This window comes from Scardinius erythrophthalmus, assembly GCF_964197995.2.
Source record: "Scardinius erythrophthalmus genome assembly, chromosome: 10".
Classification (NCBI taxonomy): Eukaryota; Metazoa; Chordata; class Actinopteri; order Cypriniformes; family Leuciscidae; genus Scardinius; species Scardinius erythrophthalmus.
Window position 1 is genome coordinate 29,844,054 of NC_138230.1, and position 104,663 is coordinate 29,948,716.

At 38.5% G+C, this 104,663-nt stretch overlaps 4 protein-coding genes across 6 annotated transcripts; 2 read left to right on the forward strand and 2 right to left on the reverse strand.

Annotated features, from left to right (window-relative positions):
* Positions 1-7,144: 7,144 nt before the first annotated feature.
* Positions 7,145-59,659, forward strand: rnf19a (ring finger protein 19A, RBR E3 ubiquitin protein ligase). Of its 3 annotated transcripts, none has more exons than XM_081377599.1 (11): positions 7,146-7,310; positions 39,498-40,341; positions 47,353-47,561; positions 47,808-47,952; positions 48,126-48,288; positions 50,451-50,565; positions 52,009-52,170; positions 53,323-53,536; positions 54,848-54,991; positions 56,446-57,046; positions 58,613-59,659. In XM_081377599.1, exons 1-11 carry the CDS (start codon positions 7,280-7,282, stop codon positions 58,691-58,693), a joined length of 2,709 nt encoding a protein of 902 aa, XP_081233725.1. In that variant the 5' UTR covers positions 7,146-7,279; the 3' UTR covers positions 58,694-59,659. The 3 variants fall into 3 exon arrangements, with proteins under 3 accessions (XP_081233724.1, XP_081233725.1, XP_081233726.1); XM_081377600.1 differs by having other exon boundaries at positions 56,446-56,983; positions 58,613-59,651; XM_081377598.1 differs by lacking the exon at positions 58,613-59,659 and having other exon boundaries at positions 7,145-7,310; positions 56,446-57,764.
* Positions 59,660-66,832: 7,173 nt separating this feature from the next.
* Positions 66,833-91,366, reverse strand: spag1a (sperm associated antigen 1a). The gene is made up of 8 exons (XM_081376661.1): positions 90,852-91,366; positions 89,339-89,438; positions 88,681-88,833; positions 87,966-88,120; positions 80,902-81,043; positions 79,428-79,554; positions 79,089-79,215; positions 66,833-68,401 (listed from the first exon to the last, which is right to left on the reverse strand). Exons 1-8 carry the CDS (start codon positions 91,207-91,209, stop codon positions 68,397-68,399), a joined length of 1,167 nt encoding a protein of 388 aa, XP_081232787.1. The 5' UTR covers positions 91,210-91,366; the 3' UTR covers positions 66,833-68,396.
* Positions 91,367-93,514: 2,148 nt separating this feature from the next.
* Positions 93,515-94,774, reverse strand: polr2k (RNA polymerase II, I and III subunit K). The gene is made up of 4 exons (XM_081376926.1): positions 94,655-94,774; positions 94,267-94,330; positions 93,975-94,067; positions 93,515-93,665 (listed from the first exon to the last, which is right to left on the reverse strand). Exons 2-4 carry the CDS (start codon positions 94,325-94,327, stop codon positions 93,643-93,645), a joined length of 177 nt encoding a protein of 58 aa, XP_081233052.1. The 5' UTR covers positions 94,328-94,330; positions 94,655-94,774; the 3' UTR covers positions 93,515-93,642.
* A 35-nt stretch (positions 94,775-94,809) lies between these two features.
* On the forward strand, positions 94,810-103,913 carry parp10 (poly(ADP-ribose) polymerase family member 10). The gene is made up of 12 exons (XM_081377649.1): positions 94,810-94,928; positions 95,123-95,190; positions 95,698-95,870; positions 95,992-96,234; positions 96,752-96,982; positions 97,068-98,068; positions 98,926-99,141; positions 99,229-99,358; positions 99,511-100,458; positions 100,676-100,809; positions 102,260-102,434; positions 103,243-103,913. Coding segments are annotated over exons 2-12 (3,552 nt in total). The 5' UTR covers positions 94,810-94,928; positions 95,123-95,188; the 3' UTR covers positions 103,542-103,913.
* Positions 103,914-104,663: the final 750 nt, after the last annotated feature.

Here is a 104,663-nt window from a genome sequence, read left to right on the forward strand (position 1 = left end):
TTCGGAACATAAATTAAGATATTTTTGATTAAATCTGAGAGTTGTCTCACTCCTCCATAGGCTTTCAGAGGGACCGAAACTTGCTGGCCCAGAAAAGTTATTAAAGAGATCGTTAATATAGTCCAAGTGACTACAGTGGCTCAATCTTAAGTTTATCAAGCGACGAGAATACTTTTTGTGCGCAAAAACAAACAAAAATAACGACTTTATTCCACTATTCATTTCCTTCTCTCTGAGCCTCTAGTTGGTTCACGTAGTGTTTTTGCGTAGCGCGTCTGTGTTACACGTCACCACGTAGGCTCACAATTGGCCGAAGCGGGTCATGTGTGTGATGCGTGATGACGTGCAACACAGACGCGCAGCGCAAAAACACTACGAGGCCCAGAGAGAAGGAAATGAATAGTGGAATAAAGTCGTTATTTTTGTTTGTTTTTGCGCACAAAAAGTATTATCGTCGCTTGATATACTTAGGATTAAGCCACTGTAGTCACTTGGACTATATTAACGATCTCTTTAATAACTTTTCTGGGCCAGCAAGTTTCGGTCCCTCTGAAAGCCTATGGAGGAGTGAGACAACTCTCAGATTTAATCAAAAATATCTTAATTTGTGTTCCGAAGATGAACGAAGGTCTTACGCGGTTGGAACAACATGAGGGTGAGTAATTACTGACAGAATTTTCATTTTTGGGTGAACTAACCCTTTAAGTCAGTCAATCACCTGTTATTTCTCAGAAGTTTAAACATTACATTGCTTGTCTGTCATTGATCTCAGAGGTTTTTCTCTTTGCATAACTCGTGTCAGGATACATCAATATGGGCCGCAATCCTCAGAGGTGTGTGAGCATTGAGAGATACTGAGTTAAAGCTTGTGGTTGCAAAACTTAGTGCTAGCAGTATTTGTAGAATGTGAAATTGCAGGGTTTGCAGGATTGATCATTCTGAGGTGCTTTACCTTCAGCAGGAATACAGTGTTGCTATGCGGTTGCCACAATGTTCTGAGTGATTAGATTAGATTAGCAGTTTCTAGGGTATTCTTGGTGGTTATTAGTTTGTAATCTGGGGATATTGGTCTTGTTAGTTCAAAAGTAACACATATCTAAAATGGGAAAAATCGGTCACACTTTAGATTAAGCCGGGCTCAGACTACAGGAGTTTTTAAATCCTAACCGATTGTGAAATCAAGTTGTATCACACACATAAAGCCGGGGACACACTTAATGGCTGTAAGGCCATTTATGAATGTAATTTGATACTTACAACTGATCAGACGAATCTTCACAGATTTCTTTCCCTCAAACATCAAACAATTTGAAAATTGTAGCGCATCACACACTGCAAGATAGCACCTTCACGTGACTAACAGGGAAGCAGATGTAAACATGTAGGCCTAAGTAAGCAGATGTATGTAAGTTCATGACTTATTGTGAAAAAGAAGTGCACTTTATATATATATAAATACAGTGGAGAGAACAAGTATTTGATACACTGCCGATTTTGCAGGTTTTCCTACTTACAAAGCATGTAGAGGGATCTGTAATTTTTATCATAGGTACACTTCAACTGTGAGAGATGGAATCTAAAACAAAAATCCTGAAAATCACATTGTATGATTTTTAAATAATTAATTTATATTTTATTGCATGACATAAGTATTTGATCACCTACCAACCAGTAAGAATTCCGACTCTCACAGACCTGTTAGTTTTTCTTTAAGAAGCCCTCCTGTTCTCCACTCATTACCTGTTAACGGCACCTTTTTGAACTCGTTACCTGTATACCTGTCCACACACTCAATCAAACAAACAGACTCCAACCTCTCCACAATGGCCAAGACCAGAGAGCTGTGTAAGGACATCAGGGATAAAATTGTAGACCTGCACAAGGCTGGGATGGGCTACAGGACAATAGGCAAGCAGCTTGGTGAGAAGGCAACAACTGTTGGCGCAATTATTAGAAAATGGAAGAAGTTCAAGATGACGGTCAATCTCCCTCGGTCTGGGGCACCATGCAAGATCTCACCTCGTGGGGCATCAATGATCATGAGGAAGGTGAGGGATCAGCCCTGAACTACACGGCAGGACCTGGTCAATGACCTGAAGAGAGCTGGGATCACAGTCTCATAGAAAACCATTAGTAACACACTACCCCGTCATGGATTAAAATCACACAAGGTCCCCCTGCTCAAGCCAGCGCATGTCCAGGCCCATCTGAAGTTTGCCAATGACCATCTGGATGATCCAGAGGAGGAATAGGAGGTCATGTGGTCTGATGAGACAAAAATAGAGCTTTTTGGTCTAAACTCCACTCGCCGTGTTTGGAGGAAGAAGAAGGATGAGTACAACACCAAGAACACCATCCCAACCATGAAACATGGAGGTGGAAACATCATTCTTTGGGGATGCTTTTCTGCAAAGGGGACAGAACGACTGCACCATATTGAGGGGAGGATGGATGGGGCCATGTATCGCGAGATCTTAGCCAACAACCTCCTTCCCTCAGTAAGAGCACTGAAGATGGGTCGTGGCTGGGTCTTCCAGCATGACAACGACCTGAAACACACAGCCAGGGCAACTAAGGAGTGGCTCCGTAAGAAGCATCTCAAGGTCCTGGAGTGGCCTAGCCAGTCTCCAGACCTGAACCCAATAGGAAATCTTTGGAGGGAGCTGAAAGTCCGTATTGCCCAGCGACAGCCCCGAAACCTGAAGGATCTGGAGAAGGTCTGTATGGAGGAATGGGCCAAAATCCCTGCTGCAGTGTGTGCAGACCTGGTCAAGAACTACAGGAAACCTATGAACCTATGATGTCATGCAATAAAATGCAAATTAATTACTTAAAAATCATACAATGTGATTTTCTGGATTTTTATTCTAGATTCCTTCACTCACAGTTGAAGAGTACCTATGATCAAAATTACAGACTATATATTTATATATTATTTATTTATTTAATTTTTTTTTGCAGATAATTTTATATGAATGAAATAAAAGGCCACTTAAGTGTACTTAAAGAGAAGTACACTTTCATGACTATGGGTCTGCCCAAATACCCACACTTGCAGTTTTTGCACTTGACCACTTGTCTACCTACATGACGTATTTCCTGTAATCTCGCCGAAAGTAGTAGGTCATCCGGGTACTTTTTACCTACTCTTTAATGAGTACCGTGAATTCGAACATATACTTCTTTTGTCACTTACTGTTTTTTGCCTGAGAAACTTTATTTTGATAATTAGTCCAAAAATAAATCTGTTAAATCTGAGCATGTTGTAGGCTATAGAACTGAATGAAGAATAATATATTGATATATTGATGTTTAATATTTTAATATTTAATATTTTCTGTCCAATTTGTGTGGACATTTTTCTTTTTTTGCCCCTTTTTTGTGTGTTGTTTAATTTAATTAGTGATTCTACGTTTAAATATTGATGATTACAAGTTTGGGGGAAATGCGATTAATTGCGATTAATCACAGCAAATTGTGTGATTAATTAGTTAATTTTTTTTTTTTTATTGATTCCCAGCATTAGTAAATACGTAGAACTTATATCTTGCATTCAGTCACTGGTTTGTCTCCTTAAGGCTGAGACCAAATGCGCATGTCTGTATCTACCTGGCCACAACTGCTTGCTCACGCTTGAGTGCTTGAACCCTTTACAACTCTCCTAGGGCCAGTCATTACAATCACGCTCTGATTTTCCCTCCCAACCAGGTGAACATAACATGTTGTCTCAACAGCTGTTCTGTGAAATGCCTCGAGCATCAGAAAGGTTCTTGTATGGCACTAGTGGCGCAAAGGTCATGGTTTTGTTTCACAGGAAACACTGATATGCACTGAATTCAATGCAAGTAACTTTTGAAGTATCTAGCTAAATGAATGCCTACAGCCTGTTTTTTTCATCTACACTGCAGTAGAAATGATGTAATACAGTGCAGGAAAACCTATTGGCACACAAGAGTAATGCTGAGCTTATATGAAAAAAAAGGACTGTCCTCCCCTAAAGTTGAATTGAGTTGCCTTACATTCTGATTGAGAATACATTCTGACTCAGGTGTAGAGTCGAAAAACATCTTGAAAGGGAAGAGCATGATCTCCATTGACACTAGTTGCTATGCGCAGGGCAATACTGTGAGATGGTCATGCGGTTTACCTGGTTCACATGAATGAACATGCCCATTATGGCCCTGCTGTTACAGATAGTCAGAGATCATTAAACAGAGTGTACAACCATAAGTAGCTGCATTTGAGTTCCTGACCCACACTTAAAAAAGAAATGTGTATAAAAATAAAAGACTATATATTGTTGAAAGAACATGAAGCCTATTTTTAGTATTAATGAGAATTAGCGAGATATTTTCTTCACAAAAAAAGCAATAACTGTAATAAAAACTAACAAACAAACAGTATGTTTTTGAATTGTTAAAATATTTATACATAAGATACATTGTAGTATTTGTTTTCATTTTCATTTATGATTAAAATACAAATAATTAAATATTATATTATGTTTTTTTGCTGTAAGTAATGAGAATATATGGCATTCATCACTGACAATTAATAGATAGATAGATAGATCTGCATGATCTTATGTTGTATTATTGTTGTATATATATGTAATGTCACCTTTGATCAATTTAATGCATCCTTGCTGAGAAATCAATTTCTTTTGAAAAAAAATTATCGTGATCACAAACTTTTTATGACAATGTACATCTTAAGCTTGATGATTCTCTCGTACAGTCTGCAGTCGATGATAAGTCTTTGCTTGCCCTCTGAGTTACATAATATAACGCTTAAATGCTTGACTTTTACAAGTTTGAGCACATGCAGGGTTCCTTACTACAGTACTTGATGAGAAATAACATAGCCTACACTACTTACATTCACGTTACCTCTAGATTATGAGGTCATTAGTTCATTTTATTCATTACCTTTGTCAACCAACACAGCAAAATAGGCAAGGAAACCTTTAGACATAATAGAATCTCCCTGGTTCCTCTCTCCGACTGAATAAAATGAGTTGCGATTGATCCATGTAAATCATTTATCAGAGATTCAGGTTTTTCCTATATCTTGTTGTGTCCTAATACTGATTTTGTATGAATGAATGTGTGTCCCTTCTGTGAGGAACATAGGATACACTTCACTGATGAAAATAATTCTGTGGTGAAGTAAATACAGATAAAACAAATTTAATTTCTACCTGAATAAGTTCAGGCAAGAATAATATCACACACACGCAAAAAAAAAAAAAAAAAAACCCACTCAATTTAAGCTTGTAGAAATTAAAGCCTAAATATCAACTCTAATCAACATTCCAACTTTCTGATACTGGTGTCCCCATCATGCACTGAGGCATGAATAATTAATAAGGTTGCTTTTTCCACTGTTTTCCAGCTGTATTTACACTGTTTTATCAATGCTTTTGTTGTTAGGTTTAGTAACTTGCTGTTTTGTGGAGTTCATTTTCTACTCAAAATGTCATTCAAAAAATTATCCAACGAATGTTACCGTTATTGTGCATTGTGTATTGTGTACTAAGTATTGAGATCTCTGTATTCGAGTTTATGCCACATTACTTCTATTATGTAGATATGTTGTCTACTACATAAAATCTACAAAATCTTAAAACTATTATTTTTGGATGTTCTGAGTAAACTACAGCACTTTAAAAGCATGGCTTAATGCAGTGTTATATGGTTTAAGTGAAAATGTACTTGAAACAGAGTATTGCAAAGTAAACTTCAACTAAGTAGAAATTACTCAACAAACTTTAGGTAAAATTACTTATTTTCTTTGATAAGCCTTGATGTTGTGGCCCATTTTTGGTTCCTGCTAGGTTGTAGGATTTCTATCGGTTTCTTTAGCAGCTAGAAGAGATGCATATTGTGTAAACCAAGGTAAAAGCTGTTTCCCCACTCTCTTTCACATGAAAAAGGACTCTGCTACAGTACACATACATATGCAGGATGTGATGCATCGAACACTGAGATGCAAATGGCCCTGTGATTGTTTTGTAAGATGCCATTGTTTGCATGAGTAACTGGGCGTGTGTGATGAGACATCTTTAGCTCTCTTAACACAAGGCACATCATTCCTTTATGTGTTTTCCTTTTGGAAAACATCACTGCAATACATAAAAACAGTATATCACATTTGTAAATAGGACATGTCACAAAAGCTTACTGTATTCATAAAACGCTATAGAACCATGTGCCCTGTCATCCGACAGAATTGAATATTTTGCTTGGCTCTGATTAACTTCATGCGAGGAAAGTTTTGTGTTTAAACTCTCTATAATTAGACCCTTTGCTCCATATGGAAATAAGTTTTTGAGTGCGTTTGCCATTTAACTGTTTGACTTTTGACCACAATGATCCAAATTACCTGGGTTTCCCGGCATGTAACATTAATGGACACATGAAACCATTTATTTGAAAATATAAATAACCTACCCTTACAAAAAAAGACTGTCTGGTACAGTGATAGTAATACCATGATACTTTAAATATACTTTGCAAAGCTTTATATTTAGATATACAGGAAAGTGAACAAATTATAGTACTATATGTAATATTTGATGCTATGCTCAAGAATGATTACCATACGCCAATGTATTTCAGAGAATATCAGGAATGAAAAAAATTAAAACACCATCTAAGAATGTTTGTATAAACTTAATAATATCATACTTAAAAAAATGTAATTTATGTTTTATTGATCCTTGTCTTTTCTGAAATAAGCATGTGAATACATTTGGTTTTATTAATTTTCAAAAACATGCAGACAACCGGTAATTCAGTACAATTCTTACTAAAAATATTAAGTAGACCTGATTAAAATATTAAACAAACGTATTTTCCTCATTTATAAACATAGCGTATTATAGCTGTCGTATTTGAGTTGAAGGAAATAATTTAATAAAAGAAGAGATGTTTTTGGCTCATTTTAAGAAATTAGCAAAGAAACACACTGGATTAAAGAGTACAAACAAATACCTTGAGTCTGGGGAAATGGGGCTATGTAAACATTATAAGAAGATTTGAGTAACGTTTTTACTACAATTATTGTTGCTTAGAGGAATTCACATCGACTCTCGCGAGATTTGAGTTTGAACTGATATGTGAGAAGAGAGCGAGACGGATGCCAGTGATTCAGAACGAGTGAGCGAGTGGAGGACGGGACACAGGACGGCCCGACTTCAGCCCTACAAAACAACTCCCTAAAGTAGCCTTCTTCTTACACTACACTCGGAGTTTTTTGCCTTTATTTGTTACTTGGAATGAAATGCTTTTACGCGGATGACTTGAAAGGTGAGTCGCCGTTGTATTTCATGGTATTAAAGGCTAGTTTGACGGGTTGGCTAACGGTCGTGTGTTCGCTTTCACAGTTTGCTCTCGCTGGCGAATGTGAAAGCGAACATTCACACTGAAATTATACAAAGACGATTCTCACATTTGTATTATTACAACAAATAACCGCCTATTCGATGTTGTACGCCCGCTAGCTGGTGTACAGGGAAGTGAAATCGCTTTAAAGGGCCTGTGGTGGTCCGACATTAGATGGACCTACCGTAGGCATGTAGCCAGCTATCGCATTGTCCATTTGTTTCTGTTGATCAGTTTAAATTCACACCTTTGTAACCAGGAAGTCTGCTCAAATGAAACATTTACCTAGCGTTATCGCTGCGGTTAAATGTCACTAAACCTTTGATCTGCTTTATACAGAGAGATTGTTTTTCTCTTGACTCATTGTTAATGGCTCAGTGGTTCACTTTGCAACAGATTGCACGCCTAATATTTATTTCAAGTTACACCAAATTGTAACTTAGTCGTTTGCTCAGTGTATTTAGACTGTTGCTTTTACATATTGTACGTTGGATTTTTTTTTCATGTAATGGCTAACTTAACTTACACGAACTAGTACACTTCTGTAGAAATCGAGTGTTTCGCTGTAAACGAGAATTCAGATATGTTGATAAATGTCTTACGTCATCCAGTCTGTGTGTATGTTCAAAGGCTTATTTAGTGGGTTATTCCCCAAGAGAGTTTATTGTAGTAATAGTGAGAATGAGCTAATTTGTTTCTTGGTTCATAGCTCTAGGATTCCCGCAAATGTTTTAGCTAAAACTAGAGTTAATCTCAGGACTATGGAAACTGGTGGTCGAGAGGTGTTGACCTGAGTCTGGTGTAAATGTTGATTCAGCGTCCACTTTCACTTATTATTCTAGGTCACTGTTAGAGGTGTCAGATAAAGAAATGTGAGGTTGTGGCCTTATGTGTGAACATACTGTCGTGTCAAAAACCCCGCAAAAATGAAGATCTCAAGAAGTTTGGTCTGTTTTCATCATTTTGGCAGTGGGGAAATGGAGGATTGGCATTTGGTGAAAATCTTGCATGGAAGCAGCTTATCTTCAATGTCTACCAATGTGGTCTGACACGGTTCATATTGTACCCCAGAGAAACAGCGGCTGACCACAGACATTTGTCATAGTGGATCACATAGTGTTTTTGAAATTATTATCTTGGGACCAAATAGACATTTGTCCTAATCAATTCAAATTATTTAATTTAAAATTTTTATTTTTATTTATATGGAAGTATACATTTCATTTTCTATTTTATGTTTATTTATATATGTAATTATGTATTGTGTAGACTCATCCAATGAGACATTGCATTCAGGATTTACATGATTTATCAGAAATATAATGAATTATAAATAAAGTCAGACTTAAAGCAACAAGTTTGATACTCACTCGTACCCTTTTTTTTTTTTCCTGGGTCAAATTTTTTGAACAACAAAGTTACACATTACATGGAAAAGGGACAGGTCTATTATTTAGCATTTACACTCCGAGACTTAACCTAATGCACAGATCATTTGACGTACAGTATCAAATCGTTTCGTTCTGTCCATTGCTATGGTTTATCACTGTCATATTGGATTCAATCATTTTAATATGGTTGCCAATCCAGAAACTTTAAAATGTGTAGCCTAGTTAGCAGCATGAAAAGAATATATTCTATACAGAAAGTGGGCAAAGATTGCTGCCTTTGTAATCACACTGAAACTGTTGATTACAACGCAAGGTACACAAAGTTGCACTCTTGCACCGAACCACTGTTTTGAGCGGTGTTGAGTGGATTCTGACTAACTAAACGCATCTGATTGGCCATTGCATATCTCGACAGATATGTCTATTGCCTACATTGCTCAATGCTGCAAAAAGCATTGTAAATAGAAACCTTTAATTTTCTTCACAGAGCGCTTACCTAAACACTTGCGGGAGCATTTTAAAGCAGCCGGCTATCAGCAGGTACTGGTACTGCAGTATCTTCACTTTAAATTATCAAGTAAATTTACAAAAAAAATATTTTTGGTGGCTGCCAAAATAATTTCAATACAGGAAAAACCCTGATTATGCCTATGTGCGTCATGCAAAGCAGTCTTTTATTTAGGATCAGGATTCAGATGTCCTCAATCTAGATCTCACTCTGCCACAGGTTAGACCAGTTTTGGCTAGTTGGAAACCACAAATGAGCAGAGGATCTGCTTGAGAAGGTTATGATGAAGTACTTTAGGAGAAAACCAGTCTGAGGTTGTGATCCGTGTGTGTTTATCTTGTTTACGAATTCCCCATGGTCTTGTTCTTGACCTTAATCAAAGTCTTGGGCTTGTTTTTCTCTGCGTAGTGGGAGAACAATGGGCGCTTTATGCCTGATCTGGAAGTGCCATGCAGTCAGGTGGCTTGCTAAACACACACCAAACTGAGCTAATAAGAGTTTGTGTATGTTAAAGGCCAGACATGCCTCAAAATGCCCAATGTGTGCTTACACAGAGTTAAAATGTGACAGAAAACTTTTTCCTACAAGAATTAATACTTAGTCTTTGCTGTAGAGACAAATGTTTTTGCCTGCCTCTGGTATGAGTGTCAAAATGAGCATTGGTTCTCATTTTGTAATGTAGTTGATGAATTCTTTGTATGTAGAGGTCAGGGCCTCATTATAGTGACCACAGCGTTTATGTGTGCACTCATAAGGCCCAACAATGCAATGGTTTCAAAGACCTCATTGGCAGTGCTGCAGCCACTTATCTAATGACTGGTTACTTTTTAATTTCTCTTATGACTTTCAAGCTGAGGATTCAATGTACCAGCATTCCAAATACTGCCAAGGGTTGTTCACTCAAAGGATGATAACTGTTCATTAGGGATGGGAACGACACGGGATTTGGGAAATCGACTGTCGAGGCCCATGTGTCGACTTTTTGTCGGATTGTCGGCCTTTTTTTTTCTTTTTTTTTTTAAAGAGCAGCAGCAATGGGGAGGGTGGAAAATATTCTACATCAGGGTTCGAAATTAAGGCCAAATGCGGGTAGATTTTCTGTTTGGCGAGTAAATCTCAAAAGGCTATCCGCCACACTGGCGGGTGAATGTTCATAACAAAATATGAAATTTTAAGCGCGCACGCACGAGCAGAGAGAGCGAGTCCCGGCCAGGCGTCCTTTTGACAAGCGTCCTTGACAGGGCGGCCAGAGCTTCTTTGCAGCTCAAGTCGGCGGCGGTGTGTACGTACCTGGCTACAGTTAACGCTCTTTCTGTTGACGGCGCTGGGGAAAAAACTCCCGCCACTGTAAGAAGCTGTCGCCGCCCATTTGTGCCCTCCTGCGCACCCATCAAAGCCGTGCAGAACGTGCAGAACGTTCAGCACTCGCGGATCGTGCATATTTCCGCTGCTGCTTCTGTTTACACACCATGGTCGTTCTTTTCTCGAGAAAAGGAGTTTTCTCATAGCGTTTGCAACGCAATACTCGTTCCCTTATCTCTCAGGGAACCGAGGTTAACCGAGGAAATGTAATAAATTAAAAGCCAAAAAAAAAAAAAATGCAATTTGGAAATCCCACAAGCCCCACCCCCTCGACATGTCGACACTCTATTTTTTTTGTCAAAAAATCGGCCCGGGCATTTTCGCCCAGACCGGCCCACTATATGATCATAAACACCACCCATCTTTGCACGACCTTATTTATGCATACCAACTCCTATTAATTAAAACCACTAATGCCATGTAATTTGGTGAGTATAGGAACGAGTGAGAGTTAACAGATGAAATAAGTCCAAATTTGATATTTATTAATACAGTTGAACTATAACTCCACAGTGGTGAATCCTAAAACAAGCTATAAGTGGCTCTGGCATAGCAATACAAGTGTTTCTTACAGGATTTTTTGTTAAAACTATGGTGGTGTGACCCCGTTCCTTCTAGGGGGGTTCGGGGGCATGGCCCCCCGTGATAATTTTTTTGCATTTTAATGTTAAATTCATCAATCTGGTGCACTTTGAGAGTTCAAAATTAAAAGGTCCAACCCATATTCAGTGTGCAAATTAAACAAAGAAAAATTCAAACCTCTTTTAGTTGGTCTATTAGTGTCTATTTACATTACACCTACTACATAATAATAGTTATAATATTAATCCAATGACAGTAATAGCCATATTTTGTAAAACAAATGCACTAAAAAATAAAGGAAACTTTCATAATTAGTGTTGTACCAATTTCTATATTTGAAAGAGATAAGCACATGATCTTTTATTTTGACGCAAACTGCATCAAGCTTTTATTTTGGCGGAAAACATGGTTTACAAACGCCTCTTATTCAATTTCTAGTGAATTGCAGTAATCGTCAACTATGCAGATGTGGAAATAATCTGTAACTGGGTTATGGGTTCCTACACTCATGATATCATGGCCTAATCAGTGTTTTGAAAGTAATGCTGCTTACCGCAGACTCTACACTCTCTCATCTCTCTCCCGATCCTCCGTCCTCACTATCATCATCTGCCGCTGGAGCTGATGAAGGTCAGAAAACATATATTTTGACACAGTTTACAGTGTCTGCTTTAAGGGCCTGGTTCTATTTTTTCACGCTATTTCTCTGCACATTCCTTGCGTTTCTTCTCCATCTCGCTGACTAGGGCTGTGACGGTGGCAGTTTTTTACCACCGCGGTAGTAATGGACCCAAATACCGGCGGTGTTGCGGTGGTTGGTTGGGGGGGGGGGGGGGTTGTTGTTTAAAAAAAAAAAGAAACAACACACTAAAGTCTGAGAAGCATTGAAATAAATATCAGTAAATACTGGTAACTTACATAATATAATAAAGTTGCATCTATAAAAAAAAAAAAAAAAAAAAAATTTCCACACAAAGGCGCGTGATAAAGCCTACCGCTCTGCGCTTTGAGAGGGATGTGGACACGAGCAGGAAAGAGACCATCGATCTCGTTTCTGATATCCTCATGTTTTCTACTTGTAAAAGGTATGAAGAGCGAATTTTATCTTCCACAAGGGCAAGGCATTTAAGCTGTTTGCGCGCTGCCAGAGAAAGCAAAACTAAAATCACCCGCGCGTGTGAAACGCGCTTTACAAAATGAACTTGACGCGCCTTACCAATTATCATATGTCTAAAAAGCACAAACTGTTAAAAATAATTTGACTTACAAGTAAAAATGTTGGCTATCTGTCCTACAGCGTTTTTCTACTTTAACACAGTAAAGAATACGAAAATAATCGACCTAAAAGCGAACAAAGGAAGAAACGTTTAACGCGTCTTTGGGTGAGACGCGAGTGAAGATATGGAAAAAGAAAAAAGAGATTCCATGCAGGGATGAGTCACGATTTTTGAATATTCGATTAGTTGATTTAATTATAGAATATCTAATGTTCTAATGTCTGTTGTGCGATCATTCTCTAAAATAAAATCTCCATGTTCTGGTGCTGATGCAGTGGTGACGAGTTCATGTAACCGGAGGGTGACGCAGTGCTGCAAATAACGCACATAACAGCTGTCACAAAGAACCGGCAAAAGTAATGATTATGAACGTGTCAAATATAGCAAGGAGACATTTGAATTGTTTATTAATAAAGTGTTTTGTGTGCGTGTGTGTGTGTCAGTGTCGAGCTGCAAATATGAAGTTGACGATGCTCACTCTTGAAGTGAACGCGCCTGAGAAATGCACACTTCATACGGAAAACATAAGCATATGCTAGTCGGTTTATTTTCGTTTTGAATTGTTTTGTTTAAAAGTAGATAATTCAAGCTTTCTATAAGGAATAACTAATGGAATATTTTTAAATTCGCTAATAATCGGGTGACCAGATCGCAAACCAGAATTCAAAGCCGACAAAGCTTAAGTTTATGGGCTCACGTAGGCTACAACTCTCTCATTCGTCATGAATTCAAACTTTTCCATGGCTGCGATATAACATTTAATTGCTAACCTATTATTTCTTTTGTAAACAACGCTTTGTGTGTCATAATATTAATGTAAAACAGCATTCATATACAAATTTTTTTTTTAGGCAAAACACCGCCGGTACTACTCAGCCACCGCGGTGGCGCTATACAACCGCGGTGGTGCGGTTGTCAAGTTTACCGGCACAGCCCTATCGCTGACTATTTTGACAGATACACACTGACACTGCTGCACGCTCGCTCACTCGTTTAAAGTTGTGATTGGGCCAGCCCAGTGTCAATCAAGAAAAGAGCCAATGGGCCGCTGATCTACGTGTTTCATGGGCTGGTCTGTCAGAAAAAAAAACTAACACTGACTTTGGCCAATGCATTAAACCGGCACAAACCCAGCGCCGCCAATTAAGCAAAACAAAACAAAACGAATGGGCCGCAGATGTACAAATTTTATGGGCCGTTAAAAAAAAAAAAATTATGAGTATGAGATATATCGGCCCAAAAAGCACGTCGGCCCACCGGGCATCTGCCCGGTATGCCCAATGGCCAGTCCAGCCATGACATCTTCTATTAGTTTTAGTAATCATTTTAAATCTACATTACCACTATAACGAAACTGAGGAACGATATCATTGGAATCAATTTCAGAAAAAAAAAAAAAATTCTAGCTGATGAACGATAGCATTGAAAGAATCCAACCGAATTTAAAGAGTGGAAGAACGGCAATAAATTAAAGCCCGTTCTATATGACGCATAGGGCTGAACAATTTTGGAAAATAAACAAATTGCTATTTTTTTTATTTACCAATATTGCGATTTAATGTTTTTTTAATAAAGTTTTTAACTTCTGTATTCAACAAAGACAATCAATAGGTCCTAAATAATTGTGGCCTATAGTATGGCCTACACAATATTATATACAGTAGATTAAACATAAACTGTTCTTTCCTGTAGGCCAGGCCTAGGCTATATCAGGGTTTTTCCTGGGTCAAAATTCTGCAATAACCCGTCAGAAAAAAAAAAAAAAATTAGGCCTAAGTCACGGTGATCATTGTTTTCATGATCGCTGTCACGTCAGAGTACTTACATCCCTAATACAGAGGCCCTTCATAATGCAGAGGGCAACTTAGCATTGGCCCTATAGAATGCAGCATTTAATAAACAGCTGTTGTACTAAATTCTGCTGAAAGAAATTTAGTGCCGAGTCATGATAGTATATATATCGTATTGTAGCATCTATATCGGGATACATATCGTATTGTGACTTTGTTGCTGATACACAAACATTATATTGTTATAGTTAGCTTTATAGTTGCCACTTGGTGTGGGGCTGCTGGTTTTTTTTTTTTTCTAAATAGCGCTGTAATAGCATTTTATTTTGTTAGTTAAATTTACTTGTCCCATATCCCAATGTTTTCTGTACATGAAAATACTTTTCTGTGCTCCTCTTCCCGCATTTCTGAAAGGGAGAATTTTTATCTACCGCTGTGGTGACTGTCTTGTGACACAGTGTTCAGGAAATCCAGGGAGACACGTGTTTGTTAAAGGAAGTGTGTACATAGTGTCTGTGTAACTCCATTACTATGAATTTTAATCTGGCAAGGCTTTATTAAATGTACTGTAAACAGAATCTGCCCTTTTGAAAAGGACAATGAACATGAATCACCTGGCGTTCATGTAGGAGAATAAACGCAACTGATATTGTTGATTTATGTATACTGAATTCTTCCACGTAAACCACTTATGCATTTACGTCATTTTGCACGAAAGCTCAACTGTAATTTCCTAAAAGCTACAGATAAATCTGACCTGAACACTTTCACTTTCGCAAGAGCGCTCTATATACGGAGACTAGTGGAACATGATGGCGATGCGCTGTTATGAAAACCACATGAATGCAGTAATTTTGATGCGGAGGCATGACTGCTTTTTACATTTGTTTCAATTTGTTTGTAACACAGTTGCCAGTTGAAGTTTAAAATTAAACTTCTACATTCATGCTCACACACAGTTGATATTTTCAGCTTCACTTTCCCAAGCAGACATTGTGTACAGCAGCCGCTTATAGAAAGTCTCTGTTTAGCTCTCATCAATTGGAGATAAATCTTACTGCTGAATGACCTGGGGAGGCCAGCTGAACTTGCAGCGTCTGGATCTGGTGGTGACGTCTTAATCTCCGTCCTTCATTCAGGATCTGAGAGGGAAGCTCCTTTTAGATTAGCCACTCAACCTACAGCAGTATTACTATCATTCAATAGAGTTTGTTAATCTTGCTGTGTATCATGATATTATAATGGCAGTGTTGGGGAAGAAGCTTGAAATCTGTCGATTCCCAATCATAATTTCAGTTTGTAAGGTAAGTTTCACTACAGTCAAGCCATTGTTCTGCTAGATTAATAAGTTACTAACAAGCTACTAAAAATACATTGCAGCTATTTCTGCAGATAGTATCTTGATGCAGTCAGAGCCTGATTTATCGGGCACAAAAAGTTAGGGTCCTTAGAGTAACAGCCTTAAAGGGATCGTTCACCCAAAAATGAAAATTAGCCCGTTTACTCACCCTCAAGTCATCCAAGGTGTATATGATAGGGATGGGCATTTTTTTAAATATTGTTTTTGAACATTCAGGCTCATAAAAAACGAATATTTGTTTATTTAAAGGAACCATAAGATTGTGGCCAAAACTGGTACTGCAATCACTTTCAAAATTGTTGCTGCATACCCCTCTGACACTGGGTAGTTGCGCCCCTGCATACATATACACTCGAGTCAGAATATGGTTATCATGTTTATATTGTTTCATGTTCTTGTTGAGAAAAACAATAATATCCACATGTTCGGGTGAGAAAACGCGCTGCGCTAACAGACGTTGCAGAGACGTAAATATAACTGTGTGCCAAGCTAAGTTTCTAACAGCACTTTGCATTTTCTGTTCTTAAACCCTTCTCCCTCGACGAAACTTAAAGGAAGCATATGTCTCAATTTTGCTATCAGATAAGGTATCATCTCTGATCACTCGCGCTACAGCTACGCTTACCTGCAGTCGTGAATGCAGTGATGGACAGCTGTCTTTCCTCATTCGACTAGTGTTTGGATTTCATGTGATTTCTCATTGTGGTGGTGATATTATGATAATTCAGTTTCATTAATTAAATTGATTAAAAGTAATTCCATTTTGTAATATCATTTAGTAAGATCATTTTCATAAGTAATTCCAAACTTCACGAGGCAGACGATGACACTATGAGATCAAATACAATCCACTTGTTAAACGCACTCTACAGCGCCACCCAGTGCATTTAATTATAACTGAGTTTTAGTGCTTGGTAATTATTATGGATTCACTGCATTTACGGCCAGCAAAACAACATATTAAAATTTAAATGGTATTTTATTTTTCGATTAATAATTACAGATTGAAAATTCGAATATTCGTGCACGTTCCTAGTATATGACATTCTTCTATCAGACGAATACAATCGGAGTTGTATTAAAAAATGTCAGTGAATAGCCGTTTCCGTTTCCGTCCATAAAAGTGTATCTATCCTTCATAAAAGTGCTCCACACGGCTCTGAGGGGTTAATAAAGGCCTTCTGAAGTGATGAGTATGTGTAAGAAAAATATCCATATTTAAAACTTTAAAGTAAAATATCTAGCTTTCGGCCAAACGAACATACGGATTCCACTCAAGTCTAAAGCGCAACTTGTGCGAGTAATGTGACATACTGCTGATATTTACACTACGCCACGACGCACTACGCTACCTCTGACATCACAAGTAGAGTAAGTTGCGCATTAGGCGCAAGTAGACTGCATACTCATCGCTTCGCTTCAGAAGGCCTTTATTAACCCCTCGGGGCCGTGTGGAGCTCTTTTATGATGGACAGATGCACTTTTATGAACTTCAAAACAGAAACGGCCATTCACTGCCATAATAAAGCTTGGAAGAGCCAGGACATTTTTTAATAACTCCGTTTGTATTCGTTTGAAAGAAGAACGTCATATACACCTAGGATGACTTGAGGGTGAGGAAATCATGGGCTAATTTTAATTTTTGGGTGAACTTTCCAGCTTTATATAGGCTACACCAAATGCAACTAATAAAAATTAGAAAACACCCTAATTTGTCCACCTTGTTTTTAATTTAAGATTGGCTGTGGCCATTTGTAACTTGAATGTAAAAGGCTTCCGCTGTCATCCGCTTCCAATTATTAAATAGTTTTACAGTTTACTGCATTTTGTAATTATTAGTTATTTACTTATAGTGGCTAATAAATCTGAAGTCTCGCACATTTATGGAAAGTAGTTTACTTATGCATTGCGAAATAAGGTGGATATACCTGAGTTGAAAATGTAGTAATGGATTTTCAGATTTTTTTTTGCTAAGTATTGGTTTTACTTGACAAACTAGCCAACTGAATGAATGAATTGTACCTCCAAATGCCATTTTGAGTGAACGTTTTAGGAGGGCATTAGACTGTTTCTTCAGCTTGTCTCATGAGCAGCTTGCACAATAAAGTGTGATGACATAAACGCTGACAGTTATCACAATACTCTAGTACTTGTCCGAAATCTAGCTTATTACTGGAAAAGCTATTTAAAAAAAGTTTTACTGAAAAGTTAAGTTAGTTGGATCATTACTCCCCAACACTGCCAACCAAAGTATTGATGTTTAACTGTTTATTCTGTTCTGTATGTAAATGCACAGGATACTGAGCTATTTTGGTTTTATTTTGTCTCTTGGCACAAGCACCGCCTGCTAGCCAGAGGTCATTTTGCTTGGTAAATATTGTATAAGGGCCATTGAACACTGCTAGTTGTAGCTCTGCCTGTACTTGTTAAGTATCCTGTGTACTTTCTATGGTTAGATTGGAATGGAGACGGATTATACCAAACCTGAATAAGCCTTTTATTTTAGCTGCTCAGCTGACAGCAGTTTAGAAAGCTCAGGGCTTTTGGATTTGGTGTGTCATGCTTAATATCTGATCAAAGCTCTGTGTCCAGTATAAGTATCAGTGTGATCATACAAGGTGAAACATGGTGAGTGATCAAGAAGTAACAGGGCAGGCATTAGGAGTAGACCAAATGTACGTTGTCACGCTGAGGAAGTCTGTCCTCAGTGAAGAATGTTCTAGGAAATTGCTTTAATAAGCTCATTACAGAAATCCCACTGCATTCTGTACACATGCCTGCTTCTCCGGAGCTGCACACAGGATGCCAGCTTCTGAGAGATGTGTGTGTGTGTCCCAGCTGGGACAGTGGCAAGCGGACAGTCTCCTGCTGGCATAATCAGCAATTGTGCTGATGAAGAAAAGCCTTTTTGGTATCTTTGTGAACACACAAACACAGAGCAGATGAACTTAGCCTCACAAAATGCTTAGCTGCTGACATCATTTCCTCCCGGCCCTCAGCTGACTGGAAAAAAGAAGGGTAGGAGTAGAATGTTTTATACTGTGCTGGTGTCTCCGCCCTGGCTGTTACTTTGACTGCTCTTTCTCAGTTGCTTTGGGTAGAGGGTAATTCTTTGCAACTTAGCTGGTTTACATGCTTCCATGTAGTTACTGTAGTGGCCCTATAAATCTTAAAATGTCTCGCTTATGTGAGCTGTTCTTTATGATGCTGGCTGCTATTTTATATGAGCCAAATGGCTTCCTTGTGCAGTGTTTCCCACAGGATTTTGTGAAACTGTGGTAGGTGCACATTGGTCCCTAGGGTATGCAGAAGAAAATTACCCTAAATTTCTTTCCCCCCTCTCGGAATTTTTTTTTGTACACTTCAAAGTTAAATTCATCTATCTTGTGCACTTTGAGAGTTCAAAATTAAGAGATCCAACCCATGTTCAGTGTGCAAATTGAACAAAGAAAAAGTTTGTGCTTTGTCTTGAATCTGGACTCAAATCTCTTTTCAGCTGTGACACAATGTCTGTCTACACTACATAATACTACTGCTACTACTAATAATAACTAGGGCTGCAACGATTCATCGAGTTACTCGATTTACTCGATTACAAAAATTCCTCGAGGCAAAAACTCTGCCTCGAAGCCTCGTTAAATTCTTATGAAGCGCACTATACGCGCAGGGATCTGATTTCACACGGACCGTTGTTCAATGTTCAGGAAGCACACCATAGCGCGTGATAGATTTTGAATTTATTTGGCGCGATGGCAGAGAGTAGATGTCCATAAACGGCAGAGAATGTCTAAAGTTTGGGATCGCTTCCTTTCAGCGTCGCTGAATCAAGGTAACGATTCTGTCCCCCGCATTTTTTTTGACCCAGCGCCAATATTTTCGCCCGTGCCGAAGCCTATGATGTTCGCTGAATTTAATCCCACACTGTATTTGTAGTGATGTCGTGATGCGGTTTGACTAGATATGATGTTTAGCTTTGATGTTTTTAAGAAGTAAACGTATAGCCTAAAGAAAGAACCCCTTCACACACACACACACACACACACACACACACACACACACACACACACACACACACACACACACACACACACACACACACACACATGCACCCTTCGTCTCTCTAACGCGCCAGTCAGACCAATTGCGGCAATGCATCACATATGCTTAAACTTTTATTTAGCCACGCAACAATAATTTCAGCATGCATTCACTGTATTCACCGAGACGTGATGGAGGAACAAATATTGTATTGCAGTCTTTGCGAGACCTTGTTTATAGGCTATGTCACGTCTACCAAATAGTTACAGACAACAACAAAAAAATGAAACTCCCCACCAGCCTGCTTCTCCAAATCCACTCGTACTTTTGGGGAAGACATAATCGGCTACCAAAGTAATTGAGCATAGAACATTTTAAATTAACAAAAAAAATATAATACTACAAAACGTGCTAATATACTTCAACTAGCCTAAGTGAAAAACAAAATGCTGTTCTTTTTCTATTTAATAAAATGCATATTTGCAATAAAACATTCCCCTTTTCAAAGCTACACTTATTTTTTTTTTATAAATTGTATACATTGTGTACCTGTTTGGCTTGATATTTTATATTCATTTCATTTATTTTTGTTCTCCGGTGGGTAATTTGCAGAAGGTGCAATCCTTTTTTTGTAATGTTGTATTAAGAAGACAAAACTAAGACCAAATGGCCTTTACTATTTAAGTTTGTATTCATAGTTTTACATGTTATAGGCTACATGTTTTACAGTATAAAGTTGACTTAACTGTATTGTTATATAATTGTTGGCACTGGCACTTATAAACACTAAATGGGTAAAAATTACAATAAATAGGCTTAGTTTTGAAGCCAAATGTTGGAGTTTTTCAGCCACATCATTTTCGTTACGCATTATTTGTTTTGGTTGTTTAAAAACACACTAAAAGTTTTTATCCGATTACTCTATTAATCGATCGATTAAGTGCTAGATTAATCGATTACAAAAAGAATCGATAGCTGCAGCCCTAATAATAACGTTATAATATTAGAATATTATTCAGATGATAGTAAGAGCCATAAAACAAAATGAGCTGAAAAATAAATTAAACTTTTATAATTAGTTCTGTCCTAATTTCTATCTAGGCATGTGCCGGTATAAAATTTTCATGCTGCGATTAATTGATTGAGCTTTTATCACGGTATACGGTATTATCACGATATTTTAATTGCTCAAGAGAAATGGATGGAATGGGAGGGGATGTAGAAAAAAAAACTTGCATCACAATAGGTGTAATTGTGATTGCCAAAACATTTGGTAAGGCCATCCTTAAAAATATTTTGGTTTGCAGTAACAGCAAAAAAAAAGAAAAAAAGGGTCGGTAGGTAGGTCTTTATTTTTTTATATATATAAAAAATAATATAAAAAAGTATATATTTTTTTAATAATAAAAAAAAAATCGGGGTCGGGGGGGTCTTGAGAGAACATTTTTCACCGATGTCTAGGGGCTGTTTACACCAGGCCACTTTGCGTTTTCTCAGATCGGATTGCAATCTGATTGATCAAAACGATTCAATTATTTACACCTGGTTACATAGATGTGTGTTGTTGTTTTTTTTTGCGGATATAACCGATCTTCAATTCCCGCTATATGCAGATTTAATGCAGTGCACCGAAAGCAACAGTTATTATTTTATTGGTCAACAGCTAAAATTTCTGAATCAAAGCCCGCAATAAGAGAAAGCGGAAACAGCCCTGGTAAGATCATTTCGTTTCTTTACATTTAATAAAGATGTCGTGTGTTAAGCGTCTGCGACTTACTTTCACTTTGATTTGCGATAGCACGTTGATGCTTAGCTTCTCATCTGCGGCGATGCGTGTTGCAGTAGCGTCGTCATTACTGACTAAAACATGACATGTAGCCTATATAACACGCTTTCACATGTTTATTTTTTAATAAACCATATTCAACAACATATAAAAATGAAATAATCTTTAGAGTAAAGCCGCAGCCATCATTACCAAGCGCGAACCATTGACAGTGAATGAAACGGAGCGATCTTAGCCTGCAGGCCGTAGTGTGACATGCGTAAACCTGGTGTAAACATAATGACGCGCCACGAGTTTTTATTTAAAAGAAAGAACGTAGCTTATGTTTGTATGTATGTCTAAGCAATTTATATTCACAATACTTAATAACTAATATTATTTTATTGCATTTGTATTAGTTGTTTGAAGAGTTAAAAAAAATTGGTCGGTCTTAACGCAAGTTTACAACCGGCAAGTCGGTTGGACTAAAAGGGGAAATAAATAAATAATTGGGTCGGTACTAAATTGACAGGGTCGGTCGGGTTACGGCAAACAAGAATATTTTTAAGGATGGCCTAACTAAACAGAATTTTACACAATTTTCTGGATTTCAATTCAATTCTTGGGATTTGATTTCAATCTTGATTCAATATTGACTCTTTGGATAAATATTAGGTCGGCTACAGTAGATAAGCCTACATGTTAATTTTTCTTAAGAAAAAATAGGCTGTATCTCACATAATGCTGTAAACATACAGAGAGCCCTGTCAGCTGGTATCATTAAAGGTTAAAAATTAACAAATTAAATTAAATATAATTTGGTTTTCATTATAATAACAATTATGACACAAGTAAAAATATAATACAAATGTAATATAGTGCACATATTTAGCAAAATACTCCTCTTATAGCTATTTTTTCTAGTCAACTAACATGTTGGTCATTAAATGGCTTTCCTGAGGTAAATGTAACGTTCTGTGACATAATTGTTCATCTGCAGTTTTATTGACCTCTTTTCGTGGTTGAAAAACACTGATTGATCGATATTATGTATGAGGCATTATAAATACCTTTCGGTAAGTTGTACGGTATCTTTAAATTAAAAGTAACAGATGATCGGTAGAGGTCGACCGATATGGTTTTTTTCAGGCTGATGCCGATGCCGATCTTTTGAAATCCGGGTCGGCCGATGGCCGATAAATGCTGCCGATTTATTTTGGCCGATTATGTGCTTGTTTTTAACCTCTATTTGAAAGATAAAATGTAACACAAATAATTACTTAAGATAGGGTGACCATACGTCCTCTTTTTCCAGGTCATGTCCGGCCGGGATTTCGAGATCGCCCAAAATATCCGGGATTCGGCTTTTGCTTTCTCGTCGCCATTCATTTTGTTTACATGCACACCTTTTGATTCAATAGGACTGAATTAATTCCGATTGGTGAATCTGAATGTAGTGTTTACATGAACGCTAAACAAGTGATCGGTTGCTAAGAAAATTCCTGTGTTTTCGTCTCGATCGGGATCCGTGTGAAGCAGAATGCATGACCTGCAAAGCTGGCATGTACGTGTCAGTGTCAAATAATGTAATAAACATAATGAATGGTGACTGTAGAAAGCAAAAGCCGAATCCCGGATATTTTGGGCGATCTCGAAATCCCGGCCGGACATGACCTGGAAAAAGAGGACGTATGGTCAACCTACTTAAGATAGACACAATTTCTCAACAAAAACATTTATTGAACACTTTACCAATCTGCACTTGTACAAAAGACAAAAAGACCTTGAGATATGTTTGGTAATTGTACCTGAATGAATTGAAAATTAATTTGCTACATTTCAGATTAATATATTTGTTTTCCTTAACATTTTAATTAACAGTAACTTATGGTGCGTTCAAGTCATCTCGTATAGATCGTATTTACGAGTTGAACGCACTTGAACGCCACCACAATGTCGTAAATACCAGTGGGGAGCTCGGGATTTTCTCTAAGCTCCGATCTTTACGAGTTGGGGGCGTGTCAGTAATTAACATGGCGGAATACACAATACGTAAAGGTATTTAGCTGTGATATTGTCAGGCTTTTCTATTAACAGCTCAGTTAGCTAATCGCCAACACAGAATATGATAGTATTATAATATAACAATGCAACATGTAACGATGTGTTGGCAGTGGCTTCATAAATTAATTAAAAACATAAAAATACAAAGTACACCTGTTGTACATTTCTTTGTTCTTCATTTTCTAGAACAAGAGTTTAAGAACCTTACTGTTTTTTTGTGTAATTAATTAAGAGAAAGTACTCCGCCATTTTGCTCCGATGAAAGTGACTTGAACGCACATGCCGTTATAAGCGCGACTTCCCACCTCGTACGTACGAACTTCCCAGGAGGACTTGAACGCACCAATAAACACTTTGCAGTTTGAATGATGTCCTGATAAACACACACGCGCGCGTTTGCACACAAATATAAGTAAACACTTTGCGACTTTAAACACACGCGACTTTTCGATCTCGATCGCGCCCGCGACCCACTCTCACTCTCACTCTCACTCTCACTCTCACTCTCACTCTCACTCTCACTCTCACTCTCACTCTCACTCTCACTCTCTCTCTCTCTCTCTCTCTCTCTCTCTCTCTCTCTCTCTCTCTCTCTCTCTCTCTCTCTCTCTCTCACTCACAACATATTCCAGCATTGCAATCTTAACATCGCAGCCGGAGCTAAAGCGGAGCTAAAGCGGAGCTACAGATTAGGTGTCCCTAAAGAACCCGCGTATCTAACTGTAGTTCCGTATTACTTTGCACGCGAGTTTTATTTATTTTTATAGCGTGTATTCTCCGTGGAAATGTATTCTCCTAGTCTACAGTGAAATACAGTCACACATTACACTACTGTTTGGCCAGCATTTTAACCGTGTTTAATCCAGCTACTAGCTAACGGAATGCTAAAGTTAACTGCTTACTAGTGTCAAGTGCAGCGAAGCGATGTTTCTGTTATTCGAACGTCCGTTTTCAGAGCATCCAAGAGAAGCACAGACATAACAGTAGCACTGAAATGAAGCACAGAAATGCGCGTTGATATTCGGTCCGGTAAATAACGGTCGTTAAGGCACCAGTGCCGTATTAGCACCGGGTCTGTCTGTAGCTACCCAACCCTAGCGACAATGACGCTAGCAAAGCAAAGCCAGTCACTAGCATATAGTTGGTCTCTTTTTTTTTTTTATTACTTATTTCTCTGCATTGAGTGACAACCCTTTCAAATATAAGACACACAAACAGAACAAATAAAAGTCTCAGATTCACTGTCTGTAAATTCTTGCTTACTTATTGTGACATGATAGCAACCCTTCTGCTGTGCTAATGCAACCTCAACTACGCTATCAATATCAAAGTAGCCGAACGTCATGTCGCCTATTCATGTTTTTTCTCTAATTTGGCAGTAACTAGGGCTGCAACTAACGATTATTTTGATAATCGATTAATCGGTCGATTATTTTTACGATTAATCGATTAATCGGTTTATGTAATTATATTTTAGTTTTGCCCATTTTTTTCCCAAGTAAATTATTAACAAAGGGTCTTTATCATTCAACATAGACTTTTTAGAGATTTTAACCATTTTGCATTGTCAAATCCTCATCAAAAACATACTTGGAGTTGTGTTTTATTATGTGTTAGTAATCCTTTGTCGAACTCTTCTGCAATCAAAACACTGACCCATACGTACTCTAGCAAATTTCACAAGGAGATTTCAAATAGTTTTCACCATGGCTGTCCTTAGGGCTACTAAAGTAGTTTAACATCCCGAACAAAGCTTATTAAGGAATCTTTCAGAACATATTTTCACGAAGAATAAGAATAAAATTGCAGTAAATTGCATTTTATAATTTTTTTCCTGTAAACACACAGCTTATACCTGGGAAACAGCTTTATAGCTTATGCTGTGAAATTGTAAACAGTCCTTCGAATAAAGTACCAATGGCATGAAACCTGAATGGAACTCACATTTTAAAGTAAAATTTAAAGTAAAATCCATCAGAAGGTTGTCCAGAAAAAAACTGGACACACACAAAAAACCTGCTGTGTGAAAAAGAGCAGTGAATACTTAGAAAAAAAGTGCATTTCAAATACATTTACCCTCTCTCATTCAGTCAATTAGGCTGCAAGACTGAATTATGAACTGGTAAACGACAAACTGATCACAGAACATGTTTGTAAAGCTTTAAACAGCAATGTTATCAGCTTTTACGACTAAACATTTGCAAACAACATTGTACTGCAGAATCTGCGTATCAATTGATTTTGATTAATATGCGCGAGGGAGAGAGAGAGCAAGACAGCGCTCGGGTGAGTGTGCGCGCGCGCGGCCGGGGCTCTCTCTCTCTCTGCTCGTTCATATGTCCTGTCAAGCGCGCCCTGTTAAACTGACAAGACTTGCAAATGATACACTTTCACTCTATGATGGTTAGACTGTGCAATTAATTATTTTTTTTCTGAGAGAAGCCAGCTTCCATTGAAAATGAATGACTTCCGATAACTTTGGAAGCTCAAGTCGGCGGCGGTGTGAACGTACAGTTACTCCACTGCCGCTTGCCTCTGCCATCTCGTTGAATGCTGCAGAGACGCTGTGCGGGAAGCACGTGACATAAAACGAGGCCAGCTATTGGCTATTCGCTACTTCTCCTGCTGTACTGGCTGAGTAAAACCTCCGGTGGCTCATTACTGCCACACTTTGGTCACCGCAGATTTAAAATATGCACGAAATGATCCGCTTACGGCAAATAAAAGTTATTTAGCAACTAATCGATGACTAAATTAGTTGACAACTATTTTAATAATCGATTTTAATCGATTAAATCGATTAGTTGTTTCAGCTCTAGCAGTAACATATCAAAAGTTTTGAATTAAATATAAAGGAGTTTTCTCCAAGGAACTTAGCTCCTTCCTTAGGCACTGGATGAGGTCTGCTCACTCTGCTGGAGGCGCAGTGTGCGTCGAACGCGTGTTCCACAACAACAACAACACTAGGCTGCCCACAGATGCGCCTGCCTAATAATCGGCTTGATGGATATTGGCCGATGCCGATTATGTTAAAAATACAAAAAATCGGCCGATGAATCGGTCGACCTCTAATGATCGGTTTGCTTGAACTGAGGCGCTACAGCGATCGGTCACGTCACATTTACAAGCGCCAAAACGGTATTTATTGTCTGAATTTCATAATAAAATGGACAGAACCTGATAGCTGAGAATTTTTTTCATATCAAAAGTAACCTGCTCTGTCTAGTCTGTCGGGTGTCAGTGTCCTCTTTGCTCCGTGATTTTTCTCTGCGTGAGAAAATGGATGTGTGGCGCGAGAGCGTGTGAAAAGTGTAAATTGCGTGAGTCTCACACTGAATGCGTAGATTTGGCAGCCCTGCTTTTAGAAGGGGGATAAATCCTTTATTTTACTGTCTATGGATAAATCGACGGCAGCGTTCCTCCTTCCGCCATGCTTCTTCTCCTTGTGAGGATTGTTTACATTAGAGTGCGCACTGCGCCGCATGCACACAGTGCTTCATGTGGGGATTGTTTACATCAGAGTGCGCACGTGTTTCGCACAACATATACGCAGTGTTTGTTTAAGCGGTTGATGGAAAATAAACTTATGCGAGTTCTATAAATATAAATTCTGATCTATTATTTTTCACGGTATTTTGAAGTGCCCGCGATAACAATATCGTGCATATTCATTACCGCGATTTATCGCATTACCGAATACCGGCACATGTCTATTTCTATCCATGCAAGAGATAAACCTTTGAGCTTTTATTTCGACAGAAACTGCAGTCGAGCTTTTATTTTGGCAGAAAACAAGTTTACAAATGCTACTCATTACAAATCTAGTGAAATGCCGTAATCGTGAACTATGCAAATGTGAAAATAATGCGTAACTGCGTTCCCAAATGCACCCTAAACTCATCACATGCACAGATGGAGATCACTGCATTCATTCACTGTGTGAACTTCATCTTTTTTTTAAGCTGATCACGTGCTGATTGCGTGAGTGATGTGCGCACTTCTCTTTACTCAACGCAGTTTGTTTTACATCAATGGCACAATACACGACATTAAAGAGCTTTTATGTTATTATGAAAAGTTTAATTATATTTTCGGTTCGCTACAGTCAATGAATGGGAAGCACTGAAATCTATTTGTAGCGGTCAATGTAGGGCTGGGCGATAAAACGATAACGATAATTATCGCGATATAATTTTTCTCGATAAAACGATATCAAGAGGTCGATAAATGTTCGATAATGTTTATGCGCCAAAAGCGGAACGAAACTCATTTGAACCGCGCGCCACACGGACCATTTATCCGCTCGGCTCAAAGTCCAAACGGCAGCGCGAGCTCACTAAAGTTAGAGCAGATGCGTTTACTCTGATCGCTCTCGGTCACGAAATCCAGTGAGAAGCGCTTGAATTCAGCGTAGAACACAAATGTCTCAGTGATTTAAACCAGCTTAAAGGCAGATGAAACAGCGCTGACAAACTGTGCGCAACGATACAGTCTGAAGGCTTTTCCGTCTACAAATTCCCATCATTTACCACGGATTTACTGTTAGCCTAGTAATATTAACTGCACCATGAAATGTAGGATATACATATTGAATTGTATTATATTATTAATGTAGACCATGTATTAAAGGACTAATGGAATATAATTACAGTATTTAATAATGTATTTAGACTACTGTTTTTCATACAAATACCATAGAAACCATAAAGTTACATTTTGCCATGATAGTGATGTGCTAAAGGCTATGCCTGGTTTCATCTGTGGTTGTCATGATCTAAATGCATGATACTGGATGACCAATGGTTAAGTTTAATAAAACTCAAACAGTCAGATTATTACATTTTACCCACCAAAAAATTAGCACATGCAGAAACTAAGAAATTGTCCAATAAATATATTTATTTTGTTAAGGAAAAATGACAAATGTTTGAATGTTCTACCTCAGATTTGTGAAATGTTCACCTGTTTGGCAAGTGTTTGTCATGATATGTTCTGACAATAAAGAGTAGTTTAAAACCACAATTAACACTCTGGTTTCTACAACTTTCACTTAGGAGCAAAAATCTGCCTTTAAACTTTAAAGAAATAAAGATTTGACTTTTATCGTGATAATTATCGATATCGACTGATATAAAAAAAATTATCGTGATATTTTTTTTTGGCCATATCACCCAGCCCTAGGTCAATGTTGATATTGTGGCGAGCCGACACAGATAATTCAATGTATGGGAAACGCATGTGAGAAATGGAGTTGCGAAATTGAATCGTGCTTTCAGCAGGTAGTGGGGAAGTGGTATATTATGGGTTATCGCTTTATTACTGACCTGTTTTTTGTTGTTGTTTTTTTGTCAGTTTTAATGCTTTCTATTAGATTTGGGTGGAAATATAGGGTAAACGTACCTATTAAGCTCACCAAAATCTACATTGAGACATTTTTAGTGCACAAGATATTGGTTTTAGTACAAGAAGTTATTTTAAAATAAAATATTAATCTCTCACACTATAATATTTCATTTTATTTTAAATGACAAAAGTATTTCAATTAAGATGTACATCATTAAATATAAAAAGTCTGGCTGTGCTTAATGGGTACGTTTTGTACCCTTTAAGCACACCCCTGTTCCCAATAAGCTCACAACAAGTTTTATTAAAAATTCTTGTTTATTTTAAACAACCTTTTTAAGGAATAATTGAAAAAAGTTTTATTTGAAGGTACAGAGTCAATCACAAAAAAACAGAACACTAAAATCAAGCAACAAGGCATTCAATTTGATCAGGTAGCCTATCCTATTCATAGTGACGTGTCATTCAAACTCATTGCAACATCTAGACTAGTCCACGTTCAGCTATGTAACCCATATTGAAAAATCAAATAACAAAACAAACCAATGAGCTCCTTAAAGGGATACTCCACTTTTTTTGGAAATAGGCTCATTTTACAACTCCCCCAGAGTTAAACAGTTGAGTTTTACCGTTTTCGAATCCATTCAGCCGATCTCCGGGTCTGCCGGTACCACTTTTAGCATAGCTTAGCATAATGAATTGAACCGGACAAGACCATTAGCATCTCTCTCAAAAAAAATGACCAAAGAGTTTCGATATTTTTCCTATTTAAAACTCGACTCTTCTGTAGTTACATCGTGTAATAAGACCGACGGAAAATGTAAAGTTTCAATTTTCTAGGCTGATATGGCTAGGAACTATACTCTCAAAATCGCACCTTTTCATTTTCCGTCCGTCTTAGTACACGATGTAACTACAGAAGAGTCGAGTTTTAAATAGGAAAAATATCGAAACTCTTTGGTCATTTTTTTGAGAGAGATGCTAATGGTCTTGTCCGGTTCAATTCATTATGCTAAGCTATGCTAAAAGTGGTACCGCCAGACCCGGAGATCGGCTGAATGGATTCGAAAACGGTAAAACTCAACTGTTTAACTCTGGGGGAGTTGTAAAATGAGCCTATTTCCAAAAAAAGTGGAGTATCCCTTTAACTCTCTGGGTCAGAGCTTTCCTGTCTACTCCAAACTTCTTGGACAGATACGACAGGTTTCTGATGGCTCCTTCTTTGTATGACATGCCTCTTTCATCTTTGGGCATACACTATAGTTTCGTCTAGCTTTTGTCATCTTAAGACTGTGAAAATAAGTTTATTAATCATTTTTTTGAAGATTAACATAGTGACAACCATCAGTTAATATTTAAATTCTGATTATTAAGTATTTACATAGACGTTTAATGTGGGTGAGCTTAAAGGGAGCACACACTGTGCTTAATTGGAGCAAAAACATTTTTTAATTAATAAATATTAAATTAAAATTTAAAGGAAAATATTTAGCTAAATTAATAATCTAGGTAATGTATTAAGTTTATACCAATTTTAATATGAACAACTATTATAGACAATATCTATGAAATTATGCTTTTTCTAATTGATGTCACACTGAAGCTGTGTGATTGTCATAGTAGTGCACCCTTTAAGCTCACCTAACAATAATATGAATTCTTTAAAAATTACAGCAGTTTAAAACCACAGACTATCAATAAAATGTAAAATTATAATATTATGGATTTAAAAGTACAAGCCATTAATTCCTGTGAAGTAATATATTAATGTAGCACACAATCTTATACAGCTAGTAAGCTAGCTATGTTTGTAGCATCTGGGCTATGTTGCTAAAACTACCTTTTAGATCTAACTGTAATTATTTCCCACATCCAGGTTCCAGGTTATAATATTCAAAAGTCTAAACATTAATCTCTTAATTTTGCAATAAGAAGATGTACTTCTTCAAAATAAATGTTTAAACATATAAAAAATGCACATCTGAGGGGCTCCTCTTCTGGTGAAAGTTTTCAGACAGCTTTGAAAATAGCCGCCAGACAGTGTGAACACATGGACACACATATCTCAGTGTGCAATGGTCTGATTGGTTTAAAATTACAGGAGGTAAATAGTAACAAACACATCAATTGGTTAATACATCAAATAGGATAATACATTGCTGTTTCTTTTTATAATCTGAGCTCCAAGATGGTAGTGTGCTTAATGGGTACTTGAGCTTAATAGGTACGTTTACCCTAGTCTTTAGAAATTTCCTCTTCTCATGATCTTAATGAAAAACAGTGTAATTTATGTTGTTTAACTTTTTGGGTTTTCTTTAGTGATGCACTGAAGTTTCAGAAACTTGGAGGGCTTAAAGCCCCGATATACAGTACTTCAAGCGAAATCGAAGAACAAACTAATGTGACATAATTTTGAAAAAAATAAATAAATCAGAACGCGACCTCTGAAGGATTCAGCCTTCAAAACGAGACCGCTTCTGTTTCTGAACAGTATTAGGTGTTTTAATCATAGACAGTATAAGAAGTGGACAGAGCCATCTCATTGGATCTCAACTGAGACAAGTGAAGCCCATTTTTAGCGATTTCTTAGCACTTCCTTTCCTGACGTGCAGACTCAAACCAGGCAAAGCGTTACACGGACCACGTGAGCAACCCGTCTGTCTTCTAGTAGCTGTGCCAAGAGAAATCTGAATCATTCCCTTCCGAATCTTGCAGAGAGGGAGAGTGTGAGTAGGAGCTGTCCATGAGCTTGGAGCAGGAGCAACTTTTGCTAAGTATTCTGATTAATTATATTGTCATTTTGCCTCCACGTCCCCCCGATTGGCCGCAAGCTTCTCCTCCCGTACATACGGTAATCTCTCCACTGTGCGACAGAGAGTCACGTGGTTATGACGCAATCGTTAGCCTACTTTTACAAAAACTGCTTCTACGGGGCCATAACATAAACTACAAGGTAATGGAGCCTTTTATACATTGTCGTGTTTCTTTAGAAATAAGTAATGGACAAATGGAGTCTTCAAACACCTCAGATGTGAAGTTATTCGCTATCAAAGTGACGCCAAAATGAATGGGAGTCAATGGGATGCTAACTGCAGGTGAAGTTCTGCTACAAGATGGTGGCACGCGGCCGGCTTCAACTTCCGGTCGACTTCCTTCCTGCCTGGTTTTAATCAGCCATTCAAATTTTTGTATTGGCAATGGCATTCATCGCAGCACTGAATACTTAAATACTTAGATTTAATTGGCTATTTATTTTCAAATTTACTCATTTTTACTTTTTAATCTGGACTACAACATGCCCTAGATATTGTTTGGTCACACTTTACATTAAGGCTCCATTAGTTAACATTTGAATCTTAGTTAATTTCAGCTTTTCATATTAAAATCAAAAGTAGTAACTGTATTGTTTAATAGACTTGAGCTAACATGAACTAACAGTTGTATTTTTTTTTTAACTAACATTAACAAAGAATAATAACTTCTGTAACAAATGTAGCTATTGCTCATTAAGTTAGGGATAATGTACATCCAGCCGGTTGTTATTTCCGCCACATAAATGCATATGGGTTTGATAAATATTAAAATCATACCTGTTTTTTATGTTTGTAATCCAAACAATGTACAAAACAATAGTTCCAAAATGGCAGCAGCTGCATTTGAATTAAACAAGAGAGCGAGTCCACTATACTGGATGACTTAATTAAATAACTGTACACAAAATATTGATTTGATTTATTAATATTAGTTTTAATATTTGATTAGCTCACCAAACACAACTTCCACAAAGAAAAAACTTTCCTAGCTAGAATATAGTGCTGCTGACTTTAGTAATGCGCACGTGTTTTCTGTTTTCAGCGGTTGTTATAGGCCTTATTCGCAAACACCGGAAGTAGCTAACCGCGGCCATATTGTTGACATGACATCTGTCCAGCCCCTAGCCGCACGCAGATTTGAGTTGAGGGGAGCAGTAGCCTAATGGCTTCATCTCATCGGTATCAAGAGACGATAAGCTTGATTGGTGTGGAGTGGACCCATATCAAATAGACCCAACAGCCTTAAATAAAGATCCGTCCTTATTGCCAGCCGTAACTTATCCGGATATTTATTAGAGCTGCCAACTCTCACGCATTCACTGTGAGACACACGCAATTGCCACTTTTCACACGCTCTCACGCCACACATCCATTTTCTCACGCACAGACAAATCGCGAAGCAAAGAGGACACAGAGGCCGACAGACTAGACAGAGCAGGTTAGTTATGATATAAAAAAATCTCAGCTCTCAGGTTTTGTCACTTTTATTACGAAATTCAAACAATAAATACCGTTTTGGCGCTTGTAAATGTGACGCGACAGATCCTGAGCGGCACGTGAACCGATCATCTCTAGCTAGTAAATAAACACGAATGAACAATGTTAAAAGAGACAGTACAACTTACCTAAATGTATATTCCTCATACATAATATCGACCAATCAAACAAACAAACAAAGGGATCAATAAAACAGCTGGAGAACAATTGTCACATAACATTTACCTCAGGAAAGCTGGTTGATGACCATAATATATAGGCTATAGTACGTAGAAAAACACACCATCAGGCTGTTTTATAAAAAAATAAAAAAAATACAGCGATAATACCATGGATGATACCGACGCTGCCTCGCTTGTCAATTGACAGACTGACAGTTGCCGTGGTTTCTATGTCATCAACATGGCCGCCGCGAACATTGATGACGTAGATCGAATAAGAACTATAGGGGAATAACATACCGCTGGATGGCGCAATTGACCAATCAGAATCAAGTATTCCACATTAACTAATGAGACTTTATTGTAAAGGGTTAGGGTAAACGTACCTATTAAGCTCACCAAAATCTACATTGAGACATTTTTAGTGCACAAGATATTGGTTTTAGTACAAGAAGTTATTTTAAAATAAAATATTAATCTCTCACACTATAATATTTCATTTTATTTTAAATGACAAAAGTATTTCAATTAAGATGTACATCATTAAATATAAAAAGTCTGGCTGTGCTTAATGGTTACGTTTTGTACCCTTTAAGCACACCCCTGTTCCCAATAAGCTCACAACAAGTTTTATTAAAAATTCTTGTTTATTTTAAACAACCTTTTTAAGGAATAATTGAAAAAAGTTTTATTTGAAGGTACAGAGTCAATCACAAAAAAACAGAACACTAAAATCAAGCAACAAGGCATTCAATTTGATCAGGTAGCCTATCCTATTCATAGTGACGTGTCATTCAAACTCATTGCAACATCTAGACTAGTCCACGTTCAGCTATGTAACCCATATTGAAAAATCAAATAACAAAACAAACCAATGAGCTCCTTAAAGGGATACTCCACTTTTTTTGGAAATAGGCTCATTTTACAACTCCCCCAGAGTTAAACAGTTGAGTTTTACCGTTTTCGAATCCATTCAGCCGATCTCCGGGTCTGCCGGTACCACTTTTAGCATAGCTTAGCATAATGAATTGAACCGGACAAGACCATTAGCATCTCTCTCAAAAAAAATGACCAAAGAGTTTCGATATTTTTCCTATTTAAAACTCGACTCTTCTGTAGTTACATCGTGTAATAAGACCGACGGAAAATGTAAAGTTTCAATTTTCTAGGCTGATATGGCTAGGAACTATACTCTCAAAATCGCACCTTTTCATTTTCCGTCCGTCTTAGTACACGATGTAACTACAGAAGAGTCGAGTTTTAAATAGGAAAAATATCGAAACTCTTTGGTCATTTTTTTGAGAGAGATGCTAATGGTCTTGTCCGGTTCAATTCATTATGCTAAGCTATGCTAAAAGTGGTACCGCCAGACCCGGAGATCGGCTGAATGGATTCGAAAACGGTAAAACTCAACTGTTTAACTCTGGGGGAGTTGTAAAATGAGCCTATTTCCAAAAAAAGTGGAGTATCCCTTTAACTCTCTGGGTCAGAGCTTTCCTGTCTACTCCAAACTTCTTGGACAGATACGACAGGTTTCTGATGGCTCCTTCTTTGTATGACATGCCTCTTTCATCTTTGGGCATACACTATAGTTTCGTCTAGCTTTTGTCATCTTAAGACTGTGAAAATAAGTTTATTAATCATTTTTTTGAAGATTAACATAGTGACAACCATCAGTTAATATTTAAATTCTGATTATTAAGTATTTACATAGACGTTTAAGGTGGGTGAGCTTAAAGGGAGCACACACTGTGCTTAATTGGAGCAAAAACATTTTTTAATTAATAAATATTAAATTAAAATTTAAAGGAAAATATTTAGCTAAATTAATAATCTAGGTAATGTCTTAAGTTTATACCAATTTTAATATGAACAACTATTATAGACAATATCTATGAAATTATGCTTTTTCTAATTGATGTCACACTGAAGCTGTGTGATTGTCATAGTAGTGCACCCTTTAAGCTCACCTAACAATAATATGAATTCTTTAAAAATTACAGCAGTTTAAAACCACAGACTATCAATAAAATGTAAAATTATAATATTATGGATTTAAAAGTACAAGCCATTAATTCCTGTGAAGTAATATATTAATGTAGCACACAATCTTATACAGCTAGTAAGCTAGCTATGTTTGTAGCATCTGGGCTATGTTGCTAAAACTACCTTTTAGATCTAACTGTAATTATTTCCCACATCCAGGTTCCAGGTTATAATATTCAAAAGTCTAAACATTAATCTCTTAATTTTGCAATAAGAAGATGTACTTCTTCAAAATAAATGTTTAAACATATAAAAAATGCACATCTGAGGGGCTCCTCTTCTGGTGAAAGTTTTCAGACAGCTTTGAAAATAGCCGCCAGACAGTGTGAACACATGGACACACATATCTCAGTGTGCAATGGTCTGATTGGTTTAAAATTACAGGAGGTAAATAGTAACAAACACATCAATTGGTTAATACATCAAATAGGATAATACATTGCTGTTTCTTTTTATAATCTGAGCTCCAAGATGGTAGTGTGCTTAATGGGTACTTGAGCTTAATAGGTACGTTTACCCTACCTGTTGTTATTTAGTTTATCATTTTTTTGCACTTTAATCTGTTTGAAACAGATTATTACTTTAATCTGTTTAATGTAGGCTATACATTTGTTTATTTAAATTAATATTTATGAAACCTGTTAAAGTATGAAAACACTTTTTTGTAACTTAGCCTATTTCAATATTGTGATATCGTATGTCATGACAAAAGCTTCAGCAATTATCGCAACAAGAAAATGTGGTACCATCACAGTTGTATGTCAGCCACCCATTTAGCAGCCTTTATGCCGGCTATAAACAGATTCTGAGTTGTTAAAGATTGTGGTTGTGCAAGTCCTGCGGGATTGTTTGTGTGTTGTCTCTCGGAGCACTGTGTGTTTGTTTACTATAAAAGCATTTACACCCAGTAAATTAATTTTCTGTGAAGCTCTTCCAGATGTAGCCTAATTAACTCCTCCAGTGTTTACATGAACTCCGACCCCTTTTGTAAACAAAGACCCTATCACTGGAACATCGCTACTTTTTCTTTTATTTTAACGTTGTAAAGTTTTCTTCATAAAAGCACCTGTACTAAAATATTAAAAGCTAATGCTTTTGATGTCTTTAATTGTCATTTCATCCATAGACATACCAGTGCCTGGGGTTCTAATATGTGATTTAATATTGCATAATATAGTTTTATTGTAAAAGGGTTTTTGAAAAGAACCAGATCTAAAAATTAGAAATGTATGTTTGCAGTTGTTGCTGTCTTAGGGAAAATCAAGCAGGGGAAATTGTCCTTGATTGACTAGAAAAATTTGAGTAATGTTATTATGTGTCTAAACAGCATGCCATACTGGTTAGACAATGTAGGTGTGTTGTGGGAATGTGTTCAACGGCGTCAGCCGTTTGGCATTGCAGCTACCAAATCAGTTTTATTTCATTGTGTGCTCTTTATTTTTTAGCAGCTCAACCATCAAATGTTGAATGAAAGGAGCAAGATCTGTTTGCGCATACCAGTCACTGTTATCAGGACTAGACCAAAGCCATTGAGCAGAACAGTGTAGATGTTATCTGTATGTTTTGTGTTGGTAATATGATGCACCGCAAATGAGTGTAATGTGCATCTTCACTGTGACTGTTAATGGTATCTTATCTTTCTTGAATGTTATCAGCTTGCCATGGCATTTATCTTAAGGGTTCATACGTGTCTTTACGTGTGTTTTGACAGGTTACCTGACCTGAGTGGTATTAAGTGTATTTTAAGCAAAAAAAAGGGAATCTAGACAAACATTTAACATTTTTCATTTTAAGTTTTCTTTTTCAGTTGTTATTCAGGAACAATCATCTATCTCAGTTTCCTTGTATTAAGTGAACACACACAGAGCTCTTGGCATCTGTTGTTAATGATGATCCCACTAACCACTAACTTTCTGTTATGAAGTATAATTTTTTCGATATGCCGTGCACAGGCCCTATGATAATAACCAAACAGTATTGGCCCTTTCCTCTTCTGCGATCAACCAACGAATTAAAATGTATTAGACCAAACCACCTCTTATCAAGTAACATTTAGTTGACTCTAGGGCTGGGCGATATGGCCTAAAAATAAAATCTCCGATTTTATTTTTTTTAATTCGATTTTTCGATTTTTTTCCGATTTTCCCCCCTACTTATTAAGGAAAGCAATAAGTACAAACGGCAGACAACTTAAAGCAAATTTTAGCTGTATTTAAATTTAAAGCAATACAGTTAACTGTTTTTTAGCTAAGGTTTGTTGGTCACTGCGGTTTTGTGCGCGCGCGCGACCGGGGCTCTCTCTCGTGCCTATATATCAGCGCACATAAGGTACACACTGTGAAGTAATTTGCAAACGTTTTGTTTTAGAGAAATTAAAACAAGTCGCACCACAACGATTATTTGCACTCGCACAAATGCTCCCAAATATATTTTTAGGTCGTACAGATTAAATTTCAGGAGCATATGCGACCAAAATGATCATTACACAAAAACTCGATTTACTTTTTTTTTTTTTTAATCGCCCGCAACAAAAAATTCGAATTAATTCATTCAATCGATTTTTTGCCCAGGCCTAGTTGACTCCTATGGGGCAGCTCTAGTTTGTAGTACTTTTTGTTTGTTCAGAATGCTAAACTGAATCCTTCTCCAAAGCACAATAGGTTGTTGGCAATATTAGCCAATTGAGTGTGCATGGATCTGCACATAACCGGGTACCTTAAGCCTGGTTCACACGGGACGATTTTAATTATCCTGCCGTGTGAACCAGGCTTTAGAGATGCTCATTTCAACATATGGTTTGGGGAAAACTAATTCTAATTTCAAACACATTTCACTGGATATTTTGGAATATTCTTAGAACAATTGTTGTTGTGGGAATGTGCATCACAGTTCCTATCAAATTGTAAAGTGGGACTCATTTGGCTGACTATCTGCTTGCTGAGCAAACTGAGAAACTGAGCAAATTCTCTAGTGTGTTTTGAATGGAGAGTGTGAAGAAAAAAAAACAGCTGGAAAGTGTGTGTTTGTATTTGCACAAGGAGGCTGAAGTATTTCTGGTATGGCTTAGAGGCAGCAGAGTCTTAGATTATAAGAGAGAGAAACAGCTGGTGCACACTGCCAAAGAGAGTGTGTGGGAAAACGCCTTTTATTTTTGTGAGTCATTAAGTAAATTATGATTCTTATGACCTCTCAGCTCTCATGTGACAGATTGCAGCATTTTTGGGAAGCTCAGATGATTCATGTCTGTCGAGTGTCTCTTCCTCTTTTGGTTTAAGAGTCTTTGTGCTAATCAATTGAGACTCTTCATCACTCACCTTGATTCATCTGTTGAGGTCTGAAATGTGAGCTCTCAGAACTCTTGAGGCAGTGCAGATGTGTTGGATACTTACAACAGTGTGAAAGGCCTGCAGGCAGGGCGAGGAGAACTTCTCTGTGAATGATGAGAAGGATTCTCATTCTCTTCTCCGGTCACATTCTGTTCTGCTGGTCTGTCTCAGGTTCCTTAACATGGTTTATATGGCTTTCACTGCCACGCATTAGTTTCTTCTATCCCGTACAGTATCAGTGATGTCACATCCTGTTCAAAAGTGGTTCTCCAGTCTTTTTGTAACGGTTTCATTACTGTGAACTTGCTGTTTTCAGCCTTTCATCAACTTTTCCATTGAGTCAGTTTTTCTCATCTTGGCAGTGTTTTAATGTGTTTTCAGACAGCAGGAATCAATTTCAACCTTTAAACTTGCTGTTCACATGAAATTTGTGAACCGAACTATTGCTATGCAGAAGTGTTTTTGTACCCAATTCTGTTTTGTAACACAATTTTATATTGTTTGTGTGTGTAAATATATTACCGTCAGTTCAGTTGTTGAGTTGTATTATATGAGTAAATGTCAACAATTTATTTCATTTTCAAATGATTGCTTTCACGCCACTTCCTTTTTCCTACTACCCTCACTCCCACATAAACTTTCCTCAAAAATTGTAGTCATAAATGCTTTGACATCTGAAAATGATGTTGAATCGTCGACAAAAAAATATTTTAAATGAGGTCTTCTGTCTTCCACCGTGTAAGATGTGCAGTCTGTCTCACTCAGTTTCTGTCTCTGTTTCTCTCACAGATCAGGTCGAGATCCAGCCTGGTGATTCCAAACTGACACGTGTGGCTCAACTTCAGCTGCCTGGCTCAAGGGAGCAGCTTGCAGAGAGTTCACCACCATGTCTTAACACCTCGCGCTCCCCTCTGAAAACCCTGTCCCCCTTTCCCTCTCTCTCCCCTCCCTCCCCCTCCTCCTCTTCCTTCCCTGCCCTCCCTGTAGAAGCTTCCCAGTCCTTTGGAAACCACAGTGCCTCCTCTGGAGAAATGAGCCTGCATCAGCAGCAGCAAGGGTCCGAGAGGGACCTTCCCTCTGCCGCCTCATCTGTCAGTTTGCCCTCTGTACGGAAGACGCCTAAAAAACGCCGCATCTCGCTGCGTTCACTGTTCCGTCGTCGCTGCGGGGAGCCCAAATCTCGTAAATCACGGGCACTAGCCGCTGGAGTGGATGGCATTGCTAGTGTGGAGAGCGTGCACTCAGAAATGTGCCAGCAGCAGGACCACGCCTCTGCACTTTCTGCACCCGGTGTGGCCTCCACCTCATCTTCATCTTCCTCATCATCAGCCTCCACCTCTGAGCAGCTGGAGTGCCCTTTGTGCCTGCTGCGTCACACCAGAGACCGTTTCCCTGACATCATGACATGCCACCACCGCTCATGTGCCGACTGCCTTCGACAGTATCTACGCATCGAGATATCTGAGAGCAGGGTCAACATCAGCTGCCCAGAGTGCTCAGAGCGCTTCAACCCCCATGACATCCGCATGATACTCAATGACCGTGTGCTCATGGAGAAGTACGAGGAGTTCATGCTGCGCCGCTGGCTGGTGGCAGACCCTGACTGCCGCTGGTGCCCTGCTCCGGACTGCGGGTAAGTGCACATTTAGACTAAAAATGCAAAGAACAACATTTCTTTGAAATGGAAATCTTTTTGAACATTATAAATGTCTGAAACTTTTAATCCAGTGTGACCTTGTTTTTAATAAAAGTATTAATTTCTTTCAAAAAATATCTTACTGACCAAAAACTTTGCAAACAAAAATGTGTAGCTTGGACATGTGACATATCATTACTGTCCAAGCTCAGACATGCATGAAATCAGTGCCAGGTCAAAAAACAAATATAGGTCAACAGCAGTGCTCTTTTAGATACTATTATAGTTTTTATTAATACTTTGCATTTTTGCTTTTAAATTTTCCATTTCATTTAAAAAAAAAAATCTTGGCTGGATTCTTTCAACTGTCTGCGTTTTGATTCCGGCTAACATTAATCAGTTTGGGTGACTGCACATAATCTACCTGAGGGAAGACGTGATCAAAAAGGGAAGTCGTCTTTTACTAGGCTAGGCTACTGTAAGTAGGGCTGGGCGATATGGCTGAAAACTGTATCACAGTTTAAGTGTTTCATATCGGTCGATATCGATAATTATTGATATTTTTTATGACCCATTTAAAATAAGGACCAGGAGACAAATATATTACATTTAAACATTTTTTTTATTTTAAACTTAACCTTCCTCTGATTATAATCCCTCAGTTATAAAGGCAGAAATGTCAACACAACCATGGAAAATTCAAATAATTAAAATGTAAACATAAGTCTAAAATCACAATGAACACTTAACAATCTCTTATCATTAAGGTGCAAAATTAAAGAATACGTAAGAAATTCTTAATAAAGTGTAATAAAATAGTGCAAAGTGTTAAATATAAACATAGAGAAACCGACGACGGTCTTGCATAATTTGCAGACGACATTGGTCTGACTACGGTCAGACTTATAAAATCCAAAAAACTGCCGTACTGCCGAGCTGACTTTTCCTGTTTTATCAGCAATCGTTGCGGCACTCATTTTACACTTATCACTCCGCCGGTTCTGTTACTGAAGAATCCAACACGAGACAAAAATATGGCGCAACCATACTGTTACATGACCAGCTGTTAGCGTGTCACCCCCACGTTGCTAGGTTACCAGAGAGTGAGTGCCTTTGTTCATGCAACCAGATTTGCTTCGCAACCTCTGGTTTCTTCCAACGAAGAAAAAAAATATATCAAATGTTTTATCGAACGCATTTTTTATTGATGTTGATTATTATTATTATTATTATTATTATTATTATTATTATTATTATTAAACCTTTATTTAACCAGAAAAAACTCATTGAGATTAAAAATCTCTTTTCCAAGAGTGTCCTGGCCAAGGCAGGCAGCAGCACAATTAACAAGGTTACACAGACATAAAAAAAAAATAAAAAAAACATATAACATATAACATCAACAATTTATGGCAGTAACAAATAGTTATAAAGTCATAAAAAAATCTGAATTTCATATCACAAGCGATAAACAACAGCAAGGATCGTCCGAATAGTCAGTCATAACATCTGCAGCCAGTTTGTGTAGCCTCCATGTCGTTTAAAAGTAATTTAAAATCAACCAATGAAACCGGCCTCTTAAGATTCAGGACGTTTTGGTCAATTTTTTTTACCAACTGCTGAATGTGAGGTTTAAAAGAGAGTGAATCTTCAATAAGAATACCAAGATACTTGTATTGAGATACAGACTCCGTCTCGGAGCCCTGAGAAGTAGTGATAGGTAGAAGGTTCCGTGACTTTGATTTTGAACTGGAGAACAACATAAGTTTTGTTTTGTTGTCATTCAAAACAAGTTTTAAATCGAACAAGGTACGTTGTACAGTATCAAAAGCGAGTTAAAGCTGACAAAGAGTTTTCAGCTTCAAGATTACTTGTCAATCTTGTCAATACTTATACATATCGTTATCATTTTATCGCCCAGCCCTAACTGTAAGTTAATGTTAAATAGAGAAAAACATTTTCATTAAAGTAACTTATAGCATATTCTTGGACGCGTTATTGAAACACAAAATAACCAATAAAGTCTCAAGCATTAAAAAGCAGCCCATACTAATCATCTAAGTTCTCTTTATCTGGAAAGTATGCACTTTTTATTTATTCATACTTGTTTGCAACAACATATAGGCCTAGTTCAAAAAAGTGCCATTGTCTAAATGCTTTTTTGGATGAAATTTCAAAGACATCCAGTTATTGTGCTTTTAAATAATATGCCATGTCATCTATGTATCTTCCTGGCAGACAAGACAAAAAAAACAAAAAAAAAAACTTTTAAGTTTATCGTTTTGAATAGAGGTTGATGATATTTACAATAATATCCGTTGGTGTGGCTATAGCCTATATTGAAAATGGGTAAAATTCAATAATTCTAGACATAATTCAATAATTTAACCATGTAGGGCCTTTAAAAATGAAGATTAGGCCTATAAGAAAAGTTTATTAAGAATGAGTATATAGAAGGATATTGAGATACTTTACAGTTACAGGGACAAACTTTGGAAAAATAGCCTAGGCTACTATTTGTGGCACTCAGGAATGTTTAATTGTTTACAGAAAAAAATAAAAGAGGTACATTTCTAGTTTCAACATTATTTGTTCTTCAGAAAATATGCAACCATTGAAAATGTGTACCGATGTGTTACTCATGGGCCTTTAAAATTAAGAAACCAAAAGAAAAGTTTAAGCGCAAACAAACAGCGCAAGCGGGTCGTGACAGAACACAGACCGACTGAATGACACTTTAGTTTAAAGGGGCATTATGCAACTTTTCATGTTAAAAATACCTGTTTTTCTAACCCATACATGCTTAAACAATTGCTTGATGGGCTGAATGAGCCCTTCTCTGATCACTGCGATTGCCTCTATAATCCTGTACAGTAAAATAAATAAGAGGGATTCGGGCCGAATTTGAGACTGGGCGTGACGTCATGCGCGTTCAGTTGCAGTGTTGCAGTTTCATTTGTTGCCAGAGGGGGGCATAGTTCTGCAAAAACTCAGAGACTTGCGCAATGCACCTTTAAGTAGATGATCTCAAATGAAGGTTGCTAAACTCCAGCTTACTTGTCTGTGTTTTCAGATCATCCGCGCTTCTTCAGCAGTGTAGAGAGAGCGCGTGCACAAGCGCATGGTTGCCAGATACTTTTGAAAAGACTGGGTAGAAAACTCTGACTGGGGGTTTAAATTATTGAAATCTGGCAACCTTAAGCATGAACTCTCGTAAAAAAAACAGTCTGGAATGTTGTCTCCTCCTTTATTCGACAAAAATAAGTGGTTTTGGTCAAGTTTTTTTTTTTTTTTTTACACATTTCAGTCTCATCTTTTTTCGTCAACGATACTGCATGTGTTGATACTGTCACAGTTATCGTTTAATGACGTGGGTGTCTCATCTTGTCTTAGTCAGGGGAAAAAAGGTCGTCAACGACCATTTTTCGTCATAGTTTTTAACGATATTAACACTGTTTTGGCTTTAAATATTGCGATAAGTATTAGGACTGCACATGTGCATTGGCTGCTCTAGCCTGAAAAATAAACTTTTTTTATGCTTTTTGAACATATAAAACTATATTTATAATACAGTTGTTGTCAGATTTCATTGGTGATTTCAAATATGAAATTGAATTGTAAGCTTGGTGAACAGCTTTGGAGAATTTGATACTCCCCATTCAAAGATGAGAGCTGCACTTGCATGACTGAAATAGCTGCCTGAGAGGCGTTTCAAAGATGGCTGCCGAGTGAAATGACTTGCCTGAAAAGGGACTTTGACAATGCTGCTAACATCCTGTTGCTATAGCAGCATGATGGCAGTTGGGGTTTTCATGACTTCTTTTTTTTTTTTTTTTTTTTGTTCCTGGTTAGGTCTAAATCGCTGCTTTGGTTTTTAACTGCATGGTTGTGATGTTGCCACAGCTGCCTTTGTGTTGCCACAGCTGCCATGTCTGCATGTTGTGTGTGTTTGCTTATTTGTGGTCTGTTTGTTTTGACGTGCGAGTGTAGAGGTCATTTTGTGTGTGTGTGTAAGCATTTATAAACAGCCTCTTACCTAAATTGACTTTAGAAGCGTCAATATGTATGTTTACATGCACAGTTATAATCAAGCTAAGCTATACCTGGTTTCACATTGTCGAGCTACATTCTTAATCTTTCTGTCAAAGTATACATGAATGTAAACTACCTTTCAAATGTTTGGGCTCAGTTAGAATTTTTTTTAATGTTTTTGAAAGAAGTCTTATGCTCATCAAGACTTGCAAGTATTTGATCAAAAATACATAATCAGTAACATTGTTTGCTGTTGCTATTATTATTATTATTATTATTAATTAAAATTAGAGTTTTTTTTATTTGAATATATTTTAAAATGTAATTTATCCTTATGACAGTTTGAATTTTCAAGCAGCCATTACTCCAGTCTTCAGTGTCACATGATCCTTCAAATATGCTGATTTGCTGCTCAAAAAAACATTTCTTATCAATGTTGAAAACAGTTCTGCTGCTTAATATTTTTGTAGAAGCTGTGATGATGATTTTTTTTAGGATTCTTTGAATAGAAAGTTCAAAATAAGTGTTAGCCTCAATTTTTAACAGTAGTGTAAATGTTTTTATTAAAAAGGCCCCAGAGACTTTTACAATGAGCACTGTGATATTGGGCAGGGATTCAGATTTTCTCTTTTTTGATCGGCTTGCACTCTGAGCCAGATCTGTCTGGGACGTCATCTTGAAGTTAACACAAGCCAAAGGCACAGTATTGTACTGTGATCAGCGCTTTTGAAGGCCTGACACTGGTGACACTGTCACTTTGAATGGAGTCTTTATCAGGCCAGTGGAGAGCCTGGCAGCAAATCTTGTCATGCTAAGCACTCAGATCTGCATCCAGCTGTGCCCTGTGTTTGAATAACACAACATTTTTAACACAACTTTTTTTCTTGTCCTTTTTGATAATCGTTTACACTTGTTTATTTTCTCAGTAGGTACTATTAACCTGTCATTTTAGAGCAGAGGTCTTCAACCCTGCTCCTGGCTACTCACTGTCCTGCAACGTTTATTTCCAGCCCTAGTTAAACACACCTGAAGCTGCTAATCAAGCTCTTCAGGATCACTTGAAAATTCAGAAGCAGGTGTGCTGAAGCAGATTGGAAAAACTTTGCAGGACAGTGGGTCCACAGGAGCAGGGTTGAAGACCTCTGCTTTAGAGGATGTTGTGTCTGGCAAAGAGCTCTTCCAGTTAGATAAATTAGGTACTTTTTCTAGGTATTTTTTTAAAACGTGCCAAAGCACCATCAAGAATGGAGGAAACAAGAACTAGTCAATGTGTCATGGCAGGTTGCAGACATATTGTGGTATGCTTTGAGGGGTGATCAGAGAGAGATTTTCCAGCGATATTGTTCTGGTGCAGGTTCCTGGACCTTGTGCGTTGTTGATCTGTTCTGCGTGTCTCCACTGCAGAAAAGTGGATTCCTGGCCAGAACATTGCTCTTTATAGCTAAATATATAAAACTGTGCGTGCACGAAAGGTAAGCTGCCGATAAGCTAGAATCACTCCCGCTACTGTGAACAGCAAAACAGAAGTGCCACACTGCCTGCACAAACACTGGGATGCACACAGTTTGATTTTAGATTCCTTATAGTCATGTAAACAACACGTAGCAGCACTGTTTGTTCCTCAAGTCTGTGGAAATATGCTGCCAGTTCGCAACAGGCTCCATTTTGCCTGGCCGAGAACCGGCTCTGGCTCAAGAACGCAAACTATTCTGGTGGAAAAGAGCTACAAGAGAACTCGGGTGACCCCCAGGTTATAAAACCCTGCTTTAGATAACAGTATTAAAGCAAGCGACCTTTATATTTAATTAAAGGAATGTTAAATGCTTTAAGAATGCTTTAAGCAAACATTTTGCAAAAATAAATTTTGGGTTTAAAAAAAATTTTCAGACACTTTCTGGTTGTCAGACATTTAGCAGAGCATGTTCTTAGTTAATGGGAATAGCAGACGGATTGAGTTGCATTGATTCTGCATTGTTGCACGACAGGGCTGGCTAAGGTTAGGTAAGGTTAAAGTCTTGGAAGACATGTTTAAAAATTTGAGCACATTTTCTGTTTAGTGGAAAGGCTTTGTGCCATGTTTCATACTGTGACTTTTGTTCTTGTGCTGTCACTATCCTTATTTTGACATTACTATTTTTTTTGTCAGGGTTGACTGTAGATCAGCCAGGGGGGTGTCTTATGTCTCCAGCATTGTGTTTACTCTTACACTCTCAGACGACTCTAGAAAAATGGCAAACTCTAATGACAAAGGCCACATTGTTTGTGGAAACAGATGTCATGGTGTTTCTCAGGCTGAAAACCGACAGTTCACCAAATGGCATCTGGTTTGCACCAAGGAGTTGTAGCTTCTTTTGTATCAAATTAAATTGTGTAATTATGTCAGTCCACATGCAAACATAAGACTCTTTCATGAGGTTTTGAGATCATGTCGTCTTTGCGCACATTCAAGCTTCTCAGCTTCTAGTGCTTTATCACATTACAAGGACTGTTGTAGGCTCTTATGCAACTTTGTCTAGCACGCACATCAGTTAGCATAGGGATCCTGTCACTGTTTTCTCTCAGATCACTCCATCTGCCCCCTTGTGACTTTCCAACAACCATTATCCCTGCAGACAAGCACCGCTTCCAGCATCATTTAATAAGTTCTCATTAATAGAGATCGGGTCACAATGGCCATTGCCAGCGGTAATTGATGATGCCATCAGTTTGAATTAGCAGGGCTGTTAATCTAGATGGGGTCAAAAAGACTCCATGCTGTTACCAGATAGCTGCAGTTATGTAACATGGCATATTTGTTTTGGATAATGAACAAATTGAATGATTAGTTTACTAATTATTAGTTTACTGTAATTGTACTAATGTTGATCTTGATTTTTTTCATGCTAGATGGGTGCCCTCAGATATGTATGAGCTAATGCATCTTTTCTAGTATGTTCGTGTATAGCTGTGAAAGTATTTGTCTGTTTGATTTGACAGGTATGCAGTCATTGCCTTCGGTTGTGCCAGCTGTCCAAAGATCACGTGTGGTCGTGAGGGCTGCGGAACGGAGTTCTGTTACCACTGTAAACAGCTGTGGCACCCAAATCAGACCTGTGACGCCGCCCGACAGCAGAGAGCTCAGAGCCTCCGTCTGAGACCCTTCAGATCATCGTCACTCAGCTACAGCCAGGAGAGCGGCGCTGCTAGTAAGCCCACAAAACGCACACTAACACAGTGCAGACCCATGGCCACTTGACATCAAAGTTTGGTCTGTTTTATTGGTGCTATATCTTATGTCAGATGTGGGCCTCACTGAAGTTTGATTCTTGAAGTTTAGGAATCACTGCTATAAAATCAATCAATCAGTTTAAACAAACCTTATAAAGTCACATACTGTGTTTTCAAATCTCAACGAGGAGTGGTTTTAACCGCTGTGTCTTGTGTCCCTAAAGCCGATGACATAAAGCCATGTCCCCGCTGTGCGGCCTACATCATTAAGATGAATGATGGGAGCTGTAATCACATGACCTGCGCTGTGTGTGGCTGTGAGTTCTGCTGGCTGTGTATGAAGGAGATCTCTGACCTGCACTACTTAAGGTCAGTGTACTGAAGACCACTGCAACGTTCACAATATAAGGCCAAATGATATAAATCATGCATTATTGACAGTGTGAGAACAGATGAAGGTCAAAGAGTAGTAGATTTTTTTTTGTGTGTGTGTGTATGCTAAGGTTACATTTCAAGGTTTAATTTCTCTGTTTCTTTCACAGTCCTTCAGGATGCACGTTCTGGGGTAAGAAGCCCTGGAGCAGGAAGAAGAAAATCCTGTGGCAGTTGGGGACACTTGTGGGTGCTCCAGTTGGCATTGCACTTATTGCTGGCATTGCTATACCTGCAATGATCATTGGGATTCCTGTGTATGTGGGTAGAAAGGTGGGTGACTACTCCAAATAATCTCTGAATGTTGTGAATGAAAAGTAAGGTTTAATTCTGCTGTACCCAATTGTGATTTGTTTTTCAAACCCAATCTTTTGGATTGATTGTCTACACATTTTTGCAAGTTATGAAATCAGATCACATTTTTTTGTACATATTTGCATATCTACATTGGTTGCCAAAGTAACCAGGCTTTCACACCAGGTTGTTCTAGGAACTTATTTATAGGAACTAGCCACTAGGATAGTTCCCCGAGAACTTTTTAAAAATGCCGGGTGCCGGTGTTTGAAATGCGTTCGGCCAATCAGCGTACACTTACGCCACTGGTAGTTCCTATTGTGCTGGTTTAGACCCTACTCTGAAGTAGGAGCTAATTTAGTTCCCCCAACAGTAGTTCCTAAAAAACAAAATCGTTCCTACTCCGGTACCTGCGGTACGAATGAGCCAAAAAGTGTTACTTCTGCCAATAGTTCTAGGAACTATGAAAAGGTTCCTCTGGTGTGAAAGTCCCTAAAATGAGTGTCAGCATGGTGCCAAAAGTCTTTGTTCTACAACAACTGAGAGTAGCTGTCATTGTGGAATAAGAGGACTGAGAACTGAACATTCTATCTCTGTTTACTCTATCATGATAATCCTGCAGGATGCTGAATTCGTAACGACAGCACAACTATAAGAGGATTACTGAATTTTATACATTCAAGCCGAAACTTTGGCTTTTCATTTAGTGTTTGAAATACAAACGTAAGTGCAGTATGTGTGGCATTACATACTTGTAGCTTAGATTACAAAACAATTAGGAATGCTTGATATCGAAAACTGACATTGCAATATTTTATTTTTATGCAATGTATATTGGGATATCAAAAGATACATGAATTGAATAGTTCTATTAGGAAAGAATGAATGATTTTAGAAAAAATTGGGTTAATTTGAAGGGAAGTGCTTTTGCATAATAAATAAATTATAATAAAAAAAATCTTATAAAAATATCTTATTCTGAAGACTTGTTTTTGAGTGTAGTCCATCCTGTTAAGGCTTTCAGTAACCATAAAGTCAAGTGTGTATGTATATCTTTCCACATTACATTTTTCATAGGCCACAATCCTACTCTTTCTGACCAATTCAAAAGGACTTTACAAAAATCTTTTTTTAATGATTAATAATTTGTTTAATTAATAATTAATAAAGCTATTATATTGTAAAATAAAAAAGGGTTTAATAAAAATGTAGTATAACCGCAAAAATACAGTAATTTTTATTTCTTTAAATGTTAAACCATATGCTTTTATTTATCTTTTAGTTTTAAAATCTTGTATTGTTGTGATTTTTTTTTTTTTTTTTTTGCCTGTGTGTTCAAAGCCTGCATATATTTTCAACAAACCTTTCATGAATGCTAAGCTGTCCTGATAATCATGGACAATCTTCTATAATTTATCATTAGAAAACCATTACAATTATCAACCTTAACTTGTAATGTCAACTAATTGGCACATAGCATGGGTTAAATTAAGGAAAAATATACGTCAGATGATTTCTTTTCAATTTGGTTCACAAAATGAGCTGTCAGAAAATGCAGTCAGTTTCTCCAAATTCCTTTGTCATGATGACAAGATAATAAAGGGCCTTCATTTTATCTGACTAGAAAAACACTGTTGCTTATTATAAACCCTATTAGAATGGTGCCAGCATGTTGAAATCAGTTTGGCAATTGCTATTTTTACATCTGTATTAATGGATTTGAGATTGATGTCCAGCAAATATGTATAATTTGTGTCCTACATTTAGGATTTGGTTTCGTGTTCGGGTTAATATGCAGCCCAGTCTCTGAACCAGATGAACCCACTGCAAACTGGGTTACTTTTTACAATGATTAATAGCCCTTTAGATATGTGCTGTTCAATCTGAATTTCATTATGAAGGGATTTCCACAACGGTCTGTTTATCTGACCTGAATTCTAACTGAGCTGTGCATTGTGAAATATGACGACCTACATGTCTTATCACACACTTATCCACCTTGTTTGATCTTCAAGAGACTCTTGTTATAACGCTAACATAATTTCCAACTTGATGATCTGAGTAAGCAAAGTGTAATTTAAGCGAGAATAATGAATGTGCATGAGCAGTGTTCACCCACTCTTTGAATCCGTCTACTTCAGATTCATAATCGTTATGAGGGAAAGGACATCTCTAAGCACAAGAGGAACCTTGTCATCGCCGGTGGGGTGACATTGTCAGTGATTGTGTCTCCAGTGGTTGCTGCTGTCACTGTTGGTAAGCAGACTCAATTTCTTTTCTTTTTTCTCCCTAATGAGTCACTTTAATTTGAATAACAGCAGTTTGATTTGTATTATTATTATTAAAGAACTTAATTTGTTTGTTCTGATCTAGGACTGGGCGAAAAAACAAACAGTCAGAATATTTAAATCCTATCATATCAAAATGAAGTTAAAATTTTGACAATGTTACTGTTTTTATTAATGAACATAAATTTACATCTGCATCCTAATTTAAGCTGCCACTGTCAACTCAAGCTACTGTCAAAAGCATTTCTAAGAGACAAAACGTAATATTAATATTGCAAATCTGCACTGCAAAAACTGTGCTGAATATATGCGTCATCAGGCAACACATACCTGTTTTATGATTTGAAACAATATCACCTGTTAGAACATGCAGAAAATAAAAAATGAAGGATTTATTATTTTTAGGAAAAATTACTGGAAAAGTTTAAGAATTCAAAAACGTGAAGTTTGTCGTGTTCTGACAATAAAGAGTAGTTTAAAATCACAATTAACTGTCTGGTTTCTACAATTATCACTTAGGTGCAAAAATCTGCCTTTAAACTTGAAAATAAATATTTGGGGGGCTCTACACTTACATTTCTGTTTAGGAGCACTTGTAATAAAAAAAAAATAGGAGCACAGTCAAAAATTTAGGAGCATCTTCTGATCAATGACAGAAATTAACCTTGCCATTATGAGGCGATTATTTGACTATTATTTGATTTTTATTTTTTATTTTTTTGCTTTATTAAATGTCATCTTTAATGTCATATTAATACATTTAGTTTGAATAATAAGACGCAATCAGGAAGAATAATTTACCAAACAGGTGAAATCAGTATCAACAAAATCCATCTTTGCACTGCAGAGGTGGCAAAGAAGAACAAAAAAGTAAATTTACAGACTGTTTAATGACGCTTAGAAGTGGCTTGAATGCATTTAAATTCATAACAATGTTTTGAGATTAGTGTTTTAAATGGAAGTTTTTGAATATAGAAATATTAAATTATTTAAATAACTGAAATAATACTTAAAAAAATGTTTTAACTAAAACCACCAGTAAGGGGCGGCAAGTCACTGTCTTTGTCACTGAATCATTTATTCAGTCGATTCGTTCAAAAGGCTAATTCATTCAGGAACAAAGCAAGTGACTGTCTTTATGAATGTGTCATTGAATCATTGCATCATGCAGAAAGTGATTGCAACGATGTTGTTCGTCTGTTTTGCTATTGTTATATTGGCCTTCCTTATTCTCACAGAATTAGAACAAGTATTAAGATTTTCTAGTTATTATCTTTGGAGTGAATGGTCCTTTAAGTCCTGGCATTTCCTCCAGAAAAAACAATTTTAATTGATAATCTATCTGGTTTAAAGGTGGCTGTACTACTTGTTTAGCAGTATTGAGTAACCTTTATATTTTGTGTCTGCATAGGTATAGGAGTGCCCATCATGTTGGCATACGTCTATGGTGTGGTGCCCATCTCTCTGTGCCGCAGCGGTGGTTGCGGCGTGTCTGCAGGGAATGGAAAAGGTGTACGCATCGAGTTTGATGATGAGAACGACATGAATGTGGGCACTGGAGCTGCTGTGACTGGTGAGTGAAACTCACTGAAGGAAAACACACTGCTGTTCACAACTGCTTTGTAATGGAGTGCACCGAAGGCAAACTGTTGAAAAGCTTTCAGAATCTGTTATTCTCTCATTCACAGTGTCTGTCTTGGTTGTCTCTCCCCCAGGATTTGTCTTTCCCATTTCACACTTTCTCTCCTTGCTCAGGCTTAATGCAAATGTGTGAAATGTGTTCTAGTTTAAAGTGCTCCTCCTGGAGTTTGCTAAAATGTGTACGATTTACAGGGTAAAGTAAATTCCACTAGAATTGAAGGTGAGCCATATCTAGAGACCCTGAGTTTTATCCTTTTCCAGACACAACTACTCAAGGATCAAGTTGTTGTTGTTTTCCTCAAACACCAATTAATTCCCATGAAGCTCAAATAACGCTGAGAACAAATAGTTTTGTCTTGATGTGCAGTGTAAGCTAGAATCAGGTTTCTCAAATTTTCATTTACATTTTTTTCTGCATTCTGTTTTTGTTTTTTTATAATGTAATTTATTATTTTTAATGTATAGTGTAATTTTAATAATCAAAAGGATGTCTAATTAATCTAATGTATGAATTATATTCATTTTTGGCAAACGGATACTACGGGATAATAGTAATATATTTCTGTCATAGTTTTAAATTAAACCAACTGGGTTGTAACGAAGACCTTTGAGTTTCTGTGTGTATCTGATGGTAATTTTATCACATTAAATGGTGAAATGCTGGTGAAATGACTTTCAGAGCAGCTCTAAAAATGAAGCTTGTCCTCACTCATATATTGAGACGGCGAACGCTGACAAAACATGAGTTTACGTGTGCTTGAGTTTGTATGTAGTACACCCACATTCAAAGAGACCTGCAGAACACGGTCTTTTCGTGCTTCAGTATTCACAGACACGTCCATTTCATGATTTGATTTAAGTATATACCCCAACATTTATTCATCCAAAAATGGCTAAATTCCATTTTATGGCTAGATCCTACGATTATGTCTGCATTTTCCACATCACTGAAATCATAGGGGCCTAATCAGTTTTGAAGGTGCAAATAAAAGTTTGAAGCATTATGGGAAAAATACAATCAACAGTACAGTGTTTTTATAGAGTTTTTATTAACTGCTGTAATGTCCCCCTTCTACCTCAACAGACACCACTTCAGTAGCAGAGACCAGGCATAACCCCAGCATCGGTGAGGGCAGTGTAGGGGGTCTGACAGGCAGCCTGAGTGCCAGCGGGAGCCACATGGAGCGTATTGGAGCAATGAGAGACAACCTGAGTGAGAACGCCAGCACTATGGCTCTTGCTGGGGCCAGCATCACTGGCAGCTTGTCAGGAAGTGCCATGGTCAACTGCTTTAACAGGTCAGTGACACCTTGTTTACATGTCAAGTCGTGCACAATTATTGGCCGAAAGACCCAGTCCAAAAAGACCTTTTTATACATACTCTCTGCAAGAATGAGTAGATTTTGATGCTTTAACTTTAATTGGCTAAATGGGAATGCAGACGTTCTTTGGAACATTAAACATCTTCACGCAAAACACTTTTTCTCATCTTCTCACTTAATCTGCTTTCACAGCCTCATTGTGTTTGTGCTCTTGCAAACTTTTTTTTTTTAAATAAAGACGGAAGCTCTGTGATTGCTGCATGTGTAATTTGTTTATAGCCTACGTTTAGCTGTTCACTACTGCTGAGTGTATTTAGGCTTCAAAATTCATAGTTGTGAAGATTATCGTGATGAACAAAACAGCTAAGAATCATACATTTTAGCTGATGACAGAGCCTATTATCTGCAATAATCCAAAAGCCAATGGTAAAGTGCAAAAAATGTAGGTTGGTGTGAACTAGTGCTGGGCGGTTTGACCAAAAATCAACATCACGGGTTTTTTCTAAATTATACCAGTTTCACGGTTTTTACCGTTTTTTTTTTGTGTGTTTTTTTTTTCAAGCATGATGGGTGTTTACCACATTTTCTACTGAGTGAGAGAGGAAATAGTGCAGTAGATTTACTTATAATGCCCTATTTTATTGTCATGAGTGAATATTATAGAAAAAATCCACACTAATATTAGTAATACAGGTTTGCATGGCTGTTTACAAAGAGGTGCCAGCAGGACGCGCTTTAGGAGCGGCAGAAACAGTGGTTTCCCCGGTAACGGCTGTACACAAAGCAGCAACGCTCATAAACACTGCTTTATCAGGAAAGATAAAGAAAGATTCAATCGTAATAACAAAGAAACTTTTCTAAAGACCGTCAGTTCACTTCAGATACGTTAATACAGTATAAAAACACGCGCGCCGCGAGAAAAAAGACACTCTCACCCCCACACATCTCGTGCCCATTCTAGTCAATGCTTGTGTTTCAGATCGAAGCTTCCCAGAAGCGGCTCTCCGCGCCGCTTCGCTAAATATAGGCGCCTGGTCTATTTTGACGCACCGCGTGGAGGACGGAATAAAACCTTGTCGCAGCTGTAATGCGCCGCAGACGTGTGTTGTAAATGAGGGGTGAGACTGTCGCGCAGCGCCGCGTTCCGATTAAAGCGACATACACCGGTTTTGCGGTATATTAAAAATTCATATCGTAACAAAAATAAACACCGGTATTCGGTATGAACCGGTAAACCGCCCAGCACTAGTGTGAACAAGCCTTTCATTTGTTGTTTGTTTGTCTCAGGTTGGAGGTTCAAGCTGATGTTCAAAAGGAGCGTTGCAGTCTGAGTGGGGAGTCTGGTACCGTCAGTCTGGGGACAATCAGTGACAACGCTAGTACCAAAGCAATGGCTGGATCCATTCTCAATGCCTACTTGCCTCTGGACAGGTCTGTATTTATATAACTGAAAGAATTTAAATGCAGAGTTCTGTAATGAAACTCTAGATGGTGCAGGCTAATAGATTCTTAACTCAAATGCTTGCAATTATATATTTCTACAGCTTGATTAGTTCCTGCTGTATCAGTAGCTTATGAGCTGGCATGCTCAACCTTCAAATTATCGGTTAGCGTTCGCCTTAGCAGTGCAGTGTGCTTACAGAAACCCTCCACCTGTTTAGATCTGCTATGGGTAATTCATGTATGCTATATTGTACAGCAGAAGCATGTCTTACTTGCTCACTGCAGCGTGCCATGTATGTACAGGGTGGGCCATTTATATAGATACACCGTAATAACATGGGAATGGTTGGTGATGTTAAAGTCCTGTTTGTGGCACATTAGTATATGTGAGGGGGCAAACTCCTCAAGATGGGTGGTGACCATGGTGGCCATTTAGAAGTCGGCCATCTTGGATACAACTTTTGTTTTTTCAATAGGAAGAGGGCCATGTGACACATCAAACTTATTGGTAATGTCACAAGAAAAACAATGGTGTGCTTGGTTTCAACGTAACTTTATTCGTTCATGAGTTATTTACAAGTTTCTGACCACTTATAAAATGTGTTCAATGTGCTGCCCATTGTGTTGGATTGTCAATGCAACCCTGTTCTCCCACTCTTCACACACTGAATGGCCCCCAAGGTCTCCCGATTTGACCCCCTTAGACTTTTATCTTTGGGGTCATCTGAAGGCAATTGTCTATGGTGTGAAGATACGAGATGTGCAGCACCTGAAACTACGGATACTGGATGCCTGTGCTGGCATTTCTCCTGCGGTGTTGCTATCAGTGTGTGAAGAGTGGGAGAACAGGGTTGCATTGACAATCCAACACAATGGGCAGCACATTGAACACATTTTATAAGTGGTCAGAAACTTGTAAATAACTCATGAACGAATAAAGTTACGTTGAAACCAAGCACACCATTGTTTTTCTTGTGACATTACCAATAAGTTTGATGTGTCACATGGCCCTCTTCCTATTGAAAAAACAAAAGTTGTATCCAAGATGGCCGACTTCTAAATGGCCACCATGGTCACCACCCATCTTGAGGAGTTTGCCCCCTCACATATACTAATGTGCCACAAACAGGACTTTAACATCACCAACCATTCCCATGTTATTACGGTGTATCCATATAAATGGCCCACCCTGTATTGGCAGTAGCAAGTCCCGTACTTGCTCTGCAGCAGCAGCGTAGCAGATCTATTCCACCAAGACCAAATATATATTAACTTTGTCATATCCATTACCATGCCACACACTCTGAGAGATGTCATGACAGAATTGTAGTTTACAAGCACTTTGAGACTTCTCAACAAATCTGTTTGTGTAATAATGACGTAACATAAGGGCCTGTAGGAAGTTGGGCTGTAATTAATAGTTTTCTGTTGTTGTGGAGCAGAGATGGGAACAGTATGGAGGTGCAGGTGGACGTGGAATCTAAACGAGGGAAGCTCAGGCACCACAGCGGCAGCAGCAGTATGGACGATGGCAGCAGTGGAGGGCACGGGGCCAGCGTTTGCCCCTCTGGCTGTCCGCACGAGGGCAAGTGCGTGTCTTCTCGCTGGGCCAAGGAGCCATCCTCCACCTCGTCCTCTTCCTCCGGGAAGAAGAGTAAAGGAAAGCTGCGCAAAAAGAGCGGTGGCACCAAGATCAACGAGACGCGCGAAGACATGGATGCCCAGCTGCTAGAGCGCCGCAGCACCAATTCCAGCGAGTTGGACTCGCCCTCCCTGAGCGGCAGCCTGCCGTCTGTGGCCGACTCGCACTCCAGCCACTTCTCCGAGTTCAGCTGCTCCGACCTGGATGCCTGCAGACCCTCTTGCTACGAGTCTCACATCCGACATCCCAACACAGGCGGAACGGTCAGCCCTCTTCCTGAGGTCGAGAACGACCGGCTGGAAAACTGCCCCGCCTCTGGGACCCACCCACAAGCTACGGTAGCCCCTCTTACCCCTGACGGGGCAGCAGAACGTCCACTGTGCTATATTGCAGAGGAGAATGTGAGTTTAATCTGTGCGGCTGACGCGGGCCAAAGCTCGCCTAAAGAACACAATAACAACCTTCCTCAGCCAGCTAGTCCTGTGCGCAATGCCTGCATTCAAACAGAGATATAACCAGACGGGTTGAGTTAACCTAAATGCTTTCACAGCTAACCTCAACATCCACTTTATTACCAAGGATTGCACACTGAATTCAAGATTTAAATGCTTGTATGGGTTTCATGGAGGTTTAACGTCCCGGTTGGTTGATAATTCGAATGTTGGAGATGGAACGCCACTATTTACTCTAGTCAAGGGCAGGATTTGCCTCGAAGTTTAAGTAAGCTGACCGTGACCTAAGGTTACCGTTTGATTGACAGGTTGTGTCTGTGCATACAGTTAGACTAAAGCTCAGATAAGATTCAGAAGGTCAACGGATGAATGTAGGGCAGTTGATACTGATGATGATGATGATGTAGCTGTCAATCACACATGCCTCTATTTCAGTGTTCAGGGTCGCTGCGATGAATCACCTCCCCAGTGAGGAACGAGTATATGGATAAATCTTACAAAACGGGTCCTGCTCATTATTCATCCCAAAATTAAAAGAATCGAAATGGGGGGAAGAAATCATTCCTTTAATACATGAAATGAAGCCTCTGTTTAGGACAAGTTAGTATTATGACAATTTTTGTTTGTATTATGACAATTTCATGGTTACTTAAAAGCATAGTCCTCCTAAAAATGAAAATTGTCGTCATTTACTCACCCTCATGTTGTTACAAACCTGCATGACTTTTTTTTTTTTAATGCAGAAAGATATTTTGAAGAATGTTGGTAACCAAAAAGTTTTGGTTCCCATTGACTTATAATTGAAGTTGGTTCCTAACCTCTGTAAAATTTCTTATTTTGTGTTCCACTGAAGAAAGTCGTACAGCGACTTGACTGCGAATAAATTATGGCAAATTTTTTTTTTTGGTGGACTATCCCTTTAAGTACTAATTGTACTACTTCCTCTTGAAATTAAGCTTTTTTTTTTGCTTTTTTTTATTACTATAATACAGTATTTTTCTGTATTACTGTAAAATAATTATTTAAATCTGCATAAAGGCAATACAATAAATACTGCATTATAGTAATAAGAATGGGATTCTGTTTTTCATTATGGTCATGAGAATTAGAAGGGGAAATACATTTAATTTTCATTATTTTCAAATTGGCTTCATTTTCTTTAAATATCATTTCTTACTCTGATTTTGGGATGAAATATGACCATGACTTGTTCTTGACAGATTCCATGTGATTGACCCCTCGTACGCACCTTCACCACACATATACACTCATATATTCTCAGTTACCCAGCATATAGCTTTAGTTGAAGGAATCTACATCTATTCAAAGGCACCGAGGAAGTCGGGGGGGGGGGGGGGGGGGGGGGGGGGGAATCTGATGCTCTTTTTGATATATTCATACAAGATGAGCCCATAAGGGACCAGGCAACAGTAGATTTCCCTTTTCACAGCAATGAGTCTTGTACATGATTGTGTTTTTAATTTTCTTGGGATTCTTTTCATTTTTCTCATCTAGTGTCACTGCTCATTTTCCATTTTTGGGAAAAGATGTTCAAGCCCTGTGCAGGGTGCTGCTTCTGAGTTGAAAAGCCAGTGAGAAGCTGAATGAAGCTGTGTCGCGCCCCCTGCTGGTAGGATGGGGACCTTTGACCAAACCCATTTATGAGGAGAAGCAAGTCTGGCGTGTTTAAAAAAAAAAAAAAAAAAAAAAAAAAATCTTACAAAGCCAAGTCCACTAATAATTCTCAATAGAACAACTGTTATGGATGCAAAGGGTTTGTATGTATGATTCAGAAGAATTTGCATCCTGTTTTAAAAAAAAAAAGTCAAACTACTTGCATTGTAAAGGCTATGATGGTAATCACATTTAGGTCTTCAACCAGTTAAGTGGTTTTTTTTCTTTCTTTTTCTTTTTTTTGTATCTGTATTGACTCATGGTGCCTTTTGAATCATCGAAGAACTATGTTTGTTCCTCCGGTTTGTGTCTTATGAAATCAGATGTATTGGATGAGGCTGTATTGAATGTTAGCGAGGCGGCGTGGCATGGTTTCCTGTTAAACGGTCGGGGACTACACAACCGACCGCCTACCAAAGACAGCACTCAGGCTCACCGACGACGACTCGTCACCCCTGTGACCCCTGCACACTTCAACACTCACAGTTTACAGACGCCTCCTCGGACTCGAGGCTCTGACCCGTGTGTTTGCACTGTTCATCCCAGTTCTGTCCGCGTGTACAGCCGTGCCGTGAGCGCACGGGTCTAGTTCAAGAGTTGATTTCTATTCGTCTTTCTCGCTGCCGTTCTGGTGCTGCTCCGTAAATCTTTCGGGACTGATCCAATGCCACAAGCTGCTTTGTTTTTTTTTTTTCCTTCTATTTCTTTAGTGTTTTTTTTTCTCTCTTTTTATGTTTTGAGCCTTCCTGCCCATATCTGTACGAATATTACTTCAGAGGCTAGGGCCAATTGATTTCTAACTTGTTCAGAACAGCTTGGTATTTGTATATTTGCTTTATAATATGCGTGTAAATGCATATATAAATGAAAATAAAAACATGAATCCAGATGTTTTCTCTGAGTGTTTGTTCAACAACAACAACAAAAAAACATCAATATTGAGATGCATAATGTATTATATGGGGTGTAAAATATTAGCGTAATTTGAGTGAAAATTTCAAATTAAATCAATATTAATTTGGTTAATATTATCTGGGTTGAATTTTTGCTCTACAAACAGCAGCTCTTAAAGTGATTATTAACTAAACTTAACTTTTGTACACATTTTGTGTATAGTTAATATCACAAATTTGATTCATGACCTACAAATAATTTGAAATGTATAGAAAGATTCTTAAATATGTATTTTTTTAAATTAATAAAATCCTACAATCCATCTATTTTATAGAAAAACAATACCAGATTGTTCAGAATCTAAGATTAATAAAAGTAGATTATTTTGTGATGGCTATTGCAACTGTTATATAAAACCTTAATATAATGTTGTGACAGTCACATGTTTTACTGCTCCAGCACAATTATTTTATGTCTAATAGAGTTTTAATTGGTTTACGTGTTTTCTTAGTCCATTTATTCCTCTTAACATTTCAAGTGTGTATGTCTTTAAGAAAGGTAACGGTTGGCCTGTCATGTGAGGGATCACATGACAGAAAGCAGGAACTACACTTGTATAAAGAGAGCAGCATGGTAAACAAACAGGGTTCACAACAGATACCAATCACTTTTCTGGAGTGTGGAGTTACCACTTGCGGACTCACCTTTCCAGACACCACTTCAAGCTTTTGGGTTATCGCTTCTTCTGAACTGTATATACACTGGTGGACACTCACATTAGGACTCTTCAAAGCACAAGGATTCTTATGGACTGTTTTAGGGTATGGTGCGATGGACTACGCTTTTAACAGCCTGAGTTCTCTTACGAGAGTTCTCTCGTACTGCGTTTTATCAAAACGCTACGGGAAAAGTCTCTTTTCACGAAACACTGAAGCAAAAAATTATCCTTTAATTTTCATATATGTAAAACGCGTTGCGGCAGCAGCAGTCAGCTATGGCGAGACGGCTTGCTCGCTCATTGGCTGCTCTGCGGCAACTGCTTAAGCCTATCGAGCGAGGCCTGAGATGACGTCAGGCCAATGAGGGCGCTTCGCGCCCTCCTCGCCACTTCCCGCCGAAACGGGCGTGGCTTACCTCTATAAAAGGAGCTCGAGAAGGCTGATTCACTTGATTTTAATCTCTTCAGCGAAGCGCACGCATCGCTGGATCACGGAAGCAAGCGTCGTTCGAAGCAAGCACTTCAGCGGGACGAGCCCTCGAAGCCGCTGGCCAACGCCGCCTTCTACAGCCGTACCTGCTGCGCTTTCCGACGCCTATATCCTTTATTGCTATATTGCTCTGTTTTCTGTGTGTGTGTGTGTGTGTTCGCTGCAACACTCACCCCTAAAAGAGCTGCGTCTTTTTCAAGACGCCTTCTCATGCAGCGCTCGCGCTCGCTCCGAGCCAATTGCCTACGGTGACTCCGAGGACTCGCCAGGCATCCTTTCCGAGGCTGCCCTTCCTGGAAGCGGACGGCGGGATTAGTTTTTCTTTACGTTACAAGAAAAGCTACCCTGCCTCTGCACGCGTCATTCACCGGCGAAGGAGAAAAGAGTGTTCTTAGTCCCACCGTTGGTCGGTCTGACCTCTTTTCTCTCACATTTCTCAGTTCCCTGTTCGGCGACTGGAAATATTATTGCTTGTTGACGCCGCTTTCAAAGCCTGTATCCCCCTGTGGCTCAGTGGTGGAATTATAGGTTCTCCTCGCGGGAGACCGGGGTTCGGATCCCGGTCTGGCGGCATATATATTTATGCCGCCAATGCTTTGCTCTGTAAGTCCCCTGAAGGCGACTGCAGAGATGCATTTTGCAGCCAGCGAGCGCGTAGTACCCGCTTGCCTGCAACCGAACACCGTTTCTACGGTTCCCGCGCGTCACTGGCGAAAGAGAATGGAGTGTTTTCAGCCCCGCTGAATCTGGGCGATTTCCACTCTTCTCACATTCTGGCATTTTGCAGGCGTTCTGAAAATGCAAATCACTCTGCCGGTTCCCCGAGAGGCAACTGCAGACGTGTTTTTTGCTGCCCACGAGCACGTGGTACAGGCCTGCAAGCAAACGCCAGTGTGGATAATACTCGCGCTGACTTTGTCTATGTATCTTCACTGTGGTCCAGTGGTAGATTCTTAGACTTGCGCGCGGCCGATCGGAGGTTCGAACCCCAGGCTGGCCGGCAGAAAATATTTATGCCGCCGAATGCAAATCACTCTGTTTGTTCCCCGAGAGGCAACTGCAGACGTGTTTTTTGCTGGCCACGAGCACGTGGTATATATGCCTGCAAGCAAACGCCAGTGTGGATAATACTCGCGCTGACTTTGTCTATGTATCTTCACTGTGGTCCAGTGGTAGATTCTTAGACTTGCGCGCGGGCGATCGGAGGTTCAAACCCCAGGCCGGCAGGCAGAAAATATTTATGCCGCCGAATGCAAATCACTCTGTTTGTTCCCCGAGTGGCAACTGCAGACGTGTTTTTTGCTGCCCACAAGCACGTGGTACATGCCTGACAAGCAAACGCCAGTGCGGATAATACTCGCGCTGACTTTGTCAATGTATCTTCACTGTGGTCCAGTGGTAGATTCTTAGACTTGCGCGCGGGGGATCGGAGGTTCGAATCCCAGGCCGGCCGGCAGAAAATATTTATGCCGCCGAATGCAAATCACTCTGTTTGTTCCCCGAGAGGCAACTACAGACGTGTTTTTGCTGCCCACGAGCACGGCCGATGATGCTATATGTGTAGAGAAGATGCCCACTGCTAGTGCCCATCCCTACACACTAGCACAGCCCTTCACACAGGGCCCGCGCTCATATATTCGACTCGGGTCGATCACGCACACAACATAGTGAACGTGCCCACTGCCTAGTGCCCACAAACACTATGTTCTGCATGCCTTGTGGTTTCTGTAAAGACGAAACCTGTGTGCATTCACTCTGCTCAGACAGACAGTGCACTCATTGCAGTAACTGTGCCCACTCTCCCGCGCCCACACTTACTCACGGTACTTCTGGTGTCCCGGCCACGGCCGATGGTGCTATAAATGTAGTGTCGATGCCCACTTCTCAGTGCCCATCCCTACACACAAGCACAGCCCTGCACTTAGGGCTCGCGCAAATAAAATCGACTCAGGTTGATTGCGCTCCCCACATAGTAAAAGTGCCCACTACTCAGTGCCCACGAACACTATGTCTATCAGATCACAGGCTCTCTGTAAAAACGAGACCTGTGAGCGCGCGCGCTGCTTACACAAGCAGCGCGCCCCAAGCAGTAAATGTGCCCGCTCACAGCCCACATCTACTCGCACACATGAGTCCCATGGGACTCGCGCAGCCCCCCCTCACTCAGCCAAACACTGTTGTAAGGTCAAGGGCGAGCGCTCCGCCCGCTGTATTAAGCGCGCCCCCCGCCTCAAATGCCGCAGGCATAACGCCTATGTTTGTGAGCCCCATAGCACCTCTGTCGCACGGCGAACAGAGCGCGCTCTGTATCCGGCCCTTAGCCAACCATGCAGATGCATGGGCAGCGCTTCCAGGGGTTTCGGACTGGGTCTTAGGCATTATAAAGAGAGGCTTCTCGCTACAGTTTTGTCGACGCCCTCCGCGCTTCACAGCGCGCGTCGAAACTTCGGTTCCGCTGAATGTAGCACACCTACTTCGCCGCCGAAATATCAAAACTGATAAGCAAAGGGGCGATAGAGCTTGTTCCCCGAGTTCAAAGCGAACAGGGGATATACAGCAGATACTTTCTAGTCCCCAAAAAGGACGGCGGTATCAGACCCATTCTGGATCTCAGACGACTGAACAGAGTATTAGTGAAACGCCGTTTCAAAATGCTCGCAACCAGCAAAATTCTCGCGCATGTTCGCCGAGAAGACTGGTTCATGTCGATAGATCTGAAGGACGCGTATTTTCAAATACAGATAGCGTCACATCACAGGCGATTCTTGAGATTCGCCTTCGAGGGTCAGACATACCAGTATACAGTCCTGCCTTTCGGCTTGTCCCTGGCACCTCGTACATTTACGAAATGCATGGACGCAGCGCTCGCTCCTCTCAGACTCAGAGGCATGCGAGTGCTGAACTATTTGGACGACTGGTTGATCCTAGCCCAATCACGATCTCAGCTCATAGAGCACAGAGCCATTTTACTCGATCACCTCGAGAATCTTGGTAATCACGGTCATTTGGGCGAAGAGTTCACTGAACCCCAGCCAAACGATTCCGTTTCTGGGTATAGTTCTGGACTCAGTCTACGACAGCGCGGCTGTCGCCACAGCGCATGCTGAACATTCAGCGCGCGGCGATGTCTTTCCGCCGCGGCGCTTTCACCCCGCTCAGAAAATTTCAAAGGATGCTGGGTCTCATGGCCTCAGCATCGTCAGTTCTCCGGCTGGGCTTGCTCCGCATGCGCCCGCTGCAGTTCTGGTTGAAAGCGCGGGTTCCGCGCAGAGCGTGGGTGTCCGGTCATTTACGCCTCAAGGTCGATCAGGACTGTGTCACAGCCCTGGTGCCTTGGATGGCGAACGACTGGTACCAATCAGGTGTAAGCCTGGGGACTTCCTCGAGGGTGAGGATGGTGTCTACGGACGCATCCACCTCGGGATGGGGAGCGCTGCTCGAGGGCAGACCGTCCTTCGGCCTATGGTCGGAACGGGAAAAGCTCCAACACATAAACTGCCTAGAAATGCTGGCAGTGCACAACGCGCTGACGCGTTTTTGTCCCCACATCAAGGACCAACACGTCATAGTCCGTTCGGACAACATGGCAGTGGTGTCCTACATAAATCGCCAGGGCGGTCTGAATTCCATACCCCTGTACAGGCTGGCGAAACGCCTCCTGCTATGGGCTCAGCACAACCTGCGCTCGCTGAGAGCAGTACATGTGCCCGGGCTGCTGAATGTGGGCCCGGACAGACTGTCCAGGAACAACGTTCCTACGGGCGAATGGTCTCTACACCCACAAACAGTCCGGCTGTTGTGGGAGAGATTCGGCAAAGCGGAGGTGGACCTATTCGCGTCCCGCGAAAACGCTCACTGCCCCGCATTCTTTTCAAAGACTGACAGCGCGCTGTCCCAAAAGTGGCCGCGCTGCCTGCTATACGCTTTTCCCCCCATCTTCCTCCTGCCTCAGGTGTTGGAACGGGTCAGGAAAACGAAATGCCCAGTGCTGCTTGTAGCACCGTTCTGGAAGAACCAGGCATGGTTCCCAGTTCTGATGCAGTTAGCAGACATCGCTCCATGGCCAGTGCCGTTGAGGAGAGATCTCCTCTCGCAGGCCAGGGGCTCGATCTGGCACCCACACCTGGAACTATGGTCCCTTCATGTGTGGGCGCTCAACGGATACCCGTTGGTCTCGCAGAGGGAGTCATGAATACCATCACGGAGGCTAGAGCGCCGTCGACCAGGCGACTCTATGCTTCAAAGTGGTCGGTTTTCTCCGGCTGGTGTACAGCTCGGAGCCTTTCACCCCTCGAATGTGAGGTAACGGAGGTTCTCTCCTTCCTACAAGAGCTGTTGGATAAGGGCAGATCCCCTTCCACGCTCAAAGTGTATGTGGTGGCTATTTCAGCGTTCTCCGGTTCAACGCTGGGTCAGTCACTGGGAAGGAATGATTTAGTCATCCGCTTCCTCAGGGGAGCTAGGAGACTGAATCCACCCAGACCTCCTTCAGTCCCTATGTGGGACCTTTCTACGGTCCTGGCGGCCATGAAAGGTGCCCCTTTCGAGCCTATCCAGTCTATTAGCCTCAAACATTTGTCTTTCAAAACAGTGTTTTTGATGGCTCTCGCTTCAGTGAAGCGCATAGGCGATCCGCACGCGCTCTCTGTGAGCCCGGTGTGCTTGGAGTTTGGTCCTAATGACTCTAAAGTCATACTCAAACCTAAGCACGGCTATGTGCCGAAAGCCCTCAACACGCCTTTTCGGGCTCAGGTTATTTCCCTGGCTGCCCTGCCGGCATCGAGTGAGGAAGGGGACTCGAGTTTTCTTTGCCCTGTTAGGGTTTTAAGAGCTTATATGTCCCGCTCTGCTGTCTTCAGACAGACAGAGCAGCTCTTTGTCTCGTTCAGTGGACGTTCCAAAGGAATGGCTGTTTCGAAACAAAGTCTATCCAGATGGATAGTTGACGCCATAGCGCTGGCTTATACTGCCAAGGGCATTCCATGCCCGTAGGGAGTTAGAGCGCACTCTACGAGAAGCGTTGCTTCTTCGTGGGCTTGGTCCAGCGGGATTTCCCTACAGGATATATGTACGGCGGCAGGCTGGGCCTCTCCGTCTACATTTATCAGGTTTTATAACCTAGAGGTTCCCGCCTTACAGGCTAAGCTTTTGTCGGTGTAATCTGTTCAGCCGTCTAGTCAGACCACTGAAACCCATGCGCAATGCGCTACCGACTATCTTGGGCAGAACTGTGTAAGACCCACATTTCCCACATTAGTTCAGGTTCCCTACCCTGTCTATGTGATGTTATACTTGCGTCTGTGGACATGTCTATTCTACGACGCTACAGTATAGGGAATTAAGGCTCCCACCCTTATTCCCTGACTCTGTGTGAGTCAATCTGGTGATTATGCACTGTGTGCCTGAAATAGCTTCCGGTGATCAGTGTTTTTATCCCAGCACGCACGGCGTTTTGCAAGGGGTTCCCGTAGCGTTTTGATAAAACGCAGTACGAGAGAACTCTCGTAAGAGAACGTACTCGGTTACTAACGTAACCTCGGTTCTCTCTAGAAGAGGGAACGAGTACTGCGTTCTCTGCCGTGCGTACGGTTCACTCTGGTTCGCTTCGGCGATCAAAATCAAGTGAATCAGCCTTCTCGAGCTCCTTTTATAGAGGTAAGCCACGCCCGTTTCGGCGGGAAGTGGCGAGGAGGGCGCGAAGCGCCCTCATTGGCCTGACGTCATCTCAGGCCTCGCTCGATAGGCTTAAGCAGTTGCCGCAGAGCAGCCAATGAGCGAGCAAGCCGTCTCGCCATAGCTGACTGCTGCTGCCGCAACGCGTTTTACATATATGAAAATTAAAGGATAATTTTTTGCTTCAGTGTTTCGTGAAAAGAGACTTTTCCCGTAGCGTTTTGATAAAACGCAGTACTCGTTCCCTCTTCTAGAGAGAACCGAGGTTACGTTAGTAACCGAGTACGTTTTCCTGCTTTTATTGTGGTGAAGATTGTAAATACACCGTTCTTATCCACTTTAACCTCAGTTTTGTCTCATTCTTTTAACACCCAATTCCTCACACAGTAAAATCTGACCCCATTTTAACTTTTGTAATCTCAACCTAATTGGCTGGACGTTACAATGTTACTCACTTTAAATGTTTATAGCATGTTTATTTTTGTTATATTATCATGAAAATGTAATATTTGTTAACTTAATATATAAAGTTTGTGGTAAGATTTATGTGGTAAGGAAATCTATACTTTTATTTATGATATGTATTAAAGTATTATGATAATGTATTTCTATTTTTATTTTTATTGCTGTTTTTCAAACTTATCAGAGAGTCCAGCAAATGTATTCTGTTGTTATCCACACAAAAAATGTAACTAAGAAAGTTTTTTTTTTTTTTTTTTTTTTTTTTAGCAGCAAGTCAGCATCATATAATGATTTCTGAAGGATCATGTGACACAGACTGGAGTAATGATGCTGAAAATGCAGCTTTTCCATCAAAGGAATACATTACATTTTAAAATATATTCACTTTTCAAACCGTTATTTAAAATTTACAATATTTTTTTTACAGTATTTTTTTGACTATTTTAATAGACTTCTTTCAAAAACATTTAACAAAAACTTGCAGACCCCAAACTTTTGAATGGTAGTGTATAATCAAATTATGTGGATGTATTATCCCAAATCACTAGGGATGCTTTTTTGCTTAATATTTGCAGTGCTTTTGCAATTATGAAACGATTGTTTTATAATTACAAGACATAATCATTTCTAATGGCAAACATTTATCACCTAGTTTATAAAGCCATTTATTTAGCTGATTCAAATTTGTTTAACTGAAACATTTCTTTTGCTGACATCCCAAAGAAAAAACTACATCTTATGTTATCGTTGTACATTCATACCTTGTGAGATCTAGTTTTATTTATGCATATTGAGACAATAGTTGGGCTGAAGGCTGGAAGATGTCAAACAAATTACACTACATGAGCTACATGTATTCTTAAATTACACATTACAATGGAATAGCTATTAAAAATATATTAAATCCTGAGAAATGAGACATTTTAAATGTAGCAAATTAAACGTTCCTATACAATTTCATCTGTGAGTGTTAAATCACTCCATATGTGAGCCACAGCTTCTTATAAAAGGCACATTCTCTTATACGCACGACAACCACATTACAACCCCATAATCCCGTTTGTTACACGCTTCCCAGCCGTGCCATGCTCACACGTGCCTATTGAAGCCAGAGTTAGAGATTATGAACCGTTTGCATGCGCTGCATGTCAGCATTGCATCAGACACAAATATTCCTAGAAGAACGTGAGATGAGTGTTTGTAGGAAGGGAAACTTTAGTTGCGGCGCATGACAGTCTACACAAAGATGAATGGAGCCTCTTGGCGGGACTGGGGGATCTCAGAGCTGGGACTCTCAGGCTCGTTGGATCCGCTGTGTCTGGCTTTAATGAAGGAGGCTCTGTTCTTCCTGTAGCTCTCTGTTCACTTCATTATTTATTGTCTTGATGTCAGCCTACAGAGAGGAAACAATCATCAGCATCATGCATGTCGTATTAAAGACAACTATTGCCATTAAAGTCAGCGTGATATCCGTGCCCTCATAATCTTATAACTTCCCCTCCCTCTGACCCCAATGACATCTCTTCTCTTCTCTGATGACGTTTACCGGCGCAAGGGCAGGATATCCTGTCACTCACATGACATCACAGCAATAGAGTGGTGCAGGGATGAAGTCAAAACCTGGAAGACTAATTCGCAGCTTGTTCCCTCAATATTTTCCCATGAGGTTTTATAATAGAGATTTTTTTTCTTTTTTTAGAGTTTTTTTTTTTAAATTATGAGTAAAATAATGTCTGTGGTAAACATTACCCCAGACAGCAACATAGTGCCCAGATCCGGCCCACATCGGGTACGCATGGATTCCACATGTACCAAATGTGGCCCGGATCTGGGCCGACACTATGTTGCTGTCTGGGACGATACTTAAATGTTTTGCTCTACATTGTAACTACAGACACTCACACTCCAAACGATCTAATCCAGTTACTAAGAAACATGTTTTTTTTTAATAAAAATATTATTTTTTTGCGTTTTCAAAATAATTTGCGTTTTCGAGATCTTTCCTTGTTTGGAAGCCGATTCACTTTTATATACGTCACAATAGGGAAGAAACGACTACTGAAATCACAACTTCCATTTCATGCCGACTTTAAATGCTCGATTTGATTTGGTGCGTGTGCTGAACCTCGAAAGACAAAAATAAACGTAATACACCAAAGAGTGAAAGTTTTTCCTAATCATTTAGAAAGGCACATTCACATCCAGAACGATATTTGCGTCCACATCAACGCATGATAACTCTGTTTGTTATAAGCGAGTGCTGCAGTTTTGTTGTCTGTCATTTAGGTGACTTTATAAACTGTTCGGGCTTTGCTTTTGTCTATTTTCTCATTATGAATATGATACTTTTCAAGTCGAATAAACAATCGTAGGCTATAATAAAATAAATAATTTAGTTTTGAAATGTAAAAAAAATTAAATTACATCTTGAAACTCAATTTGTGTTTGCAAAAGTGTTTGACAAATTGTTAGAGACCACTATCCCCCCAAAAAATTGTATACACTTTGAAAAAAGAGTTTCTTTCGTAACTCCACAAAATTTGAAAGAATTTTCAATATCCAAGTTAAATTGTTCAATTAATTGTTTAACAGGATAGATTCTTAAGTATTTGTTACTTATTATTCAAACTCTTTTCCAGTTAAAATTTCCAAAAAAAAAAAAAGAAAAAAAGAAAGATGACTAAAAGCTAATTAAGCATGGTACAATCTTCTTTTTAAATACACTACCACCATGATGATATGCGGATGGTTGTCAATTTCAAAAAGCTGCTCGATTGGAGGTATCAATCATATCTGTTGCATTAACATGTGGGACGGGCCAAAAACGGGCCAAAGTTACGGGCCAAAGTTTAGTTCCCAGGCCAGGCCTGGGATTTGTTCAGTTATGAGCAATTTAGTAATAATGACCCTTGCCTCACTCACTATACACCACTAATCAGCTAAACCTAAGATTAAAGTTCACTGAGGTAAGATGGCTGATTATAGAGGCTGTAAGCTAAATACAGTTTAGGTGTTTTTATTACATGGCTGATTGGTCAGTTGCTGCATTCTGCAATCAAATATTTTTTATAATCTTAATACAACAAGTTCTGGTTCCAGTCTATGCATTAGTTGTGGTGATTTTTCTGTAACTCTTTCTGCAGGTTACGCTGTTACGCCAGTAGGTGGCGACGAATCAGTGAGTTAACCGATTCCTTCAAAAGTACTGATTTATTCAATAGCGCCACTGCTGTTAATTGTTTTGTTGTTGAAATAAGAATAGACAAAGTAAAAGGACTGTGTCTAACATGTAAGTTACTCAGTATTAACTTGTTGTTGTGATATTGCTTAAATATAAACATGTAAGTTAGGCTAAAATAGTAATAACTGTACCGTGTCCTACCAGACTGGACGCCGCAACAACAACAAGGACAAGGATTTCTATTTCTGTGAGGTCGTGGTTGACAGCTCAATGATGATCTCAGGTACGCCGAAATGTTTTGTACAATACTAAAATTGTTTCATTTGAGTTCGAATGTCATATTTGCTTCAGTTTAAACTTTTAACAGCCATAATAAAAGCGACAATGGTTTACCTCAGATCTTGAAAAAAAAAAAAAAGGCAACAAGAACGTTCAAACTTTAACTCTTTGTAAACAAAGGTTATTCCATGACAAATATTGTATCAATCACTGAGTATGTATTTTGAATTATGTTAAAATTGTTTAATTTTCATTGATTTGATTACTTTTGTCTTTGCGAGACAGTCCGCGTGCCCACACGCTCTTCTGATGATACGGGCCGGGGTGCTTCTCAATACTCAACGGGTGTTTCTCAAACGGAAGGCTGCATCCTACGAAGGCTTAAGGCCATCTCAGTTTGAAGGATAATGGAAGGTAACGTTAGCCTTCGGCGGAGTCTGAAATTGCCCCCTAAACCCTTAGTCCCCTGTTTAACTACTTGAAGGAGTGAATGAAAACGAGTGAGCGAATTCGGACAGCTGTTGAGCGTACATCCGTTGTAACACTCGTTATTGCGGTGCAATGTGGGATTGAATAAGTGGACTCAATAACGTCCACTGATTTCGGACACCACTCCACAACAAATGGCTGTCCACTCAAATAACGCCCTTTTTGAGGGTATAGGGGGCGATTTCAGATTCAGCCTTGTTTTCGCGTCCTTCATTCGGCCTGTTTTGAATCAGATGGACCCTTCGCGGCCTTAAATCACCCACAATCCTTTGCACACATTCCAATTCACAAAAATAATATGACAGTGGTGAAGATGAGTCCCACCTTGCGATAAACTTCTTAGCTACATGAGCGGTTTTAGCTTTAGGATATGTGCTAGTTTTATGCAGCATGCTAAATGACACTGCTATGTAGCCTACAAGATAAGATAAAAGCAGTTTGTAAACATTTTAAGCAGGTAGTCTAGCAGTTTTCTGCCATCAAGTAATATATTTATTTGTATAGCGCTTTTCACAGTAGGCTACACACAGCTTTACAGAAAGACAGACAGCTATTATATAGTAATTGAGTTGTATAGCTAACTAAAAAAAAAACACTAATCTATAGCTTTGGTTATATACTATATGAAACGTATAAGTTAAAAGACATGAATGGTTGTTATAACGTAGTTCAAATGTCTTATATAATAAAGTGATTTTGTCTGATTTGTTACCAGGCACTAAAGCGATTACCCATGAAACGTGCTTTGAACCAATCGGATTGCTTGGGTCCTAAGGTGGGACTCATCTCTTCACCCAAATGGAAAACGTGTAGGTGAGCTTGTTTGGGTTTACCGGTATTATGAAATGTAAGACAAAAATAATGTTTTTGGACATTATCTTTTGTTTTGCTGTAAATTAATCACTAACACTAAATTGACAATAATGTAAACCACTGCAGACGGTTGTCATTCACTGTATTGCATTAAAGGAGTCATGACCTAGTATTACCTTGGATACCTACTGCTGTATTATAGTCTTTCAGGCCCTTCTAAAAAAGAAAAGTGGAAAAAAAATAAACACAGAGCTCCTCAGACCCTTATTTCTGAAGGCATTATTGTCTCGCAAGATCTGATGCAATGTTTTGGCTGTCGTGGACAGTCATTTTAATAATGCAAATGAGGGGCGCGTTGATTGGTGGCAGGAAGGAGGGGGTTGACACCGCAGGTGACGCTTTAGCATATCATTACAAAATGACATCATGGCGCAAATTATGAATGAACCCGACCCGACCCAAAGTATGAGGCGCCGTTTAGGGCTTAAATCAAACTTCATTCACGCACACATATATGAAACACGCTTGCATACATACTAAGTAGTCACACATTCATGTATATGAACTCTCCACGCACATACTCATTTGAGACGCGAGCACACACACACAAACTCGCGCACACACACACACACACACACAAACTAGACGGCGCCTCATATATAAGCGTTAGGCAATCAATATACAATAGCCGAATTCATGATGATCTCAGTCATTTGTTGTTTGCAAAGTAACGTTAGCAGCCATTCCCCATGTTTACCTCGAAGCTAATACTCCCGCTAGCATACAATAGCCGCATTAGCAGTTAGCTGCTGTTTGTTACACAGAGTAGAGCAATAAAAACACATTCTTACTGTTTCAATTGCAGGCAAGTGTCTGATTGTTGAAAATGGCCCCTTTTTCCCGAGCTTCGATGCCAACTTCGCCTGATATTGCCTCAAATTTGTGAAGGATTCCGGCGTAAAATGTTTAGTTAGCACAGACACATAACGTTAAGCCAGTGGGAAGGGTTGTAGGAATCGCGTCATTAAAAAGAATTTAATCCACTGGTCCCTGACAGCTTGGTCCGTTCTTGGGAGAGAAAACACATTTACATGTTGATTCTGGCAGTCAACAACAGAGCAACTCAGTGTGCACTACGTTTCTGCTTCTTTCTCGACTGAATATGAGGGGAGGAGGGGCGCCAGGGCGCACTTCCTGTGGCAGGTCTGCGGTGTCCATATATGGTATATCCAGCCCCGTCATGACGTCAAGTCGGGGCTGAAATCAAAATCTCGTATTTGAGTGCGCGTGCACGCGCGCTGGTTTATGAACCCTGGGGTAAACGAACGCTTCACTTTTAAATATCGGCTTCCCGGCCAGTGTATAATCGTTAGGCAATCATAACATACATTGATTCTCGTGGAAAAGTGAAAATTGCAGGTCATGACTCCTTTAATAAAAAGCCAAGACATTTTTTTAATGCAAAGTATTTTCCCAAAATTAAGTTTTAATAGTATTTTCGTGCTGTGACCGTGGGGCGGAAACGTGTGACGTTGCCATGCGCTCTTTCTAGACCGTCTCATTCTAGCGTTTAATTGATGAGGAGGACACTAGCCTACAAGCCTCCGAAGGGCTGAACTAGGAAGGACGCGGTGTCGATAGGATGCAGCCTTCCGTTTGAGAAACACCCAAAAATGCTTCCTTGTTTCCTCGCTCCTCCAGCCTGTGAAACCGATCAAAGTTAGCCATCTGTAATGACATCTCAATTCTCTAACTGCTCCGCGAGGAGGCGAGAAACGAGTGAGGAAGCTTCCAGAGGAGTTATGAGTGAGAATACATGGGTGTATCCTATGTGGAAGTCTTTCTTCTCGAGAAACCTGACGCACGTATAAATTCTCCTCCCCCTTCACATATGACAGGAGCGTGTGTATGGTTGCGCAAGGCTTAGCCTTCCTCTGGCCACAGACTTGAGACTAGTAGCATGGAATTTTCTCACTCAAACCACTGACTGCTGCTGCTTCTGATTGCTTTTAGAGGGAAAAGCTACCCATATCAGTTTTCTCAGTAATAATAGCATATTGGCAGATTTGGCAAATAATCCAGTGCATGTTTTTGCACTCTGGAGACCATCAAAAGTTTCTGTGAATTTGCAGCGTTTAGCAATATAGCCAATTCTTGAACGCAATGGCCAGTCAGAGGTGTTTAAGTTAGGTCTGAACAAAAACCCCTGTGTTTTGAGCTGTGAGTGGATTCTGAGTTCTGCACATGCAAATCCTCTCATTATAAAGTGAAGACAAGTAAGAGATTCAGTGACAGCTCTTTAGTGGTTATAAAGAGTGTGCTTTTTGCCATGCCAAATCCTGCATACAGTATGCTTTCTTTTCTGTTAAAATTAACAGTGGTTTGTGAACGTAGATGCTTTAATAACAAATAATTTTTCAGGAGCTTTTATGCTGGGATATGAAGGTTGTGCGACGACACGTAACTTGAAACTATTTCAAGGAAATCTTTTTAAATGTGTTTTTGAAGGCGAAGCACATATAGCCTCGCCCTGGAGTTGGTTCAACCTTCGCCTGTTCCCAACCTTGGTCCAGAAATACCCCCAGCACTGCACATTTTAGGGTACAGACGACAACTTTGTCAAAATGGTCAGCTTTTACACGGATCCGAAAAAAGGATAAAAATGCTGTGTTATGTATGGCAGGCCAGTAGTTGGCAAAACTATGTGCCTATAGACCCCTTTTGCGCTGACGTCACAGTTACGTCACAGCGCTAGCTGGAGGCAAAACAGAGTGAAAACTGGAGGCGGCCAATACAAACCAGCACAGATTCGACTACATAATAAGGAGCTTAAATTACTATTATTATTATTAAATGTCATCTTGTTGTGTTGTTGGGTTCTAGAATCGACGGAGTACAGGCTCCAATTTTACATTTTATCGCATAATGTTTTCTAAATGATTGTGATTATTTGTGAATCATCTTGTTGTTTTGATTGATTGGGACTAGACTTTTTGAAGAACCTGGTAAGAAAGGGTAATCAAATACATAGTTAAAAAATGAATATGCTGTATCTGGAATTTTTATGTCAAGAAAATATTCACATAATTAAATATGCACCGTAATGTCATTTTACATGGTCGTCTTCTGTCTTGCCTTGGCGCTGGCTAGGCAGAACTGTGGATCATACCACACAAGTCTTGTACGTAACGTGACCATTCAGCATAGTTATAGGTATCTAAAGATGTATATGCCCTCAGTTTCTCTTTCCCTCGGTTTCTCTATCGGGCAGGTGTAGAGCAGGCTTCTCAACCGGAGGTAGCGTTAACGTTAATCCTGTCAGATCGTCCATCCAGGCATTAACTGAGTGTACGGGTCGGCCAATCTGGTTCCGTCCGTTAAAATTAACTTTTGCAAATAACAATCGTGGTCCTGGACAGTGAGTGACCTTGCACATTAAGATAAAATTGGATTTTCTCCAGTCATTGTTAAAAAACAAGCTAACAAAACTGGCAAACTAACGTTAGTGAAGCGGCCAGAGGGTTCTTTCTGCCTCCAGCTAAGCCCCGCCCACACAAATACGTCACCATGTTTACCAAATGTAAAAGGGTCTATAGACCTTATGTAGCCCTGCCCCTTTTTAGCGCTGCGCTCGTTGTCTTTTGACTTCCGGTCTGTATTTTCACAGCGATTTTGTGTGTTTATTAATGAACGGCTTGTTTTAAAATCTTCCCGGTCGACTGACATTTGTTTAGTCATCTGCTTTAAACATTACAGTCCTCATGATAACTTTCGTTAACTTTACATTAAGTAAATCCACTTCAAAAGCTAATTACTCCTGGACAGCAATGCCATAGAAATATACAGAGCGACCTCAAAACGGAAGTTAAAAGACAATATTCTAAAGATGGTGGCGCCCTCGTTTCTCTGGTGCATAAGGTCTATAGACTGAGCACGTAATCAACATGCGCGTTTTCACAAATTCTTGTTTTTGTAGTTTACACGGAGACAATAGCGGTATCGTTTTCAAAACCATGCACTTTAGGGTTGTTTACACGACACTGTTTTCAACTAAAACCCTTAAATTTGATGAGTTTTGGCCGTTTATTTACACAATAACGCCTGGCCCTGAAAATGCAAACTTTTGAAAACGGGTTTCAAAGTGCAAGTTTGCGAATTTGTGAAAACGGTGACGTCACGCACATGTGGATTATGGGCCCTATCTTGCACCCAGCGCAATTGACTTTGTACACCGACGCATCTATCATTCCTATTTTGCACCCGCGCAAAGCGCGTTCTTCCCTCCACAGAAGCACGTCGCTAAACTAGGGAATGAACTTGAGCTCATTGGGCGGTTCAGCGCAAAAAAGGAGGCGTGTTCCGGTGCAAACGTTCCTTCATGCTATTTTGCAGGTTTAGAAAACAATTGCGCCACTAACCAGGAAAAAATAGTTTAAAGTCAGTGGCGGGTTGCGCATGTTATTCATATGCTATTTTAAGGGTGCATGCTTGGCCATAATCCATGTAGCGTGTGCACAACGTGCACTTTGATTCTCTCATCTACACAGAAGCAGCAGTTTTCATTTTTGCAAATCATACATTATTACGATAGATAGATAGATAGATAGATAGATAGATAGATAGATAGATAGATAGATAGATAGATAGATAGATAGATAGATAGATAGATAGATAGATAGATAGACAATTTATTATAAAAGCATACATCTAGCTTACACATTTACCTAAATTATCATACGCCTTTTTAACCAAAGTTAATTTGGGTGGGTTTCTCCATCCCCAATCTCCCTGATGAGACCGTTGCTCTCCTCGGCTGTGAACCGCTCCTGGCGCGTGCCTGGCAAATCCGCCGTTATAATAGGAATCCGCTTTAGAACAAACGCGCCTGCTCTTAAAGGGAATGTGAGATGATGCTCTGATTGGTTTATTTCACGTTACGCCCAAACCACACCTATGAATAATGAAGCTGCTTCAGACCAACCCATTTTAGATTTGTGCCTGGCGCAAGAGTCATTTATCCCGCCGGGAAAATAGCAACAGCGCCAAGACCCGTCCACAAAGTTACTTGCGCTTTGCGCTTTGACACTTGCGTTTCAGATCGTTAAAATAGGGCCCAAAGTGTTCTGTCTATAGTCTGTCATCACAAAAAATGGAAAGGAAAAACGTTTCCATTTTTAGTACATCATTGTTGTGTAAATGTATCATTTGAAACCTGTTTACAAAAGTTTGCGTATTTTTAGGCACCCAAAACGGCGTTGTAAATAAAGAGTTTAACGTTTTTAGTTAAAAATGGTGTCGTGTCAACAGCCCCTGGGGTGTCTCCTAATCAAACACAGGTGATTCAGCTCATTAGCACGTTAGTTAACACTCAAAGAGTGTTTAACACTCCACCTCAGATGGGTGTGTCACAGAATGTGCTGTGTTGGGTGTACTCCAGGACTAGGGTTGAGAACCAATGTCATAATGCACCGCAATAAGGAGTGCACAAGTGATGTACACTCAACGGCTGGCTACCAGAGAATACCCATGCTCTGTGAGCGTCACGCAGAATGAGTTTCCGCATATTGCCTAAAGATACCATCTGCAGCACTTAAGGTGCACTCAGTCTCTGAATTCACTCACTGGTTTTCATTTGCTCAGTGAACTATATTAGTGGAGTAATGTTGTGAATAGTGAGTAGTGAATTAGGTTATATAGTGCTGCAGGAATGACATTTTGTAGGCCAAAACCCGTAAATGAGTTGCATTTTAGCACATCCAGTTCCATCGCCCTGAAGTCAGTTGGTTTTCTAAATGAGTTTTTGGATAAATGCTTGAAATAAAGTTTGTGTTTAACAAGTTCAAGATATATCCATTCCATGTTTTATTATACAACATAAATTACATCAGTAATACTGACTGCCTTGTGCTTTTTTAAAAGATTTTTTTTCTTTAAAAGGCAGTTTCTAACAAGTGTCTAAATGGGACCACAGAACAGAAAAAATCATCACCTTATTAGTCCGCTTTCACTGTCCCATTGTGTTTATATTCATGCCATTGCAAACTATTTTAACTCAAACTTTCAGGGAAAATGTTTTTAAATAAAGACTGCAAGAGTTAATGGTGACGTTGTTGTCATGTGACCGTGGTGTAGTTTGTTTATAGAGTGGTGCCAGTATGATGTCACTTTGTAGGCCAACCGGCAGTTAGCATCACACTGGTTCCCTCGACAAAAACCCAGTAGGATTTTTCCATAGGCTTTTTGCAAGAAACATTTTCCAAGAAAGTTTGAGTTAAGTTTATCCAGAGAGTAGTTTATAAGAGCACAATTATAATCATAACGAGGCTGTAAAAGCGGACTGAGTTTACTTGTCCATCGTGATGATTTATAATGTCCCCGACAGCCTCTGTAGTCCCATTTAGCCACTTGTTAGCAACCGCCTTTTTCAAGAAACGTAACAGCTTAAAAAAATTACGAGTGGTGTAATACTGATGTATTTTACATCGTAGAATAAAACGTGAAAGTGTCTTGAGCTTGTGTTTACCACAGACCTTATTTCAGCCATTTAACCAAAATCCCATTTAAAAAAAACATTGACTTTGGGACGATGGAACCGGAAGTGCTAAAATGCCAACTCGCTTCCAGGCTTTGGCCTACAAAGTGCTGTCATACCTGCACCACTCTATAAGGTGTGTTCACTCCATGTCATAATTATTACCGTAACAATTCTGAACTGTAAAAAGCCTTCACGTTCATGTAGAAGGTGTAATTACAATGTGTAATCTCAATTTTCTGAGATCTATGACTTGTGCCACCTGACCACTGCAGCTTTAAGGTGTGTTCGATTTGAAGCGCCGCTGTGCAGACCGATCAGTGTGTGACATCAAAGTACCGGGAAATCGATTCGAAAGCATACGGAGCTTTATTTACGGTAATTACGAATAGCAGTAATCTGCATTTAGCTTTTTACTCCTAGCGATTGTATTTTGGCATCAAAATTCGTAACAGTTGTGTTAATTTGTGAAGATTATTATGATGAACAAAACTTTTGTTGGTGACAGAGCTTATTTTCTTTAATAATCCAAAGTCCACTCTAAAAATCCTATTGGGTTTTGTCGAGGGAACAAGGGTTAAGCGAACTTCCGGGTTGGCCTACAATAATATGTCATCACTGCAGCGCTCTATAATGATTTTGGATACAGCAAGACAAATTGCTTGTCACTGGAATAATATCACATCGCAATTTAGGAAACAATGTTGTACCAAGGAACTGATTTCCTACATAGTCTAAACTTTGTTAGATTCTCGACTTCCGGTTCATTGGCTAGTGAGAGTTTACCTTGGGCTTTATCCATTAGACTTTCTCTTAGCAGGTTAGTCACCAGCTCCAGCTCCTGCTCGGCCTCCTGCACTTTTGGATCCAACTGCAGTACTTCCTGTAAATCAGTGCTGGCTGACAGGTAGTCCTGTGAGAAAACATATAGACAGACCATCTAAACTCTTACTGCACTTACTGCACTGAATTCTACAGTAGTGCTTAGTCAGTTTATTCTCTACTGCACACTTGATATGCACACAAACAAAAGTACAATGTTTTAAATGGATTGTGTAACCACTGTAAAATGCACAAAAATAAAGGAGAGATACTCTCTTTTCACCATTAAGACAAAATATAAACCTTCAAGCCTTTGTGCGCCAGTGCACGTCTGTAAAATGCTTTCTTATTGTTTGGCTCGATCTGAAGTGCCGAATCACAGTCCCGTTTGGCTTCTGCGAAACAATCCAGCTTGAGATAGCACAGAGCTCTGGAAAACACAACAGACATTTCTCATTCAGCAATGCGGCCTGGCTCTCTCCTTGGGTGCTTTATGCTGGACTTGTCAGAGCTGATTGCTGACTGAATAGCTTCGTCTGAGCAGCTCCAGTCTCAGCACTTTTTAGAAGGCTCGATCAAATGAGAGACAGGACAACATGTACAGCTATTCAGGATTCATTGCTAGTATTTAGTGTGAACTGCAAAGCACCAAACTGCGACTGTAAATACTAGAGTATGGCTTGCTTCTTACTGCACAGTGTATACTAACCCACGTAAAGTATGTCAGACAGTATGCATTATGCAACATTTCAAACTTTCATATGCATACGGTTTTCACCAGTGCTATTTTAGTATTATTTATATACAATTATAGTTTTTTTATATTTTAAGTACATTTTATTTATATATTTTAAGTTTTTATTACATTTGATTTAATATGTGCTTTTGTCATTTTTTTGTCAAATTTTCTATACATTTTTTAATTTAGATTTAAAGTCAGCTAGAAATCAAATTTTTTTTTTTTATAAATTTTTTATCTGTGCGCATCATTTAAAAAAATAAAATTAAAAATCATGTGCCCTCAATATTTCATCAAATAACTTCCTTTCCATCATTAGATGTTTACTGGCTCGAGGATGGGACAACCTGTCAATCACATGAGATCATAGCAATAGCAAACCACAACGATCCAATCAATTCCCTATGGACAAAATCAAGTCCCATCCTACATTTTTTCTTGTTCGAGAAGCAGTGTCGTATATACGTCACAATAGGGAAGAAAAGACTATCGCAACTTCTGTTTCATGCGACTTTTTGTCTTTTTATTTCAGTTTGTTGTCAAGGCAACATTTCCCATTTTTTCCATTAAGTTTTTCATTTAATATTTATGTTTATTTCATCAAATTGAATTTTAATCAACAATAACAACACTGGTTGTCACATGACCCATGTTCAATTCCATGTTTAATTCAGTGTTTCCAAAATTAAACATTTGTTTAGCAATTTTTTGATAATTCGTCATACTGGACCATTCTTGAACACACCGACTGAAAATTTGTCAAGTGTAAGGTTGATTCATGCACATTGCATTGTGGGATACAGTATTCTGCACAGTGTGCTGTGTTATTACTTAACATTTGGCAGTAGTAAGTCACTTAGTCAGTAATTTGGCTTTTCCATGCATACCAAAATGTGCATACTGCACACAGTACAATATACATATTGCTGAAATAGTATGTGTAATGTGGTGTGCTTTTCTAAACACAGTTCACTAAAAACAGTTGTAAAGCATTTTAAATAGAAGCCTGTTTTCACCTGGTCAATTGGGCATGTTTACCTGTTGGTGTAGATGGCACATTCGTCAGATTTGATAGCCAGACACTCACTGTATTTGTCCACAGCACCTTGAAACTGGCTGTTCTTCACTAGTTCATTTCCTTCTTGTTTCATCAATGTGAATCGAGCCTCTGCTTTTCTGGCTGTGGAAAAAGTAGATACAGTAGAATTAAACTTCCAACTTCCGTTCCAAGACAGAGAGCCGTCACCTTATTTTTTTTATGTCCCTCTTCAGTAAATTATCATTGTCCACTCTAAACAGCCAGATGTAACGAAACCTGTCAACTCAAAATTGTTTTTTTTTTACATTTTAATGATTTTTAAGCACGTTTCCCAGTCAAATTCTCATTATCGTTGAGATTCATCAATTTTTTTTTTTATATAATGTAAATAAACAAATCAAAGATCAAAGTTATTGTATTAAGGTAGTGAGAATTGTCATGGAAATAATGTCACAATGCATAAAATCTTAAAGCTCATACAAATAGGCTTACTTTTTTCTTTATGAAAAGTTAAATTTCCAGTGTTATTTTAGTAATATTTATATACTATTGCACTGATTATATTTTACGTTGATATTTTGAATGAGCTTTTATCTGTATATTTTTGTTTTCATTTTAATATTGTTGTGTGCTTTTGTCTTTTTTTGCATTTAGCTTTATTATTATTATACTATTTTATTATTATAGCATTTTTATTTAAGTATTAGTTTTAGTAATTGTTGAACCTAAAAAAAAACTTCAGTTAAAAACTTCAAATTTCATTTAGTTGCCATTTATAATTTGTTTACATGTTTTTCATCTAATATTTGTATTTTATTTTATTTTATTTTATTTTATTTTATTTTATTTCAATTACAGAAATATTTTTTTAATAGATTTAGGTTTAGTAATAATAACAACACTGGGAATTTTTCTTTTGGTTTTAGGTTAAAATGAGACCTGGACATGTTATCGTAAGAGTTGCACAAAAGAGATGCACTACATTACGTGTGCAGGCTTATGTGGCAGAATGTTTGGCAAGTTTGCAATAGGCTAGTTCCTCTCATTTCCAGTAAAGGCAGCAAATGCTGTGGGAATACTCCCATTATTATGACATCATCTGGCTCATAGTACAACAGAGCAAAGGTCACCCCATTGTTAATGTGATCAGGTGCTGATGTGTGCTGTGTGATCATGTGGGCTTTCCTTTCTCAGTTCAGAATGAAACCGGAGCTGTCTGGTTCCATTACGATGAAAGCTGACTATGTTACACCTTTACATAATTGATTGCCATCTAGTGCAGTACATAAATGCTGACAAATGCTGTCAGATGCTGCTTGTGACTGAAACTGAACATAATTATTATAAACATGGAAACAGCAAAAATGTAAACGTCACGTGCTATGCTAAACCTTATAAGGCTTTCCAGCAGATTTCTATTATCATTGATCAGTTTTATTTTTGTCAGCATCATACTGTATTATTTATCAGCACCAGCCTGCATTTGCAGTTCTTTGGTGTTCTGGCATGGATTTTTACTTTGAAATGCATTGTTAATCCATGCAGCTAGCTTTCATAACCTCAGCATGAATATCCTAGCAGGTTGAGACCGGTTGGCGTTGGTTGGCGTTGAACCACTGTGAGTTATTAAAACCGTACTTGTTACATCCTGTACTTGTCCAATCAGTGCATCTCATTCAATAATAATTACATGGATTATTTATATTTATATGCACAGGAGAACTTCTCACGAAACATTTATGTCTATGCAAATACACTTGTTCTTAGCCTTATTGTAATGTTAATGGATTTGCATTTTTTAAACGAGCGACTGCATACCCATGGATAGTATTTTGCATAAAACACTCCCAAACAATATATAAAGGTTTTCCGCACAACCTTTCCTTTACAGTCTTTCGTCACTCTCAGCAAACTCATGACGCTCTTAAAACTGAAAGCATGTTGTGCAGCAAAATCCTCAAGCAACAGAGTGCAACAGTTGGGTTCGGGAAGTAAAAACTCAAATTTAGAATTGAAGATTTTGAACGGTATCTTATAAACCTTTAAAGACAGACCTAATGTGAGCTATGAGGTTGCTAATCCATGGTATTTGCTTCCGCTGAAGCCGTCAGCCTGCATTATTTCAGCTTTTAAATAGTCATGTTTAACAGTGGAATTTCTGGTGAAAACTACATTCCCCATTCAAAAAATTACACAAATCACAGTGTCGAAAAAAGTAACACGCTCCTAAACATAGATATGTATACGTAGATCCACATCAACCGCCATCTTGGAACAGTCAGTGTGTCGTCACTCACAGTAAGAATCAATGATGCCACAACATTGTGCAGCTTCTGGTTGTAAAGCCGCCAACATTTTAATTCCCAAAGAAATTGGATAACCTTTCACAGGTGAGAATGTGTTGGTTTGTGTTTTTATTAGGGCTGGGTATCGATTCAGATGTTACAATTCGATTCGATTTCGATTCGATTTCGATTCTCAATTCGATTTTCGATTTCAATTCTCGATTCGATTTCAATTCTCGATTTGATTTTTCGATTTCGATTCTAAATTAGATTTCGATTCGACTCAATGAGTATTTAATACAAATCCTATATTTATTAAAAAAAGAAAAAGAAAAGAAAAGTGAACATAAGTTTTCAAGTGTTTAATTAATAAAAAGAAATTAAGAGCTACAAACCTGTATATTAAACTCTTTTTATTTTAGGTACACTTGGGTACATTAAAACAGAACTCTATATTTCAAATGCATACAATGAATAGACAGGATTTTGATGCAAGATGAAAATTGATGCTGAAACTGGACAAGTCAGAACAGTCGCATGTCTTGATCAAACAGGTTAACAATCCTCACATAAACCCATATAAAAACATTGCATATAATTTTCATCTGTGCCCTTCCTGTCTAACAGCTAGGCCATATACAGAAATTGAATAAAGTTATCAAACAGTCTGCGCTGCATTAATTATAAATTATATATAGACTAATCAAAGTTACAAAAGTTCTTTAGTCAAGAGTAGTGAGTGTTTTTGTCTGTTCCCTTTGTTCTTTGATTAACTTTAACGACAGAGATAATTAGTGGCTACTGTGTATTGTCCCTTTAAGACGGATTTCACACGCGCCTCATTCTCTCACGAGTCATAACTCTTCACGTTCATCATAAGACTGCTCTTATGTTATGAAAATACTCAACAAAAAGACATTTTGGCATAATTGTGTGTGTTATTGTTCGTTCAAGCGCGAAAGATAACTCTATTCTGGGCTGTCTTGTGCGCACGCACGATATCATCGCAAGTTTTTCTGTGTCACAGTCACGACATTTACAGGCAGCGAGCTCTATTTTGTCTTGTCGCACATGAATGGTTTAAAAGCATTTGCATGAATAAGAGCGGGATCATGTAACACTAGCCAAAGGATGACAAAAAATTAACAGATGCTGCATTAATTGCGTTAAAAGCCCAAATTTGTTTATTTCATTAAAAAAAAAATCGCAGCATTTTGCGTCATATACCCTAATTGCGTATAGGCTTGACATCGCGATTGCGATATGATTAAAAGTGCAGCACTTGAGGTTATTTTATGATTTAGATAAAACTAACATAAAATCTCACAGCATTAGCTATAAAATTGAGTTTGCAAAACTATGAACAAACAATGGAGGAAAACTAATACTTGGGTAATAATAGACAAATAAAGATGGAAAAAAATCGATTCTTGGCATTTGAGAATCGATTTTGAATCGACCACATTTTAAAAAATGATTAATCGAAAAATCTATTTGTTTTGCCCAGCCCTAGTTTTTTCCTAAAAACAGAAATTTTGAATCATTTTAACTACGAAAGTTATTGATGAATCATTGTTGAATCGTGAATTGTGAAAACGTTTGTACGCACAAATCAATGAGTGAGACCCGCTCTTATCAACCTTGTAATATGCAAATAAGATATATGTTCAGTAATGGACGATTTCTGATGTGAAAGACAGTATTGTAGCCTACCTAATTTCTTTATAGATTGCTAATGAAGTTAGCAATTTTAAACTATAATTTGTACTGTTTACACTTATTAGTTAGTTCCCTGCTGAAAAATCCAGGCTGGTTTATGCTGGTTAGTGAGGGTAAGTGCTGGTATAGTGCTGGTACAGTCTGGTTTATGCTGGCATAATACTGGTCTAGCTGGTGAACCAGCATATGCATGCTGTTCTCAAGCAAAACGGAGCAGATGAAGCTGGTTCACCAGCATGCTCTTGCAGGGTTGAGTGTGAGTAGGCCAGCTCTCTGTATGCAAGCAGTGTTTTGGGCACAGGCATTGTTTTTGCTTGCATAGTTTTTTGCATAGTTTTTGCCTCCATATTAATGATGTAAAGAACAATATAAGGTAAAAATATATATATTTATTAAATTATATGATTATAACCCATATAACTCCCTCTGCTGAAAGTAGAACTGAACCTTTTAATTGTTTAAGTTAAGATTACATTATTAATCAATATCAGTGGTAAACTGGTAAAACGTTTCAAAGCAAAGGAATTGACAAAGAATGTTTCTCCTGTTTCAAAAGATCTGTACACAAATCAGTTAAAATAGTTACAAAGAACTTGTGTACATTGCATAACAAAAACATTGAGATATGAAAACCAAGAAAAATGCCCAATAAAAGCATTATCATAAGCAGTTTGTTCAATAACAGGGGTTATGAGAAGATCAATGGGACTGGTTTATTACAACTTGATAATGAAAGTTCAAAACTGAAAGTTACTGTTTTTAAAGACTTTCATACTTATTTGGGAAGTCAAATCCAGCTGTCAGTCAAACTTTTCTTGGTCTTTAAAGGGGTGGTATAATGCCCTTTTCACAAGATGTAAAATAACTCCTCTGATGTCCCCAGAGTGTGTATGTGAAGTTACCCCACACATATTTTGGTAACACTTTACAATACGGGTGCACTAATCTGCATTAATTCATGCTTAACTAATGCAAAGATAATCATGTGTTAATGTTTGACTCATGAAGAACTAAACCATTAATTAATGATTACTGCATCAGCAACTAATAAAGATTCTAAATGATTAATAGATTAAGTAATATATGAATTGTTATTAATTAAATGTGTCATAATGTATTAATTCCTTAATAACTTATTTTATTTACTAAAAGTGTAAATTAATGCGTTAATTACCACAGTTGGTCAAGGCAATGCACTTCAACTTCCAGTTTTCTGCTTTAATTAGCCTAATCATTAACTAATGATTTGCAAATGTATCATTATGTTATGACTTTATTTGTTGAGGCACATGACTATTAACTAATTGTTAAGTAATATGCCATTTTGGTTTTGACATCCACACTAAGCCATGTATTTCATTTTCCAACCATGTACAACCAAGATTTCACCTTGTTGTTCATGCACAGGACTATGTCAGCTTGAGGTCGTGGAACACTGAAAACAGGCGGTCGAGCGCTGCTATTTCATAACACTATGTCTAGACTGGATAAAGACAATAGAGCGTCCATTATAGTCAGTGAGACTACACTGGATGCGGCGCGACACTACACGACAAAACCCTGACAGTAAACCGATGCCACACTCTATCTCTGACGTACTCCGAGCTCTTGTGCTAGTTCTGTTACGAAGGACAAATGGACTTGCGATGGTCTGTCATGTCCAGTGAAGACAGCTGGTCTCGTCCAGTGTAAACACAGTGTAACAGCGGTCAGGAGTTCAGATTCTGTGTGCTGATTTTTGTGTGCAGCCCAGCTTACCCATCCTTCAAACACATTCTCTGACATTACATTCACTGCATGTGCAAACTGTCAAAACCCATAAATGGCATATTACTTAACAATTAGTTAATAGTCATGTGTCTCAACAAGTAAAGTCATAACATAATGATACATTTGCAAATCATTAGTTAATGATTAATTAAAGCAGACAACTGGAAGTTGAAGTACATTGCCTTGACCAGCTGTGGTAATTAACAAATTAATTTACACTTTTAGTTAATAAAATAAGTTATTAAGGAATTAATACATTCTGACACATTTAATTAATAACAATTAATATATTACTTAATCTATTAATCATTTTGAATCTTTATTAGTTGCTGATGCAGTAATCATTAATTAACGGTTTAGTTCTGCATGAGTCATACATTAACACATCATTATCTGTGCATTAGTTAACTATGAATTAATGCAGATTAGTGCACCCGTATTGTAAAGTGTTACCCATATTTTTATATAGCATTTTAAAATTGTTACTTTTTGAGGGTGAGGGTGCTCCTTTAAATGCAAATGAGCTGTTGCTCCTGGCACAGAGGGCGGAGCTACAACAGCTTGTGTCCTTAGCAGCAACCTCACACAGACACACACTGAAAATTTCAAAAACGTTTAGCCTTTAATGGTCAAACCGGAGTCGGACAAAGATGGAGAGACTCAAGAAGAAGTGACAATGTGTAGACAACATTTCTGAATGGTTAGTTGATGAATTTAGGTAGCTTATGTGTAGTTACCTTCTAGTCATTGATTAGCACATTCTGTCTTGATAATCTATAAATTGAGTTCTCAGGGGCGGGGTTTATGTACATTTTAGGGTTAGTGATGTCACTAACCCGGGAGGAAGCTCGTTTAGTCCCTATCAGTCGTTTGTTGTAGTCCTTAAAAAGCAATTTCTTTAAAAGAAAATATCTCCATTTGCTTTGAACTTTGAGCGTTGTAACTTTGCAGATGTTGTTTATGCTCAAACAGCAACATTACACACTAACTAAAGTTAGAAAAGTGAAATCATAATCAACCACCCCTTTAACTACGAACACACACTAATAAATGTGATATTATGTTACACATACACAAGTTTTATTGTGGTCTTGCTGGGATCATACCAGCCCCTAAAAGACAACATATGCTGGTCCACCAGCACACCAGCATCCCAAGCTGGATCTTTCAGCAGGGTTATGCTTTCTAAAGAGAAGCATCACTATTGCGCATTATTGAGTACAAAACTGTTCTATCTGGCCGCTGTTATCTTTTGGTGTTGGTTTTGGTTCAGTTGCGATCTAACTCACCCTTGTCCTGTTCTGCTCTGTCTGCGCGGGCCTGCAGAACCTCTGCACTGGGTTCATCTTTACGGTGCTGCTGGGCAGAAAGCGGAACCATTGGAATCTCTGGAAGCTTCTCTCGCCAGTCAGGACCGTCCTGATCTATCAGCATTTTTGTGATTCTGAGAACAAACACAATCAGACATAACTGGAATTTTTACCATTTCACCTAAAAAAAAAAAAAAAAAGATTCCTTAAGTACTTGAAAACATCCTTGAAATGAGATCTATTGACTTGAGGACAAAAAATGATAAAAAGATATAAATACTTATTTACAGACAATACATCTTGAATATTGAAGTTTACTTTTCATCCTATTGGCCTATTTTGTTTTTGTTTTTAACAATGATAACAACACTGTAAAAAAAAAAAAATACTGCTAACCTTCTGCCAGGACATTATCTGTTCATTTTAATGACATTTCATGTAACCCTAAAACACAACATAATGCATAATGCAAAATACGAGTAAAACACCTGTGAAAATTCAAGAAGGAAAATGTCTTCACATTAACAGTGTTCTTAGAGTTAAAAAACTACCAAATCTAACTTCTTATGCAATTTGTCTTCTTAAGGATGTTTAGGTTTTTTTTTTTCTTCCGTATAATGACACTAATAAACTGCATTTTTAAACATTAAAATACTTAGAAAATGTATGTTTCCCTGTGGGCAATGAATTATACCTGTGCACACTGTCGTGAGCCGCCTGCACGCTGATGTCTATCTGCAGTACTGTCTTGTAATCCACATACGCCATCCTGTAGCGCTCCAGAGATTCATACGCCATAGCTCTCCGGAGGAGGGGCTTCAGGGAGAAGGGGTGGAGCTCGAGGGACCTATAAATAAACAGGATGAGACACAGAGGATCAAGGTCTTTCTCTGATCCTGTGCCCTACAATTAACTCTCTAACGCTACATTGGTAGCCATTCATAAAGCTGCATAAAGCTGAGTGTTTTGAAATACTCCTGTTAAAATTAAATATCAATTTGAAACTGTCCTGTGTCTTTCCTCTATGGTGTTTAGTAGGACGGTGGAAAGTACATTATGATTACAAGACTCGTTGACAGAATGAAAATAATTGTATTATTTCCCTGAATTCCCTCCAACGGAGCAGAACATGGTAACAGACTGCCGACGTTCTTTATGCCGGTTAACCAGTCTGCTGGTAAAGCTCCTTACAGTGCACATAACTGCGTTGGGTGTTAATCTTACTGAGACAATCGCACGCACTTGCAGTATTACCTCACACATAAATCCAAGCTAAACTCAGCATCGTGGCTCTTATTATTTGGTGAAAGTCTGGTCATTGGCCAGTGTGTGCATAGAAATGTGCGGTTAACCTGGTGCAGTCCTGAATGCAGTCTGTGCTGTTTCCATCTTTGAGGTAGCATGCAGCTCTATTGGAGTACAGAACACAAAGATCCTCTGGGCTGTCAATACCTGCAAATACAAGCACAGCACTGAAAATAGACCAAGAAAGCAGCTTTAGTTCTGCATGGATACACGTGGGAGGAAGGGTTCATAGGGCAGGCAGCCATTCATTTTGGAAAACATTTTGTTTAGTCACCTAATAGTATGTCACAAACCCAGCTAGTCATAGAAAAAACACTCTGGGGAAGCTGAGTTTAGAAAGATGGTACATCCCATCTTTCAAAAGGCCCATTACGTAACTTTAGTGGGCACACCCACAATGCAATGTGGCGGAAGTGAGCAGCAGTCTTGTGAAACACTTTCCCTTCTAATATAAAAATGCGGCTCTTGTCCCTAAAATGCAGTCGCTCGATTGATGAACCCCAGTTCAAAACCTTTTCCATGGGAAATTTAAACAGCTGCGCCTCTCAATGAACCGGCTTTGGAAACCTACCCCTGTATTACTCAGCGCTGCTGAACAGGATCTATGCAATGTTTGCGCACTTGATGCTTTCGTAGTCCATGCTACAAAATGACTCATTCAAACGTGCTGTGGGATTTGAAAAATCAAAAACTATAAAAAGTATGAAAATAGACGCTATAAACTGTCACCTTGCCTAAAGTGCCATTTTGGTAACACCAACAACTGTTAAATATAATATTTTAACATGCAGATAATATATATTATTTCCCAATAAATACTTGAGTAGCATGCCAGATTCCATTAAAACATGTTGGTTAATTTGGAAAAACACAGTATACTTGGACAATGGTCACCTTGCCAAAACAATCACCTTTACATCAAATTGTTAAATATACTATTTTAACACGCATCATATATAATTTCAAGGTACATAAGCACAAAATACGTTTACCCCACCAGAATCTTTGAAATATGCTAATTAATTAGAAAAATCCAGCACTTTTAAGTCAGTATACTATAAAAAACATGAAAATATATACAATAAAATGTCACCTTGCCAAATTTGTGTAATTTTGTTAACATTAACATTAATGTTAATGTAAAAAGTTATACTTTTTTTAACACACACACACACACACATATATATATATAATTTTTAGATAAATACTTTTACCCCACCAGAATGTTTGGAATATTTTGATTAATTAGAAATATCCAGTACTTTAAGTTATACTATACTATAAATGACAGTTTATTAACACCAAAACCTGTTAAATATATTGTTTTAACAAGCATAAGGTGTATCATTTCAAGATAATTAAACACACAATGCTTTAATCTTTTAAAACCTAGTACTTTTAAGTCTGTATACTAGAAAATCACCTTGCTAAAACAATCACCTTACCAAACCATATATATATATAATCTTGGTAACATCAAAGACTGTTATATCTACTGTCTAAACACGTATGTCACGCATGATTTAAATAAAATACTAAAACAGAATATTTGTACTCTACCAGCTTCTATACATCCGTCGATGGCCTGTGTGTATTTCTCCACCGCGTCCCCAAACTGTCCATTTTTGAACAACATATTGCCCTCATTTTTTCGCCTGGCCAATGGAGGAGGAAGGGCCCCACACGGGGCGTCCAGATTACAGCTCTGCCCACCACTGAACGCAGTACCAGAGCCCTGAGGCTCATCCTGGCTCTTGTTGGCTGGAAGGTTGCCATTCACTGCCGTGTTCTTCCCCTGGACTTCCTTTGAGTTGGCTGTGTTGTTTCCATGGCTCCTCCTGCGCCCCGGGGTCCCAGGTTGAGAGTGCGGGCCCCCTCCCTCTCCGTGACCGGGGGCCTTCTTCTGTGAATTCCCCATGGCTGCCCTCAGTCCCTACCAGAGTAAAGCGATCTCTCGTCCTCACGCAAACACTCATACACACTCTCCCTCTCTTCCTGTTCCCTGCGCAAACTGTACAGGCTAAGCCAGAAGTAGGAAGACACTCCTCCTGCCGGGTGCACCGAGCTGTGACATCACCGAGGGGGAGGGGCTGCGCTGCTGCTGCAGAGTGGGGGTGGTGTCCTGTGAAACAGCAGCCAGGGGAGTTCAAAAGGCCCTGCTGGATTTCACTGTGCAGAAAATCAGCCGACACCGCTCAGGATCTCTGTGCTCTCGAAGACTTGAGTTTATTTTATGGCTCCTGATTGTTCTTATGATGCCATTTCCGTGCTTTATACTGTCATCCAAAAGCTAAATATAGCTCTTCGCTGTTCATTCTCACCAAAGCAGCAAACAAATAACTTACTACCTTAGACTGCAAGGAATAGTTCACCCCCAAATGATTTTTTTTTTTCATTACTTACTGGCACTCAAGTTGTTCCGAACCTGTATGAGTTTCTATCTTCTGTTGAACACAAAAAGAAGATATTTTAAAGAATGTTGTAATCAGACAGTTGACGGCACCCATTGTCTTCCATAGTAGGAAAAAAATAAATACTATGCAAGTCAATGGTTTACCATCAACTGTCTGATTACAACATTCTTTAAAATACCTTCTTTTTGTTTTCAACAGAAGAAAGAAACTCAAACAGGTTTGGAACAACTTGAGCACCAGTAGGTAATGACAAACATTTTTGGGTGAACTATCACTTGCATTTGAATACTTTTGATGCAAGATAGAAACCAATTTCACAACCTATCACATAGGAGAGAGCAGAAATGTGAGTACAATCACATACATATCTATAAACAGAGGTGTAAAGTCCAGGGGTCAGAAAGTAAAAGTCCTGCCATATGTTTATTCCACCCATGAACTTAGTTCTTACCTCTATCTCCTGGCTGAAAAACTGTGCTAATTAGCAAATCCAGGTGATTGGAATAAAACACCGAGGAGGAATTTTACTTTCTGAACCTGGACTTTACACCTCTGTCTACAAGCATGGTGTGTTATCGTTTCCTCTTCTGTGCTTGACTTAAAAATGTATGTTTTTGTTTTATTTATTCATATTTTTATCTTATTGAATTTCTTGACTGTCCCTTGTATTTACACCCCTGTAGACACTTTTAACTTTATCTTTGTGCGGACCTGTTTCAAATACAAGACAGTTATTCTGTTCAGCCATTAAAATTTATCACAATCATTTTAAATTTTCCAAACACAGAAAACAAAAATTGGTATAGAAACAATTTTCACTCAAAAACTGATAGTAAGAAGTTACAAAGAAACAGCAAGTAACACATTGAATTAAACACAAAATTCTGACGTAGAAAGACTGAAATAGTATTTTTTTGTAAAACACTCCAATAATCCGTTTTTTTTGGTGTGTGAAATGGACAGATTTTGTGGGATTAACCTACCTATTGTGCAATGTCTTATTTGTATTGTTGTTGTGGTTTGATTTATTGCTACAGTGTTCTTACATTGGATAGATAGATAGTTTTGTAATATTGTAGTGAATGTTAGTTGCTAGTAAAACTTACTGTAGTAAATGTTTCCCAGACACATCAAGTAAATAAACATGTAAATAAAAAATCTTGGATTTCAAAACATTTAACTGTCCAAATGTTAGCAATTTTAATCATCTGAATTCAACTGTTCAGGTGGTCAATTGTTTTTGCTTCCACTGAAGCACAAGATACTCTTTTCCAAAATCACGCTGGATCACATGATCATCACGTCTCACACAAACTTGTGGAATCTACTAAAATGAATACTATAATGACACCAAATACTATTACATTCTTTCAAATTCATATTTACTTAACAATCCAATAAAGGTGCAATCACGTTTATCGTTCTTGGCAAATCCAGTCATTTCAGTAAGATCCCACGTGATCAGGAATTTCACAAAATAAGATTTTCCCACACAGATTTCGGATCAAATTGGTCGCACAAATTTGCCATGTCAACTTACACAAAACTACTTGATTTGAAAGTGACTTCTGTGTGAGCTGTGCTTCATATAGTTTCTATACTATTGGCAACTTTTTTACTATTGGCTCAGGATATTTCACGAATGTAACCACACCTTAATGATGGCTCATGATATTTCTATTTGTAATGAAAAAACCCTTAATCCACTTTAAATCTTACAAGAACAACTCACTCCACATGATTAAATCAGTGGTTTCACCCCAAAATATCAATTTCTAACTCAAAAATGTAAATACAAACACTTGAAGATTTTTTTTGTAAACAGTTTTTTACTCAATTTTGATTACTGCGTATTCAAATTGTATACATGTATTTACATAATCAAAGATAAAAACTAAAAAAAACTAATTATAATAGAAAAAACAGCAGGATGCATCTCATCGGGCATCGAATACGACCACTGGAAACAGGAGTCAAGGGTAAATATAAAGAACATCGGGCATAAACCAAGACTACAAAAAACTAAATAATATATTGACTTAATAATGGCATGCATATCAGATTCACAGAACCATGCCAAGAGCTCAATTTTTAAATGATCAGCCTCTATATTATTAAAAAACATTTCAGAATTCTCTCGTGTTTTTTTTAAATGGGAAAATAAATATTTAACCACATATGATGTTTGGAACAACATGAGGGTAAGTGAGTGACATTTTTGGGTGAACAATTATTTCAACCACTAAGCATTATTTAGTTTAAAGGATACATCTTTTGGTCCTTTTCTTGTACATGATTCTGTAACCACATTCTCTGCATCTGATGGGGTCTCGAGCTTTGATCTCATTTTCTGTGTGACACTCTGAAACACAAGAGCAAAAATACACAACTGCTCAGACATATTGCATGATGGGAATTGTGTTTGCATACTGTAGTTATGAAAGACATGATTATATATATATATTATATATATATATATATATATATATATATATATATATATATATATAATGACTAATACACAGCACATGACAGACACAATGCATGAAGAGTGTTATTACCTCCACAAATATAGATCATTGGCTGCTGTTTGGGAGGCTGAATATCTTTCGGAGGATCCATTGCCTGAAACACAGATACACAACTTACTTCTTACATATTTTATGTGCTATCAAATGTAATTATATGAATTTATTAGGTATAGATTCTTATTTATTAGTTACTATATTATGTATATATTAATTATATGACCTATATTTTACCAAAAATCATTTAAGAGATGTATTCTATTCAGTGCTGATGGACTGTATAATGTGTGTATACTATATACACGTGCTGCTATCACACACAAAGCTAGATGTATTATTCTTCATATGAATATTAAGGTATCAGTGTTCATTTCATTTATCAGAATCTACAACTATTTAAAGTACACATTAAAAGCATTACCTTTCACGCGTGAGGTCTCAGTTTGCTACAAAACGCTGTTGTCGTTCACGCATGCGCATTACTTACAGAACGACATCAAAGTAACACACGCTGCTATTGGTTGAAGCGGATGATTGACACAAAATTGAACGCCCGATCTGGGCTCTTCTTACAGTAGTGGGAGGGGCTTATAATTATACGCAGTTACTGGTCTAACAGGGAACTTTTATTTTATACCCGATGTCACGGCGAAAAACTCGCGGCGACGTAATTAAACGTCCATTAATCGGCAACCGTACGTATTTTGTGTAGATATTGATGAAGTGTTTTTAACTTGATTATATTTATTATTATTATTATTTGAAAATTTGGCTGTTTAGAATAAATGTACTTTTTTTTACAATACGATTAACATTTCTTTACAAATAGACATTTTTTTGTATTTGTATCTCTAAGGTTTTTTTCTCAAAGTGTCACTTGTTGTGTCAGTGTTGTCTCAAAGCAGGAAGTAACGCTAGTGAGTCGCAGCAGTTGGCCTGTGAATGTGCAGTTTTCATGTGAGTCTGCTCAATTTAACTGTCAATATATATTATTCAGTGTTGTTATTATGTACGTATTGTCAAACATTTTCGTGCACACTTTATATTCATAGTGTTTTATACTCTTGAGTTACCGTATGTCATGATCCATCGTCAGCCTTTCAGTTTCTCTTTCTCGACATTGGGCTTACACTACATAAGATTTCCATTATCCAATTTCCACAATATCCAATTACCAACTATTTATAATAATCTAATACTAACTATTAATATCTATCTATCTATCTATCTATCTATCTATCTATCTATGGTAAACACACTGTAGCAATAAATAAAATCACAAAACAATACAAATAGTAGACATTACACAATAGGTAGGTAGGTAAATTTCACAAAATCTGCCCATTTCACTCAAAAAATAACTAAATAAAACCATATAAGGTTTTGCTGGTAACTGTGGCAGGAATGTCAGCTATCCTCAACCTGCTCAACTACATACTTCCTGTATGTTTACTGTTTTGTTAGGATGGCTGATAGCCTGGAGGAGCGGAGTTTGGATGTTCTTGATATTCCTGATGATTGGGACGATGACCTTCTCATTCTCTACTTTGAGAACAAGCGACGCTCTGGGGGAGGGAACGTGGCCTTTTTTGAGAGACGTGGAAACCAAGCGTTGGTAGTTTTTGAAGATGCTGAGAGTAAGACATCATCACCATACTGTTTTAGATATTGAGTTTCCTCAGTATGGATTCTATAAAATTACAGTATTACAGGCATATATAAATGAAACATATAAATAACTTCTTTCTCTTACACCAGCTGCTGTGAGAGTTCTCTCCAGGTCCCATGTCCTCAACAAGACCCCTCTGACACTGCGAAGGAAACCACCAAAAGACCCTGGGAAACTGTTGCTAAGAGGGCTCAATCCACACACTTCCCTGGACCATGTGGAACTTTTTATGGAAAACATTACTAGAATGGCCTTTGAAACAGACTTCACCTTGTATCCATCTCTAAACAAGGACCTGGTTCTAGTACACCTAAAAAGACCTTTGCCTAAAGGTTTGTTGCTGTTCAGCTTTACATTGTACAGTATATAGGCACACTTTAGCCACACTTGTGTCTTCATGGTAGATAATAAAATATTAAACCAATTGGAAAGAAATATAAAAAGGAAAAAAGAAATATAGCACAAGCTACATTTCAAGCAAAACTTTTATTTTCTTTGGTTTTAAAAGATAAAGTATCGATCTAATTGTCTCAAATTAAATTTAAAAAGAAGGATGCATTGAATTAATCAAAAGTGACAGGAAAGACATTGGCAGTACTTTATTTTACGGTCCTGTTTTGCATGTACATACTATGTGCTTATTGTAGTAATTGTAGTCAATGTAAGCACATTAAAAGTGCATGTACTGTAAAATAAAGTGCAACCAAAACATTTGAAGCAAATCAGCATATTTGAATGATTTCTCAAGGATCATGTGACACATCTAGAACCATTTCAAATAAATTCACAAATGAATGTATAATAATAATCTGTCTTAAATATTTTGTCACTGTGTACGTGATTCCATAGATTTTCAGATGCTTAGTGACGAAGTTTCCAAGAAGAGTCTAAATGGAGCAAAGGTCACTCTGGAGCAGGTAGAATCTACAGACTCGGTTTTGGTGGCCAATCTGTCTCCTGCCCACACAGAGGACATACTGGAGCTCTACTTTGGGAGTAGTCGTGGTGGAGGGGCGGATGTTCTCGGAGTTAGCATGCTGTCTAACGGATGTGCTAAAGTTTCTTTCAAGGATGTGAAATGTAAGCCAAGATGTTTTTCTTTAATCACTTTCTTGAAGTATCTATTTTACAGTTCTGAATCTCAACTGAGCTTTGTCTTTTACAGCTGTGGACTCCATTCTCCAAAAATCCCATAATTTGGAAGGTACCGATTTAGTAGTCAAGCCTTACTTTGACTTCCTGCATGCTGTGGTGGATCAGTCATCTGTGAGCGCTCAAGATGGACAGGGAACATTAACGGACGGGGTAAACCAAATTGACACGGTCTCATCCCAAAGTCCTACTGTTTCTGACCCAGTGGCAAGCAGCACCTCAGCACACGGCGCTGCTCTAACGGACAACACCACAAGAATAGCGAATACAACTACTGCGTCTGCTACTGAGCCATCTATCCAGAAGGAATGTGTTAGCTTTATATCTGTGCCTGATGCCACTAAACATCAGCTGCTCAGTTTGAGTAATTTGCCTGAGAACCTCACAAAGGCTCACCCGAAATTTGATGTCAGTCTAGCAAAAGATGGCGTCCAAATCAAAGGCCCTGACCAAATTGAGGTTGAAAGACTTAAGAACAAAGTTCTGGAATTCTTGACTGGTGTTGCGCAGGAGCACCTGACATATGACAAACTCAAAGCTGAGTTTCTTAAGAGGGAGGATGTTAAAAAGAGGTTAAATTTGTCTTTAAAAGATATACCATCAACCTTCAGTGTGTCAGACTGTATGGTCACTTTAACGTCTTCATCCCGTAGCGCAGCCAAACAGGCCGAAGATCTGATAAAGTCCCAGATAGCAGAGTTTACTGTGCCGATGGCCAAAGAATACGAGAGTGTGGTCTTCTCAGAGGAGTGGTCGGACTTTCTGGTGGCTCTGGACTTCTGCTGTGTCAAAGTATCTGACACTGGTGGAATGATTACTGTGGTTACCCTGACAGGGATGGAAAAGGACAAAAAAGACAAGATCGTTGAGTTTCTCAGCACACCACACCAGAAGGAGACAGTCCTGTCTATGGAACCAGGAATGCTCAAATTTATGCAACTCCATCATCGAGATCTACTGGCAGACATGGGAGAGGTTATCTTATTCCCACTGGAGACTGGAGATGGATTAAGTGTTAGTTACCAAGTTTGCATTCGTTTGACTTATTTAATTGACATTTGCAGTACTAGTGGTGGGTTTGGGATCAGTAAATTATTATTATTATTTTTTTTTTTTTTTAAATTAATACTTTTATTCAGCAAGGGATATTCAGCATTGAAATTGATCAAAAATGACTGCAAAGACATTTATAGTGTTTCAATAGATTGCTATTTCAAACAAATGTTGTTCTTTTGAACTTTCTATTCAACAAAGTATGAATTGAGCAGCAAATAAGGATATTAGAATGATTTCTGAAGGATCATGTGACACTGAAGACTGGAGTAGAGATGCTGAAAATTCAGCTGTTCCATCACAGGAATAAATTACATTTTAAAATATATTCAATACAGTTATTTTTTATACTGTAATAATATTGAACATTATTGCTGTTTTACTTTAATCAAATAAATGCCGCCTTGAAGAGCATAAGAGACTTCTTTCAAAAACATTAAAAAATCGTACTGATCCCAAACTTTTGAGCTATGTTGTAGAATTTATTTAGGATGTTCACAAAATTATTTTATTTCTAAAATTTAGGTAAATACAAAATAATCTTTAATACATAATATAAATAACATTTATATATATATATATATATATATATATATATATATATATATATATATATATATATATTTCATTTTGTTCAACTCGTATTTAATATAATTGTTTTACTCATAATTCCTTCCTATGTGTATTCATTTCTATTATAGTGTATTATAATTTTTACATATACAATCAATCCCACTATGAGTTGTGCGATCATTGTCTTAAAATGTCTTCTATAATGCTTACAGATGCATCTTGTAATCTCTTTATTTCACTGGCAGATTCAGGGAGATTCGACTGTGTGTCAATCGGCGGCAGAATTATTAAGTGCCATTATTGGCTCAATCTTTAAAAAGAACATTGTGGTCAAGCAGCCTGGCATTTCCCGCTTCCTTCTGGAGGATGAGGAGGGTGTCAGCATACTGGCAGAGATGACAGCCAAATTCGAAGTCTACATAGACATGTCGAAAGTGCACTGGGAGCCCCTAGAAGACAATGTAATGTATCCAGCTTCATTCTTTATCTGTATGTATCTCAAATACTCAATAATACTTTATAGTCGATTGTGGTTGTGTTTTCCACAGGACATATTGGAGCTGGCATGGAAAATGACAAACTCTCAAAACTTCCAGAGAAGTTCTTGTGCAAATTTCATTCAGGAATCCAATGTTGGAGTACCGAATGGGCGCAACTCTACCAATGCACGTACTTCAGGTCATTATGGATCATTGTCCTGATTAATTCTTTACCAGTGTTTGAATTAGGAGGGGACCGAGATCCTCTTGTTTCAGTTCTTTTCTTTATGAAATAAAATACAATGGTAATCTGTTGAACCCAATGGTTACTGAAGGTTTTCTGTTTTTCAGCTCGTATTGAAGAAGCTAAGAAGATGTTGGCAGTTATTGGCAGCGATTTAAACCCCCAACCTTCAAGTTTAGGATCCACTGACATAGAATCTCAAGATCTGTATTCAGACCAGAGCCAAGATACCTCAGCAGTGGCAGAAGATGAGCCCGACTCACCCCGTTCACTGCAGACCCTTGACCTCCAGAGTTCCTCTACACCCATGAACGCCTGCAGTCTAGACGAAGACGCAAGCCTCTTATTGGCGATTCAGCTATCAATGGAGACCAACCAGAGAACGGAAACAGAGGACATCCAGGAGGCTCTAGAACTTTCCAAGAGAGACTCCATGCCAACCGAGGAGAACATGCAGCTGGAGAGAGCATTTGAAATGTCATTGCAAGACGCCATCAAGTCATCCAATACAGCCGAGATCTTCGTATATGCTAACTACAACCATGATCTTGTAAGGGTGGACATTGCATTGGGCAAGAAGGTTGGAATGAGACAGTGTGAGGAGAAGATCGAGAGCAAAAACTTGAGGAAACTCTCCTCCCATCAGAAGAAATGCATAGAGCTCATTAAGAGGAAGCATGCCGTAGAAATCAGCATCCAGGGCACCACCGCCATCCTCTCTGGCTTTAAAGATTACGTCTCTGAGGCCGTGATTGACCTAAAGAATGTCCTGAGACGGACAGAGAACATGATGAACGATGCTGAAATCGTAAAGGCTGTACAGTGGGTGTGGTACGAGCAGGGGTCATCTAAGGCGATACCGTACCCACCAGATGCCACTGTGTTCATTGAAAATGCTTGGAGAATAAAGCAGAAGAAGATTGATATTTTGTTCAACAATCAGCCTTACAGCATTGACTTTGAGAAGATGGAAGAGCATAGTTTGGCATCCGGGAAATCTGTGCCTATTAAACGGAAAATGCTAAGCACAGAGGACTTGTACACGGATGCTACAGGTACAAATTGTATAAACACTATGAAATCCCCAAAAAGGAGAATACTTAATGTGGAAGTGTGAAGTTCAATGTTTTGTCCGCCATTTTTGCTGTTGATGCCTCATTTTCATTTAGTGTCAAAAAAATGTGAAAACTAAAAATTGAACACCTAAATGAAAGTTAAATTGGCATCCCTTATAGAAATGATATTATTTAGTTAATGATGTTTATTTTTTAGATGAGGATTACAGCCTGCTGTCCAACATGCCTGAAGTGTCTACCGTGGATGTAGATTCTGATGAATTTCAAGAGGTGGTCAAAGACTTCTATGACACCCTTCAGGACAACCACAACAAAATCAAAATCATTAAGGTACGATTCAACATAGACATACACAGAGGTTGAATTGTAAAATAAATTCAAGGAGGGTGGTGTGGTGGATGGGGATTAACCTTGATTACTACAGGACAGGTTAAGGCTAACGATTACAATGATTAATTGTGTAATTTTTAAAACATTTTATTTAGGATTAAAGAGTAGAATAAAAATCTACATAGGCATTATTAATGAAATAATTTATATGACTGTAGTATTGTGTGACTGTTTATAGTCTAATCATTACCAACAGATTTATTTAAACAAAAATAATTCGCCACAGGATAGTTCACCCAAAAATTAAAATTAATTTTCATTACTTACCATCAAGTTGTTCCAACACTTTCTTTCTTCTGCTGAACACAAAAGAAGATATTTTGAAGAATGTTGGTAATCAGACAGTTGACGGTAGCCATTGACTTCCATAGTAGGAAATAAAAATACTATGTAAGTCATTGGCTACCATCAACTGTCTGGTTACCAACATTCTTCAAAATATCTTCTTTTGTGTTCAGCAGAAGAAAGAAACTCATACAGGGTTGGAACAACTTGAGGGTGAGTAAGTAATGACAGAATTTTCATTTTTGTGTGAACTATCCCTTTAAGCCCCCTAATTTTCTGGGCTCCAAAGTTTTAACAGTGGATGGTAAAATCAAAAAGAATAGGGTGATAATTTCTGATTGAAACTCATCCTCTCACTGGTGTAGTTACATAGCTCATAGCTTGTTTAGAAAATACATACACAATAGACACACATACATTAAGCTAACTTATGCATATGTTTATTATCACCTCGGTGATTGCATTCACTTTCAATAATTAAATGTAACTTTGACAAACAAACCTTACTAAATCAACACTCTAGCTTTGTTAATTATTCTTTCTAATGTTATGTCAGGGGAATGTCATACCTTCTGTTCTCTTCTTTTTAAGTTCATCAAAAGATGCACTTGAACCGTTCTCTTCGCCATTTTGAACAGCGCAAAAATGACGAAAGCTCGCTTGAGAGTGCGCAGCTCGTATATTGAGTTCTGATTGGTTAGTCGCTGTTATTTATAGTTTGTTAATTATCATATGTAGAGAATTTTAATATTTAATTTGCATGATAAGGTTACATTACACACAACACTCTTAATGTAATGGGGATGGTGGTTTACAGAGGGGATGATGGTTTTTGTTCAACAAGGGGGATGCCATCTTCCCTCAAATCGAGCCCTGGTCTCACACCTTGATATCTGTCAGTGCATCTGCAGTTTAGAGGGTTTTTTTTTTTTATATGAGCAAGAAAAGACAAATCTTTCTTTTAGTTTTCTAGGTGAAAACCTGTGAATTCTCTTCAGAATCAAAATGTTTTTGCACATTGAATTATTGGTTAGGAATGATTATCTGCCTTGGAAATCTTCTTGGATGTCCACTATTGACTGTGTTTTCTCACACTGACTTTCAGGTTGAGAAGCTCATGAATAAACTTCTGAATGACCAGTACAGGTTGAAAAAGGCCAGCATTGAACGGAGCTCCTCAGAGCAACAAGTGGAACGCATCCTCTACCACGGCACCAGTGAAACCAGTGTGAAGGAGATTTGCATTCATGGCTTCAACAGGAGCTTCTGTGGAAAAAATGGTATTATGCTGTTAAAGTATGCTAGGGTTTGCTAAGCCAAGCATTACTGTTGGCATTGCTCATACATTGGGATTTAACCAGGAACATTCTAATCATCCAAATGCATAGAAGGTTGTTACACTCATAAAAATAAAGATTCTAGAAGTTTTTCTTTTTTTGCAGTGATTCCATTGAAGAACCATGGTTCCCCAAAGAACCATTTTTACTAAGTGTGAAGAGTTATTTTTTTTGTGTGTGTGATTCTTTATTTATTAAACATTTTATGTGTATAACTGTTAACAACAAAGCCCAAGAATCATAAGACTAAATAAAAATAAATATATAATATGACAAGAAATTTAAATAAAACTGAGCAAAACAATATATAGAAGGATCTCAAAGTCTCAAAATCTCAGAATTTCAAACTTTTTGATAAAACCTCGATAAGGTCAAACCAAAATTTGTGTAGAACATTATAAAAAGAAATTACTCTATAAATAACTTTTTGTGGAATGGAAAGATGTAAAAATCTGTGGCCTTTCTCAAAAGCACATGCCCTTCGTTTTCTATAGGAAACTTTAACCTTTTTATTTCATACCAAGGCATTGTTTCTCATTTTCATTTAGTTTAAGAAATCTAAATAAACTGAAAACTTAATAAATAAATAAAACATATAGACATTCGAAAAACAACAAAATGATTGAAATTTTAAAATTAAAACAAAAAAAACTAACAATAAAATCAATTCAAAACATGACCTGTAATCATACTAAAATATCACTGATAAGAATTTAAAAATAACAAATGAATTTTCTTTTTTCCCTCACAGCGACTGTGTATGGTCAGGGTGTCTACTTTGCGGTAAACGCTGTGCTCTCTGTGTCAGACACCTACTCCCCACCCAATGCAGATGGGCACAAGTTTATTTTTGTGGCCAAAGTGCTCACCGGAGACTTCACCGTGGGCAAACACGAGATGAAAACAGCTCCGCTCAAGGAGAATACTGGCGTACCGGTCAGATACCACAGCGTGACAGATCAGATCGACTCCCCGACTTTATTTGTCATCTTCAATGACACACAAGCTTATCCACAATACCTGATCACATGCAAGAAGATCTACGGTTAATTGCATAGTTTCAAATGCTTATGTTGGCATGCATTCATGATATCGCTGGCAATCATGTCTAATCATTAAACTGGGGTTTAAGATCTGCTCTTACTTTACTGTTGATGATGGATTGTTTTACTTTAAGATTTTGTCTGAACAACAGTGGAGTGTTGTCACTCACTCTGTTTTCTTTCATTTTTTTGTGAACATTTTTTAATTCTTATATATTGAAAGTGACAGAACATTTTAATATTTTGCTGGATTTAAACAAATGTATTAAATCATATAAGATATGTTTTTCTTTAAGCCTGCCAGATTTACATCACTCACATTAATGTTTTTTGAATGTCAAAAATAAAGTAAATAAATGCTGGAACAAAGCAAATATCTATCTATCTATCTATCTATCTATCTATCTATCTATCTATCTATCTGTCTGTCTGTCTGTCTGTCTGTCTGTCTGTCTGTCTGTCTGTCTGTGTCTGTCTGTCTGTCTGTCTGTCTGTCTATCTGTCTATCCGTCTGTCTATATATCCGTCTATCTATATCTATCTCCATCCATCTGTCTGTCTATCCATCTGTCTATCTGTCTGTCTGTCTGTCTGTCTGTCTGTCTATCTAATCTATCTATATATCTATCTATCTATTGGCATTTTATAACACATTTTAATATTTGCACAATATTTCCTTTTAATGACACTAATTAAACAATCAAAATATGAGTATGTTATAGTGAGAAGAAGAACATACTTAATCAATCTGTCAAGAAAGGCAAGCTACAGCATATAATTAAATAGGGTTTTTATTGTTTTAAACAAAACAAAAAAAAAAGCTTTTAAACAAAAAGCTCACAGGAAATAAGCATACATTGACTTAATATTTTGTTGGTTCTCCCTTGTTTTTGGGAGGCATTGACTCACTGAACTTTGCATATATGTCATGCTTAACTTCTTTCCAATCCTCCTTAAGTTCTTCCTAAAGTTGAGTTTCACTGGAAGACCTGCATGACTGATCGCAATTCAGGTTTATATATTTTCCCAAAGGTTTTAAATGGCTTTGAGGTTAGAGGACTGAGGAGGCCACTTGAAGACTTCAAAATGCTGAGCATGAACACTCTTATTGTGCGGAACATTGTTGCAT

What these genes read in the sequence shown, in the direction of transcription:
- spag1a (XM_081376661.1), bottom strand. Translation starts at nt 91,209, where the DNA reads ATGGGGAATTCACAGAAGAAGGCCCCCGGTCACGGAGAGGGAGGGGGC. An exon ending in GCTCACGACAGTGTGCACAG is followed by an intron (nt 88,121 to 88,680) that starts GTATAATTCATT and finishes GTTTGTTCTCAG; the next exon opens with AATCACAAAAATGCTGATAG. An exon ending in TGGCGCACAAAGGCTTGAAG is followed by an intron (nt 79,216 to 79,427) that starts GTTTATATTTTG and finishes GTTTTCTCACAG; the next exon opens with GACTACCTGTCAGCCAGCAC.
- rnf19a (XM_081377598.1), top strand. Translation starts at nt 7,280, where the DNA reads ATGAAATGCTTTTACGCGGATGACTTGAAAG. An exon ending in CTGTGTATGTGGGTAGAAAG is followed by an intron (nt 48,289 to 50,450) that starts GTGGGTGACTAC and finishes CGTCTACTTCAG; the next exon opens with ATTCATAATCGTTATGAGGG. An exon ending in CACTGGAGCTGCTGTGACTG is followed by an intron (nt 52,171 to 53,322) that starts GTGAGTGAAACT and finishes CTACCTCAACAG; the next exon opens with ACACCACTTCAGTAGCAGAG.
- parp10 (XM_081377649.1), top strand. An exon ending in AAAAAGACCTTTGCCTAAAG is followed by an intron (nt 96,235 to 96,751) that starts GTTTGTTGCTGT and finishes GTGATTCCATAG; the next exon opens with ATTTTCAGATGCTTAGTGAC. An exon ending in ACAAAATCAAAATCATTAAG is followed by an intron (nt 100,810 to 102,259) that starts GTACGATTCAAC and finishes ACTGACTTTCAG; the next exon opens with GTTGAGAAGCTCATGAATAA.
- polr2k (XM_081376926.1), bottom strand. Translation starts at nt 94,327, where the DNA reads ATGGATCCTCCGAAAGATATTCAGCCTCCCAAACAGCAGCCAATGATC. An exon ending in AATGATCTATATTTGTGGAG is followed by an intron (nt 94,068 to 94,266) that starts GTAATAACACTC and finishes CTTGTGTTTCAG; the next exon opens with AGTGTCACACAGAAAATGAG. An exon ending in CAAGAAAAGGACCAAAAGAT is followed by an intron (nt 93,666 to 93,974) that starts GTATCCTTTAAA and finishes TCCTGTTTCCAG; the next exon opens with TGGTCGTATTCGATGCCCGA.